The 121,896-nt window shown below is 38.8% G+C and overlaps 1 long non-coding RNA gene and 2 pseudogenes across 3 annotated transcripts; 2 read left to right on the forward strand and 1 right to left on the reverse strand.

Annotated features, from left to right (window-relative positions):
* Window positions 1–1,256: 1,256 nt before the first annotated feature.
* LOC143652389 (heat shock protein HSP 90-beta pseudogene) lies at window positions 1,257–3,699 on the forward strand (annotated as a pseudogene).
* A 41,095-nt stretch (window positions 3,700–44,794) lies between these two features.
* LOC143651612 (uncharacterized) lies at window positions 44,795–63,012 on the forward strand. 2 transcript variants are annotated; one of them, XR_013160070.1, is made up of 4 exons: window positions 44,795–44,875; window positions 52,247–52,364; window positions 53,812–53,857; window positions 62,748–63,012. It is a non-coding gene; the product is annotated as an uncharacterized LOC143651612 (long non-coding RNA). The 2 variants fall into 2 exon arrangements; XR_013160071.1 differs by having other exon boundaries at window positions 52,247–52,325; window positions 53,765–53,857.
* LOC143651611 (adapter molecule crk-like) lies at window positions 54,332–120,776 on the reverse strand (annotated as a pseudogene). The gene is made up of 5 exons (XR_013160069.1): window positions 120,169–120,776; window positions 66,126–66,202; window positions 65,344–65,390; window positions 59,932–60,005; window positions 54,332–54,549 (listed from the first exon to the last, which is right to left on the reverse strand). The product of XR_013160069.1 is annotated as an adapter molecule crk-like (transcript).
* Between the last annotated feature and the right edge of the window lie 1,120 nt (window positions 120,777–121,896).

Consider the following 121,896-nt stretch of genomic DNA (forward strand, 5'->3'; position numbering starts at 1 on the left):
CAATGTTCATAGCAGTGTTAGTGATAATAGCCAAAGGTAGAAGCAACCCAAGAGTCCATTAGCAGATGAATGGATAAACAAAATAAATACATATATGCATGCATACACATATACACATATGTATATACATATATATATACATAATGGAATATTACTCATCTGTAAGAATTAATGAAGTTGTAGTATATGTTAAACACATGAATGAACCTTGAAAACATAAGAAGAAATAAGCCAGATACAATAGGACAAATATTGTATGACAACATTTACATGAAATATCTAGAATAAGCGTATTCAGAGGAAGAAAAAGTAGATTAGAGGTTCCCAGAGGCTGGTTGGTAGGATTAAAGAGTTATAGCCTGATAGAGTTTCTATTTGGGATGATAAAAAAGCGTAGTTAAGGTAGCAAAGTATTGTGACTGTAATGAATTCATACTGCACTGGACACTTAAAATGGCTCAAAAGACAAATTTTATGTTATGTATGTTACAACAATAAAGAAGGCAAAATAATATATATATAATTATATATAAACTTTATGTCAATAAATTTTGATTAAAAATAAATGCATTAACTCAGGAAGAATTAAACAAGATAATGCCAGTCTCACTAACTGAGTAAGTGAGTAAGGTCTCACTAACTTAGTGACTAGAGAGAAGTTGAGAATACTTTCCCATGAGCTTACCATGTGAAATCTGCAGTGGACTAAAACCGTGGGACCCTTTACTAAAATCTCTTTAATCAGTAAGGACTTTCGATTCAATGAACGGCTGTACTAGTGTTTTTCTCTTTTTTATTTTACTTTTTTTCCTTATTTTTTATTATTTTTTTTGGCAATTGTCATTTGCTTTATGTTGTGTTAGGCTTCATGGGAGTTCACAAAGGAATAGAGTTTAAAGAACTTGAAGTTCATTCCAAAATATTGAATGAGATACACAGTGAGTCAAAGGGACTTTGAAGTTTGCTCTGCAGAGCATCTCTCCAGTAGAGATGAGGGCTCGTTAAGAGATCACAGGAGGCCCCTGGGTGACATGTTTTCTTCCCATTATATTCACCTTCCCACCGCCAGGCTCTGCATTCTAGGACAAGTAAGACCCACCTTAAAGAACCTCACAGCCTAGCATGGGAGCCAGATGCATCTGTGAGAAGTCATGACAACTACCACAAGAAATGCTGCTTTAAAGTTAAAATCAAAGTTCTATGAGGGTCTCTCTTGAGTCACCCTCGTGACTCAAGGTGACTCAAGTCACCTTGCATGCGAGTTGGACACCGTCCCTGCCCGCTGTGCTCCCTGGTACTTGCTGCTCGCTCTCTTCAAGATGCCGGAGGAAGTGCACCATGGAGAGGAAGAGGTGGAGACTTTTGCCTTCCAGGCAGAAATTGCCCAGCTTATGTCTCTTATCATCAATACCTTCTATTCCAACAAGGAAATTTTCCTTCGGGAGTTGATCTCTAATGCTTCTGATGCTTTGGACAAGATTCGCTATGAGAGCCTGACAGACCTCTCCAAGTTGGACAGTGGTAAAGAGTTGAAAATTGACATCATCCCCAACCCCCAGGAACGTACCCTGACTCTCGTGGATACAGGCATTGGCATGACTAAGGCTGATCTCATAAATAATTTGGGACCCATTGCCAAGTCTGGTACCAAAGCATTTATGGAGGCACTGCAGGCTGGTGCAGACATCTCCATGATTGGGCAATTTGGTGTTGGCTTCTATTCTGCTTACTTGGTGGCAGAGAAAGTGGTTGTGATCACAAAGCACAATGATGATGAACAGTATGCTTGGGAGTCTTCCGCTGGGGGTTCTTTCACTGTTCGTGCTGACCATGAGGAGCCTTTTGGCCGGGGTACCAAAGTGATCTTGCACCTTAATGAAGACCAGACTGAGTACTTAGAGGAGAGGCGGGTCAAAGAAGTGGTGAAGAAGCACTCACAGTTCATAGGCTACCCCATCACCCTTTATTTGGAGAAAGAACGAGAGAAGGAAATCAGTGATGATGAAGTAGAGGAAGAGAAAGGTGAGAAAGAAGAAGAGAAGGATGATGAAGAGAAGCCCAAGATTGAAGATGTGGGCTCAGATGAGGAGGATGATAGTGGTAAAGACAAGAAAAAGAAAACCAAGAAGATTAAGGAGAAGTACATTGATCAAGAAGAACTGAACAAGACCAAGCCCATTTGGACCAGAAACCCTGATGACATCACCCAGGAGGAATATGGAGAATTCTACAAGAGCCTTACCAATGATTGGGAAGACCACCTGGCAGTCAAGCACTTCTCTGTGGAAGGTCAGTTAGAATTTTGGGCATTGCTCTTCATCCCCCGCCGGACTCCCTTCGACCTCTTTGAAAACAAAAAGAAAAAGAACAATATCAAACTCTATGTCCGTCGTGTTTTCATCATGGACAGCTGTGATGAATTGATACCAGAGTATCTCAATTTCATTCGTGGTGTGGTGGACTCTGAGGATCTGCCCCTGAACATCTCAAGAGAAATGTTGCAGCAGAGCAAAATCTTGAAGGTCATTCGCAAAAACATTGTGAAGAAGTGCCTTGAGCTCTTCTCTGAGTTGGCAGAAGATAAGGACAACTACAAGAAATTTTATGAGGCATTCTCTAAAAACCTGAAGCTTGGAATCCATGAGGACTCCACTAACCGGCGACGCCTTTCTGAGCTGCTGCGCTATCATACCTCCCAGTCTGGAGATGAGATGGCTTCTCTTTCTGAATATGTCTCTCGCATGAAGGAGACCCAGAAGTCCATCTATTACATCACTGGTGAGAGCAAAGAGCAGGTGGCCAATTCTGCTTTTGTGGAGCGAGTGCGGAAGCGGGGCTTTGAAGTGGTTTATATGACCGAGCCTATTGATGAATACTGTGTACAGCAGCTCAAGGAGTTTGATGGGAAGAGCTTGGTCTCAGTTACCAAGGAGGGTTTGGAGCTACCTGAGGATGAGGAAGAGAAGAAGAAAATGGAAGAGAGCAAAGCCAAATTTGAAAACCTCTGCAAGCTTATGAAGGAAATCTTAGATAAAAAGGTTGAGAAGGTGACAATCTTCAATAGGCTTGTGTCTTCACCCTGCTGCATTGTAACTAGCACGTATGGCTGGACAGCCAACATGGAGTGGATCATGAAAGCCCAGGCGCTTCGTGACAACTCTACAATGGGCTACATGATGGCCAAAAAGCACCTGGAGATCAACCCTGACCACCCCATCGTGGAGACACTGCAGCAGAAGGCTGAGGCAGATAAGAATGACAAGGCAGTGAAAGACCTGGTGGTGCTGTTGTTTGAAACTGCACTGCTCTCTTCTGGCTTCTCTCTTGAGAATCCCCAGACCCACTCAAACCGCATCTACCGCATGATCAAGCTAGGTTTAGGCATTGATGAAGATGAAGTGACAGCTGAAGAACCCAGTGCTGCTGTTCCTGATGAGATTCCTCCACTGGAGGGTGACGAAGATGCATCTCGCATGGAAGAAGTAGATTAGGTGTTTTCTACCCACAAACCTTTTACCTCCTGTATAGTGTTGCCCTGGTTCCCACAGCAGCCCAAGTGGCCCTGTCCCACCTGGCTCTATCTGCTGATATCTAATGTCTCCCCCCTTTCCTGTCCTTGTGTCTAAGGCAGGTTGCAAGGGCCTTGAGCCCCATCCCATTTGACAGTGGGGTTTAGATGTTGTGTATTGTGCGTTTTTTTGTTTTATTTTGTTCTGAAATTAAAGTGCGCAAATAAAGAAAAAAAAAAAGTTCTATGAGGGTGATTCCACTTAGAGAAATTCAAGAAAACCTCAAAAGGAAGGAAGTTGCTCTTAAAGTCTAATTAGAAACACCCAGCAAGGTGCAGATCAGGGAGTATGGACTCAACACAGGCTATGACTGTGGTTGTTTCACAAGATGCAGGGCTGGTGTGAGCAACAACCAGGCACAGTGCATCATGGAGCAACAACCAGGCACAAAGCTGCAGGAGGGATGAGGGACAAACTGCGCAGCATCTGAGCATCATCCACAGTGTGTGGACAGCATCCCACAGCAGATAGTCAGTAACACATGCTCAAGTTGAAGGGTGTCCTATGGGGTCCATTCTGGGGCTCTGCAAAGGGAAACCAGTTTATGATGAGAACTTCTAGATAATTTCATAATTAAATCTCTATGGGGGTCCAAATGTCCATCAGAAATAGGTAAACAAATGTGGTATATCCAAACAGCAGAATATTACTGAACTATAAAAAGGAATGAAGTTCTGATCCATGCTACAATATGGATGAAATTTGAAGACATCATGATGAGCGAAATAAGTCAGCCACAAAAAGACAAATATTGCATTATCTTGCTTATATAGCATCAAATGAGCAAATTTCATAGAGACAAATAGTAGATTACAAGTTACCATGTGCTGGTTGTGGGGATGGAGGGCACGAAGAGAAGAGGGAGTTATTGCTTAATGGGTGCAGAGTTCCTGTTTGAGGGAATGAAAAATGAAAGTTTGAGGTAATAGTTGCTGATGATTATAACACACTACTGTGAATTAATATCACTGAATGGTATATTTGAAAATGGTTAAATGGAACATTTTTAGTAGCATATAGATACTACAATTAAAAGTTTAAAAAAATTTTTAGATGAAAAGTGAAAAGAAACTAGTGAAGTTGATTTTTGATAATATATCTTATAGAACACAACAAATCTAAAACATCATTATTTCAATATGTACCTAACAGAAAACGTTTAAGATATTTTATTTTTTTCATTGTTTTTAAAATCCCAGGTATAATTTATGATAACATGTCAATTGAAGCTATGTTTCAAGTTTTCAATAGCCACAGTTGGCTAGTGGCTGTCAGACTGAACAGTACAATGACAATTAACAACACAAGGTAGACAGTGAGGATATCTGGGGAGAATCTAAATGTTGCATAAACATTTTCTCAAAAGAAAAGAATCAATAAAAAGAAAACAAGTTTGTTATGAAAAAAATCTCTATAAAGGGTGTTCTGAAATCAGCTTTAGACAATTGACTCAAAAAATAGTCTCAAAAAAATACATTAAGTGAAAAAGAGCAAGTTGCTAAACAGCATATGCTCTCTGCAACCAATGTGTTCAAATAAAAAAGAGAAAAAATACTGTCTTGTCAATGCAAAAACGTGCACAAACACACAAAACAAGCCAAAACAAATGGCTCTGGAGGATGACAAGAAATCAATAAAGTAGTTATTCCCAGTGGGGGAAAATGGGTCCTGGGCTGATGGGGACAGGCAAAGAAAGCCTTCCTTGAACATCATTTATTTTTTGATATATAAACCATGTTCATTTACTACTATTAAAAATTAAGTAAATACTTCTAAAACTCTTAATTAATATTGTATGAAGATTTATAGACAATGAATTGAGAATTCAGAACTTTAAATCATTTTTGCAGGCTGCACAGTCATGATGTAATCCAGCCCCCAGCCAGCTGGCCCTGAACTTCTACAGAATCCTGCCACTGCCATAGCTCATTTCTCCTCAAGGAAACACTAAGAGGTCATCACCTGGTAAATCTCTGCTACCCTCACTCCCGTTATACCTTTATACTGCAAGGGCCTTATCCCAGTCCATGACATTGCAGTTTCACGATTATATAATATCTCTCTTCACATTAAATATTTCCATAGAAAAGACCCAGCAATAATTATTGGATGTAATTACTATCAAATTTAATGAGATAGTAATTATTTTTCCCATTAAAACCTCAAGCCAAAAGTGGTTAAGTAATTGGCCCAACGTCACCAGCTCTTGAGCCACAAATTGAATTTTAATTCATTTAACTCCAATGCTGAATCCCAGACTCTTCTCTTCTCTCCTTATGAGACTGGAAACCTGTTAATTCTTTTTGTTTTACCAACACCTTCTAATATCAGGCAAAACACATTTGTTATGTTTATTGTCTGCATGGACCCTGAGCAGAGATTTAAGTTGAGCTCCAGCATTTAGATGGAAGACTATCTGTGGCATTATCTGATGATCTTTTGTGATAATTTTAATGATCTCAACATTAGGTGGCAAAGTTAACTTCTTTCCTGCAATCCTGTCTTGGGATCCCAAAGAAGAGATTGCTCTTAAGTCATTACTAAATGACTTAATTCACCAACTTTAAGAATGCTCTTGAAACAAAACATTCTCTCTGCTCCTGAACTCCAGGAGATAGAACCAAAGAAACATTTAACTGTTACCTTTTATTAAAACCCGTGCTGGAGAGGTTGCTTTGATGAATGCTACTTCTACTGTAAATAGTGTGCTTTACCAATATACCCTAGCATTGTACATCCAGCAATTGTGCTTCAAATACTAAGCTTGCCTTAAGAAACCATAATGAAGTCTTTTTCTTTTCTTTTCATTACGGGAACTCAAGTGTGTAAATTTTCAGGGAACTTTCCCACTTTTTGTTTTACTCACGTTTGACACTTTACACAATGAATTGTACGTTCTATGTACCATGTCTATAATTAGCTGCACCCATCTCATCCTCCACAATAGGATATATACACACCCCTGAAATGCATTGAAACATTTAGACTCTATTCCAACCAAAATACCAATTTTAGTACTGATCCCTCTTTATCTATATCATCCTTGGAAAATACTAGTGCACCTCTAATGACTGGTGAAAGTCTCAATCACAGTCCATTTCACAGCACTTAGTTTCTAATTGAAATTTCACAGTACAATACTTGAGACACAAACTCCAAATTCCAACGCCATTGAAGCAAATGTGTTTCCTAGCCATTTAACTGTATGTGATTTCCTCTTAGCTATATACTTCTTATGATTTGCTGTTGATTGCAATTAAGTCCGTCAGTATTTATTTGAGGATATTCTGGAATGTCCTATTTCTCTGGGAATTGAGTTTAACCCAGTAATTGAGCTAATAATCTTGCCCCATTGTGTGCCTTTGGGAAGAAACAGAACATTTCTTCTCTCTCAGGAGGCATACTTGGTTCTTGGATCTACCCACCCCAGGCTTTCCCAAACTGTTGGCTGGAGTTGGTTTCCTTACTTGTTTTCTCAGGCCTAATCATAATATGAGACTGTAAGAACTTGATTCAACAGACAGAACCCATTCACAAGCAACATTTAAAGAACAATTCATTGCAATAGGATAACTTATAATAAAAAGGTTTTCCTTTTTCCTTATAGATGGATTGAAATAAAATTTTTATTGCAGATGTTTTCAAATAAACAAAAAGATAGAGTAGTATAATGAATCCCCTAGGTACCAAGGTCCCAGCTTCAACAATTACCAATATTTTGCTTATCTTTTTCCACCCATCACATTTACTCTTACTTGTACGCATGTTGATTTTGTGCTGGATTGCCTGCTTTGGTAGTTTGAAGCTGTATGTACCGCAGAAAAACATGTTCACAAATCAAATCCATTCCTGTAGAGTTATACCCATTGTAAGTAGGGCCTTCGTTTTGATGAGGTTATTTCAGTTAAGGTGTGGCTCACCTCAATCAAGATGGGTCTTCAATCCTATTACTAGAGTTCTTTATAAGTGGAATGAATAGAGAGAGAAAGTGAGAAAGCCATGGAAACAAGAAACTGAAAGCAACTAAACCTGGAAGAGATGAGAGAGAGAAACTACTGGATGCCACCACATGTCGTGCCACGTAGCAGAAAAGTCAAGGATTGCCAGAAGCCAGTCTTTGGGAAGAAAGCATTCCCTTGATAATACCTTGTTTTGGACATTTTCTCAGTCTCAAAGCTATAAGCTAATAAACTCCCATTGTTCATGTAGAATAATTTCATGGTGTCTGCCTTAAGCACTCTAAGAAATGGAAATACCATTCTTAGAACTAAGGAACTTTAAAGCAAATCTTAGACATATCATTTCACCCCAGAAATATTTGATTCAATATGTGTCTCTAAGTGAAAATGAGTTCTCTTATGATCACCAGGACATAATTATAACTACCAGAATTAATAGTAATTGCTTAACATCATCCAATACCCATTCTAAAGTCTCTATTATCCTATGAGTCTCCCAACACCCTTTCTTCCTGGCCCTGGATCTGTGGGAGAAGATGGGTCATTTGGCGCATGTAACACAGCCCCCCACCACCCATATATACACTGCCTTCTTCTGGTTCCACGAGATGCCTTCCTCTTAGAATCATGTAAGCTGTCTACCCCCACATTCCTAATAAATTGGTCATAGATCAGAGGGCTTTCTCTTTGCAGGTAGCTTCTTAAAACAATAGAGATTCAGAATCATTGAATTTAAGATTTAAATGCCACACATTTCATCTGTCATCTGGTATATGAACCCTCTGTTCCCAGGCAGCTTATATGGAATGGGACTTGCCTGTCACTCCTTAAAACAGCGGTGAGGCTGGATTCCTTGAAGCAGAGTTGAAAAACAGGCTTAGGAAAAGAATGGAGATTTCAAAGGGCCCTGTCTAAATCCCAGAATCAATCCAATTTACCTTCTATGGCATAACATTGAAAAATGTTGGCAAGGAGTAGGAGTTAGGAATAGAGGCATAGGATTGAAAATAAAACCCTAAAAGAGAGTAAGCATGTGTAAATGGAAGTCTAAAATCTGGACAGAACCTTAAAGGGCCTATTTGTGGCAACCTGTAACTTTTATAATTTTCCCATTAAATTATGAGTCAGATTGGAATCACTGGCAAGAGTAGACAAAGCATCCACTCCTCCTTGCAATTACATTTCTCCTTTAACATAAGGAAATTTTGTTGAATTTTAGTATTAGCTTCAGAAAACCTTTCTGGCTATGAGTCAGGATCCCAAATCTAGATAACTCTGGCACCGTCACAGGACAAACTTTCTCCCATCATGTCCTCTGACAGGGCACGGGGCTCCATCTTATATGTAGGGGATTCACCAAAGAAACAGTTTTGGGGACCTGCCTTAGTTTTCCAGGTTGCTATGAAAAATACCACATAATGGGCTGACAAAAACAAGGGGAATTTATTGACTCATGGTTTCAGAAGTCAGAAGTCTAAATCAAGACATTGACTAGAAGGCTTACTTACTCCTAGGGTCAGTAGCATTCTAGCTGGCCAGCAATCCTTGGTTCCCTTGGTTTTTATCCTGGTCTTATGTCACATGGTGATGTCTTCTTTCTCTTTGGGGTTCTGTCGACATTCAGCTTTCCACTCCTTTCTGTGGCTCTCTCTCATTATGTCTGAGTTTCTTCTGCTTATAAAGGACTCCAGTAATGTGGATGAAAGCACACCCTTGTTCAGTTGTGCCGCATCTTAACTAAAGTAACATCTTCAAGAGGTCTTATTTATAATGGGTCACACCCACAGGAATGCAGATCAAGATTAAGAACAGTCTAAATGGGGATATATAATTTCACCTACCACAGGACCCTTTAGCACTTAGCAGCTGACCTATACTTGAAATACTCAGTGTTTACAGGCAGCACAGAATATTTTTCAAATTCCTACAGTCCTGTTTTTGTCTTTTTGTTTGTGTGACACTTGCTAATGGGCAGTTGTCCCTCCCTCCATCGTTGCCTTCGGTTCATCATTGGTTATTGCTATTCCTTCCTGATAAATGGAGTCTACTGAAACAGAACCTGTTTTATTTCAAATTCTGTCATGTCATAAACAAGGGCGTGCTTAATGTAGATGTCTCTCCACATGAAGTGTAGAGCAGGATGGGACCAATGACTAATAGAAACCCTCTATTAGAACCCTGTGGGCTGATCTTGGAACACATGGTACAGTCATCCAACCCATGTCAGAAAATGTCCCCTGCCATGGTTCTGACCACCTGTGTTCTCTATTTGTCTGCAAGAATATCATCACGTAAGACCTTGCACAATACTCAAGCGAAGATCATTTACTCAGTGGTGGCAGGATTTTATTGAGTTACTTGTCCAGCCAACTTTTTAATAATAACCTCAGTTCATGGGGTGCAGTATAAGTAATGCTCTAGTTTCTTTTAGTGTTTTCCTATTTCTTTCCTCATTGTCAGTCAGAATTAAAGTTTTGACTATTATGCCTCTGTCTTAGTTTGCCAGGGCTGCTATGACAAATAGCACATAATACTTTAGTTAAACAAAAGAAATTATTTATTTCACAGTTTGGAGGGTAGGAATCCAAATCAAGGAATATGCAGGCCATGCTTTTTCTCAGGATCTGTAGTGTTCTGGTGCTGGCTTGCTGGCAGTCCTTGGAGTGCATTGGCTTTGTAGATGCATTTTCGCCTCTGTCACCTGAGAATCTCTCTCTCCTTCTTTGGCTTCTCCTAATAAACTGCATCTGAATTTCCTCTGCTTATAAGAACTTCAGTTATGTTGGGTTAAGGCCCATCCTCATTCATTGTGGCCTCACCTTAATTAATGATATCTTCAATGATCCTATTTAAAGTGTGTTCATATCCACAGGAATTCAGATTAAGATTAAGAACATCTCTTTCGGGCGGGCCGCGGTGGCTCAGCGGGCAAAGTGCTTGCCTGCTATGCCGGAGGACCTCGGTTCGATTCCCGGCCCCAGCCCATGTAACAAAAACGGAGAAACAGAATACAATAAAAACAAGAAAATGTTTAAAAATGTTTCCCTTTCTTCCTTCCTTCTATCCTTCCTTCCTTCTCTCTGTCTTTCCTTAAAAAAAAAAAAAAAAAAGAACATCTCTTTCATGAGGAACAAAATTCAATCCCCAACAAGTAAAACTACCCAAATGTCCATTGACGGATGAATGGTTATAAAAATTTGGTATAGCTATATGATGGAATATTATTTAGCTAAGAAAAGGAACAAAGTTCTGACATATGCTACAGAATGAATGAAACACAAATACATTATGCTAAGTGAAAGAAGCCAGAGATGGAAGAATACACATTATATGAAATATGCAGGATAGGCAACTCTAAAGAACAGAAAGTAGATCATTGTGTGTCTAGGACTGGTGGTAGGGAGGTTGCAGATATGGAGAGTGACTGCTAATGAGTACAAAGTTTCTTTTTGAAGTGATGAATATGCTCTAAAATCTATTGTGATGATGGTTGTACAATTCTGAACATGCTAATTTCTATAGAATAGTACACTTTAAATGGGTGATGTCAGGGTATGTGAATTTTATCTCAATAAATGTGAGGCCAACTTAACCTCTCTAAAGATTTTGAAATAGGACTTCCTAAAATCTATGGCACATAAATGACTGCTCACACAAGCAAGGGCCCCATCTCCACATTTTAGGAATAAATCCAGCAAATACAACCTCTGATATTCTACCTAAGAACAAATTAATGCTTCCCAAGGCTGAGAAAACACCCTCTCTGACCTGCTACTGCAAGATACAGACCTATTGATCATGGTGCTTTAGGAATGAGACATTAGCCTACCCTCCTGTGCATATTCCCTATTTCCCCAGAAGATAACTTTATGAATTCTCAGAGTGACAGGAAGGCTTAGAAAATTTGAAACAATACAACAGTATTGTGCATCCTTAGGTGACTTTCCTCTTAGATCAATGGCTTTCTAAAGCAAATAGACTGCATTTTAGATGTATTTGAAAGCTGCTTATGGATGGTGCATCCTTTGTAATTTTAATGACTTTGGTTGCTTCCACATCTTCCCCCTTTTCATCAGTCTTCGGGGTTGGATCAATTCTAATCAGCCTTGTAATCAGAGCCATGGAAGAAGGCAGGGTTGAGCTTTCCCAAGGCTAAATCTGCACCATGCAGGTGCTCAGGTAACCGAAGCATCTTCCGTAGACTGATATAACAAGCCCTGGTCCAGCAAGGAAAAACTTAATGGTTAAACCCAACACCCAAAAATGTCTTGACTTTAGTAATGAGATGGGCACAATGGTCCATGTTTCAGTGCTGCTTTTCCAGTGAAAAGCTTTCTGAATAGTCTCAACCATGTGGGACTCCACTTATTCCATCCCTCACCTGTGTATCTGAAATAGTTCTGACTTAAATGCTATGTTCACCCCAATAAAGCCCAAGATACTGGTGGAAACGCTACACCCCTCAGATCCTCCCTTGTCCTCCTGCTTGCTGGGATACCAACAGTCCAGGTGAGCTGCTGCACCTGGAGATGCAGTCACAGCATAAGCACCTCTTACTGAGATGAGGCAAATGATTATTTGGTCATGATTTTTTCTCTCTGGAATATAATATCCACATTTTATTTCTAATTGCTTGTTTTTATTATAAAAGTAATTCATAAATAGATGTTTTCTGTAAAATTGCAAATAATAGAGACAGATTATAGCAAATGTGGAGGAAACATTAAAGGGTTCCACTCTTCCCTTTCTCTAGGTTACACTCTTAAAGTTTGGGTGGGTCCCTTTTAAGAATGATTCCTATATTTTTACATATTATACATATTTCATGGCTATTATATTAATATAGCATCGATGATGATAGGTATACATACATAGATAAATAGATAGATGGAAGATAGATAGACAGGGGTAGATGCATGTTTCCATATAAATGGGATCATACATTCTATATGCAGCTTACTTTTTAACTCCACTTTAACAATAAATGTTTTAGCACTTTCCATGTAGGTGGCTACATACACATTTACCTGATTACTTAAAGCAGCTGTCTGGTATTCTAGAGAATATACTTACATTTCAGAATTTGTGCGCTTATAATCCTATTATAATTTAGGTAATTTGCAATTTTTCATTCTTGCAAACAATGTTCTGTTGTGTCATTCTTGCATGTACCTCTTTTATGTTTACACAATTAATTCAATTGGACAGGTTTGTGCAAGTTACATACTAGATCAAAATGTAACTACATTTAAATTTTCATAAATTTTAAATTGCCCTCTGAAATGGCTGAAATTATCACACCTTATCAGGTCTTTTTCTGTACACATTTGCCAAAAGTAAATAGTCCTGATTTTTAATGTTTTTGTCCATCTGACTGATGAAAAGTGGTTCCTAATTGTATTAATTTGCCTTTCACTGATTATTAGTGAAATTTACCACATTTTCTTTTTATTAGCCATTTTATCTACTTTTACACACTGATTATTCATATTCTATGCCCATTTTTACATTGGGTTATTTATCTTACTCAAATTTATTTTTGGAGGGCTTTATATATTATACATAAGTATCCTTTGTTTGCTTTATATATATTGCTTATATATATGTAAGTTTGAGGCTTATCTTTTACCACCTTTTGGTATCCTTCTCTTAACCACCAATACATTTTTAATGTGGTCAAAGCTGTAAGACTTTAGCTTTCTGGCTTCAAGTTTCACAACTGTTTAAGAAATCTTCCCCCATTTAGGCTTAAAAAATATTTCCTTCTTTTACTTTAGTACTTTTATTTTTCTTTAAAAACATATTCATTTTTAATAAATCTGGAGTTTATTTTATGTGTGCTCAAATTAGATATCTACTTTATGCTTTCTAAATGGATGTGCCATTTTTAAATGTTTTATTATACTGAGAATATAATTCATTAGGTAGTCAATCACTGATTTAAAATGCCAACTTTGCCATATACTTTATTCCCATATACAAAGTTCCAATTCTGAGTTCCATTTTAGTCCACTAATGCACTTGTTCATTCTTGATCCAATTAAATACACCTTTGTTACATATACAAAGTTTAAATATCAAAGTTAAAGTATCTGTCTGCTTTAAAATTTTTGCCTGACTATTCTTTTACATGTTACTCTTCCTGATGTACTTTGAAAATGTTTTATTAAGTTTCAGTGTTTAAAAACATGCCAGTGTTTTAAAAATCCTAAAGGATTATAACTGAACTTGCATATATCTTTAGAATACTTGGGTGAGAATTGACATTTGTACAACATTGATTCATCCCATTCTGGTGTCTTTTCTTTGTCTTTCAATATATGGTATAAAATTTGTTTGATCATTTGTTTCACACAGGATTAAGCTCACCTTTTGTTACATTTTGTCTTTTATAGCTTTTATTAGTATGGTAAATGGCATGATTTTTCATTGCATTTGATAATTGCCAATTGACAGTGTAGGAGAACAATTGATTTTGTATTTGGCTGCCTTATTTGACTTTCTCCTCATTCTCATGTGTTTTTTTGTTTTTTTGTTTGCTTGTTTTTGTTTTTGTTTTTGGCATGGGCAGGCTCTGGGAATTGAACCTGGGTCTGGCATGGCAGGCGAGAATCCTGCCACTGAACCACTGTTGTACCACCCTTATTCTCATATTTTTTTACTTAATTATTTTGAATAATTAAAGGTCTCTGTGCCATTTGGAGCTGTTATATACCCCAGAAAAGCCACGTCCCTTCTCCTGATACAATTTTGTGGGGGGAGCCATGTTTTTTTTAATCCTGATTCAATATTGTGGGGTGGAAATTTTGGGTTTTTTCCATGGAGATGTGAACACACCCAGTTGTAGATGAAGCCTTTTGATTAGATGGAGATTCAACTCTGCCCATTCAAGGTGTGTCTTGATTAGTTTACTGATCCTTTAAAAGAGGAAACATTTTTGGAGAAAGCTCAAAGCCAACAGAGGCACAGACATCTGGAGATGCTTGAAGTGCCGAAGGAGAGAAGATTCCTAGACATGGGCAGAGCCCAGCAGACATTGCCATATGTCTTCCCATGAGATGCTAAGCAAGCTAGAACCCAGAGTTGTGTCCCGGAGGAGCTAAGTGAAGGCCCACAGACACTTAGAGAGAAAATGGAAGCAATGGAAATAGGAACAAAGACCAACAGATGCCAGTCACATGCCTTCCCATGTGACAGACATTGCCTTTCTGAGTCAAGTTACCTTTCTCTGAATGCATTGTCTGGATGTTTTTATGGCCTTAGAACTGAAAACCTGTAATTTAATAAATTCCCTTTTTAAAAGCCATCCCATTTCTAGTATACTGCATTCTGGAAGCATTTAACAAACTAAAACAATCTCTTTTACTTTCCTCTTGTAACCCTTATTATGTTTAACCTTAGATTCAGATAGCTTGAGTTCAAATCCTTACCCATGTGGCTTTTCCAGGTTATTTAACTTCTCTCAGCTTTCTGTTACTCATCTTTAAAAGAATAAAAAAAAAAACATGGGGCTAAAAATAGCACTATATTATTTTGTTATTGTAAGAATTTCGTGAAACACTGCTCATGAAGTATGCAGCCCAGAATCTGGGGCACAATGTCAGGTCAAGAAAACACTAGCTGTGATATTAATATTGCTGGGAAATCAAGGAGCTAGGCTCAGTTGTGTACAAACAGAAACCTACATTTTTGTGTGATAACTGCCCCATTTTGCCCTCTCAGTTGATGCAATATCAGCCAGCTTCCATGGCTTCACAGTCATTCTCAGATGTTAACAGGTGTTCATTGGATCAGTTCGATCTAACATCAAAGCTTCACTTTTGATCCAATTCAAAACTCTCCCCTCTCCCCCAGCTAGGTTTGTGCCCAATTTATAGCTTGCCTTTGGGAAGGGACAGGTATTTAGAAGGAGTCAAGTCACGTAGGGGCTTCTCCCTTTTCTCCACTTTGCTCCTCTCTTCCCTCTCTTCTGCCATGTCTGCTTCTTTGCAGCTAGAACAGGACAGCAGACGATCCAAGGGACAAGAAAGATTCTCGGGGAGGTGAACAATTGTGGTGCAACCATTCTCTCTGTATGAGAAAGATAGACGAATAGTGACGTTTTCTCGCAAACAGGGAGCACTTTTGTGGGTGTTTCTGAAGTTGAGGAGACTCTACCTTTGTTAATTACCTGGATTTGAGAGACACCTTTTCTTCTAGTTCTTCCTGCAGCACCCCATCCGTGCTCTGGTTTCTGTGTATCTATTTTTCTCACCCCTTCCATGGACTCTTTTCCTCTGAGGCTTGGGACTCCTAAAAACTTCTTGAGTCTGACTTCTTTCTGTTTTGCCTATTTTTGCCTTGCTCTCAGCAGGCACTGCTCTCATCAACCACGGGAGTCCACCTCTCTGTTGTCAGGTCAGCACAAAGTGGCAGCTTGCCTTTCAGATTTTTCCAATCGTGAATTACCAGATCCTGTATTCCCCTTCCCCAGTTCCATCAGACACATTAAAAGCTCTTCAAGTCGTTCTGTTGAAATCTCCATCTCCTGGTGTGATGGTTCGGAACTGTATATGCCCAAGAAAAAACATGTTCTTAAATTTAATCCTTTCCTGTGTGTGTGAATACATTGTACGTAGGATCTTTTGATGAGGTAACTTCAGTTAAGACCCATTCCATTCAGGATGATCTTAGATCCTCTTACTGGAGCCCTTTAAATGAGAATGGAATTCAGAAAAATCAAAAAAGCCAGAGGAGGAGAAGTTGAAATCAGTGAAACCCAGAAGAGAAGGGAGACAGTAGCAGATGTTGTCATGTGCCTTGCCATCTGACAGAGGAGCCAAAAATCATCAGTCTTGGTTTCAGGAAGAAAGTGTTGCCTTGATGATTTCGTCATTTTTCCAGCCTCAAAACCATGAGCAAATAGATGCTCTTTGTTTAACCTGATCCATTTCATGATATGTGCTTTAAACAGCCCAAGAAACTAAAACACCTGACTAGAAGATACCAAAACACCTGTCCATGGAGAAAGGGAGAAGAGTAGAGCAAATACCCTGTAACTCCTATAAGACCAGAACACTGTTTCTAAAAAAATTTCACTCTAACAATCTTTTGGATCAAACTTCTATCCTCCCTGTATGCATGTGATGGGCTATAGGTCACCTGCCTGCATGTACTGTGAAGAGATGTGCATACCTGACCCCCTTAAATCTTCTATTCCCTAGTTTGGTCTCCTGCCTAATTGTTCCCTCCATTATTGAAATGTGGTATTAAGGTCTCTAACTATTATTGTTGAATTGTTTAACTCTCCCCTCAATTCTGTCAGCTTCTGCTACTTTTCTGATGGATTGACACTTTTATCGTTATAAATCATACCTGTATTCCTCTAATAACGTTTTTGTTTTAAAGTCTATTCTATCTGATCTTGCCACAGGTCTTCCAGTTTCCTGTCATTGCTCTTTGCATGATAGATCTTTGTCCACCCTTTTGCTTTCATCTTATTTCTATCTTCAAATCTAACGTGTGCCTTCTGTAGACAGCATGCAGTTCTAGCTTTTTTTTCCCCCTGATCCAGGCTCACAATATAATCTGGTATTTGATTGGATCATTTATTCTATTCATATTTAATAGCATTATTGAAATAATTGGATTTACTTTACCATTTAACTTTTTGTTTTCTACATGCATATTTCCTTTCTATTTCTCTATTACTGCTTACTTTTGCACTTATAGTTCTGCTAGTATACCATCTCAATTGCTTTAACGATTTTTCTCTATATTTTTTGGTTATATTCTTGGTGGTTTTCCTAGGCTTACCGTATAATCACAGCTTAGCTACTTCAGATTCATATTTACAATTTCATTAAGATATAGAACTATTAATTTTCATATTTCTAGTCCCTCTTCCCCTTTACTGTGTTGTTATTTTTATACATATTACATTTATATGTTACAAACCCAGCAATGCATTGCTGCAATTTTTACTTTATATAATGTTACATCTATTTAAAAAACTGAGAAAAAGAGAACAAGTACATATAAATAATTAGATTTTTTATTTTCCATTTCTGGTTCCCTTCATTTGTTCCTCTGAATTCCAGTTACCATATGGTATATCATTCCTTAGTCCAATACAACATTTCTCCAGCCTGCCATTCAGCTCCTTTGTCCTGTTATTTTTTTTACATGGGCAGGCACTGAGAATCGAAACCGGGTCCTCGGGCATGGCAGGCAAGCACTCTTACCTGCTGAGCCACTGTGGTCTGCCCTGTCCTGTTATTTTTAAGTATATTTCCATACATTATAGGCTCAATAAACACAAATATATATATATATATATATACACACATACATGAAGAAAGAGAAGATATATGCATTTATACAGTGATTTAAAATTATATAATTACCTTTATTGGTGTTCTTTTTATTTCATATGAAATCAAATTTCCAAAATCTGGTTTTATATGCTTCCAGCCTGAAAAATTACCTTTAGTATTTCTTGTAAGTTGAGGCCAGTAGCAACAATTCTCTCCTTAAAAAATAAAGAAATCTGGGAATGTCTTTATTTCACCTTCACTTTTAAAATTTAGTTCTGTTGTACATAAGATTCTTGATTGTTTCTCTACTTTGAAAATATCTCATCGCCTTCTGACCTCTATTGTTCTGATGAGAAGTTAGTTGCTACTCTTACTGAGTTTCTCTCTATATGACAAGTCATTATTCTCTTGCTGTTTTCAAGATTTCTCTTTGTCTTTGGATTTCAGTGTTTTTACTATGATATGCCTGGGTATATTTGCAGATTTATCCTACTTTTGGTTCATGGTTTTTCAGCACAATGTTTTTCATATTAATGTTTGTCAGAAAATTTTGGACTTCTTCAGCCATTATTATTTCAAACATTTTTTTCTACTTTCTCTTTTTCCTTTCTTGCTGATACTCTCTTATCTGTATCTTGGTGCATTAAAAGTGTACATTTCTCTGAGGCTTTGTACATTTTTTTCATTCTATTTTCTCCCTGTTCTTTCAATTGCATAGATTCTCTGGCTCTGTCTTCAAGTTCACTTTTCTTTCTTCTGCCTGCTGAGAAATCTGCTGTTGAGCACCCTAGTGAATGTTTTATTTCAGTTATAATTTTCAATTGCAGAATTTCCATTCTATGCTTTTTAACGATTTGTCTCTATGTATTAATATTGTAGTTTTAATTTGAAATTATCATAGCTTACTTTGCTTCTTAAACATATTTTCTTAGTTCTTTGAATATATTTATAACAGCTGTTTCAAAATATTTAAAATCTTAAATCTGACACTTGGTCCTTCTCATAGACAATTTCTGTTGCTTGCTTTGTTTCCTATATATGATTTTACTACTAGTTCTTTACATGTATCATTTTTTTATTGAAAATTGGACATTTTTGATAATGTATTGCATAAATTCTGGATGCTGATTCTCCTTCCTCTTTCCTAGGGGCATTTTTTCTTGTTATTGTTGTCTTGTTTATTTGTTTTTTGACTTGATTACACTATCCTAGTGAAGGCTAACCTTGCAACACACCAACACTGCAATATGAATCTTCCAAAATTCTTCTTCAGAGGGTACAACCTGGGATGAAGTAATTTAGCAGGACTCTCTTTGACTGTCTTTTTCACTAATTTCTCTGTTAAGTTGCCTGCCTCATATTGTAGTATTACACCCAGACTGTTAGCTCTACTAATTTACAGCTGGCTGTTCTATTGTTCTCAGCAGTGCTCTGGGGCATAAGTTGCTCAGCAGTCTTATCCAGTTAAATTTGGGAAGGGGCAGGGGCTTTGAGGCCAGTCTTTGAAGTTTGTTCTGGTCCCAGGAATGCTCTTCTTAGCTGTCATTTTTCCTGGTTATCTCTGGTGAACTAGTTGGCCTATGCTTTATCTTATTAATTAAACTGAATTAAAAGGAGCTATTGTTTTTGAGAGCACCCTCAGGCTTAAACTTCCCCATGCTGTTTTAAGACAATCCAGTTCTTTTAGGGAAAGCTTTGCAGCTTTCTGTTTTCTCTTCCTGAGAAATCTCTGAGCCACTACTACGTGTGCTGAGCTGGATGGTAGCCTCTGTTTTCCTTAGTTTGCATCTCCTGGAGTAGAATATTGCCCAATAAGTGAACTGGGGGATGGTCATCAGAGGCCTAGTATTCTCAGACTGCCTTTCTTGGGGTAGAACTCCCATCACATAGATCAGAGTTAGGTAGGGAAGGGAGTCCATGACCTCTTCACTACAGTTATTAGGAAATTAGCCCCTTCATCTTAGAGTTGGAAACCATGAGAATTTCTGGCAGTCTGCTCCTTCTAATGAAACAGTACGCCTTGATTGGGAGTTGATAGGAGAGAGATCAACCCACTGTGATGGTTAATTTAATGTATCAACTTGGCTAATTTATAGTATCCAATCATTTTGTTAAGCAAGTACTGGCCTGAGTATTGTAAATGTATTTCATAGATGGATTTGCATCTATACTCAATTGATTGAATCTATGTCAGAATTATACCTACAATCAAAAAATGAGAATGCCCTCAGCAATGAGGACAGTCTTCTCATCCAATTAGTCAGAAATCTTAAAAGGCAGAACTGAAGATTTCAGAAACCAGAAAAAAGAATTTCTGCTTCAACTTCAGCCAGCTTGCTTAATTGATGAGTTAAACTTCACTTTTGTAATTTCTGAATTACAGCCTGCCCTATGAAATTTGAATTTACTAATCCCTAAAGTCACGTGAACCATTTCCTATTATATATGTATAATTTATCTGGAGAACCCTGACAAATAAGCTTACCAAGAGTGGAGCTTCCATCAAGCTAAACTGGGGTAGGGAGGGAGGAAGCAGGTTGAAATTCAAATTCCACATACTCTTGCTGCTCTTACTGAGTTTTATTTAGTTTTATTTATTTTCTTGAATAAACATTTATTTGCTGTATGTCCTTAGGAAAATTTCCAGAGACTTTTGTTTAATAGTTTTAGCCACTTTTGTTTGTTTCATTGGGTAGTAGGTCTGTAGAATTCCTCACACTATGATTCCACAAGTGGAACTCTTCTTTTATGTTTTTAGTGTATTGTTTGGTCTATTTCTAGGTAATTAACAATTTTATAACTCTTGTCTTTTATTTTCAATTATATTTTAAAGTTTTATATCAGTATGCTATTGATATTTATATACTGTTTTATATGCAGCAATATTAACAGTCTTATTAGTTTTATACTTTATTGATTTTCTGGATTTTCTCTATGTTCCATTCTATCTTTGTCAACAAGGACAAATTTGTCTATCACTTTCAATTCTTACACCTCTCATTTATATCTCTGGTTTTGTTCCATTGGTAAGGACCTTTAATATAATGAAAAATAGAATCAGTAGATACAGACATTCTTTTCTATGTTCCTTACTTTAACAGAAATATTTCTAGACTTTTTCCATTAAAAATGATGTTTACTATGAGTTTTTAATAAATGCCCTTGACTGCATTCTTGTTTATTACTGGTTCGCTGAAAGTTTTGTTATTGTTTTGTTTTGTTTTTATAATCATCAGTGTTGAAATTTGCTGACGTTCTCACTGTATCAGTTTAGATTATCTGGCTTTCTAATTTATTAGTCTCAGCTTTATTATTGTTAATTTCTTTCTTCTGCTTCTTTATGTTCATCTTATTGTTCTTTCTTAAGTCTTAAGTTGTATGTAAGCTTTTAGCTTTATAACTTTTGGTTTTTAAAAGATGCATTTAGTTTAAAAATGTATACGTGTTCAGTGTCTTATATATGTCAGACTGTGCTTTATTTGCATGAACTTATCTCATCTTCAAACTTGTGATGTGGATGTTTTTGTCCCTATTTTGCTGATGGCAAAATAGCTACAATTAAGTAATTAATAGGCATAAACAAACAACAAACAACAAACTGTTTGTTTATGCTGTCTGGGGAAGAGAAAATGCCTACTTCAAAGCTTATATTACAAGCTATCCTTTTATGCATCCAAACAATCAGAGAATCCCTATCTGGGTGCCCCTCCCTCCTTCCCACAGTGCCATGTTGAATTCTTGATATTTAATGCCTATTTGGTCTATGCAGAAAGAGTCTATAAGAAACAACTCATTATTTCCCATGAGAAGGAAATTTATTTCATTTTAATGGCCTTTCCATGAAAACCCATGAAACATTTTCCTCTGATTTCAGTATTAAAATAGTTGTGCTTTTTTATCCAGATGAATTTTACAACTGCTCATATTTCCTTTTTTACACAGACTGCTAGAAAGCTTAGCCGTTGGACATGTCCTTACATTATGCAATATATGTCTGCTATTTTACCTCTAGCTTAATTCTATTTTTCTCTTTTTTTCACTTTGCCTCATCTTTATTATTTATTTTAAATTGATTTTACCTTTTTTCTATTATTCATATCTTTGTAAGAAGACTCCAACCTTTTTCCAGGGCAAGGGAGAGAGAGAGAGGTAAATATTATCAAACCTTCTGAGAGCCAGGTGTCAGGACCACCCCACTGTACAACTCCAAGGAACACCATTTGTACTGTAATCTGTGTGAATTACATCCTTTGGAATTGGGCAATGAACATCCTATGCACCCACACATGGAATCATGAATTCCAAAAAGTGTTTACAACCCATCAAAGACTGAATCTGTAATGGTGAAATACTAGATGTTGCGACAGCCTGGCATTTTCTCTAAGAAGATACATGTGAGTGTATATGTTGGGGGTGAGGAAAGTGGTGCAGAATATAAAATCCCACATCGGAGCTTTCTTGGGATCTTTCCAGTGTTCTCATGGAAGCAGCTGTCTTCTCAGTCTCCATGAGAAACCAGCTCTATGAGACAGAATAATCTAAAAAGCACTATTAGCCTCCTTTTGATTGCCAGCATATTTAATTAATAGAATATCCTCAGCTTTCCCACTTATTATCTTTTATTTATAAGCACAAAGTTGTAGCTATAATAAGTTTTATTGAGGTGGGACTGAGAATGTTAACAGCCACCTGTATCTGTCAGGGTTCTCCACAGAAACAGAACCAACAGGTTATGTGTGCAGAGGAGGTGGGGAACAAGGCATTTATTTTTAGGAATTGGCTCACACAATTGTAGATGCCAGCAAGACTGAAATTTGTAGGGGAGGCCAGCATGCTAGAAAGTCTGGTAGGAGCTCATGATGATAATTTGACTCCAAAATCCACAGGGAATGCTGATAGGATGGAAATCCAGAGAAGATCTGATGTAGTCTTGAGACAGAATTTCTTCTTTTGAAAACCTCAATTCTTTGTGCCTAAGGCTTTCAACTCATTGGATGAGAGTCACCCACATTATTGAGGGTAGTCTCTTTTACTTAAAGTCATTTGGTTGCAGATGTTAGTCACATCTGGAAAATATGTTCATAGCAGCATCTATGTCAGTGTTTGACCAGACAACTGGACAGTGTAGCCTTGCCAAGTTGACACATAAAATTAATCAGCACATTGCCTCTGTCTTCAAGATCATAACCAACAGAATCAACTGAGATTGACAACTTGTCTGTGGGTTTCCGGTGATCGCATCTCCTGTGCACCAGACTTGAGAAGAAATAGAAAGTTGGGTGAGGGCAGGGCAGCAAGGCTCTGCCCATCAAAGAATACTACTTAGTCCTAATGGGGCCAGATTTGTTCCATCCCAATATTAATGGAATAGGGGTTGGGGATCCCAAGACATGAGCATTACAGATTCAGTCTTTGATGGGTTGTAAACACTTTTTGGAATTCATGATTCCATGTGTGGGTGCATAGGATGTTCTTTGCCCAATTCCAAAGGATGTAATTCACACAGATTAAAGTACATATGGTGTTCCTTGGAGTTGTACAGTGGGGTGGTCCTGACACCTGGCTCTCAGAAGGTTTGATAATATTTACCTCTCTCTCTCTCCCTTGCCCTAAAAAAAAGTTGGAGTCTTCTTACAAAGATATGAATAATAGAAAAAAGGTAAAATCAATTTACCTTTACACTTGGCCAACTGTAATACTGCTGGATGACAATCAGCCTCCTGGATGGACGTCACAGATTAAACACAGCTTTGCTCACATCTCTCCTTCTCTTGGCTTGCACGCATGTTTGGTAGTAAGCTGAAGTGAACACTTTTGCGGCTGAGTCAGACTCATTGTTCTGACTCATCTTCAAAATCCTAGAAGCCTCTGTAGTCAGACCTTGATCCCTCTCCATCCTGCCTCCACCACATTTCAACCCCAATATTCTTTTAAGACCCACCTTCATCTTTACAGCCTGACTTTAGGAAGAAGTGGGGCTCTATTTGAAAAACAAATAGACTAAATGTGGTAGGAGTGGAAATTAAATATGCAGAAAGCATTCTCATTCTTCAAAAACATTGGTTCCCCCCTCATAAGTCAATCAGACTGACCAACCACAGTCTCCTCCCTAGAGGAAGCAGGGCTCAAAATAGCCTGAGACCCTTGTATCCTGCAACCTTGCTATCATTGCTTATTAATCCCAGGAGTTTTTTTATCAATACTTTGAGATTTTCTTCATAGGCAAATATATCATCTGGAATCATAGACAACTTTATTTCTTTCTTCCCTATATGTAAACCTTTTACTTCTTTTTTCTTGTCTTACTTCATTAACTATATCTTCCAGTATGATAGTGAATAAGGGTAGTGAGTGGGGACATCCTTGTTCCCAATCTTAAGAGTAAAGCATCTAGTTTCTCATCATTAAGAAAAATGTTAACTTTAGGTTTGCTATATACGTTTACAACTAATATAAGTACACTTTGAAATAATAACATATTCATACTTCATTCCTTTTTTCTCTTTGCATTTCAGTTTGGGAAATTTCTATTGACATATCTTCAAGATCATTGATTCTTTCCTCAGCTATATCCAGTCTATTGAAGAGCCCATCAAAGGAACTCTTCATTCTATTACATATCTCTAATATCCAGCATTTCTTTTTGAATCTTTCTTGGAGTTTCTGTCTGCTTATATTACCCAATTGTTCAGGCATATTGTCTACTTTTATTTATTAAATCCCTTAATATATTAATTATCATTATTTTAAATTTCCTTTCAGATAATTTTAAAATTGTGTCACAACTGAGTCTGTTTCCAACACTTGCTTTGCCACTTCCCCTTGTGTTTTAAATTGCCCTTTCAAATGCCTTGTAATTTTCTGTTGAAAGCAAAATATGATATATTTGGTGATTGGAATTGAAGTAATCAGTCTTTAATGTGCAGTTTGTGTTGATGTAACTTGGAGATGGGCTGTGTTTAATGTTTACCATAGCTGTAGGCACCATTTTCAGTTGTAACCCACTGTTATACCAGAGCTCTGTTGGTGTGGTGGGAAGGTATTGGGGAGGGAAAGTGTCCTATATTTGTATGAATAAATTTTTTTTCTTTTTTTTTAGTGGATCTGAATCTCTAACACTTAGAAAAATTTCCTACCTTTTATTTCCCATCCCTTAATGAGATAGGAAGGCCAGTGGGGACTGGAGTTGCCTAATTGCTCTTCTCCAGGCCAGATAAGGTCAGAATATAGGCCTTTGTATTTAAGAATTCTGTAGACACATTTCAAAATGGGTGTTCTTTCTCTCACCCTGCCCAAAGCCTGAAAAATTAAAGATTTTTCTCTAATCTTTACCATGACAACCTGGTTGGACTCCTAAGAAGTAAAACCCACAACAGTGTGGGGAGCCTAAGACTGGTCCCCAGAATATTTTAACTCTCAAGCTAATCCATCCTCAGCAATTTGTCAATTACCATTTCAGTGATCTTTCCAGTTACCCACTGCAGCAGCTTCTCCTGCTGAACTGATCTCATCTGTGACTCTGTATTAACCTGTTAAGGCTGGTGACTTTCCTTGTGACCTCAATTCTCTAATAGGCCTAAGAAAACTCACTGATTTTCAGTTTGCTCAGCTTTTTTCATGGTGTGAGAGCAGTAGTGATGATTTCCAAGCTCTTTCCTTGTTGGACCTGAAATCTGAAGTCCATAAATAACCTTTAAACATTATTGATTTATAAAATATAAACCAGGTGGCAGGAAAATACCTTGGCAAATTCATATCTTGGTAAATCAGGGGCATTAGTCCTTGCATTCCTCTTTCTTGGATACATTGTAACTGAGTAATTAGGATATAAGGGATGATTATCGTTGCTGAATCATCATATAGATATTACTTTTTGCTTTCTAGCATATTGAAATACATAAAAAGAAATACCCCAAATCTTTGAAATATAATCTAATTACCTTGATTTCTGATGATGATTGTATAGCCTTTATCTTGTGCCCTTGTGATGGTAAAAACCTTGTGATAGACCCTCACTTGTACCCATTTTATCATTTGGAGTCTTGTGATCACTGAAGATAGCCCCTATGTTTATTAATGAAGAGTCTTGGGTCAGCCCAGAACTGACTCACCTCAAGTCCAAAGTTATATGGAAGATCAAAGGTGGTTCTAGCCAAAATGGACCCACCTGACATATGCAGTAGCTTAGACTTTAACCTATAAGTCAACTATACCTCAATATGATACTAAAAATCATGCACATCAGCATATTAAGGCCACCATTTTCTTACATACATTCTGTGATTAAGCATGTAATCAATCTGCACATGATCAATAATTAGATCACCTCTAATTTCATCACCTGGGGCCATTGTTCTCATTATCCTAAAACCTGCCACCTTTTAATACTATAAAACTCTCAGAATCACTGCAGTTCAAAAAGCCAGATTTTTGAACTGATAGGCCATCTAATCTCCTGCTTCACACTAACCATAAACTTTTTCTCTCTTTGAAAGCCAGTGTCTCAGGAATTGGTCATTGAATGCATCAGGCAAGTTTCCACTGCCTTTGCCCAGGAACAATAAGACGATTTTACCTAGTGCTCTGGTTTTCTGATGTTTTAGGACATTGTCCAGGATTTAGTGGCATTTACAATGTGATTGGAAAGTTTTTAAGACTGATGTAAGTTCTTAAGACTGACGTAATAGACTGCCTCATGGGTTATCATATACAGTGGCCCCACCACCACCCTCAACTAGCTGCACTCATTCAAGCTTGGAGACACACAGCAACCACCTTCATAAGCAGACCTTACCAGGGCCAACTCTTTCCTCCCAGATATGACTGATGAAGGCAAAAGAGATGGGAAATCATCTCCTCATTTGCCTTACCTAGCAATGCCAAATTTTGAAAGCAAAAAAATCCATGCTATCTTGCTGTGCCTTTGAACCCATGAACCCATTTATCTCAAATTTCTTTGGCTGTCATCACAGTTCATCTCTGCTATTGCCCTTGGGAAATATTTGTATTATAAAATGTAGTAGAAAATGTATCTCTCTAACTGACTTGTGCATAGAGGAGATGACTACTGTCAGCATTTATAATATGAGAGCAATCCATTTCTTCCTCAGGGAGAGAATCTAAGTAATTAAAAAATATGATTATTAATGTAAGAATAATGGAACAGTGATCCTGTGATTTCCTAACAGCATTGAAATGTCTTTAACCATGAAAGATTTGTAGGAAAGGAAGTTAATTGACAACCTAAGATAGAAACTAATTTGGAATACAATTAATTTTGCTACTCTTGAAAACTAATGCATTTTACATTATGGCAAATGGTTGCACCTAATTAGTATCTGAGGAATACTTGGAAATTGATTATTTGTTCTTTATTTAGTATAGTTTCTGTGATTGTTTGAACTCTTATTTATGGGAAGGTCTAGTTTTCAATTTAAAATAATTACTAAGAGAAAAAAGAAAGATACAATTTTGCTGTGAAGGAGTCGGCAGCCTGAGACATATCCCAGTAGAGTAACTTTGCCTAACACTACTGGTGGGAAGAGTTTATCTTTGCTACCTCCTCCTTTTCTCTACCCCTTCCATCAGAACATGCGTTCAATCTATATACTCTATGTGCTGTACTTACATTGCTTACACCCACTGCTCAAGGTGCCTTCAGGCTTCCCAAACCAACAACAGGAGAAAATTAATAATGGAAATTTTGCATATTATGCACCATGTCTGTGATAAATGCTTTACTATTATTATTGGACTAATTTCAATACCACTCTTATAAGATAGAAATCATTCTTATTCCCATTGATAGGTGAGAAAACTGAGGCACAAAGAAATTAAGAACTTGGCCAAGATCACCCAAGCTAGTAATTATTAGAGCCTTAACTTAAGACAGGTTTCCTAGCTCCAGAAGAGGCTTTAATGTCCAGATTATTCTGGCTCCCAGTGTACCTATTTCCATTCTCATCCAGTCAGGCCAATGCAATGGCCTGTGCCAATCAATGACCATGCTTCCACTGACAGCATGTTTCCCCTCTAACATAGGCTGTTCTAGAAGTTGGGGATGAGGTGGAGCCCAATAGTTTTCTACAGGTCTTCCCTAATCATGCTCACACCAGGGGGCCCAATGGGTACAGGTCCCTTTCAGCTTTTGAGACCCCTGGCTATAACCCCAAAATGAAAATAAATAGAAACAAAGTAAAGGTACAAACAACAACTGTCAACGTGGATGTTTTCTCTCTAGAAATGCAATAATTATACAGGAAAAAAATCTATCTTTCATCCAGTATCAAAATTTATATGAGTAAGGAGACCATTTATATGAGTGAGGAGATCAAAAGTTAGCATCGTGGCACTTTGGGAGCCTACATAGAGCTTGGGGTCCTGGCAAATGGCCTACCTTCCTTCCATCGCTATCTCCTCCCCCCAGTGCCTCACACTGGCCCACCCTCAGATCTTATCCCTGACCCTAACTGCTTTTTTTATACTTAAAATTATGGTTTTATCATGGTGAAAGGATACAAATAAAGATTAGCCAAAGGAAGAGATGCATAGGACAGAGACTGGAAGGGGTCCAAATGTGAAGTTTCCAGTCATGCTCCCCTATGAAGTCACAGACATTGTCACTTCCTTCCAGGCACTATGTGAGACAATGTGCAGAGTATTGCCAACTATGATAACTCATCCAAGCTGTTGATGTCCCGAATTTTCACTGCTTTAGCATATACTGTTCTTATGGCTGATTATTAGTCTCTAGTCCTTCCTGGAGATTCAGGTTAATATTTTTACTCTCCAGTTCCTCCAGAGGCCTGATCCTAACTCTTAATTATCAGGTTGCATAAATTGATTGCATTAATGGGCCAGCTCTTCACCTTTATTTGTACTCATTCACTGTGTCACATGGCTTTGCAGGTCTTCTCACTAAAGAAACAAAATTTGCTTCCCATTCCTTGAATATGAGGTAGCCTTGAGAATGGTTTAGCCAACAGAATGCAGAAGAACTGATGATGTGCCAATTTTGAGCTTAAACTTCTAGAATCCTTGCATCTTTTCACTTAATCTCTTGTGCCAATACCATTACCATGGAAACATGCTCAGCATACCCTGATGGCAAATGAGTGTCATGTGGCATGACTCAATCAATCTAGCCAAAGCCAGCCTAAAACAAACCGTAGCTAGACAATTCTTGGACATGTGAATGAGTTCACCCAAAATTAGCAAAGGCCCCCAACCAACACAAAGCTACCCTCAAACACAAGAGCTATAACCACTTATTACCATTACATATTGAGATTTTTGTGGTTATTTGTTATACAGCATTATTGTGGTAATATGGTATTTTTAATGCAATTTTATGGAAATCTATTCACAAACCATACCATCCATCCAATGTATACAATCACCAGCTCACCATAACAACACTTAGTTGTGCATACATACTCATGATAAATTTTAGTACATTTTAATTACTCCAGAAAAGAAATAAAGAGAAAAAAGAAAATCCAAATCCTTCCAAACCCCTTATTCCTCTGCTATTATTGATCCATAGTATTGGTATGGTACATTTGTTACTATTGATGAAGATGAAAGAGTATTAAAATATTACTGTTAACTATAGTTCACAGTTTGCAATAGGTGCATCTTCCCTATATATCTCTATTATTAACTCCTCGTAATAGTGTTGTACATTTGCTCTAGTTCATGAAAGAATGTTTTTATATTTGTACAGTTAGTCATGGATATTGTCTATCACAAGATTCATTGCATTATACATTCCCATGTTTTAACCTCCAATCTTTCTTCTGGTGACATACATGCCTCTAAACTTCTCCTTTTGGTAACATGTTTTGATAGAGAGTTCTTAGTTTTGGTATGAGGAAACAAAATCTTAAATATCACATCCTTTAATGAGGGTTATGAACCATTTAAAGTTAACGAAATTTTGACTTGATCAATCCTAAAGGAAGAACTATGCTTCTTCCTTTATCACTCCTATCTTTGCATTTATTTTAATATTGAGTTCAAAAAATAAAACAACATATACCTCTCAAATTTATAGCTGAAATCACAGGCAAATCTAACATTCTATCAAAGATTTAAGTGTAGCTCACTAATGAAAACTGAAATTAAGTTTGGAAACTTAAAACAAATTATATTGTATAACAAAACCGGTATCCAATATTCCTGAAAGATTCTCAAATCTTAATAAAGCTAGTTTGTCATAATTGGAACAAAAATCTGAAATAATAAGCAATTTATTTTTTTCTCAAAGCACATGCCTTTTTTTCTCTTCCTTTGTGTTTAAATAAGTTGGTCCATCAGTTTCTGCTTTAGATGTCAAAAAGCCACCCACTCTTTTCCTGTTTCTTTGTTTGAAATAAGGGATTCACATTTTTGTGTATAGTAATCTAATGCTGTTAGTGATAAACTCAATTACTTTGGCAGACTAACTCTGCTAAGTTTAACAGGAAGTAAATGGAACCACCTCTCCACATCATGGAATGCTATAGTTTGTGTTAATATAGAGCATCTGCAAAAGGTTTTCTTCAACAGACATGACCTTGAACCCTTAGTCTCACTCATAGCTTGAAATCAGGCTAGACATATCATCATCAAATATGTTCAGTGGTTTTAAAAGCATTGTTTTGGGGTGGGCTTGAGAAGATTTCAGTGCTTCCATTTATAGAGACTGTTTTAGTTTCCTTGGCTGTTCAAGCAACTACCATGCAGTGGATTGGCTTACACAATGGAAATTTAATGGCTCATGGTTTTAAGGCTAGAGGGCCAAATCAAATACAAATCAAGGCCTCAACAAGGCAAGACTTTCTTTCTGAAGACTGGTTCTCTGGGATTGGCTGCTGGCAATCCTTAATCCTAAATTTTTCTGTTGCATGGCAATGCACATGGCGGCCTTTACTGGCCTCTCCTTTCACCTCAAGATTCCATTGACCTTCAGCTTCTGGCTATTCCCTGTGTTGCTTTCTCTCAAAATACCTGAATTTCACTCTACTTATAAAGGACCCCAATAATAGGATTAAGACCCATCCTGATACAGTTGGGTCACACCTTAACAAAAGTAGCCTCATCACAAAGTCCTACTTACAGTTGGCTCACACCTATAGATATGAATAAAGTCTAAGAAAACATTTTTCTGGAGTATATAGCTCCAAACCATCTGAGGGCTCAATAGACTCTAGGCATCCATGATTGGGAGAAGCAATTGAAAATGGATTTAATTGATGAGGTTAATAAATATTCAGGAATTTTGCAAACCTCTGGAAAAAAGAGGTCTTTTGGATTAACTTAACCTTTATTTTACTTCCCCTGGTTTGTTTACTTGCTGGTCTGTATTTTCATATGAAATCACACTAACTACTAATGAAGTCTAGCTGCAGCCCTTGTTGTAACCCCTTACATACCTATATGTCTTCCCACAGAGTTACACTTGCATATGAGAACTTGACTCTACTATTGGAATCTTTGTCACACTTGAGTTTCACACTGAACCTGGAATATTAATAGGGGCCAAAGGACACAATAAAATAATAATATAGCAAGTGAGGAAGGAAGGTGGGTAAGGAGCTATCCCTCTAGAGCTAAAATTCCCTGAAGATAGGGAAAGTCTGTTGTTTATTTGTTTTTATCTCCTTATTGTACTTTAACATAGCAGACACTCAAAAATATCAGTTGTTAACTGAACTTCTGGTTCCCTTACAGTCCAGTGTGGTAGATGGTGTTTGTAAGCCCTTTCATATATTAAACAAAACAAAACAAAACAGTTTGCCTATAACAGATGCTCAAGAAGTACTTGTTTGATGAGTAAATGGGATGGGGAAGGAAGAAAGAAAGGGAAGGAGAGAAGAACGGGGGTGGGAAGATGACACTGTTCATCATCTGTCATCAAACAAGGTGAATCCTTAAACTTAAGACCTTTCAGACAGATTACATTTCTGTTTAATAATTGGATGTTTAAATCCTGGTCATTGTGCTCAGCTTCTCTCTAAAATACTTCCTAACTTCTTATCAGTAACTCTAATCTTAAGTAAAGAGAAAGTAAAGGAAAGGAAGAAAAATATTTTTTTAAATAAAAATGTTTAAAAAGACATTGAAAACAATTCTTAAACCAGATTATCCTTGGTTTCACCTTTGTCCTTAATAGCTTTTCTGACTGCTTTCATTTTTTCAAAGATACCCTATTCTGTTTGTTCTTAAATTGCTTCATCTGTGTCTTGCTCTAGGATGTCTAGATGTCTAAACTGCTCCAAGTCACTTCAGACCACTGGTTAGAAGGTCATAGAGCTCCCAATGATGATGCTGGTGGAGCTGAAGCTGAACCCCTTTCCTGAGAGTAGAGAGGCATGATGAATGAAGATGGAGACCACCCTCACACACACACACACACACACACACACACACACACACACACACAGTCTCTCTCTCACACACACACACCCTGGAGTTTTGTCACTCAAGGTGACATCTGGTCTCTAAGCTCACGTACTGGCAGGTTGTTCAGTGGTAGGATGAATGGTGGCTGTAAACTTCACTGTTTGAAGTATTCCCCAAATATGAGATGCTTTTTATTCAAGATAATCATATCCCTCACCCTATTTTTGGAAAGGTGAAAAAAGTGAAGAAGCAAGTTCTTAAGAACCTCAACTTTTATGTGTGTAGGATGATTCTATGACAGATGTCCAGTTCGGATAGACCCACAGCCTGAAAGACCCTCAATAGAAAGCAAAGAGGGACTCCTCCCATCCAGTGCCTTCTCCCAAGCTACATAAAGTCATTCCTCTCCTGTTCTCCCCTCACTTCCCACTCAGAGCCAGAGTACAAAGAAACAGATACTCCAACAGCAACCAATGCAAAGCAGCAGAGCTTGCTCCTTGTTGAAGGCACTCTTCTTCCCAATTAAGGCATTCTTTTCAGTGCCCAGTAGTTCTTCCACCCCAGTGCTTTAAATAATCCGTGTTAATGTTTCATCCTTCTTGGCTTTTGAACCATTGAAGGTGTAATTTTCTACCCTGTAATATTACATTTGGCAGGAGGTATAAGCAAAATCTCAGACCATGGCTACAAAAGAAAAAATATATACTTTTTTGATCAATATCGGAAATGAACATGACCTGCACATTTACAGAAGCCATGAATCTCAATGCTGTCTTCTGAATCTTCACCATCAATTTCAGTCATGCTCAGGGAATTTGCTGTAATTTGCTTCTTGTAATTACACAATCTAAGCAAAAAAAAGGAACTATGCCTTTGTTATAACCTCACAGCATTAACAAAAGCCTTTCTGCAATAGCTAAGCTCCCATTTTTTCTTTCAGATTTACACTGACACTTGTGTCCTAACATTCTAACATTAAGTGAGCTATTTCCACCTTCATGGAATAAATAGTTGGGCTGACAAAATACATATATTCTTTCCCTTGCAGTCTTTAGTTTTTACAAGGAAGCAATGTTCTCTCACAATGTATATCTTTGTAGGAATAACAACAACAACAAAAACCCTAAGCTACAAACCATTCCAGTTTACATCTCAGAAAGAGAGAATTCAGACCTGTGGAATCACCGCAGGCCTAAGCAGGTCATCATTGTATTAATCAGCATTCTCCAGAAAAACAGAATAGAGATTTCTTATAAGGAATTGGCAAGTCCAAACTCCATAGGGCAGACTACAAGCTGAAAATTACAATAAAGGGGATGGGGAAATCTTTAGTCCAAATTCCCTAGGATCTAATGCTGCAGTTGAGTCTAAATTCTTCTTTCTGACCTCTAAAATCCTCAGTTCTGACTTTGGAAGTGACTGGATAAGGAAATTTCCACATATTGCTGAGGACAGTATCCTTTTTTTATTTAGATGCAGTGACTGATTATAGATACAAATCCCACCAAGGAAATATCTTCACAGTAACAAGTAGGTGAGTGTTTAACAAACAACTGTACACCATAACTTAGCCAAGTTGACACAGGAAATTAACCGTCACAGTTATTATCTGGGTCATTAGAAATGACTTTTTCATTCCTCTTTTCCTCCCCACTATAAATCTGCCTGCAGGAAAATCCCCCAAATACATTAAAAGTCATGGAATCATTTATTCTACAATTATAATATTAGTGAATATCAATAGGAGAGGATCCATGTCAACTGATATTAAAATCTTCATAGTTAAGCTTTTGCCAAAAAAAAAAAAAGATAGAAAAGTAGGATACATATAGCGATTGAAGGGTGTCATGAGTTGACTAGGAGGTAAAGATCAGATGAGTGCTGAGAAATGGCTTCTCCAACAGCTCAGGAGCAGTATAAACAAAAATCACAGCCATGCTCTAACTTGGTTCACCTACAGCATAAAATTGGAAGGACATATTCTAGATGAAGTTCATTGAATGGCTGCTGCCAGGAGTGATTTTTGCATGTATTGGCCAGTCTGTCTGAGAGTCAAATGACTCGCCAGCAAAACTTCCCTGTAAGATCTTGTTGAAGAAAAATAATCAGTCTATCTTTGTACAAAGGTTACATATCATTCAAGACATTTTCATAGACATCATATCATTTTAATCTGAAGATTTATATAATTGGTAATATCTGTGAAATTCAACGTGTCTAAATATTTGTTTATTTCAAAGGAAAATATCCCTTTTATGGCTATTTCATGTGGATGGGTGAGCACCTTCATTCAGCAAGCCCTCTACCTTCTCTCTAATTCTCCAGATAATTAAGTTATAAGTGTTCCCTACCAACTGAAAGGAGAAAAAGAGGTGAAGAATGCCTAAGACACTAGGTCTTCTGAAAACTCCGAGTACGAAATGAATGATGGTCATGCTATGAATAGCTGCACGTAAAATCTCAATGGTCTTTTGGTTTTTGTTTTGCCCTGCAAGAGATCTGAGTTAAAAGGCCATAGCAGTGCAGAGAGATGTTTTCACATTCTATAATGAGCAGTGAATGGCATCCCCAGAAAATCCCCTCTACTTTATTTTACTGACAGTCATCCATAAAATGCATGCTAGTTATTTTTTACTAAAATTATAACTTAAAGGGGATTCTAAGGCAAAATTATGTTTAAATCTCCCCCTTCATCGTCTTTACCCTTGTGGTCCCACCAACAAAAGAAAGCCATAGCTCTATCCAGTGACATCCATCAGCTCCATGATCTTGTCTAATAGATGTTTTCAGATTAAAATATGGGCTCCATAAATCCCCATACATCCAGTGGGTTGTGTGGAATATCCATTATCACTGATTAAATGATTTGTTGTTTTTAATTAAATCAAGGAACAGTTATTGTCACTTTTGCACTAATCTTGAATACTGCAGTGTTTCTAGATATGATGAATCCAGCCCCAAGCAGGCAACATGAAAAGCCCTTTTTGTATTAAATTTAAATTAGTTGGGGAGTTGAAATAAATCATCTGTGAAAAAGAAGAGTTAGCAAATATTCTCAACTCAATAAGTCTGTCCCTGTGCTTGGAAGAAGGCAAGCTTGTCTTTAGTGCTAGGCTGCATATCAGAGTCACACAGTTACTACTGAAAGCACTTTGGGAAAATAATTCACAAGGAAAAAACCAAGATGGAGAGAAATGTTCTTTTCTTTTTTCTATTTAAAGTTTCTATTCCAGTTGTACTGCTTCCGTCTCTTAAAGCACTTCTAAACTCACCAGTATTATCATCACAGAAATGATGTACCATTTATGAGGCAAAGGTAGCAGTACAAGGTACAGATACTGCAGAAAACAAACATAAAAGTAATGTGACCAAAGAAATTTTAAGTGAGTTTTTAAAGTTAGTATACTGCTACATGGCTCATTTTTATTATGTTTAAAAGATGTGCTTCCTTCCTGAAAAAAGAAAGGAAAATACACCAAGCCAAAGAACTATCAGTGTCTATAAAACACAATATTTGTCCTTTCAATTTTTATTACCTTCTTCAGAGAGGTAAACATATGCCATTTCCCAAATTCTATTTGTTGCTAGAATTGGTATGTTCATTGAAAATTATACAATCTATTTATTTATTTACAGAAAGGGTTTGTACTATCTGATTATTTTAGTTTATAAAAGCTGCCAGAATGCAATATACCAGAAATGGAATGACTTTTAAAAGGGAGAATTTATTAAGTTACAAATTTACAGTTCTAAGGCTGTGAAAAAAGTCCAAATTAAAGCAAGGCTATAAAAATGTCCAAATTAAGGCATCCAGGAAAAGATACCTTGGCTCAAGAAGGCTGAAAACGTTTGGGGTTTCTCTCTCAGCTGGAAAGGCGCATGGCAATGTCTGCTAGCTTTCTATTAAGGTTTCTTCAACAGCTTCCTCAGGACAATTTTCTTTATACATCTCCAAAGGTCTCTGGCTGTGTGAACTCTGTCAGCTCTGAAGCTTTTTGCAAAAATGGTTTCTTCTTAAAGGGCTCCAGTAAGCAACGTCACCTTGAATGAGTGGAGACACATCCCCATGGAAACAATCAAAAAGATCCCACCCAGCAATATTGAATGAGGATTAAAGAACTTGGCTTTTCTGGAGTACACAACAGATTCAAACCAGCACACAGATGAATTAAATTATCTTGCAGTAATAAGCATGGATAAGTGATTAAATAGTACTCCTAATTCAATTACAAACAAAAAAAATGATATATTTTAGAGCCATGTATTCAAGTTCTTGAATCAGTCCAATGAAATCTAAAATAAGGAGGTTTACGTGTCACAGATATTAATTGAAAGTGTTCCAAATATATGAAATGTTGGCTTTTTTCAGTTATGTGTTGTTTTTCATTTGTTCTGCTGGCATCTTTGTCTCTTCCTGCCAGAGAAGAACTGTCCATTTGAATAATCAACACTCAATTGAAAAATATAGCATTAGACTGAAGAGACAGCCAAACAGCCAAGTAACTTTTCATGTTATCAGACTAATCCTTTCACTACATACAATTATAAAAATGGGATAAAATTAGGAAGCTGCTGTTTTCAGGCATCGAAAAATATAAAGCACAGGGCTATCACCCTTGAGAGAAAGGAAGCACACAGGGTGAATTTTACATTCATCCCACTTTTTTCTGGGGGAATTTTCCAAACTGAAAAAGAGAAAATTAGCCCAAAGAGAAATCTGAGTTCTAAGTGGCTAAATGAAGATGGAATTGCAGAGCAGGGCACAGAAAATGAGGGAGCTACACAGAAAGGGTGCCTTATACATCTGCTTGGGATGTCCTTGAATTTTAGGCCAAACATTCAGCTATTCATGCATAGAATGAGACTCCATGAGGCATACTAGAGAACAATTGGTGAGGTAACCATGAGTTGAATGAAAGTTTCAACCATTCCAAGAACTGAGATCTGCTGTGTACCCCAAACTTTTCATTGAGATCCCCAAAAGACCCCAATCTTTAAAGCAGTGTTACTCTAGGCAAGAAGTTCTCAACTGTAGTCAATTTTATCCCCTGAGAGAAATTTAGCAATGTTTGAAGATATTTTATTGATCACAACTGGGAGGATATTACTTTGTATGTAGTGGGTTTAAGCTATGGGTGATGCTAAACATCTTACAATGCACAGGACATTGCCATACTGCAAAGTATCATCTGGCCAGAAATTCCACAGTGCTACTGTTGAGAAAAACTGTCCTAGCCCTGCTGCTCTAGACCTTCACTAATGAAGCTTAAAGCCAAACCCCAATAGATTATGCTTAGCAGATATTAAATAAACAGTCTATCAGAACAAAACTCAACACTCCTTAAAGGAAATCAACAAAACCAGACTCACAATGCCAAAGCATACATGTGTCCAGCATATAATCACAAATCACTATACATACAAAGAAGTAAGAAAATGTAACCCAAAATGGGGAGGAAATAAGTAGTCAATAAAAACATACTCAGAGAAAACAGATGTTGAATTTAGCAAATTAAGATTTTAAAACAGCTGTTAAAAATAGTGTCATGCCCTGGTTCATTTCCTAGTGCTTTCCCATGCAAAAAAAAAAAAAAAATATATATATATATATAGTTATGAATTTAGAGAAAAGATGGGCAGAATGAATGAACAGATGGGATATCTCAGAAATGATAAATTGGAAATTTATAGAACTGCAATGGAAAATTCTAGAAATAAAATATGTGAAATGAAAATTAACTGCATGGGATTAAAAGCAGAAAAAAATATTAGTGAACTTAAAGACAAAACTGTCCTAACACACCACACAGAAAAAAATGAAAAAATTAACAGAGCCTGAGTGAGTTGTGGGAAAAAAAAGCTGTTACATATATAGCTGGAGTCTAACGTATGTATAGTTGGAGTACCAAAAGGAGAGAAGGCATTGTGGCACAAAAAAACTTTTGAAGAAATAATGGTCAGATTTTTCATTTTTTAAAAATTTGTTGAAAATTTTCAATTAGCATCCTAAAGCCCAGAGAACTCTAAGCAGAGTCAAAACATAACATACCCATTCAAATTGCTGAAAACCAAAGTTAAAACAAAAAAAAAAATCTTTAATATCATCAGAGGAGAAAGAGAAAAAAATAATGATTACCACTAACATATCAGAAACAATGTAGGCCTGAAGACAATGTAATATCTTAACAATGCCAAAAAAAGAAAAAGAAAAAACTATCAGCCCAGGTTTGTTTTTTTTTTTTTTGGCATGGGCAGGCTCCGGGAATCGAACCCAGGTCTCTGGCATGACAGGCAAGAATTCTGCCACTGAGCAATCGTTGCCCACGGCAGCCTAGAATTTTATTTCTATTTTTTTCCTTTTCTTTTGTTGACTTTTTTGTTTAGTTTTGTTTAAATAGTGTTTTCTTCTTTTACTTGTTTTGTATGCTTTGTGACTGGGTCACATTTCATTCTTTTTCCATGTGACTCTCCAATTATTGCAGCACCATTTGTTGATTTTATTTTGGTAAGGGGACGGAAGTCCATGGGCTGGGAATCACACACAGGTCTCCTGAATGACAGGTGAGAATCCTACCACTGAACTACCCTTGGATCCCCCAGCCTAGGATTTTATATCCAGAGAAAATGTTCTTCAAAAATGAAGTTAAGGGCATATGTAAACAAATGAAAGCAGAGCAGATTTGATACTAGCAGATCTTACAAGAATTGTTAAAGAAAGTGACTTAGGCTGAAGGGAAATACCAGACAGAAACTCAGTCTACAGGAAAAGAAGGAAGAATGCCAGAAAGGCAAAGTCATGGGCATCACCTGTCTGAAGACTGCCTCAGTGTTCTAACTGGCTGCCCAGTCTCTAGCCTTGACCACACACCAGCAAATGTGAAGGCTGGGAGGAGAAACCATTTCAAGTGTGTTAGTTTCCTTGACTGCACAAGCAAATGCCATGCAATGGATTATCTTAAACAATGGGGATTTATTAGCTTATGGTTTTGAGGCTGAAAGTCCAAATCAAGGTATAATCAAGGTGATGCTTTCTTCAGACGCATTCTGATGAAGATCTTTGGTCCTGGGGTCCTCTGTCACATAGCAGTGCCCATTATGGCCTCTCCTGACCTCCAATTCCCTTCCAGGTCCCAGTGAATTTCAGCTTCTGGCTGCTGAAGAATCATGATCAAAATCTCTTATTTACAGTGATTTCACTGTAATAAGAATGGATTAAGTCTAAGAACATGTTTTTCTGGGGAATATACAGCTACAAATTACCACACCAGACAGATTGTTCAAATTCTGCATTTGATGAAGGGGAGCAAATAACCTTGTCCCTTATAACATGGAGTAATCTACCTACCATGTTCTCAAAAGCAGACTTACTCATTAGCCATTAAGGAAACACAAATCAAAACTACAATGTGATAACTCTTCACACCTACAAGGTGACTATCATTTGTTTTAAAAAAATCAGAAAATAAGAAGTGTTAGAGAGGATGCATAGAAATTGGAACTCTGATGCATTGCTGGTGGGAATGTAAAATGGTGGTGTCACTACAGAAAGCAATATGGAGGGTCCTCAAAAAGTTAAATATAGAATTACCATTTGACACAGCAATTCCACTTCTAGGTACTTACCCAAAGAAAAGTACAACCAGAGACTCAAACAGATACTTGTGCAGCAATGTTTATAACAGCATTATTCACAATAGCCAAAAGGTGAATACAACTCATGTCCTTCAACAAATGAATGAATAGGCAAAATGTGATACATATACATAATGGAATATATTTGGTCATAAATAAGAATGGAGTTATGAGACATGCTGCAGTGTGGAAGAACCATGAAAACATTATGCTCAGTGAAGTAAGCAAGGCAAAAGGACAAATATTTTAAGATGTCAATTAGAGATGTCTAGAAATAGCAAATCCACAGGGACAGAAAGTAGACTAGAGGTTACTAAGGGACAAGGATAGTGGAGAAGAGAAAGTATTTGTTTCGGGGAGGGTTAGGGAAACAATAAAAGCAACAGTGAACCCTCTTCACCCTCAAACAAAATTCTTGGCATGTCCCCAGGGGTCCTGCACTATCTGGCCCCATTCAATGGTTCCCGGCTTATCTTGCTCCATGCTCCCCTCTTCTCTGCTCCAGCCAGGCTGGCTTTCTTTCAATTCTTTGGACAGTGCACTGTTCCCTGCTAATACATGATCTTTTTTATACTATGAAATAGCTTGGAATGTTCTCCCATCACCCTCATCCTGTCCTGCCTTTGCTAAACTAAATCACCCACCTTAGCATCCTAGCACAGTCACCCATTTCGCAGGGAAGCTGTCCCCAATCTCCTTTGTGTGATTAGTGGATCCATGTCCACATCTGCTGATGATAATCTTTATGAGGCTATGGCCAAGTCTTTATTTTCCGTCATCTTACTATTATAAACCCGCACTTAGTATAGTGTCGGAAATTGAATAAGTATTTGCAGAATGGTGTATCACTGAATTCTGAAAAAAAAAAAGAAGAAGTGGGGGACTGCCAAGCACCCTCTACTTTCAGGATGGATTAGAGTTTGAGGCATGGTGTCCAGCTCAGAAAAGGAGTTTCAGAATGCCGGCCAGGGACGGCATCCCCAGAGCTCCAAATGACAGTGACAGCCAGGAGAGAAATAATTTTAGAGCAGAGTCAGAGAAAGGAGAACAAGAAACTGCCTTTGCAGTAATTTGATATGGAAACGGTATCTTAGAATTAGAAAAAAGATCTACACTTATTTTAAATCCCACTTAACCAGGAATGGGAGAAAATAGGTCATGCATACATACCTTCACGGCAACCAGGCCAACGTTATAATTTTCTTTTTTTAGTCTTTGGGAATAAAAGCTTACGTGGATAAAAATTTGAAGAAGGAAATAATGACAAAGTTGTTTCCATTCAGCATCAACTTCTTAATCTTTGAATTAAGTCAAGCAAAAGAAAATGTCGAGGTTCGGCGGGAAGGTGAGAGTTCCCAGAAGTCCTTCGCTATTCCTGTGGTGTCCCCTTTCTGGCAGCATCACCCTGATGATGGGAATTTCAAGTTATGGATTTCGGTGGAACACTTTGGAGGCTTAAAAAAACCTCACATAGTAGAAATACCCAAGAGAGACTTCCGGAGAAGATGGCGGCTTAGTAAGACGCGCGGGTCTTAGTTTCTCCTCCAGAAAAGCAACTAAAGAAACAGAAACAATACGAAACAGCTCCCGGAGTCACGACAGAGACCAAAAAGACAGCGTACCCCACTCTGGAACAGCTGAACAGGCAGGGAGAATCCACTGTGGTGAGATACTCGAGGGGCGCGCGTTTTCCCGGCCGGGGCGGCTGGCGACAGGGGTCCCCTCCACGCACGTGGCTCCCCGGTCTGACTGGGAACGTTGGATAGCGGGGCCCTCCCATCACGCTTGGCGTTTCGGGCCAGCTGGGCAATTAGGACCGGCACTCTCCCAAGCCGCGGCGGCCAGCGACCCCCGCCTTCACGCGCGGTTTCCCGGGCCGACTGCGTGCAGACAGACGAGCACCACGAGCGCCACCTACTGGGCAGGAAAAGAAAAACAGAGCCCAGAGATTTCACAGAAAAACCTTTCAACCAGCTGGGTCCCACACCCAGGGAAATCTGATCAAATGCCCAGACACCAGCAGAAAATAATGGATGACGCTCGGAAAATTGAAGATATGGCCCAGTCAAAGGAACAAACCAATAGTTCAAATGAGATACAGGAGCTGAGACAACTAATGCTGAATATACGAACAGAAATGGAAGAAGTCTTCAAAAACCAAATCAATAAATTGAGGGAGGACATGAAGAAGACATGGGCTGAACAAAAAGAAGGAATAGAAAATCTGAAAAAACAAATCACAGAACTTATGGGAGTGAAGGACAAAGAAGAAAAAATGGAAAAAACAATGGATACCTACAATGGTAGATCTAAAGAGACAGAAGCTACAATTAGTGAACTGGAGGATGGAACATCTGAATTCCAAAAAGAAACAGAAACTATAGGGAAAAGAATGGAAAAACTTGAGCAGGGGATCAGGGAACTGAATGACAATATGAAGCGCACAAATATACGTGTTGTGGGCGTCCCAGAAGGAGAAGAGAAGGGAAAAGGAGGAGAAAAACTAATGGAAGAAATTATCACTGAAAATTTCCCAACTCTTATGAAAGACCTAAATTTGCAGATCCAAGAAGTGCAGCGCACCCCAAAGAGAATAGACCCAAATAGGCGTTCTCCAAGACACTTACTAGTTAGAATGTCAGAGGTCAAAGAGAAAGAGAGGATTTTGAAAGCAGCAAGAGAAAAACAATCTGTCACATACAAGGGAAACCCAATAAGACTATGTGTAGATTTCTCAGCAGAAACCATGGAAGCTAGAAGACAGTGGGATGATATATTTAAATTACTAAAAGAGAAAAACTGCCAACCAAGACTCCTATATCCAGCAAAATTGTCCTTCAAAAATGAAGGAGAAATTAAAACATTTATAGACAAAAAGTCACTGAGAGAATTTGTGACCAAGAGACCAGCTCTGCAAGAAATACTAAAGGGAGCACTAAAGTCAGATACGAAAAGACAGAAAAGAGAGGTGTGGAGTAAAGTGTAGAAAGAAGGAAAATCAGATATGATATATATAATACAAAAGCCAAAATGGAAGAGGAAAATATTATCCAAACAGTAATAATACTAAAAGTTAATGGACTGAATTTTCCAATCAAAAGACGTAGAATGGCAGAATGGATTACGACCCAGCAATACCACTGCTAGGTATCTACTCAAAGGACTTAAGGGCAAAGACACAGACAGACATTTGCACACCAGTGTTTATAGCAGCATTATCTACAATTGCAAAGAGATGGAAACAGCCAAAATGTTCATCAACAGACGAGTGGCTAAACAAACTGTGGCGTATACCTACGATGGAATATTATGCAGCTTTAAGACAGACTAACTTATGAAGCATGTAGTAACATGGATGGACCTAGAGAACATTATGCTGAGTGAGTCTAGCCCAAAACTAAAGGACAAATACTGTAAGGTCCCACTGATGTGAACCGACATTCGAGAATCAGCTTGGAATATATCATTGGTAACAGAGACCAGCAGGAGTTAGAAACAGGGTAAGATAATGGGTAATTGGAGCTGAAGGGATACAGACTGTGCAACAGGACTAGATACAAAAACTCAAAAATGGACAGCACAATAATACCTAGGTGTAATGTAACTAGGTTGGAACACTGAATGAAACTGCACCTGAAATATGGTTTTTTGTTTGTTTGTGTGTTGGTATCTTTTGTTTTTGTTTTTTTCTTTTTCCTTTTTATATACATATATGTATTTTATTAGTATTATTATTTTAATTCTCTTCTCTATATTAACATTCTATATCTTTTTCTGCTGTTTTGCTAGTTCTTTTCCTAAAGCGATGCAAATGTACTAAGAAATGATGATCATACATCTATGTGATGATACTAAGAATTACTGAGTGCATTTGTAGAATGGAATGATTTCTAAATGTTGCGTTAATTTCTTTTCTTTTTTTTGATTAATAAAAAAAATTAAAAAAAAAAAAAAGAAAAAAGAAAATGTCGAGCGAGCCCACTGCTGTTGACAACGCCTAGGTAAGAAATTTACGTAGCTGTCTGTCATGAAATTGGATAAGGCCATGACGTGCCTTTTCCTCTTCTGAAGGTCAAAGCATACATTTATTTCTCCATTAATGAGAATAACCTATCAAATTTGATCATAGCCACACTTTAACATCTAAAAAAGTTCTTTATAAACAGACTTCTGGCATTAGTTGTTGATAAGTACTTCTCTTATTTCTCATTTTAGAAGATATATGCACCTCCAAAATAAAGTGATTACACAGATTTATAATGACTGGCATCTCAATTAGAAAATGTAGGTACAAGGAACATGATACTCCTGTTTTTAAAAAGTTTCATTTCGCACATTCTTGTCATCCTACCTTTCAGTTCTTTAAGAAATCTTGCTTAAGCCTTTGAAATAAACGTCTTTGTGAAGATCAGCATCTATTCTCTGGGACTATTACAAAGCATCCTATTCTGCCAGGTTCTATGACTCACCAGTAATTTCAGTGTTCACAAGTGATAGGAAACAAGACAAGTCTGAGACAGGGCTCTGTCAAGGTCCACAAGTACTCACTCCTTTGTTCTACAGAGAAAAATATTCTGACATTCTCACTTTCAAACACACACACACACACACACACACACAGAGGTTCAAAATATCACAAGAGTGAATTTAGAAATAGTCAAATATCCTTAAAGCAAAATAATTCTATTCTTCAAGAAAAATAGAATCTAATCTGTTTAGGGCATAGTCACATTTTGACTTAAGTAATGCAGTGAATAAGTGCTAAAGGTCCCACTGAACTCTGTGATTCCATGCTATGCCTGATATTGAAATATTAGTAAATTAGTGTTCACTGATGAGATCAGAGGAGAACTGATCAGTTTGCAAATAGGCTAAGTACAGCTATTCATGAATTTTCAGAGATTATGGGGAAATACATGTAGTCAGTATTACATCACAATAATTTCTAAGCTCTCCCAAGCCAAGGACATTTTTCTTTTAGCCAAGTATCTAAAATAGATTGAAAGATCTTCTCCAGCCTCCATGAATCATCCAGGTGAGTAGTCAGCCATGAGGGACTATGTCAGGACTCAACGTCAAACCAAGGGAAGACATAATCAGATCTGTTTTCCAGAAAGTTCACCTTGGCAAAGGAGAAACAGAAGGATTAGAAGAGAGCTCCTAGAGGAAAATATATTGAACAAATTAAAGACTCCCTCAGTGGTCCACACATGAGAAAATGAGGCCCTGAAAGACACAATAAGATCAGAGAAGAAAAGGTATTTGGGAGGGAAACTGATAGGACTTGGTGATAGGTTGGATGGACATCATCAGAAGGATGGGGAGAGGATGAGGTCAGGAATAATTCCCAGGTTTCTGACTTGGGGAGATGAGTGTAGGTATGTCCAAGCAAAGTAGGGAATACAAGAAGAAGAGTTTGGAATCGGGTCCTAAGGGAATGCAGTTATTTTGGAATATCTTAGGTTTTGAATATCCATGGGATAGCCACTTTTAGACATTCAGCAGAAATTTAACACACAGGGGAGAAGTGTATGCATCTAAGCAGGTGGAAAAGCTTGGAGGTGGTTTAGGCTACCTAAGGAAAATTTTTAGCACTAGCACCCCAGAACATCATCTTGGAAAAATACAACATATCCCCACAACCAAGACCACAGTCCCACTCCATTCTTCCAGCCCAGAGAAGCTTATTGAATGGAAACGTGGTGCATCTTTACCCACAGTGGACAGATGTTTAATTCAAGTAGCAGTGAACTGTCTGTCCACATGTGAGGAGAGAAGGGAAGACTTTTCCCTCCCCTCACTCTATTTATGCCCAAATTCCCCTTTGATAGAGTGGGCAAAATGATAGTAGATATAGATCACAAAGCAAAGAATGCTTTGCAGGTTCTGCTAAGCACCTCTGATTGTAAGATAGGGTGTTTGGTAAAATCTACCTAAATGCTTCAATTGACCCCGTAGCAACTGTCTGATTCAACAGCCTGATAAGAAAAAAATCTTCAATCAATTTCATTCACAATTATGAGTTCTTGATGAAATTATCTACACCTGCAATTTTAATTGGTCTAAGTGAAAGTCATTTAATTGATACATAGATAAGCATGTGGTCCTTGGGGCTGGGTACTCTGTGAAACAGACTCTCAGAACTGTGTGCAGTAGATTTATTTATTTATTGAGAATGCTCTCAAAGAAAACACCTGTGAGGGAAGGGAAGCAGGCTTGGGCAGAGGAAGGAATTGCACTTTGACGCCTTAGCCCATCCTACACGGCACATGCAAGCTGGGCTAGTCCTTCATCATTGCTCCTCCTCAAGAAAGAGGGCCAAGGGCGGGCCACGGTGCCTCAGCAGGTAAGAATGCTTGCCTGCCAAGCCCAAGGACCCGGGTTCCATTCCCGGTGCCTGCCCATGTAAAAAAAAAACAAAAAACAAAAAACAAAAGAAAGAGGGCCAAGACTTTGTCACTGGTTCATACTGCCCTAGGGAGTAGGCGTGACTTAGTTATGCCCCTTCCCACATGGATGACTGCCTTAGTAAATGGCCATAGGTCCCTTTGGGGAAAGGACTGGGGATATCACTAGTATATGTCTGTCCTTGCATCTTAGGGTACTTTCTCATGGACCCAGCCTCTCCTTCAGTCAGTAGGTTCCGGATTTAAGGTTCTAGAACCTATAGCTAAAATATACAGCTAAAGACAAAATAAATACATAGCTTTTTCGTTTGTTTGTTTGTTTTGTTTTACCAGTGGTTTGGCCTCAGAGAAGGGGTACAATATTTTCAAGAAAACTAGAATTATTTTTTTGCAGAGCAATTGCAATTTAAGAATGAAAACTAGGGTTCTTATTCGCAGTACAAGTCTTTGTATGTTCTAAGCAAAGAGAAAGAAGTCTATGCATTACATGCATATATCCATGAAATTTATGTATTTATATCTACATCTACATCTATATATTTTAAAGTTCTCCAAGGAATCTGCAATATGTGTGGACAATACACCTGCCTCTCCAAGTTGAGAGTCTTATAACTCTCAGCCACAAATCTGAAAAGTCAGGGACTTGAATCAGGGTCTCCACCTCATACCCACATCAGCCTACCTGTGCATATCCACACAAATGAAATGTTTTCATCTTGAAAGGAGCCCATAACAAGTTCAATAAAAACATCTTCCCTTCCTCACACATATCACTATGAAGAGGAATGTGCTCCTATATATTAAATATACAAAACTAAAGATCTTTTGAAAGAGAGGATAGAATTAGATATAACTTTGAAGGACACATGAAGCAATATGGGAGGAGTGTGTGTGCGTCTGTGTGTGTGTGTTGTGCGTGTGTATGTGAATTTTGGCCTGATAAGGAAAAAAAAACTGATTGTTCCTTTGCAGAGTCTCTGTTTGATTCTAATCTATTACATGAACCAATCTCCTCTTTCTTCTCACGAATTCTACCCCTTCCTCATTTTAGACCCTATTTTTCATTTGAGTGTAGATACATCAATGAGCATGTGTACCATGGGCCAGTCAGCACACATTGCATGTTCTGGGCAATGTGTTTTGTTTATGCCAGAATTGCCAGCAGGAGTTACAATAATGAAATGAAAACTGGAAATTCGAAGAAATCATGAATTACAGTTGGGATTTAGACAACGTAACAGAATTTCCAGAATAAAATACAGGATGCCCAGTTAAACTTAAATTTCAGATAAACATTTTTTTGGAGGGTGTACAAATGCTGTATGTGAAATATACTTATACTAAATTTTTATTTGTTGTTTACCTGAAATTCAAACTAACTGGGCAACCTGCATTTTTATTTGCTAAATCTGACAGTCCTACTATATAATGTTAGTTCTTCTTATGATTATAAGCTAAAGCTGCTGTATTTCAATCAGTAGATCCATGCACAGAGGAAACAATCAACCAAACAACACAAAAGTGGTAAATGAACATATAGACATCTGTGTGTTTTCAGTTATGATATGTAATATTCCTATTATTTTTTAAAATTCTCTACTTTAACAAATTTTTTAAATTACTCAACCAAATTACCAGTTAGGTTTATAGCAACGAACTTCTACTGTATTTTCCTCATTTTTAAAGTAACCACTGTGTGAATTATGTAGAACTGGTGAGTACATTCTAGATCTTTCACTCAAACCTCAACAATTGTGAAGCTGACATCTAAATACCATTTCATGATTTTTTTTCAAACTATCAAGGCCACAAAGGTAAGGAATTGAAAGTTGGTTCAAGGCCTTTGCTTTCTGATTGGCCTCCACTGGGGAATCGGCAAGACAGAAAGATGATTCCCAGTCAGTACCACTGACAATATCCACAATTCCCAAAAGTCTGGGAGAAAAGGACATGGCTGCTTAACAGATGCACAAAGAATGATACTGTGAACCACTGATCATATACTTTGGCTGAACTATATGGTGTGTGAATATCTTAATACAATTGCATTAAAAAAAAGACAAAAATAAAAGATGCACAAAGAGAGGGAACAACAAAGGACCAGCTTCATTAATGCTGGAGGAGTTAACCCACATTCCCAATCATTTTATCCCATCTGTCCACCTTAAGGAGACCAAATTCCACTGAAATCTTTTAGAAATAAAAATGTTCCTTAAAAGGTAATTCTGGCTTTAAATCAGAGCATAAAAAAGTTCCTTTCTCTTAATTTTAAGATATTTTAGTTATAACTTTATAAGATGCAAAGTTAGAGAAATTATGATCCCAATTTGTAAAAAAAAAAGTACAGAGTTATATATAAAAGATGGAAAGCAAATCATAATGATTAATACTGAGTGAAATGATTGTGCCTGAAGTTTATTTCCTACAGTTCAAATTTCCAAACTTTTTTACAATAGACATATTCATTCTATAACCCTGAAAGTGGACATTACTTGTAAAATCCTCTATGGCTCTCAAATAAGTATCAGTCAAATACAGCCAATACTTCTGCCCAGTGCCACAGTTGCCACTCTGGACGAGATCTTTTGACTATCTGCATTTCCAATTCACTGGCCTCCTCTGAGAAATCCACAGAAGGGCTGTTGTGTCACTGTCTCTGGGTAGACTTCAAAATCTCTTTTAATTGAGGAGGAAATAACTGGAACACAGAAATCATCTTTCAAATCGCTGGCTTAGTAGAAGCTAAAAAAGGGATTAGAGAGTGAAAGGTAATGCCCACCAAATACAGCCAAACCTTCGACTGTGGCAATGCTGATAGCCTGAGTGTATTAGAAACCTCTCCAACGGCCCTATGAGGTGAGACACCAAAGTACATGGCCACCTCCCCGCACTAAAAACCACAAAAAGGAGAGAAGCTTCCGTGTGTGCTCCTTCTAGATGGTTGGCATACTCAGAGTTGCTATTTAATTTTTGAATTTAATAAATATTTAAAAGCAGAATCCATGCAGTCAGGTTAACAATCTGGAGGAATCACAAAATCAAGGGCTATAGCTTTAAAAGAAAAGAAAGGATGCATTTGTTATCATCATCCATTTTCCATTTTGGCATTTTTTAGATTACCCAAAATGGTTTCACTGAACCTTAGAGTGTGAATGGAATGCCTGAGCCACCCTCTGCACAGATACCTTTTAGCAGCTTGCTCAGTGATGTAGGGCTACAGGTCTGCCAATTGGAGATACAAAGAGAGGCTTAAAAGGAACTACCTTCCTAAGCACTTACAACAGGCAGAGAGGGAGAATCTTAGAGGCACGTATAATAGGCTTGTTTTATTTTGCCCAGCTGCTGAAACAAATACCATACAATGGGTTGGCTTAACAGGAATGTATTGACTCATAACTTTAGAGGCTAGAAGGCTTGCTTCCTTCCAAGGTTGGTATCTTCTGGTTGGATGACAATTTGGGGGGCAAGAAGGAGAGGAGTTCCTGGTTTTCCTGTCACATGGCAATGCACATGACAATGTCTTCTCTTTTTTTCTGCATGCACTTGACTTTCAGCTTCTGGCTTCCCCTGTGGCTTCTCTTGCCATGTTAAATTTTCTTTGCTTATACGGATTTCAACCATATGGGATGAAGATCCACCCTCAATCAGTTTGGGCACACCTTAATTAAAAATCTTCAAAGCTTCTATTTACAAATGGGTTCACACCCATAGAACCAGGGGTTGGGACATGAACATGCCTTTTGTTGGGAATATGATTCAATCCCAACAAGGCATGAGAGATGAGGAGGGATTGTAAGCAAAAGAACCCTTGTACATCCCCCTGTAATATTTATAGACATGCTAGCCAGTGGGCTTCATATTACGGCCAGTGACTGTTGAAGATGTCAGCTGGCATGGAGCACCCTGCCTGTCCCAGCAGAGCAGAGAGCACAGGGTGAAACTAGACCCAGGTAGGCATACGGCTATTGGCTTCCTATGGCTGCTATAACAAGTTATCACAAACCAGGTGGCTTAAAGCAAGAGAAATACACTTTCTCATAGTTCTGGAGGACAGAAAGTCCAAAATTAGCATCAGTGGTTTGAGAAACAAGGTGCCAGCAGGACCATGTTCCCTTGAGGGGCTACATAAGAGAACTCTTCCTTTCGTCTTCTAGCTTCTGGTGCCTACCAATCATCCTTGGCTCATAGTTGCATCACCCCAATTTCTACCACTATGGTCTCTAGTTAAATCACCCTCCTTCTCCCTCATTTAAGGATATATGTAATTACATTTAGGTCCCACCTGAATATCCAGGATAATCTATCCCTCTTAGGATCCTTAATTTAACACCTGCAAATATCCTTCTTCCAAATAAGGTAACAGTTACAGGCTCCAGGGATTACAGTCTGATAACTTGGTGATCATTATTGTGCCCTGGAGTTGGACAGAGCTTGACTAAAAAGACTCCCAACACTTTCTGCCATTATGGTTCAGGGGAATCTCAGACCTTGGGAGTGTGGTGAATCAGTATGGTTCACTCTAGTGTGTACCTAAGAGAATGAGGACCTTATGATAGCCCCTTGTCTGTACTAATGAAGCACTGTGATAACCAGAATCCAAAAGGCCCTTACAAAACTCCAAAATAGAATGCTAAGTGAGAGAAAGCAATATATATACATGCCTCTGGCTATAGTATGGCACAACATGAGTAAATAAAGGAAAAAATTAATGTTTGTCTGCGTTTTTTGGTATATGTGTAAAGACATTCTGGAATGATACAGAAGAGACATTGATAATAATGGTTACCTGTGAGTCCGTAAGCAGTATGGGACAATAGCAGGTCAGGGACAGGAATGGGAGACAGACTTTTTTCACCATACATTTTATATATTTTGGAATCTTTAAGGCTATGAATGAATTACTTATTCACAAATAAGCTAAATCAAAAATCAAATTGTTTAAAAATGGGTGTTCTGTAGTCTGTCTATAGGTGGTAATTTTTTTCTTATTCCAATCCATGCAGAAAGGTACTTTTGTAAAATGCAATAGTACAAAAATACAATTAAAATAAATTAGTAGAAAATTGAATAAAACCACAAAGATATAAAATACATAAACCCAAACATTTCTTATCAAATTGAAGCAGATATAAATTTGCATTTTACATAATTTAATGTAATGCAATATAATCAGAACAAACAGAACATAGGAGAAAGCTTACAGAAACTCATTGTGTTGATTATTGAGAGTGTGTATAGGTGGTTCCTGTAGAAAAATTGCTATCATACACAGAACTGTTTGGTATTCTGCAATTGTTGCTTGACAAAAAGTTATGAATGCAATGGCTTCTCCCCATACGAAACATCTAAATGCATACTTTGAATATTGTTTATATAAATATTTGAGGCTTTTAATGTGACAAATAGCTTGCTTCTTGTTTGTTAGATTATTAAACTAGGTTGAATCGATGACGATGCTTCTTGCAAAAGACAGTGGATATTTAAACTGTTTTTATGTTTTGTTTGAATAATGCTCATAATAGAGAAAACAGTCTCACAGAGATATACAATTTCAGCATGTTCAGGATAATCATTTTAACTTTCATCAACAGGAAACAAATTAGGTTATTATTTAAAAATCATCTTCAATTCTTTATCAGTAAATATTCCTGACAATTTATCCTCTAAAATTAGAATTAAGTTTAAACACCATTTGTTGAAATAAATGGATTCTCGATTCTTATATTTTCCATGTATTTTCTATCCATGTATTTCCTATACTTTGGTTCTTCCTTTGATGGGAATTTGATGGAAAAATCAAATTTGTAAGGGCTATATGGCACAACATTTTCCAAATGAAAAACACCATAAATATCGCATACTTCCTTTATAATTATTATTAAAATATATAGCATGTTATAACAGTAAATAGAAATTGTTCTTCCGTGCTTTTAACTTTTCCTTCTGCCCTTCAGTCTTATCTGTCATTGAAATATGTGTTGCATTCTTTCCTTTCACAGAAATATTACAATCAATGGAGATACTGAAGATAACTGACAAGGAAGCAAATTTAGCTCTCCAATGCACATCATGGAGAAGGTGGGACCAATCGATTTCTTATCTTGAAGAAACGCTAAGGTTTGTTCTGTAGTTTTACTTCCTTAACAGGACTTCTTTCCCCAATGATCAGCACACATCAGCACACATCACTTTCATATTACCATTTTATAAACACAGGTTTTACTACATTACCTCAAAATTTAAGGGCTTAGACCAACTCCTGATGATTACTCTCAAATCTTAGGTCAACTGATCATTTTTGCCATTCTGGGCCAAACTCAGTCCAGCTTGACTTAGCCTTTCTGTGCAGCTACCAATAGTTGGTTGGTCCAGGAGTTCTCACAATTCTGGTAGTGGGCAGTTGTTGGTACAGTGGGGCTGAGAGAGAAGCACGGCTCTCCTCATTAGACAGACAAATCCAGACTTGTTCACAAAGTAGAGCCAGGGGTCTAAATGGACTCATAATGGACATACTTTCCCTTCCAGTGCATTCTGTCAGCCCAAACACATTAAAAGATAAAACCAGATTGATGTAGATGGGAAATGAACTTTATCTCTTGCTGGGAGAAGCTGCAAAGGGTATGGAGTAGGGAATGGGTAGAGAATTGGGTCCATTTTTCTAATAATCTACCTGTGTTTAAATACACAGCTTAAGTCAGCTGACATTTTTGAGGGGCAGGGAGCAAAATTTTCTTGATGAAGGAAATAATACATTGATTTACTTAACCTGGTTATCTGCACAAGAATGTTTTCCTATAACAGCAGCTTCACAATCAGAACATATTCCTTTTTTTGTGCAAAACTAAAAAACACAAAACTATGCTTGTTAATTATGCAGTCTGCCATAGTTTCATACAGTTCAAAGCTTGCTATGTTCATTAGTAATGAAGCTGAAAAGCAAAATCTTCCTTCATACAACCATATGCTCAAGTTGTACATATACCCAAACCACTGCCTATTAGCATTTTTAATGCATTCATCAAGATGTAATCAATAGCACTTTACTGGCTATATTTTTCTTGTGAGTGGCTTCCCCATTTCCTTTGCCAGGTCTGGAATACAATGAATTTGTGTGTCAATGGGAAGTGGTACTTTGGTATCTTTGCCACAGATTTACTCTGTATTTCCAAAGAATTATATTCTATGTCATTTTTTCAATGGTGTCACTTGTGAAATATTCCTGAAATATAACTTTTTTTTTTTTTTTTTAACATGGGCAGGCACCGGGAATCGAACCCGAGTCCTTGGGCATGGCAGGCAAGCACTCTTAACTGCTGACCCACTGTGGCCTGCCCTGAAATATATCTTAATGAGAAGTTAGCAAAACACTCATGTTTAGATGTGAAATATTAAACAGCTGATTCTTTTGTCTTTTAATCCCTCTATTCTAACATGTTTTGCTTTTAACTTAATTTTTATACTTACTATTTGAATGAATGTCACTTAAATTTTGAATGTTCCCTTGCTTCACTGGGCAGCGCACCCCTTCAAATAACATTCTGTGGACTTATCCTTTCCCCATCAGACGTACCTGAGGCTGGGGCTGAGACACTGCTATAGGCCTGGATCAGGTAAGTGAGGGGTGTCACCTGAGAAATGTTTGAGGCTGACTGAAAGTGAAGGTAGGAGGGAGAGAGAAAGAAGTCAAGGACAGACAGGTGAAGATATGTAGCAGATTGTGGAATTCTTCAGTATGAAGCAGAATGGAAAGGTATAAGCCAAAAATATCTATTTGGACATCGTTGCTATGTCAGCAATAATTGAAATACTGAAAGTGAATGAACTCTCCCAGGAAAAGAGTTTAGACTAAGCAGCTGAATAGAAAGTACATACCTCGGAGGTGGCTAAGAAAGATGGCAAAGGGCACAGAGAGGACATGATCAGAAGCAGACAGGGAGACCCAGCAAGGTTCAGTGTCCTGGAGGTCAAGGTGTGCAAAGCACCTATGAAGAAGGAACCATATTGTCAAACTTGGGCAGTGTTTCAGTTTCCTAGCTACTAAAGAAAATACCATGCAATGGATTGACTTAAATAATGGGAATTTATTGGTTTGTGGTTTTGAGGCTAGGAGAAGTCCAAAAGCAAGGCATCATCAAGGTGACGTTTTCTCCCAGATCACTGTGGCATCCTTCATTCCTTACATAGCAATGCACATGGTGGCCTTTCTGGTCTTATCCTTTCTCTTCTGGGTTCCATTGACTTTTAGCTTCTGGATGTATCTTCTGTTCTTTTTTTTCTGTCTCTATGACCTTCCCTATAAGACCTGCAGTAAAAGGATGAGACTCATCTTGAATATGTTGGGCTACACATTAATTGAACTAAGCTCGACAAAAAGTCCTATTTACAAGGGTTCACATCCACAAGAATGGATTAGGTTTAAATGATGTTTTTCTGGGAAATGTAGCTCCAAGCTACTACTGGTAGCAACCCAGGCTTTTCCTTCCAACACAATCCAGCAGAGGGACCAGATCTAGTACATCCAACATCTCAGGATTTCTGGAATCAAAATGCTTGGATATGCAGATATGCCAGTCTTTATTTTCAGTAACATTGTTTGTATTTACATTATTAACTGCTCTTATATCTGTTCTCCCTACTGACTTTTCTATTCATAATTCCATTATTCTTCTTCCATACTTAAGAAGAAAGCCTCAGCATCCCATTTAGTTCTCCTCTTTCCCTAGACAAATAGAAAACTAGAGTTTTCCCCAGGGTCCTGGGCATTGCCAAGGCCTCTGTGCCTCTCCAGCCTTCCCAGCCTCCTGCAGAGTCTCCCTCTGACAATCTTTCCCCTATAACCTATCTAACATTTTCTTCCAATCATTATACTCCCCTACCCAAAAGCTATCGGTAGGTACCTTCTGGGCATAGGACAAAATCTCATCACCTTATTTTACATCATAGAATCCCCTCTATATAACCTCAATCAGCCCTGCTTTCCACCAGTTCCTTCACCTACCCTGAGTTCTAGCTTCATGCTCGAGACCCACAGGCCTCCAGCCCTTTGATTCTTTTCCCGGACTGCTGCTTCAGCCTGGAGGAACCCTTCTCCCTTTGCCTGCCCTTCCAAAGGGAGTGCTCTTTCAATAGCACTCCTTCAGGGACTCCTGACATCCCTCACTTGTCAGTGGTCCCTTCTACTTTTAACTAGTCTGTACTATTATTATCTGTGTACTGGCTCCACCCCTTAATAGAAGGTAAATTCTTAAGGGAGGATTGCATCTGCAGATGGTAAAGGTGCAGTAAATACTAGCAGAGGTGAGTTAACTTAAACAAAAGAATAGTTTTAATATCATATTGCTTTATCTGAGCTTTTATTTTCTTAAAGAAATAGATGCCAAAAAAAATTGTGATTTAATGAAAGAGAGAGATCCAAGATTTCTGATTAAGGAGAGGCTGCACTCACTTCTCTTCCAGAAAAACAACTAATGGTGAGGCAGAAACTGTTTGCAACAACAGATCCAGGGGCCTGGAGATTGGGGCAAGTGCTCTACAACACCCAGGGAAGAGTGGGACAAAGAGAAAGAGAAGCTGGGTTAGAGAGCATGAGTAACCCCCTCAGCCCAAACTACTTGACCTAGTAAACGAGTTCAACAAAGTTGGGGGATACAAGATTAGCATGAAAAAAGACAGTAGTGTTTCTATTCAGTGGTAATGAATAATTTGAGGAGGAAATCAGGGGTAAAAATTAATTAACAGTTGCAACTAATAGAATCAAATACCTAGGAATAAACTTAATCAGAGATATAAAGGTTCTGTGTTCAGAAAACTGCAAGGCATTACTAAAAGAAATCAAAGAAGACCTAAATAAACGGAAGGTCATTCTGTATTCATGGATTGGTCAAGTCTACACAAATTGATTCATAGATTCAATGCAATAGCAACCAAAATTCCTACTTTTCACAATTGGAAAAGCCAATTTTCAAATTTATTTGGAAGAATAAAGGGTTCTGAATAACCAAAAACATTTTGAAAAGGAAAATGAAGCTGGAGGACTCATTTCCTGACTTTAAAGCATATTACAGAGCTACGGTGATAAAAATAATAGCAAGATATTGACATGAAAATAGACATGTTGACTGATGGAATTGAACTGAGAGTTCAGAAATAGACTGTTCCATCCATCATCAATTGATTTTTTTTCTATCACTTGATTTTGACAAGGCTGCCAAGTTCACCCAACTGGGACAGAGCAGTCTCTTCAACAAATCTTCTTGGAGAACTGGATATCCATTTGCAAAAGAATGAAAAAAAGACCTCTATCTCACACCATACACAAAAATTAACTCAAATCACATCATATATTTTTTTCTTGATATAGCTATCCAGAAATTAATTTTGTTTTAAAATAAGTTGTTCTTTCTGTCAGTGAAGGTAAATAAATTCTTTCATTTCTTTCCCTATCAAGTATGTCAAAGGAACTTCTCTTTATATTTTAATAATTAATTCAGGTAAGGCGAAGTTCTGATCAGGACTCTGTTTCACTTGAGGAATTTTCAGGTGATTTATCGCCTTCTGTCTATACGTAGTTGATGTCAAGAGGTTTATTGCCTCCTGTTTTGTGTCACATTGTATAGAAACATGTTTACAGAGACAGCCAGAGACACACAAGAGGGTGCTGGCCTTCCAGGTCAGTTTCTGGCTGTGGGCTGGGGTAGTGTGCCCTCCCACAGGCATCAGTGTAGCAATTGCCATCATTGATGTCTTCAGTCCCTAAAGATGCCTTAACAAAATACCACAAACTGGCACACTTAAAATAACAGAAATATGTTTTCTGGAGACCAAATGTCTGAAATCAGCGAGTCGTGCTCCCTCTGAAGCCTTCAGGGAACAATCTGTTCCATTTCTCTTACCTGGCTCCTTGTAATTTACTGGCAATTCATGGCTTTCTTTCCTCTGTCTGTCTTTCCATTCCAATTCTCTCCTTTTTTATAAGGACACCAATTGTATTGCATTAGGGCCAGATTTTCCTAGTATGCTTTCATTCTAACCAATGACATCTTCACAGACTCTATTTCCAAATAAGGCCACATTCAGTGGGCCAGAGGTTGGAATTTGAATACATCTTTAGGGAGTGATACAATTCAACTCATAACACTTAGTGTGATGGGTGGAGTTATATATCCCCAAAAAATCATGTTCTCATTCTTAATCTGGCTTCTTGTGGGTATAGACTCATGTAAAAGGGACCTTTGAAAGATGTCATTTTTAGTTAAACTTTGGTCCAACTGAATCAGTCTGGGCCATAATCCACATTACTCTAGACCTTTATATGAAGAAGAATTTTAGACACAATCAGTCAGGGAAGACCACTTCTATGGCAATTTGATTTATAGATTCAATGCAATAGCAATCAAAATTCCAACAGCCTGGGCCACGGTGGCTCGGCAGGCAAGAATGCTTGCCTGCCATGCCAGAGGACCCGGGTTCGATTCCCGGTGCCTGCCCATGTAAAAAATAAAATAAAATGACACAAGGAACAAGGGAGTGCATAAATTCTAGTTTGTGGAATTAAAAAAAAAAAAATTCCAACAGCCTACTTTTCACAATTGGAAAAGCCAATTTCCAAATTTATGGAAGTTCTATGCAAATTGATTTATAGTAAGAAGCAGAAAGTCAGTGGAAACCAGAAAAGCATACACGAGAAAGAGTGAGAGAGCATGCATCATGGAATGGGAGGCTGAGATGCAAACCAAGGAATACGAAGGATTGTGGCAAGCCACTGCCAGTATGCTGGAGACCTTGGGAGGAAACTATTGCCTTACCAATACCTTCATTTTGGATTTCTAACCTCTGAAACCATGAGCCAATAAGCTGTCATTTAAGCCAAACCATTGTGTGGTATTTGTCATAGCAGCACTGGCAAACTAAGATACTTGGTGTGGTAGTAAGATTCAGTTGTCAACTTGGCCAGGTGAAGATGCCTAGTTATATTACTGTGGACATGAGCTGATGACATGTCAACCTCATCTGTTCCTGATTACATCTGCAGTTGGCTAGGAGGTGTGCCTGCTGCAATGAATGACGTTTGACTTAATTGGCTGGTGCTTAGATGAGAGAGTGCAACGTAGCACAGCTCAAGCAGCTTAGCATACCTCATCTCAGCACTCGCAGCTCAGCCCAGGCCTTTGGAGATGCAGAAAGGAATCACCCCAGGGAAAGCTGTTGGAACCCAGAGACCTGGAGAGAAGGCCAGCAGATTACCCTGAGCCGTCCCACGTAAGAAAGAACCTCAGGTGAAAGTTAGCTGCCTTTCCTCTGAAGAACTAACAAAATAAATCCCCTTTCATTAAAAGCCAATCCATCTCTGGTTTGTTGCATTCTGGCAGCTAGCAAACTAGAACACTTGGTTTGGTGTTTAGTCAAATTAATACATATGTTAAGCCTCCTTCCCAACAAGGTGGTTTGGAGATTCCTTGAACTGAGGAAAGAACTGTGAGCAGGAGTGAGGAAGACCCTCTTCAGCAACTGCCAGGAAAGCATCCGATGCTTGAAGGATGGATGCCTTTCTTTGCGAGGCCCTGACAGTGGCTGTACACTGCCCAGGTTCTGGACTGAGGTGGATTTTGAGCTCACTAGTTCTTCCAAGGCTGCTCCCACAAAGCCAGAGTAGAGCCAGGTATCTGGAGAAGGAGATGAGTTGTGGACATGTCCCCTGCCTCCACTGATGGGCAGATGGTAGAGGGAAGGGATATCTGTGGAGGATGGCTGACTCAGGTAGCCTGTGCACTTGGCTGCTAGAAGCTCCAGTGACAGCCTGCCATGAACAAATATAACATGTGTGAGGACCCGTTGGCATAAGTCTTGATGCTAGAAAGCATCATGGAGTGTCACAGTCATGGTCCTCTGAATATCCTCTTCCCTGTGGAGCTGCCTGACCAAACTCCAGAATAGACTCTGGAATCAGGGTGGAAAGTGCCTCCCTCACAGAATTGCAAGGGTTATCAATAAGACCTTCATAGCAAAGTGCTAGAGCCTCGTATCCACAGTAGAGGTCAGTGAATAGTGACTGTGTGGCAAGACTTCATCCCAAAGCACAGACTCAGCTGAGAAATAGCCCATCAGCAGGACTACAGAATCTGTGGTACCAGTGCAAAGTGAAAATGCTGGCCCCTTGTTCAAAAATTAAGAATTTCAAGACAGTGACAGCAGAGCACTAAACCCAGACAGTGTGCTTCTAGAAAAGCATGGAGTCCCATGTGACTGCACAAATCATGTGTCCATGAAGTCAGCCCTGAAATCATTCATTTTTTCTATAAATAAGTATGAAAGGATATGAAGTCCAAATCTTGTCAGACAGGAAGTGAATTCAACCTTAGTAATCTTGAGGGCCTACCTATGCCCACTCCTCACCTCTGCACACAAGCGGCCAATGGATTGTCCTGCAACATCCAAAGAGTCAGCCTCACATGCAGTGGGACCAGCCCAGCTTGCAGGAACAGCAGGCCTGGGTTCTGGATCTCCCCAGACCTCTTCCCATCCCAGAACTTCCCTTGCTGTTGGGGATACATGGCACGGACTGCCATCACTCCTTATGGAGACAGACTGGTGTCTCCCGTCCCTGTGCTGAGAACCCTCTATCACAGCTTGTGACAGGCTTTGATGCTCCTTAAATAGAATCCTTAGCAAACAGCAAATCACTTACCTCCCTTCAGGGAAGATAGGCCTCAATCTTTAAATCCTCTTGGGAGCTGAGGGGACAGGTTTGCCTTCCTTTCTCTGAGCAGCAAAGAAGGAGTAAAAGCAAATTGGAGAGGTTTGCATATTAGTTCATGTCTTGCATGTCGATGATCTAACACACTATGCTTAATGTAATTAGTAGGTCTTCCTGGATGACTTAACCCTTCAGCCTCCCAGGACAGTTTTGGCTCCTCCCCATTTTCACTTTATATCCTGCCTGTCATCTGATGTACCTCCATTGGGTTACAAAGTGAGGTGGGATTGATGGTCTGGGGAAAGGAACATCCTCAGGAACAAAGGAAAACTCACAAGGTAGATCCTACTGACTAGGAAATAAGTAAATTTTCCTCTTTGTGTACCTGGGTCTGTGTATCCCATGCTAAAGTGGCTTGGGGAAGACCCCAGGCAGGAAGCTAACCCAGTGCTAGGCATGAGCTATTCTCGGACCTGGTCCTCAGCTGATGTGAGTAAACAATATCTCATGGGCAGATTGTCCAGTTTTTGTAATTCACTGTGATTCTTTCCCTTGGGTTACATCAAGACTGTGAAAAGTCGCATGTGAATGTTTCAGTGTAAACTATTCAATGATATGGGGCATCCAGGGAGAGTAATATGTTGCAATTGGAGCTATAGAGTTTAAAGGGGAAGAGAAAGTGGCAACCCCTAAGACAGCATGGTGATAGCAGCAACAGTTGGCAACACAGATCCATGATCAACAACAGAAAGATGGCCAAGGACCCATAGGGCAGAAGCATTTATGTGACATAAAGCCACTCTCCCAATGGAGGTTTTTCAGTGATCTTCAATCTTAGTGGAAATTAAATTTATTATATAGTATTACACATGGAATTCAGCAGCAAAGCTAATTCTGATATCAGCAGAATACCCACCCACCTACTTACAGCAGGACCCACCCCAGCAGGAAGAGCATAAATGGAGCAGGCATTAGACCCATTAGATCTGGAAAGGATTCTGCTTGCTGGGGTACCAGGGGCACTTTTATGGACCCTCATGGATGGGTCAGGGAAGTTCAATCTTAGAGGCCACAGGTACCCTAACTCAGCCGTCACACTCTGGGTCTCTGGCCTAATTGACCACAAGGCCACACCAAGGAGGGGGCAGGGAATGTTGCTGCATCATCAATCATATTCCAAAGGGCAAGAGTAATTAACTGGAACTGAGATGGGGCTGAGCATTAAGGTAGGATGTTGGGTTCTCTTCTCCTGGCTTTGCAGTTAAGGAAAGATTGCTGTCAGAGGCATCTGGAAAAATGTCCACAGCTTCCAGTTACATAATTCATAAGTCTATGTCCCTCTGTGATGGTTAATTTTATAAGTCCACTTAGCTAGCTTATTATGTCCAGTTATTTGGTCAAACACTGGCCTAGATTTGCTACCGAGGTATTTTGTAGCATGTGATTAGCATCTACAATCAGTTGACTTTAAGAAGACTATCCTCTATTATGCTGGTGAACCTAATCCAGTCTGTTGGAGGCCTTAGGAGCAAAGAACTGAGGCTTCCAGAAAAAGTAGGAATTCTGCCTTAAAACTACACCATCTACTCCCCTTTAAGTTTCCAGCCTTCTGGTCTCCCTGGGACTTTCTAACTGAAGACTTCAATATTAAATCTCATAGTGCTTTCCAGGCCACTGCCTGCCCTACAAATTTAGAACTTTCCATCCCACAGAATCATGTGAGCCAATTCCTTAAAATGAATATCTTTATATATTATATCTTTATAAATATCTTTATATATAAAGATACATATATATATATATGTCTCCTGTTGGTTCTTTATCTCTGGAGAACCCTGACTGATAAACCGTTTCTGTCCCCACCAAGCTAGGCCAGAGAGAAAGATTCTAAAAATGTGGTTGCATAATTTGTGTAATTTCTTTTTCTGTTTGTTCAACTTTTCCATCACCTTCTGCTCCAAAGATGCTCCACTCTTAGCAGAGTTCTTTCCACTGAGTTCCTTTTTTAGATGTTGGTCCCCATGAAAACTTTCAATTATAGAACATGATAATATACATGGTGAATTGTTACACCATTTAGTTCAAAAGCCAGAGCCATAGGTGATCACAGTCAGAAGGGAGTTCATGGTAAAGAGTAAAGAAGAAATAGAAAGTCTCAGAAGCTGCAAGGCGTCATGGAAAATTGAATTGCTTTGTTAAGGTATGATCTTCAAAAAGCTAAAAACATGACTGTACAAATATAGAATGGACATGTGTCAAAGCTTTATTTAACTTATCTCTGAGAAGTTCAGTGGGATAGTAAAGATGGTTCAAAGGAGAATTCATGGAACAAGCTTATGAAGGAAGTAAAATGCCACCAAAGTAAGTTTGCTAAGTTAGAGACAAATCTATCTCATGCCCTAACAGGGAAAAAGAGAAAAAAATAATGATAACCTTCAATATCTATCAGCAATATTTTGTATTGGACCTAAGTGAAAGTTAATTGGTCACCTTGAAGGACCTGGACTGTGGAGGTCAGAATCTAAAACAGCCCCAGGATTTCTCACCCTAATCCCTGGGACTGTGAACATGATGAACTCCCATGTCCATAATCGTGTTACCTTTAATTAAGTGATTAATCAAGTTGCTTAATTATTAATTAGTTGGTTTTGAGTTCATCAAAAGGGAAATTGCCCAAGTGGGTCCAATCTAATTATATGAGCTCTTAAAAGCAGAAAGTTTTCTCCAGCTGGTGGCAGAAAGGGAAGTCAAGTTGAAATGCTTGAAGGATCAGAGGGATTCAATAAGAAAGAGTTTCTCTGTTGCAGGGATGGAAGGGGCCATCTGCCAATGACCTGGCCCTGGCAGTCTCTAGGAGCTGAGGGCAGTCTGCAGAAGACAGCCAGCAAGAAAATAACCTTCAGTTTTTCAACTACAATGCACTCACCACAACCTGGATAAGCCTGAAAACAAATTTCTCTTCAGCCCTCCAGATCAGAATGTAGCCCAGCTACACTGACATCCGCTTTGTGACCTCCTGAGTAGATAAACTAGCCAAGCCCACTGTCAGAACTGTGAGATTATAAATCTGTTTTCAACTTCTAAGGGTATGGCAATTTGTTACAAGGCAATATAAAACTGACCCAGGCTATAATCAATAGAAAATAGCAAGTCAGACATATGTGTAGTAGGATTTGGTTTGGGTTGATTTGGTCTGGGTTTGGGTTGGTTTGCTTTGGCCCTGAGTGTCCCCAGTAGAACAACTTCCAAAGATTTGTCTATTCACTGCCACTAGAGTCAATGATGGCAACATACGTGTTGACAAATGGTCTCAAAACTTGAGCTTGGTCCCAATTACACAGCACATGATATTTTTAATAATTTAAAATGGATACAATCCTGCATTAGAATAAATTAAACACTGAGAGAATTCTAAGATCTTTCCATTTCCTAGACCAGTAATAAAACAGGCATTACTAATAGATTTATAAATGAAAAAAATCTATATATTCACTTTGAGAAGTGTGGGCCTATGTCCAGGGGAAGAGAACTTCAGACCACGGACATTTTAGTCTCCATTCATCCCTGACACAAACACTACTAACAAAACCTCTGTCTGCTCTTTGAAGAAAGACTACATGAACTTGAGATTAGAGGGAAAAAAGCTTGAGCTCATTCAGAAGCTATCCTCTCACCCTCAGGAAGGGTCTTGAATAAATTATTCTCATGTCATACTACAAAGAGGAAAGCAAAGCTTGGGCCTTTGGGTTATGTGCTATTCATCCTGAAAAGTGTGGGGAAGAGGAAACAACTAGGGGAAAGAATAGTATATCTAGGTCTTCAAGAAATCATTTCTCTACCACAAGAATAGGAAATGATACAGTACCAGAGCGAGTCTGCAGCATTTCTGGACTAATGTCCAAAAGGACAAAATGACAAAGTCCTGTTTCCACAAAGATCTGGAAAGCTGAAAGTCTGGAGTAAATATCATCACTATCATCATCATCCTATTATTACTATGGTAAAAATTATAATAATAATTAGAATATTTGTATGATATTTCATAGCTTACTAAATGCTTCCCACTGATAGCATTTCAAGGTGTATTGAATCTCTAATGAGTCAGGTACTTGTGTACCAAAGGGCCTGAAATGAGAAGGTGAAGTGCAGATGCCCTGGAGCCAGATAGAAGTTGGGACAGAGCCATGTAGGATGCTGCCAGGTAGTTCCCTGTCTCTTGGGACTCCATGTGTAGATTAGAGTAAGATAGCACCACCTCCTTGGGCCGGGTTGTAGGGAAACGTGTTAATTACATGAAGCACTTAGAAAATCACCCAACACACTGTCTATGTTGGTCATTATTATTATTATTATTATTATTATTTTTATTATTTTTTGCACGGGCAGGCACCAGGAAGCAAATCCGGGTCTCAGGCATGGCAGGCAAGAACTAAGCTTGCTGAGCCACTGTGGTCCACCCTCATTATTATTTGAACATAAAACACCTGGGGACCTTGTAGATTCTAATTCAGTAGCTGGGGTCAGGCCTGAGAGTCTGCTGTTCTAACAAGCTCCCAGGTGAAGCTGATGGTGCTGGCCTGCTGGCCACATTTTGTGGAGAACATGCAAAAGAAATTTCTTGTTTATTAGATATAAGAAGGTTTAACCATTTTTAAACATTTATATTTAAAAACAGAAACATATACTCACAATTGGATGCTGCAGTTGGTAACAGGAAGTACAAGCCAAGAAATTTAGCCAGTCCACACTTCCTCTTCGGCAGCTTGAACAGAAACTTAACGTGAAGAATCTGGGGTTTAACATAGCTACACGATGCTGTAATTAAAGGGAACTTGCTGCTGGGCTGGGTCTGTCAATACCAAGGAGTGCAGCCCACACACTGGGCCAAGGCACAGCCCTGCCCAGATGGTGGAGCCGAGGGAGCCTATGAAAGTTAATAAAGCAGTTTGTGTCAGCTTCACTGAGTTAAGTTTGAAGTGTAAAAAAATCGGGGGTGGTGGTGTACTGGAATAAAAAAGGCCTCTCATCAGGCACCTATGTGGAAACATAGAGGGGGTGGTGGAGGCTGTGATGCTCTGCCTTGAAATATACAAATTGCTCAATTGCCTGGACCCTCTGCCCACTTCTTTTCCAAAAAGCAATTGAGATTTCAGAAGAGTTCACAAACACCCACCCCCAGTTCATGTCATACACTTACTAGCCACAATCATTTCCTTTCCAGCTTCATTCTTGACCTGCTTCATTGGGCCATGCTGCCAGGGGTGTAAAACTCTGGGATGTTAAAGGTACACCATGAACCTGCATTACATTATGGATGCTCTGACTCTGGGAATCAGAAAGGGAAAATCAAAGCAAGACTTTGAGTCCTAATACCTGGGCTCCAGTCCCAGCTATAACACTTACATGTTATGTCATATTAGTCAAAACACTGTACCTCTTGGTTTCCTTATCTGTAAATTGACAATAAAAAGATTTCTTGCCCATCTGAACTCATTGATCAAACTTGGCACCACTAAAAGTGAGTCATCTGGGTAGTGCATGCCCCATGATATTATAAGTATGAGTCTGGTGGCTTTATGACTTAGTATCTAAAGAAGGACATATTGATAATTACATCAAGACAAAGATATAAACCAGGACTAACTTGGGCAAGCCCTAAGTATAGAAAAGCTGTGATGAAGTCATGCCCCAAAATTGAATTTAAATGTAATATGGCCCTCTAGAAATAACTACTCATTTGCAGGCCATATAGGGCAAAGAGAAACAAGTTAAATACCCTCACGAGGAAGCAATAAGCCCAATTCTGAATGTGGGATGCTCAGGAAAAATGGCCAAGCTTCTCCAATCATCAGTGACATACAGAAAAATAGAGGAAGGCAGGGGGAATATAAATCCCTACTCCCTAAATGTGGATTGTGCAGTGACATCTTTCCAAAGAGCATAGTATGGAAAAGTGAGGAAAGATGAGTAGACTTTACCCTGGAGAAACCTGACAAATACCACCTTAGCCAGCTCATCCATGTCCACATCAATAGCAATAAGACATGTTGACAGAATGTATGTTGGATATGATGTGATGAAAATGACCCCTTACTACTGTGATCTTCCTCCCAAAAACTCATAATCCCAGGATAAAGGAGAAAAACACTAAAAAAATCCCAGTGGAGGGGCATTCTTCAAAATACCTGATGAGTGTTCCTCAAAATTGTCAAGGTTCTCAGAAACAAGGATATTCTGAGACACTGTCGCAGCCAAGAGGAGCCTAAGGAGACACAATGAGTAAATTTAATGTAGGACCCTGCATGGAATCCTGGAACAGAAAAAGGATGTTACTTAAAACCTAAAGAAATCAGAATAAAATATGGACTTTAGTTAATAACAAGGTATCAATATTGGCTCATTAATTGTGACAAATATACCATACTAATGCAGATATTAATAATAGGAGAAACTAGGGATGAGGTACATGGGAACTCTGCACTATCTTCTCAGTTTTTTTGTATATCTAAAACTGGTCTAAATAATAAAGTCCATGAAAAATAGGGTAGGATGACATTTGGTAACATAACAACAGATGTCTCATGTGGACTTTGATTTAATTTAGATTTGAACAAGCCATTGTTAAAAAGATATTTTTGAGATGTCATGCATTAGAAAGTATTAAGAAACTATTGTTAATTTTATTGTTAATAAAAGTGCTATATAGGAAAAAAAACGTCTTTGTCAGTTAGTGACACTCAGTGAAACACTTCTTGGTGAGATAACATGATGTTTGGGATATGTTTTTAGATGCTCCCTCCAAAAAATTAGTGGGGGAGTTATATCATCCAGATGGTGACATGAGACATCCCTGGAAAAGTTTCCTATCAGAAACAACTAATAAAGGACAAATTCCACTTTTTCGGAACTCTGAAGGATGCCAGGCTGGAAAAGAACTCCATAAATGCTGAATTGAAGATAAAGAAAAATACACCCAAAAAGAAGATAAGAGATCTGCAGCCCTCACATGCCAGTCTTTACCTCATCCCTTTACTCGGTCCCTCCTGGGTTTAACAGCCATGCAGCAGCAGCAACTCAGGTGCAGTCTCATTTCTGTGGTCACAGACCACAGAACCACTCACAGCAGTGAGTTACAACTCCATGCATATTCAGGCACCAGCACCTAAGACCACATAGATGAAGGGTAGGGCCCAAGGGTTGGCAACCTCATGCATAGAAGAGAGCCCTCGGGAAATAAAAGAGACCTGCAGTGGAACTGCTGACAAGTGGTGCACATACCTAACCCAATCAGTAATTACTAGAGAGCATAAATAAAAAAAAATAAGATAGACATTTTTGAACACTGACTCCATTTGATTAGGGGTATCCTAACATGGAAGTTACTTGGGTGCCAGAAAAGCCTCATGGAAAAAAAAGGAAACCTAACCAATATAAGGCAGACTGGGCCCTAGGGCTGAAAGGTATAATGAAAAGGCAGCACTGAGCAGGGTAGAGCAGTTTAGCAAGTCATAGCTGCTCAGGAAGAAAATCTGCGTAAAAAACAACAAAATAGCCCAGAACCCTCAGAGAAGGAAAAAGGGAAAGGAAATCTCCTCAAGGAGAAGTAATTACAAATAAAAGTGCTATCTTAAAAGTTGCTCCCAAAGTCCAGGACAGGGGACAGGTACAGAAGACAAGAGAACATCTGTACAGTTAAACACAGGCTGCACTAAAGGTTCAGTATAAGCTCGGCCAAACATTGAAAAAGAGCCTCAACACAAAGTCAATCTACAATAAAACCCTAGGCAAGAGGAAAAAACTGACTTTCAGAATTAGCACAACAAAATAATCAGATGCCCAGCTACCAGCAAAAAATCACAAGAAACAGGAATATTTGGCTTATTCAAGGGAAAAAATTAAAATTTAAGAGGAAACAGACTTTGGAACAACTAATCAAAGCAGTTCAAACAAATCACCTAAATCAACTTAAGGTATTGAAGGAAATTGGGTATAGAAATAAACTATATATGGATATAGCACTAAAGAATATTAAGAAGTAAATGTGTGAAAAAAGAAGAAATAGAGCATTTAAAAAGAAACATGACAGAACGTATGGGGGTGAAAAATACAATAATGGAGATTAAAAATACCATAAAGGTATATAACAACATATGTGAACAGGCAGAAGAAAGAATCAACAAACTGGAAGACAAGACAATCAAAATCAAATTGTCAGAAGAGCAGATAGATAAAATAATAGAAGAAAGCTGAGCAGAGTCTAAGGGACCTGTGTGACAGCATGAAATGTACCAACATATGTGTCAAGGGTGTCCCAGAATGAGAAGAGAAGGGAAAAGGAGCAGAAAGAATATTACAGGAAATAATGGCTGGAAATTTCCCAACTCTTATGAAAGAAACAAGTATACATGTGCAAGAGGTGTGACATACTCCAAACAGGATAAATCCTAATGGACATAGTCCAAGACACACCCTAATCAGAATGTCAAATGCCAAAGATAGAGGATCTGAAATCAGCAAGAGAAAAGCAATTCATTGTGTATAAGGAATCCTCATTAAGACTAAGTGCAGATTTCTCATCAGAAACCATGGCGGCAAGAAGGCAGTAATACAGTATGTTTAAGGTACTAAAAGAGAAAAAGTGCCAACTTAAATTCTTTATCTGGCAAAACTGTCCTTCAAAAAAAGAGGGAAAGTTTGAGACATTCATGGATAAACAAAAACTGAAAAAGTTCATCACCAAAAGATTTACCCTACAAGAATTGCTAAAGGGAATTCTTCAGATTGAAAGGAAAAGCCAGGAGATAGTGACTTGGAACAGTAAGAAGAAGTGACGATCATCAGCAAAGGGAACTAAAAGGGTATATGCAAAACCCAAAGTCATTGTATCCTTAGAATATAACTCAATACTATTTCCTGTAAGACTTAGAATAAAATTGCCTAAGAAATATTCATATTTCCTCATAAAGATCATGTATAATATAAAGAGGTAATGTTTGACAAAAACCATATAAAGAGGGGGGAAATGTATATAAGAGCATGGAACATGTATACTATTGACGGTCAGTTGTTATCTCTCATACTAGTAGGTTATAGAATGGATACAAAAAAGCACAATCCAACTACCTGCTTTTTACATGAAACTTCCCTTAGACTCAAAGACACATATAGATTCAAAGTGAGAGGATGAAAAAGATATTCCAAGCCAAGTGCAACCACAAGAGAGCTTGAGTAGCTATATTATTATCAGAAAAAAATAGAATTTTGATCAACATCTAAGAGAGAAAGGATAGTATATATTAATAAAAGGGTCAGTCCACCAAGAAGAAGCATAGCATCCACGCACCTCATCACAGTGCCCCGAAATACAAGAAGCAAACACTGACAAGAGAGAAGGGAGAAATAGACACCTCTACAATAATAAAGACTTCAATACCACTTTCATCAGTGAATAAAACATCAAGGCAGAAAATCAATAAGGAAACAGAGAAGTGGAACACAGGATAAGTGAACTAGACATATTCAGAACACTGCACCCAAAACACCAGGATACACATTCTTCTCAAGTGCACATGGATCATTCTCCAGGATAGACCACATGTTGGGTCACAAAACAATTTCTCAATAAATTGAACAAGATTGAAACACTGCAAAGCATCTTGTCTGACCACAATAGAATGAAGCTAGAAATCAATAACAGATAGAGAACTAGAAGTCCACAAATACATGGAAATTAAAGAACACACATTAAACAATCAATGGGTCGAAGGAGAAATCACAAGGAATATCAGTCAATAACTGGAGATGAATGAAAATGAGAACACAGCATATCAAAACTTATGGGACACAACAAAGGCAGTGCTGAGAGGGAAATTGACAGCCCTAAATGCTTAAATTTAAAAAAAAGAAGAAAGCTTGACTCAGAGACTAACGATACAACTGGAGGAAACTAAGAAAAAAAAGCAGCAAACTAAAACCAAACTGAAAGAAAAAAATGAAATAACGAAGATTAGAGCAGAAATAAATGAAACAGAATAAAAAGCAATAGAGAGAAGTAACAAAACCAAAACTTGGTTCTTTGAAAACATCAATAAAAACATGCATTTTTTTTTAGACTTTACATCAAAAGCACAAACAACAACATAAAAAAAAAAGGTAAATAGGTAGGACATCATGAAAATTAAAAGCTTTTGCTCATCAAAAGACAGCCTCATGAAAGAAAAAGGATAACCTACAGAATGGGAGAAAGTATTTGGAAACCACATATCTGATAAGGGTTTAATATCCAGAATTTATAAAGAAATTGTACAATTCAATAGCAAAAAAGGCAAATAACCCAATCAAAAATGGGCAAAAACATGACAAACTTTGGGATCTGTCTTGTAATTACTTTGAAAACTATTGCTTTTTCTTTCTTTGCTTTGTACATACATGGTATCATACCATAAAAATGTAAAAAACATTTTTAAAAATGGGCAAAAGACTTGGATAGATATTTCTCCTACAAACACATACCAATGGCCAAAAAGCATGTGAAAAGATGCTAAACATCACTAGCCATTAGGGAAATGCAAATTAAAACCACAATGAGATACTACTTTATACCCATTAGAATGGTTACTTGTTATAAAACAAAACAAAGCAAAATAATAACAGTGCTGGAGAAAATGTGGAGAAAAAGGAACACTCATTCATTCTCTCACGAAGGAAAATAGTTTGACAGCTGCTCAGGAACTTAAGTATAGAATATCATATGCTTAGGGAACCCCAATTTTAGGTATTTAGATATATCCTTTTACATTTGGGTATAAAAATATTGAAAGCAAGGGCTCAAAGTGATATTTTCACACCGATATTCATAGTAGCATTATTCACAATTGCCAAAAGATGAAAACAACTGAGTCTCCCACAACAGACGAATGGATAAGCAAAATGTGGTATATGTAGATGATGGGATATTATGCAGCCATGAAAAGGAACAAATTTCTAATACATGTGACAACATGGATTAATCTTGAAGTCTTCATGTTCCATGAAATAAGACAGAAAGATAATGAAATAATTAGAATAAGCAAATCCATAGTCAGAAACTAGAATACAAATTACTAGAGTCTAGGAAAGTAACAGGGAGGGATCATTTAAAGCTTAAATGGTACAGAATTTGTGTTTGGGGTGATAAAAAAGTTTTGGTAATGGAGAATGATGAAGGTAGCACAACATTGTTAATGTAATTAATATCACTGAATTTTACATTTGAATATAGTTAAAGGAGGAAATTTTAGGTTACATATACATTGCTAAAATAAAAAATTTTTTAATTTCCAAACTAGAACAAAAAATACACTATGGGAACAACTGAAACAGTTGGATTATGAACTGTATGCTTTATATCACTGTTAAATTTCTTGAACTTAGCTATACTTAAGGTGGTTACATAGTGAGTATCCTTGTTCTCCAGAAATTTGCCTGGATTTAAGTGTTAGAGGACCATGATGTATACAACCTACTCTTAAATGTTTAAATGGGTAGAAATAGATAGATAAGTAGATTAGACAGATAGATGAGAGAATTAGAATGATATAATAAATGTTGTAAAATGATAAAAGTTCATAAATTGGGGTATCTGCAGGAGAATATTGGAATTCTATGTATTGTTTTTATATAATTTTTGAAACTTTCTTGTGAGTTTGAAGTTATTACAAGATAAAAGGTTAAACACTCAAAATAGAAAAAATATATAGTAGGGGAGATGTCTGAAACAAGTCTGGGTGTTGGATTGAATATGGGTGATAGATATTATACTATACTTCTCACTTTGATATTCAAAATGCTCCATAATAAAAAAGTATTTAAAATTAGAAGGAAAATGTCTTGTCTTCCTGCTTCCCAGGGCATCCATGAAGACCATTAAAAGTGTTCTTTGCCCTAAAGGATTTGGCAAAGCATTCTGGCCTTCTTCAATGGGGCAGGATGGTTTTTGGTGTTTCCTCAACTACTTAAAGGGCACCGTGATGGACCTTCATGCATGTGACTTTGTTTCCATAGCCCCCAAGCTGGCCAGCTCTTGACTCTCTCAATCTGATGAAAGCTGATAGCCATCTCCATTTTTGTCCCAAATTGGGAAGAAGTTTAAAATAAATTTTCAAGGAACTCAGAAGTCAAACCTTTGGCTATTCCGTTGACAATGTTTACTTCATAGTAGAGGGGTTCAATGTTTTCAATATTGTGCTTAAGCAAAAGGACTTACTGAACAGGATGGATGTGGTAAACCTAGGTCACCACTTCTAATGAACTAGCTCACCAAAGCCGATTTCCTTATCATGTCTGACAGGGTAGAACATCTCCAGTGAGTTCAGTTGACAACATAGGATAAAGAAGCAGGATCGTCCAAGTCTAATGATGTGATTTCAAAGCAGAATTATTCAGGGAGCGCTCTCTTAGAATACAAATATGCCTGTTATCAAAAATCCACCTGAAAGCCTCCTCTTTGCTCCTCACTGACCATTCTAATTTTCACCAGCGGTGCAACAGAGCTGGCTTGAGGTGAGGTATAGAGCTGGCTAGCGGTCCATCAGACAAGTGCCCCCAAGCAAATATGAAATCTAGATTGCAATAGGCGGGCTTGTTTTTCAAACACTGCCCCACAATTTCTCTAACTTCCTTTCAATCAGGTTGCAATGCCTGCCCCCTACTGGAGCTGGTTAAGATTCCCTCTGGCAGCCACGGCCACACGAACTTCCCAAATCAAGTGATTTTGTAAAGTACCTAACTATGCTTCACTCTGACCGGATTTATATTAAATTTTTGTCCTCTGTTCTTCTCCACTCTGACCTCTGCCCTCCCCGGGAACAAAACACCAGAGAAAAATTAAAATAACGATAGAATGGCATTTAATTCAGGTCCATCATTTTAATTTTTTTAATTTATTTTTTAAGGGACACAGGTCACTCTTCTTTTCTCCTCTTGGTCCTCAGAGACAAAGAGAAATAGCATGGATAGTGGATGGAGTAAGCCAAGACCAGGGACCTCTCTCCTTCTAGACTGAGTTTCTCCAGGGAAGTAGCTGGGAAAGAAGTGGCTGCCTAAAACAACTCATCCTAGAAAAAAGGATCACCCTCTCAGCACCCCCAAGGGAATGGATGAGTCAGGGTGGGGATGGGGCAGATGCAATGTTATCTGACCTCAGGAAGGGAGGATGCCCAACTTTGGGAGAAGCTGGGAGTTGGACCTGACAACTTCTCTCTGTCCTCCAGCTCCCCTGCCACATTGTGGCTTGTTTGATTTTGGTTTGCTTTGGTTTTGATAGAAATGATGGCTCCCTCAGGAACTTTTCTCAAAATTGAGGTAAAATTCACATACCCTCAAATTAACCATTTTAAAGTGAACAATTCAGTGGCATTTCATACATTCACAATTTTGTGCAACCAACACCTCCATCTAGTTCCCAAACATTTTCATCACCCCAAAAGGAAACCTCATGTCCATTAAGCAATCACTGCCCAGTCCCCAGGAACCTGCTTTTTGTTTCTATGGATTTCACTTTTCTGTATATTTCATATAAATGAAATCATGTATGTGGTGTTTTGTGATTGGCTTCTTTCACTTTGTTATAATGTCTTCAAGGTTCATCCTCGTAGCATATATCAGTACTTCATGCCTTTTGTTTTGATGGTGAGATATTCTATTGTGCATTATGGAGTTGCAGAATATTCCATTATATTATCAATTATATGTTTTATTTATGCATTCATCCATAGGTGGGCATTCGGGCTGATTTTGAACAGTACAGCTTTGAACATACATGTGCATGTATTTGAGTCCCTGCTTTCAGTTCTTTTGGGTTTATACTTAAGAGTGGAATTGCTAGGTCACATAGGAGTTCTAGGTTTGATTTTCTGAGGAACCCAGTCTTATTTCGTTTAACATTCCCCACCCACTCCCCCCCCTGCCCCAGTTGTGAGAAGTCACCATTGACCGCTCAATGGAGAAAGTGGGCTCTGCCTTACTAGTAAGCTGCTGAGAACTGGGAATTAAAACCACAGCAACATAATATGGAAAAGCTTTAAACAGAGAAGGATGTGGTCGGAACAATTTTTAAGCAGGTGTACCTCTGTTGGTTTAAAATTTTAATGGAGTTTATAACTCTCAAAGATGTACAAGTTTCAGAGTAGCTACTAAAACAGTGGTTTTGTCCTAACAGAAAGACCAATGTTTGAGTATTTTAAAATAGTGCAGTAAATTAGAATACCAGCCCACTGAAAACTGTCGGTGCCAAGATATCCTGACTCGTTAAGGAGAAAGAAAGCGGGTCAGTGTGCCCACAGAACACTGCTCCTCTGTCAGAAGGGGCTGGGGAGGGTCCCATGAGCCCTGCTCCGCCCAGCCTCCTCCCAGGAAGGAGGGGGCTTGGAAAGGTCCAAGACCCACACGGAGGCCCAGAGAAGAGGCCAAGGGCAGAGACTTCTGTGTATTTTCTTTTCTTTCTTTCTTTCCTTTTTTAGTACATTGGTCGCAGCTTGAACTCCTTGAGTAGTCTCTTTGGTGCTCAATTTTCTTCAGACACAGATTTTGTGTCTCCTGCAGCCTCAGCCTTTACTTCTATCAAAACGTGTCAGGTTTGATGCTGTGACCAGTTTTATCATCAAGGTATCCAAGGATTTTAAAACACAGAGCTGGCATCTAAAACCCCAGCAGCACTGAATAGGCGGTGTTCTAGTTTGCTAGCTGCCGGAATGCAATATGCCAGGAATGGAATGGCTTTTAAAAAGGGGAATTTAGTCACATGCTAGTTAACAGTTCCAAGGCCAAGAAAATGTCCAATTAAAACAAGTCTATAGGCATGTCCAATCTAAGGCATCCAAGGAAAAATACCTTGGTTCAAGAAGGCCGATGAAGTTCAGGGTTTCTCTCTCAAGTGAGAAGGCACATGGTGACACAGAGTTTCTCTCTCATCTGGAAAGGGTGAACACAGCATCATCTGCTAGCTTCTTCTCCTGGTTTCCTGTTTCATGAAGCTCCCCGGGAGACATTTTCCTTCTTCATCTCCAAAGTTCAGTGGCTAGTGGACTCTGCTTCTCATGGCTATGTAGGTCTGCTCTGCTCTCTCTGAATCTCCTTCATTCTCCAAAATGTTTCCTCTTTTATAGGACTCCAGAAATTTATCAAGACCCCCCCAAGTGGGTGGAGACATGTCATCACCTAATCCAGCTTAATAACAACTCGATTAAATAATATCTCCAGGGAGATGATCTGATTACAGTTTCAAACATACAGTACTGAATAGAGATTATTCTACCTTTATAAAATGGGATTTTGATTAAAACAAAGCTTTTCTAGGGTACATACATCCTTTCAAACCAGCACAGGTGGGGTCACTCCAGTCCTCCCAGCAGGGCCGTGTAGGAGCTTCTGAGCTTCCCTCAACCCTGTACCAGGTGAGGATAGCAGAAATGGTACTTGATTATGATGAAAGGTAAAAAAACTGTAGAAGTTGCATTAGGGCTGTACTTACAGGATCACTCATTTGCAAGGAAACAGCTAAAAAGAAAAAAAAAATACACTAACTCAGTAATATTTTAAAATTATTTTGCATTTTGTTACTCCAAATTGGTAGACAACCTCTAAAATAGTATGTATAAAAGAATTACAAACTTTTGTTTTAGCGGCAACCAAGAGATTCTGAGTCTGGGCTAAGAAACATGATATCAAATGGGGATTGGATGCTGGAAATGGGAAAGGCTGGAGGGGGACGCCTGCGGGGGTAGACGGGCAGTCCTGACAGGGGCACAATGACTGATCTGTCTGACCTTTCTAAATCCAAACCGTTTTTAAAAATGAGATTTTATTACCTAAAATAAAAGTGAAAGATGAAATATTGAGGCTCTTTGGAGAATTAAAACTCTTTAGAAAGACAAAGATTGGATATGTTTATTTTTAAATTGCTAAACTGTGTAAATCTCCAGGACAATTTGAGATATAATTCTCAATCTCTATAAAACTCTTAGTGTTTATTACTAAAATATATTTCCCAATAAATTCACTTGACTAAATACATACATCTTGTTACCATGAATCCATAATATATCAAAATACTGGGGAAAAGCAAGAGATTTTTTTTTCCTGCATGATAAAAGCCCAATCTTGTACAACACTGCATTTTATTTTATTTTTAAATGAATGTTCTTCCTTGTTGAAATTGCTTATAGTCTTATTTTTTTGAAAAACAGTTGGCTTAAGACATGTATTCTAATCTATTAGACCGCGTGTATGGCAAACTAGGAATGCTTCTGCAGGACATTGACTCCCACATTCGCACAGAACATTTTATTATTCTTACTTGAATGACATCAAATTACATTTACTTTCATGAAGAGGGATTGTTCCTGGGAAAGTCACAGATTGTTAAGGGAAATGAAATCATGTCACACATACATCATACATTTAGAATGCTAGTGCACATTCTTTAGGAGTCCTTGACAAACAGTCCATGCCATAAATATATCAGAAAATCCAGTTGCCTTCCTGGATGCTCTGATAGAATTACCAGAGCAAGAACACATTCTCTTCTTGTTTTCTAAATCCTCCCACTGAAACGCTGGCTCAATTAAGAAGACTTTGTTGGCAGAAAGTGTAATATTGTTAGAAATAAATTTAATTGGAAAACCTTGTATCTAATCTACCAGGTATAGTCTATAAAATATAATATGTTTTCCATATTGATCTTAGAAATCCCTTTGTGAATTAACTGGCTGAAAAATGTAGGTGTGAGGGCTGCAGCTCACAGTGGGCCGATACAGCCGCAGTAGCTCTCCTTTCCTGTGTGAATATTTAGGCTACACTGGGGCCTCCTTATCTCGCGCCTTCCCTCTTCCTCTCATGCAAGCTGTGGCCCCTAATTTCCTGAAATCCAGGGAAGCCCACTCTGCCTCTGTGACAGTCAGCCAGTCCACCCCTCAGCCCTCCTCTTCTGAAATGCCTCAAGCACCAGGAGTCCCCTCAGTGTTTGATGATTATTAGCTTGAGACACAGAACATGTTCACTCTCTTAGACGATCTGCCATATACAAACTTGAAGAACTGATTTTTTTCCTGATGAGATTTTCCAATAAAAATAGATGGATAGGTTTGGCAATGACTACCATAAAAGTTGTAAATGATTGAAGGGTGATTTCGTTTTAGAAACATTATCTGCTTTCTTTTAATAATAAGCATAAGGTACTTTTCAGGAAAAAAATGTGTAAAACAGATCTAGACATTTTGTTAAAAATGACATCTTTATTTAAAGTACCAGAAGGAAATATAAATGAAAAGCAAGGCAGCATATTTTTCCAGGTTAAGCCACTTTTATCTGTTTCTCCCTGAGAAACCAGCTGAACGTAAAGCGTGCCTACCTCTTATCTTGAACTCCACATTTCGTTTTATTTCCTGTGCTGGCCATTGCACCACCAGGTGGCACTGTTGCCCACAGTACACTCCACATCTCTGTAAATTTTGCCTCCCCCGAGGAGACAAAGATAAATCCCAATTTCTCTGCCAACTACCACGGAGTATCCTGTGCTCAACGTTAACGTGATCACAGATGCCTTGGGGCTACAACTCAGCATCACGCGTGACAAAGGTCTTTTGCAGAGTTCCAGGGTTCAGTACCCTCTCCAGCCAGCCCCCCAAGGCTTAGAATCAACCATAATTCCAAGAGAGAACATTGGAAGTGGTTGCAGAGAGAGGTAGGCCAGGTAGTGACGCTATTTGGGAAGGGCAGAACGGATGAGGAATGCACTTAGCTGAAGGAGTGGACTCTCTCAGAAGGACTGGGCTGAACTGTGCACCAAGCAGCTTGTCCTACTGAGCGGCTCGGCCACCAGTGGCCACCATTCTCCACTTAGCGTTAGAGCTAGTCACTTGCTCTCGCTGGGCTGCCGTGAAAATACAGGCATGTAAAACTAAGAGCTGGGGTAAGATCCCCAATTTAATTATGAACTGAACACCATACTGTATAACGTATGTGTCGTATTTTTTTTTTCTTTGCAAAGTAGGGATGGGAACCCAGAGTAAATGGGATGATGCAACATGAGGGGCCTCCCAGCCCCTGATGGGCAGCTCCGGCAGCTGGGAGGAACCGTCGGGGTGGGGGGGGGGGGGCGCGGCGTGGGGGCGGGGGCTGGAGAGTGCAGCCAATAAAGTGATAGACGCCGCCACCCACCCACCAGAAGAAAAATCTAAGTGCATCTAGGAGGCTGCATTAACCCTCAATTGATTTCTTTTACTATTATAATGCTGCCAAATATTAATCACCTTTCAGAGAAATGTTAACCATCAGCAGCTTTTAAAAACACCTCAGCGACCATTCAGAACACATGAAACCCTGTCCTGGATGCTAAGTCACGCGGAGTTTAGTTATTTCTGAATGATGTGCCAAAGGCTGGGTGTTAAAGGAGAATGGGGAGGGTGTGATGTTCTCAGTGAGAACCCTCCATCCCAGATCAATCCTGCGATTCATGAGCCTGCGCCCACAGCCCAGCCATGCCAGGGCGTCTGCTGGGTTGGTTGCTTTGCGGTCTGTATTTATTTTCATAGAATTCCGCTTTGCTCAAGTTTGAGAACAGGGCAGCTAATACATCACGTAGGTGACAGCGCGGCCGCCCACTAGTACAATCCCCCTTTCAGAACCAGAAAACAAGATAGTTCTAGAAAAGACTTCCAACACATTCCGGTGGAGTGGAGCAAAGCACGTTCCAGGTCTGGCACCCTTGTACTAAAAACTAACTATCACTCCAAGGGCTAGAGATGAAAAGGCGACTTCAGGGAGTAACTTCAGGGACTCGCTCCCCATCGTTCCAATTTCTACAGCTTGCAGGCATCCATAAGAGCAAAGGGGCAATTCTGATACCATTTTCAGAATTCAAATCCCCAGATCCCTAAAACACTATGAGAACTTTCAAAGAAAGCTCTTTTTTCCCCTTGAGGTTTAGACTAGTATTTAGTCTTCTCGGGTCATCCAATTACTTGCTTAACTCAATACTTTCCTGATTCCCAAGAGAAAACTGTATTTGTAATGCAAATATTTTAATTTGCAGTGACTTGGGAGAAACTGCTGGAGGTGGGTGGAGCACTTGAGCCTATTGGGGATCACATCATTGCCTTCTCTCAGAAGCCTTGAAGTGGTAAGGGTAGAGGGTGCACTCTCCTTTTGTTTGGCCTTTTCTCCTTCTAGATTCAAAGCTCATTAAGAAGGTCTAACATTGGCATGGAAACATCATCCTCAAGCTTCTCTAGGTCAGAGCCAACTTTACACATGGAAAAACAAACAAGAATTTGTGTTTCCCTCATAGAACATGGTAATTGCACACATTTTCTCTTGCCTCAATTCAAAGTCACTTAACTGCAGGAATTTTTTAATTCATGAAATTAATTATAAATGCACTCCAAACCAACAACCGCTTTTCTTTCTTCATAGACTCAGAATCTCAGAATCGGGGTGTCCACCCTCTATCTGGTGGTCAGCACTTTGTTCGTTTACTGACCCATTCCCACGTGTGAGCGCTATAATGCATAGGACACTACATAGGTGGGGTGGGGGCTGCAGGGTTCGCATGCCGCTATGCATTTCATAATTGAACGTTGAATCAAATTCAAGAAGTAGTTTGACAGTTCAGCAATGAGATAAGTACTCCGAGAGAGGACACTACTATTCATACCATCCCACAATAACTAACATTTATTGAAGGCATATTATCAACTCTGAGACCTCCTAAGCACTTTGCATGTATTAATTTTCTACTCCTCATACACCTAGGGCAGAGTTTCTGAGCTTCAGAACTACTGACACTTTGGGCCTGATAATAAGGGTGGGGGAGGGGCGGCTGCCCTGTGCATTGTAGGTTGTGTAGCAACATTGCTGGTCTCCACCCACTAAAGGCCAGGAGGACCCCACCCCACCTCACCACTACCACAGTGGGGGCAGCCAGTATTGTTTCTAAACATCGTCAAATGTCCCCTGGAGAGTGACAAAATTGCCCCCCAGGTGAGAATCATTGTCCTATGGTTGAACAGTGAGGCAGGAAATTGGGGCTGGAAAGTTAGTCAGAGTTAAGCCATGAGCTGGTAAGATGTCTGCAAAGTTGCTTGAGCTCAACGGTGTAAGTTTGGAGATCCTCAGAGGCATAAATGGCCAAACTGTGTTTAAGAAAGAGGGTCTGAGGCCAACTGTGGAGTTGGAAGGAAGGGGGAGACTAAAGGCTGAGGGGCAGACTCAGGTGTTCGTCTGTGGGTACAAGACAATTCAGGTTTTGTGTCTTGCAGGCTGAGAACATCCTTAAGCAAACTAAGTACATGTGGTGGTCCACACAGGTGTAATCTTACAACAGCAGCATTGACGCCTCCTCAACTACAGGAAAGAGAGAGAGGCAACTTTTTTTGTACTCTACACAGGTCAGGCTGTAACTGGAGCTCTGCTGACACCAAGAGCAGAGTCCTGCTCCAGGCTCAGAGTTTTGCCATGAGGAAGAATTCAGGGATGAGAAAGCAAGTAGCAGTAAGCAGTAAAGTTTATTGAAAAGTTAGTATACACTAGAGAAATTAGCGCAGTCAGGGTGAAGAGAGACACATCCTGAGTGGCATGGGTTAGCTTGTTTTACAGGAAGTTTTCACTAGCAATTATTTTCCATTTCTGCTTTTGAATGCCCAGTGTCTTTGTTTCAGGAAGAGGTAACTACTGGTTCTTGTGGAGCTCTGTCACTAAGTTTGTTTGGGGCACACAGTTTAATAATCTTTATGATCCCAGGCTTTTTTAATTAACGAAGAGTCCATTTCAGGCCCATGATTTTACAAGCTTTATGATTTTGGGGATTTGGGGGGCTTTAGGGGAAATACTTATTCTAGGGAGTTTGCAGTTGCACGTTAACTCTTTTGGATTTGAATAGAAAACCAGGGACCACAGCCTCGATGTTCTATCCTATCCTGCCTCCATGCCACCTCTGTATTAATTTTGGTTGTCATATGTTAAAGGGCATGGACACATCAGAACATATAGAAAAAAAGTGTCCAAAATAGAGCAGCCCACACCGTGTCGTATGAGAAATGACTGAACTGGACATATTCAGCCTGAAAAAGAGAAAATATCAGTAGATAATACCATGAAAGAACCTATATTTTCTTTTACCATGTCTGGTGCTTTGGAAATAATAATAAATTTCAGGAAAAAATAAATGAGGGTAAATATGGTAGCTGCCTAAGATGACTGAAGGGCTCTCACAGAAAAGACAAGTTAGTGCTAATGGATAAAGAGTACTGGGCATTGAAGAGGCAGGGGAGCTGCCAATTTAAATGATTCTGAGGTTCTTTGATTCTAATTTCCACATCTCCCTCAGGGGATCGATGTACCAGGAGAATTGTGTTAGACTCTGAGGAACACAAATCAAAAGGACTATTAACTGGCCAGGATGGGCCCAGAAAAGCGTGTCATCTTATTATAACCAACATAATTATAACCAGTTACATTTTACCAGGTAAATAGGTTCAATTTCTTCTTACCCTCACTCTTAAAAATAGCATTTTGTGTTTTATCTGATTTCCTGAGCATATTTAGTAAAATACAAATGAGAGTGGTCTGACCATCCAGAAATAACCATTTTTTAATATTTTAAAATTCTAACATATTGCTTTCCAAGATTTTTTTCTATGCGTGCAGGCAGATTCCTAGTTTCAGAAATAATGTTGTAAATATTATAAATATTTATATCATGAAAATAGGACATGAGCATATGATAAATATAGCAATATATTTTAGGAATATAGGAATTGTAATATTAATGCAAGATATGAATATGTTATGAATATAAGACTATTACAAATTCCTAGTCAAATCTTACTTTTTTTAGACACATATTCAAAGTTTATTCCTGGCCTTATAACATCATTATCAATTTTAAATTTCCCCCAAACAATTGAGCATCCAGACTGAGTCAATATAAGTATGACTATGGTAAAGAGCTCACTTACAAATTTCCAACTTTCAGACTGATTTCATTTCATTTGTGAGAATGACATCTCTAGCATGGTTATTACACCTTTCAAGGTTGCATTTTGCTCTCATTTTTATAAATAATAATGGCAAAGTACAATAAAAATAGTCAAATAATTGCACAAATTATTTGAGCAGCTAGCACTGCCTCTATGAGATAGCTCAAAATGCTGATCAGTTGATGTATAAAACCAACCAATCAGCATATGAAAGGCACATAGGGGCAAAGTGCAAGTTCAATCAGACAATTCCACGTTTGGAATTTTTTCTTTTCTCAATGAAGTGAATTTTTATATAAGGTTTGGGTCCCACTCTTTGAATATAACTTACTTTCTGCCATGTCATTAAATTTTCTTTGAGCACAGATTCGCAGTATATGAAATAATATCCATTGATGAATTTACCTTGATAAATTTACCTTGATAAATTTTTCTATTCCTCTTTCATTAATAGTTCCACTGTGGGCAATTTTTATCATAAGTAAATGATCCTGAAATTAATATCCTTGCAGGGAAACGTTTATGGGCACTATTTTTGAAGGTGAAATGTATAAAAATGAAATATGACTTTAAAGAGTAAGCATTTTTATGGTTCTTGATTCATTTTGCCAAATTGCTTTCTGGATGTAGAATCCTTTAATGAGGTACAATCCCATCAGTAGGATAAAAAGTTACTGTTTTATCTTTCCTCCAACCCTTGCTAGTATTGGCTGGTACCTCATTTTTTTTTACTTAGATTTCTGACAACAGGCAAAGTAGTATTTTCATATTTACATTTACATGTTTATTATTGGAAAGGTAAAATTTTTTCATATTTATTAGGAGATGGTATTCAATCTTTTGTGTGTTGCTCAGTTTTCTGTTCATCAATATTAATAGTATCCAGCAACTCCCCTTGTCTTTAATGAGGATTCTTGCATGAAATTTATCACTCACCCCTACTACCCACTCCACAGCACCCACCCACGAAATTCTCCATCAATTGAGAAATCTGCCCAGAAGCCAGCTGAGGATTATCTACCTGATTTCTCAGGGTTGGATGGGATAAGACCACTGGGAACCCTGGTAGATCAGGGTCCCACAGAGCAACAGGGTAGAGTCGAGGGGCTTAGCACCTCCTGGACTGGTAGGCTGGAAGCAGAGCAGAAACACATGGAGTGCGAGGAGGGGGCTGTGAATTCTGGACGGGTGCAGGGTGGGGAGGGAGGGTAGGGCATGAGCTTTCCCAGTGGGAAGGAGCCAGGGAGCTCCCCCAAGGAGGAGCTGCAGCATTTCCCCCTCGGGGGCCAATGACCTTTCCCTACAGCAGTGGTTTTCAAACTTTAGTATCAGAATCCCCTACAGGTCTTGTTAAAACAAATTTCTGGGCCTTATCCCTCAAATTTTAGTAGGTCTAGGGAGGAGCAATGAATTTTTAATTTGCGTTTCTAAGCTGTTCCCTATTGAAGCTAAGAAGCCCTAACTGGGAACTTAGCAACTTGCCCAGTGGGTTATAAGTACCCTGCCAAACTACAAGGAGCTCTTTGCACTCTTTACTCAGAGGCCTTTAGGCTAACGCTAGGTCCAGGCAAAGACTTTCCAAGGGGAACACGTGCACAGCCAATTTTAAGGTAACAAATTTCAAGTGCTCACCTTCCAGGAACCCTGCTGAGCTTTTCACATGGGATCTCCTCCCTCAAGGCCTTCCCCAGAGCCGTCCCAATCAGTGAGAGACAACCAAGGAAACCGTTCTACATGGAATCTTCCAGTGATTTCTGAGATATCCTAAGCCTGCCTAAGCCTCTTCCTTCCCCCTCTTAAGTAACTGCTTTCCTGGGGAAGCTGTCCCCAAGAAGCTGAGACTGGTCTGTGCTGGGAAGTTCTAGACTCAGTGGTTACCCTAGAAAAAAACAAGAGTGGGAGTGATGTCACTTCTTTCAACCCCTCTCCCCACCCCCCAATTACTCTCAAAGAAGTGAAGTTCCTATAAGAGCAAACAAATTGTTGAATTCTAAAAGTGTCTTTTGTTCTTTCCTCAATATACATCCCTAGAAGTGTCATTAGCAAGAAAAAAAGGGTCTGCAAGCAGCTCAGGCAATACATGGTAATGATCCTGAGTCTGTATATTGTAAATGGAATGTTTTCCCAGGACAGTGAAATTTTTCAAGATACAGGAGACCTGTGAGTAAAAATTGCATGTTTTTCTTTCATATTTGGTGTATAGCTCATTAAGGAAATCAGAACTCTGTGGTCAAATCATATCATGAAATACTTATTCCAATTGCATAAATCTTCACTTTTTTTTTTTTTTTTTTTTTTTTTTTTTTTTATTAACGGAAAGAAAAAAAAGAAATTAACACAACATTTAGAAATCATACCATTCTACATATGCACTCAGTAATTCTTAACATCATCACATAGATGCATGATCATTGTTTCTTAGTACATTTGCATCAGTTTAGAGGAACTAGCAACACAACAGAAAAAGATATAAAATGTCAATATATAGAAAAGAAATAAAAGTAGTAGTAATAGTAAAAAACAACAACAACAAACAAACCAACAAGCAAACAAAAACAAAAAAAAACCCTATAGCTCAGATGCAGCTTCATTCAGTATTTTAACATGATTACTTTACAATTAGGTATTATTGTGCTGTCCATTTTTGAGTTTTTGTATCTAGTCCTGTTGCACAATCTGTATCCCTTCAGCTTCAATTACCCATTGTCTTACCCTGTTTCTAACTCCTGCTGAACTCTGTTACCAATGACATATTTCAAGTTTATTCTCGAATGTCCGTTCACAACAGTGGGACCATACAGTATTTGTCCTTTAGTTTTTGGCTGGATTCACTCAGCATAATATTCTCTAGGTCCATCCATGTTATTACATGGTTCACAAGTTTATCTTGTCTTAAAGCTGCATAATATTCCATCGTATGTATATACCACAGTTTGTTTAGCCACTCTTCTTTTGATGGAGATTTTGGCTGTTTCCATCTCTTTGCAATTGTAAATAACGCTGCTATAAACATTGGTGTGCAAATGTCCGTTTGTGTCTTTGCCCTTAAGTCCTTTGAGTAGATACCTAGCAATGGTATTGCTGGGTCGTATGGCAATTCTATATTCAGCTTTTTGAGGAACCGCCAAACTGCCTTCCACAGTGGTTGCACCCTTTGACATTCCCACCAACAGTGAATAAGTGTGCCTCTTTCTCCGCATCCTCTCCAGCACTTGTCATTTTCTGTTTTGTTGATAATGGCCATTCTGGTGGGTGTGAGATGATATCTCATTGTGGTTTTGATTTGCATTTCTCTAATGGCCAGGGACATTGAGCATCTCTTCATGTGCCTCTTGGCCATCCGTATTTCTTCTTCTGGTAGGTGTCTGTTTAAGTCTTTTTCCCATTTTGTAATTGGGTTGGCTGTCTTTTTGTTGTTGAGTTGAATAATCTCTTTATAAATTCTGGATACTAGACCCTTATCTGATATGTCATTTCCAAATATTGTCTCCCATTGTGTAGGCTGTCTTTCTACTTTCTTGATGAAGTTCTCTGATGCACAAAAGTGTTTAATTTTGAGAAGCTCCCATTTATTTATTTCCTTCTTCAGTGTTCTTGCTTTAGGTTTAAGGTCCATAAAACCACCTCCAGTTGTAAGATCCATAAGATATCTCCCAACATTTTCCTCTAACTGTTTTATGGTCTTAGACCTAATGTTTAGATCTTTGATCCATTTTGAGTTAACTTTTGTATAGGGTGTGAGAGATGGGTCTTCTTTCATTCTTTTGCATATGGATATCCAGTTCTCTAGGCACCATTTATTGAAGAGACTGTTCTGTCCCAGGTGAGTTGGCTTGACTGCCTTATCAAAGATCAAATGTCCATAGATGAGAGGGTCTATATCTGAGCACTCTATTCGATTCCATTGGTCGATATATCTATCTTTATGCCAATACCATGCTGTTTTGACCACTGTGGCTTCATAATATGCCTTAAAGTCAGGCATCGCGAGACCTCCAGCTTCGTTTTTTTTCCTCAAGATGTTTTTAGCAATTCGGGGTACCCTGCCCTTCCAGATAAATTTGCTTATTGGTTTTTCTATTTCTGAAAAATATGTTGTTGGGATTTTGATTGGTATTGCATTGAATCTGTAAATCAATTTAGGTAGGATTGACATCTTAACTATATTTAGTCTTCCAATCCATGAACACGGTACGCCCTTCCATCTATTTAGGTCTTCTGTGATTTCTTTTAACAGTTTTTTGTAGTTTTCTTTATATAGGTTTTTTGTCTCTTTGGTTAAATTTATTCCTAGGTATTTTATTCTTTTAGTTGCGATTGTAAATGGGATTCGTTTCTTGATTTCTACCTCAGCTTGTTCATTACTAGTGTATAGAAAAGCTACAGATTTTTGAATGTTGATCTTGTAGCCTGCTACTTTGCTGTACTCATTTATTAGCTCTAGTAATTTTGTTGTGGATTTTTCTGGGTTTTCTACATATAGTATCATATCGTCTGCAAACAGTGATAGTTTTACTTCTTCCTTTCCAATTTTGATGCCTTGTATTTCTTTTTCTTGCCTAATTGCTCTGGCTAAAACTTCCAACACAATGTTGAATAATAGTGGTGATAGTGGACATCCTTGTCTTGTTCCTGATCTTAGGGGGAAAGTTTTCAATTTTTCCCCATTGAGGATGATATTAGCTGTGGGTTTTTCATATATTCCCTCTATCATTTTAAGGAAGTTCCCTTGTATTCCTATCTTTTGAAGTGTTTTCAGCAGGAAAGGATGTTGAATCTTGTCAAATGCCTTCTCTGCATCAATTGAGATGATCATGTGATTTTTCTGCTTTGATTTGTTGATATGGTGTATTACATTAATTGATTTTCTTATGTTGAACCATCCTTGCATACCTGGGATGAATCCTACTTGGTCATGATGTATAATTCTTTTAATGTGTTGCTGGATACGATTTGCTAGAATTTTATTGAGGATTTTTGCATCTGTATTCATTAGAGAGATTGGTCTGTAGTTTTCTTTTTTTGTAATATCTTTGCCTGGTTTTGGTATGAGGGTGATGTTGGCTTCATAGAATGAATTAGGTAGTTTTCCCTCCACTTCGATTATGTTGAAGAGTTTGAGGAGAGTAGGTACTAATTCTTTCTGGAATGTTTGATAGAATTCACATGTGAAGCCGTCTGGTCCTGGACTTTTCTTTTTAGGGAGGTTTTGAATAACTAATTCAATCTCTTTACTTGTGATTGGTTTGTTGAGGTCGTCTATTTCTTCTTGAGTCAAAGTTGGTTGTTCATGTCTTTCCAGGAACCTGTCCATTTCTTCTAAATTGTTGTATTTATTAGCGTAAAGTTGTTCATAGTATCCTGTTATTACCTCCTTTATTTCTGTGAGGTCAGTAGTTATGTCTCCTCTTTCATTTCTAATCTTATTTATTTGCATCCTCTCTCTTCTTCTTTTTGTCAATCTTGCTAAGGGCCCATCAATCTTGTTGATTTTCTCATAGAACCAACTTCTGGTCTTATTGATTTTCTCTATTGTTTTCATGTTTTCAATTTCATTTATTTCTGCTCTAATCTTTGTTATTTCTTTCCTTTTGCTTGCTTTGGGATTAGTTTGCTGTTCTTTCTCCAGTTCTTCCAAGTGGACAGTTAATTCCTGCATTTTTGCCTTTTCTTCTTTTCTGATAAAGGCATTTAGGGCAATAAATTTCCCTCTTAGCACTGCCTTTGCTGCATCCCATAAGTTTTGATATGTTGTGTCTTCATTTTCATTTGCCTCTAGGTATTTACTAATTTCTCTTGCAATTTCTTCTTTGACCCACTTGTTGTTTAAGAGTGTGTTGTTGAGCCTCCATGTATTTATGAATTTTCTGGCACTCCGCCTATTATTGATTTCCAACTTCATTCCTTTATGATCCGAGAAAGTGTTGTGTATGATTTCAATCTTTTTAAATTTGTTAAGACTTGCTTTGTGACCCAGCATATGGTCTATCTTTGAGAATGATCCATGAGCACTTGAAAAAAAGGTGTATCCTGCTGTTGTGGGATGTAATGTCCTATAAATGTCTGTTAAGTCAAGTTCATTTATAGTAATATTCAGGTTCTCTATTTCTTTATTGATCCTCTGTGTAGATGTTCTGTCCATTGATGAGAGTGGTGAATTGAAGTCTCCAACTATTATGGTATATGTGTCTATTTCCCTTTTCAGTGTTTGTAGTGTATTCCTCACGTATTTTGGGGCATTCTGGTTCGGTGCGTAAATATTTATGATTGTTATGTCTTCTTGTTTAATTGTTCCTTTTATTAGTATATAGTGTCCTTCTTTGTCTCTTTTAACTGTTTTACATTTGAAGTCTAATTTGTTGGATATTAGTATAGCCACTCCTGCTCTTTTCTGGTTGTTGTTTGCATGAAATATCTTTTCCCAACCTTTCACTTTCAACCTATGTTTATCTTTGGGTCTAAGATGTGTTTCCTGTAGACAGCATATAGAAGGATCCTGTTTTTTAATCCATTCTGCCAGTCTATGTCTTTTAATTGGGGAATTCAGTCCATTGACATTTAGAGTTATTACTGTTTGGATAATATTTTCCTCTACCATTTTGCCTTTTGTATTATATATATCATATCTATCTTTCCTTCTTTCTACACTTTTCTCCATGTCTCTCTCTTCTGTCTTTTTGTATCTGACTCTAGTGCTTCCTTTAGTATTTCTTGCAAAGCTGGTCTCTTGGTCACAAATTCTCTTAGTGACTTTTTGTCTGAGAATGTTTTAAATTCTCCCTCATTTTTGAAGGACAATTTTGCTGGATATAGGAGTCTTGGCTGGCAGTTTTTCTCTTTTAGTAACTTAAATATATCATCCCACTGTCTTCTAGCTTCCATGGTTTCTGCTGAGAAATCTACACATAGTCTTATTGGGTTTCCCTTGTATGTGACGGATTGTTTTTCTCTCGCTGCCTTCAAGATCCTCTCTTTCTCTTTGACCTCTGACATTCTAACTAGTAAGTGTCTTGGGGAACGCCTATTTGTGTCTAATCTCTTTGGGGTGCGCTGCACTTCTTGGATCTGTAATTTTAGGTCTTTCATAAGAGTTGGGAAATTTTCAGTGATAATTTCTTCCATTAGTTTTTCTCCTCCTTTTCCCTTCTCTTCTCCTTCTGGGATACCCACTACACGTATATTTGTACGGTTCACATTGTCCTTGAGTTCCCTGATACCTTGTTCAAATTTTTCCATTCTTTTCCGGATAGTTTCTGTTTCTTTTTGGAGTTCAGATGTTTCATCCTCCAAATCACTAATTCTATCTTCTGTTTCTTTAAATCTGTCATTGTAGGTATCCATTGTTTTTTCCATCTTTTCTACTTTATCTTTCACTTCCATAAGTTCTGTGATTTGTTTTTTCAGTTTTTCTATTTCTTCTTTATGTTCAGCCCATGTCTTCTTCATGTCCTCCCTCAATTTATCGATTTCGTTTTTGAAGAGGTTTTCCATTTCTGTTCGTATATTCAGCATTAGTTGTTTCAGTTCCTGTATCTCATTTGAACTATTGGTTTCTTCGTTTGACTGGGCCATATGTTCAATTTTCTGAGCGTGATCCGTTATCTTCTGCTGGCGTCTGGGCATTTAGTCAGATTTCCCCGGGTGTTCGACCCCACAGGTTGAAAGATTTTTCTGCGCAGTCTCTGGGTTCTGTTCTTCCTATCCTGCCCAGTAGGTGGCACACGTGGCACACGCCTGTCTGTGGGTTCCACCAGCGAAAGTTGCTGTGGGTCCCTCAACTCTGGAAAACTCTCGCCGTAGGGGAGGCCCGGCAACCGAAGCGTCCCGGAAGAATGCCAGCCGGCCCGGGGTTCCAAACGCGGGGAGGGTCGCCGGCTGTCGCAGCACAGGAGAGCGTCCGGCCAAACTAGCTAGTCGGCCCGGGGCACCAAGCGTGGCGGGAGGGCGCCAGCTGTCGCAGCCCGGGAGAGTGCACTGCTCCCAGCCGAAGGGGGAGTCACGTGTTTGGAAGGGATCCCCCGGTCACTGTTCTCCGCAGTCTGGGGATTTCCGACCCAACTATCTCAGTTGTTCCGGGGGGCCTCGTGTGGTGGGGGCACCAGCCGCCGCGGCCTAAGGGGACCGCCTGTCCAATTCTACCAGCTGGCCTGGGAAGGTGGAAGGGAGGGACTCCGGTCGCTTGCTGTCCCACCCAGGAAAGCCCGTGCCCCTTGGTGATCTCACCGGAGCTGGTTCTCCCAGATAGTCAGCCGTTCCAGGATGGGGTACGCTGTCCCTTTGATTTCCCTCGTGGCTCCGGGAGCTGCTCTGTATTATCTCCACTCCCCCAGTAGTTGTTCTGGAGGAGGAAAGGTGAGGGCGGCAAGGCTGTCGAGGCTGGTGGCGGAGGAGCACGGTGAAGGCGGGGGAAGAGGGCACCGTGTTGGTTGGAGAGCAGCCGGAGCAGGAGGGGGAGGAGGGGGGTAGGGAGGTCGGGCGGCTCGGCTGCTGCGGGGCGCGTGCGCCGCGCGGCGGTCCGGCGGAGAGAGAGAGGGGGTAGGGAGGTCGGGCGGCTCGGCTGCTGCGGGGCGCGTGCGCCGCGCGGCGGTCCGGCGGAGAGAGAGAGGGGGTAGGGAGGTCGGGCGGCTCGGCTGCTGCGGGGCGCGTGCGCCGCGCGGCGGTCCGGCGGAGAGAGAGAGGGGGTAGGGAGGTCGGGCGGCTCGGCTGCTGCGGGGCGCGTGCGCCGCGCGGCGGTCCGGCGGAGAGAGAGAGGGGGTAGGGAGGTCGGGCGGCTCGGCTGCTGCGGGGCGCGTGCGCCGCGCGGCGGTCCGGCGGAGAGAGAGAGGGGGTAGGGAGGTCGGGCGGCTCGGCTGCTGCGGGGCGCGTGCGCCGCGCGGCGGTCCGGCGGAGAGAGAGAGGGGGTAGGGAGGTCGGGCGGCTCGGCTGCTGCGGGGCGCGTGCGCCGCGCGGCGGTCCGGCGGAGAGAGAGAGGGGGTAGGGAGGTCGGGCGGCTCGGCTGCTGCGGGGCGCGTGCGCCGCGCGGCGGTCCGGCGGAGAGAGAGAGGGGGTAGGGAGGTCGGGCGGCTCGGCTGCTGCGGGGCGCGTGCGCCGCGCGGCGGTCCGGCCATAAATCTTCACTTTTATCTCATCATATAGAACGTTAATATGTTCTACCTCTTACCCACAAAAACTAAAAATGATACCCTGGGGAAAAGTAATTAGATTTAGCAGTATATACTTTTCTCTCTTATTAAATACATAAGAAAAGTATAATCATCTTCTATAACAAAATAATGGATTTGTTTCTGGTGTTATAAAAAATGATTTTTATTTAATTATTCCATAAAAGCCAAACAGTGGAGTTCAATGCATGTTTGCCTATACATTTACCAAAAAAAATACTATGGTTTCTGCTGTACTCATCATCCATAACTGTAAATTTAGCTACATAAGATATTTCGTTATATCAAATGAAGCAATGCTAAATAGCACTGTTATATTGTTTTTATAACCTAACAAAATGGATAATTTGATACATTTAATTGACATTGTTTTCATCTTGACTGCTGATGGCAATCTATTTTAAATGATGGGTTTCATTATTTATTTTTCATGGTTTTCTATAATATTTTTCAAAATGTATATGTGGTACAGCAGTCCTAGCACAGACCACCTTTCCCAGGGGCCCACAAATACATCCTATGCCCAGGACCAGGTATGTCAAGTGCCAGGATAAAACAAACCTCTAGCCTGTACGGACTCTGCCAGTGTAACCCTTCCCCCATTGTCCTGAGCACATGTAAACTTTCACTGGTGGCAGTCTGACTGTTGAGCTCACCCTGGTGGTCTGTCTGTTCTGTTGGAGAGGCAGTAGGTCCCTCCACAGTGGCAACATAGGAACATGAGAGACACTGTGCCTAGAACACTTCCCTGAGTTGGCCAGGAACTGAGACCTACTGGCTATGGGAACCCCTGCACCTACTAGTGAAGCTGACCTTGCTCTGTCTCTTCTCTGAGTAAAACATTTTTCCATCAGAGCCTATGTGAGTCATGCTTTTGCTGGTGACCCTGACATCTGTATTGGAGTGGGTTGTCATCTCTTTTAGGTGCCTCTCCTTCTGATGTACAGTATATTAACTCATTTATTTGTATATGAAGCTGAAGTCTACCTTTTCTAACAGAAATTCACTATTACATGCAGATTGTTCTGACAATTTAGCTAATGTGGCAGATATTTTCCATAGATTGAGGGAAGTAAATCTGTCACTTTCAAGTTTTGACAAATATATACTTAAAGCATAGGTTAAAATTTTGGTTTTTTTAATCAAAGCTGTTTTGAGAGAAATGTTTCCATTTCCTCAACCCTTTATTAGGTATCTAGAAGTGAAAAGGAACAGGGATAGTGCTTGCAAGAGAAAATGTATGTTTCAGAGGAGAGCTATGATTTTGTCCATATTCTACAATGCAGCCTTCCAGGTAATCTGATTCAGGTTGTAAGGGAGCTATTTTACAACTCTGTAAACTATAGGCTACTGACAGCAACACAAAATAATTCCTGTCTGTAATCTCATAAATTCTGTTCCCTGCAAACTCAAGTGACTCATTCCCCATGTGGAATAGCTTCCTTTGACCTTAACATCAATATTCTTGAACTATAAATGAGCCTGTTCATTGACTTCTCTTGAACTGGCTGCAACATCTTACCAGTTCCCTTATTAATAATGAGTTAGATAAGATCTTTAACATGTTTTCATTTTATTGGTGTAAGAGAACCATTATTTTTTTAATGCTCTTTTTATATTTGTTAATCTTGGAAAACCCTTTTTCTTGCATACATCCCAGAAATTGAGAAAGTAAATGGTGCTATCAACTTAGTAACAAATTCCATGGAAGGTAATGTGATTTCCAATTTTTGCTTTTAACAAAATTGAATCTAGTGGTTCAGATAATAAATTATTGAAAATAATTTGTGATAATGGATTATTATGTGATTTGGGGGCATATGCCATCAGAGACATCCAAATAATTGAATTGTATTTCTATAACAAAATTTGGTCCATTTGCATCAAGACTTTTCAGAGCTACATCTATAAAAAACAAAGCTAGGAATAGATTTGATGCTGAATTCTATCACATTCTAGCATTAAATAATGTTTATCCATGGATATGTTAATTAATTGGAAAAGAATTCTCATCTATTTTATTAAGTGATGCACTTCCAATATAATTTAGTAATTATTTAATAAAGGTTTTAATGCCCTATTGCTTTGATGAATTTATATACATGTTTTATTCCAGAGTACTATGATAGAATAATCAATAAAAGACAGTCAAGATAAGAATGAATTATAATAAGAAATACTGTGGAGGAATGGAAAAGAAATAAAAATAGAAGAGAAAAGCAAAAATTTACAATTTAAAAACTTAAAAAACTTAAAATTTCCAGTTTTCAAAGGTTTTGTTCAAGTGTTAGTCTTCTTTTCAAGAACAATAGTGTATCTCATATTACTAGAAGAGAATTTTCATTTTACATTTATATATTAGATGTCAATATTTGCAATATGCAAGAAATTGCATTCTTTTTAAATATTTAAACTTAGCATGAACCATGTCAAAAAACATTTTTAGAATGTGTCAAGAGGTATATAATTTTTCCTGTGTACTTTAGGAGTTTGTGAGAAAAAGTCTGTAGAGCATTAGTGTAACTACTGATGTTACATTTTATAACACAGAGAATTTTAAATTGGTTTTATGACCAAATCCCATGATCTTCCTCTGCAGGTTTATTTTCATGGTCTTGATGCTTACATGGTCCTTCCTCACTCATTTATAGTTTCTAGGTTTTTAAATCCCTTCTGGAGAGTATATTGTAACAGTCCCCTAAACTCTCTCTGTAGGCACTGTTTTCTGGTACTATCAAGCATGTGCCTTCCATCATCTCAGGAAAGCTGCTCATCCTGGTTATTCTCTTCATCAGAGATCTGTAGGTGATGTACTCTCATTCCCCAAAAGAATGGAGTTATCATATACTCCTGATATATCTTTAAGTTGGCATAACATTTTTAATCATACTCTTAATAGTTTCAAAAGGTTTAACTTGCAGCATGTCATTTTTTGAATTACAAAAATGCCTACTCTTTTAAGTGTGTCCAGTGGAATCTAAACAGTCATTAGACTGTTTGATAACCGCCATTAACAATTTTTAAAATGTGGAAACAGCTCTTCTGCCTTAGCTTAAATATATTTTTCCTTCTTCAACCCATATTTTCATTCCCCTTCCCCTCACAAAATTTTATAGTGATAAGTTGTATGTGCATAAAAATCTCTTACAGATCATACAATCAAATTTTCTGGAATAAAAATATGTACACAAATAAAAGTTTTCAAATTTTAATTTTATGTAAATATAAGGTTCCAAATGTTGAAACTTCTTTTCTAGACTGAGTTATCATTACAATTATAGTCAAATCTCATTTTTCATGGCCATTACGTTCTACAAAGCCACTGTCAGCACTGAATTAGCAAATATTGAATATATATGTAATATCTATTGTTGATTCATTAACACTGAACTCTTGGTCAACAGCACTAACATTCCTGCCTGAACAAAGCTCATCTAACACATACACACACGTCTTTTCTCCATAAGGCACATCCCAGTCTTCTCATGCTTAGGAACACTAGATTGCACTTCAGTACTACATTTGGGGCCATTTTAAACTGCAAAATCACCAACAAAGGGCACAAAAATGTGAGAAACATGACACTAAACACACTAAACACGCAAAGACACTAAACACACATGACACTAAACACACTGTGAAAAGGGCCCTTCTTTGCAGTATGAAAGCTGAAACAAGAAGGCAGAGTGTTGCCTTGTTCAACCTCAGCTGGGAACATGTGAACAGGTCACTCAAATTTTTCACTTCTCTTCGCATGTCCAAGAACAACCATGAAATTGTGTGAATATTGATTTGTGGGGTTGAAAATAGATTTTAACAAGTTGGTGAATTTGCAAGCAGGGAATCCACAAAGAATGAAGATTAACTGTCATTAACACTCAATTTGTCAAAGCAAAATGACTATGAGTTTTGACACATTGTTATTAATAAATAATTACGTAAAATAAGCATTTGTAAGAAATTCATCTTGTACTGAGGTAAACAGTGTTAAGTCTTTTTGAAATTATTTCATCTGTGTATGGGAGATAGTCCTTTTTGGTAGCGTGAGATAGGGACTGAGATCGACTCTTCTTTTTATAAATGTAACCGTGGAGAGAAACTTCACCCCATCAGTAAACATGTGTGAATAGCAGGAGCTTTGTTATAAAAATTCCACACCTTCTGAGTTAATATGCTGGAAGTTAAATGGTGATTGATAGTCAAAAATTATTTTTGATGATTCTGATCTATGAGCTTCTAGTAGTGACTTAATCCTTCTTCACTTCATGGCGAGCAAATAATTGGAAACTGTTGGATGTCTTTTCCTCAACACTTTCTCAATAGAACGAATATCCTCTTGTCTGTAGTGGTCCTGGGGGCCTTGACCCCGGAAAAGATGCATCATTCCCTGATGGAAAACATCACCACGGGGATAGAGCAGGAACTATGAACAGGGAAGGAGAAAGCCTACACTTCCATCAGAACCTGCCCACATGAAAGATCCTACAAAGTGAGAATCCAGTGGATTGCCTCTGCCCTTGGAAAACTTTTCATCCTGTAGGATTTGCACATTCCAGCAGGAAGATTTACTGCACTATTCAAATCCCAACTCCCTCAAGTTAGGATAAAGGGACATCTCCCAAACCTTTTTCTTTTAGGGGGGACAGTTAGAGTTTCATTATTTATTTAGCCACATGTTCATATCCAGCAATGCTGCGTGACAAGTCCTTTTGTCCACCAGGTGATGCAGTGGAGGGAGATAGGGCATCATGACTTTGATTCAGCCTGGGAGGACTAATGGGTGGGTGGGACACACAGATGTCATCCAGTAAACTGCTACAAGGGGGAACAGCCTGTTTTCTTTAGAGTCCAAATCTTACGCTCCATTATTTTCAGACACAGAACAGAATAGAATAGCACACAAGCAACTGTAGAGATTGGGTCACCCCTGTCCACAGACAAACAGATGCCATCCTTGCTCTCAAAGACACACTTTCATGAATCTATTTCCCTTAACAGTGAGAATCAGGTTATAAGACATGTTTGGCTTTTAAAATAAGCCCACTCAGGACCCCACTGGCCTATTCCTGTCTGTCCCTGAGGCTTTGGAGGGGCAGATTTCTTCTGCTTTGTCTGTCATCATGAGTTCCAGCCCCTCCTAATGTACCCTGGCCTGGGGCCCATGGTGAGTCTGGAGGTCAACACTCCCAAAACCCCACCACCCTGGCAGATGGGTTGGCCCATCCTCAAACGGACAACTGCAAGCTTCTCACCCTTTATTCAGTCTCTATCTTGAGTCCCACCTTTGCAGAGCTCACCAATCACTGTTCTTTGTTCTCATTCTCCCCACACATAGAAAGGTTTTCTCAAGGGGCAGGGAGGTTTCCTTCTAGCGATGACCATGATTACTATTAGAACCAAATTCTCTTTTGCCCTTAATGGTGGTGACTCCCAGTCCCTGTGAGCCTCACTAGGTTCCAGCGCAGGTTCTAGTGCCCAATACCTACAGGCCGACTCAGGCTCAAAGAGGGGAGACTCCACTCTTGGATAGAATGAAAATAGCAGTTTATGTAGACTCCCTGCAACTAGAGCTTTATAAGAACTGCTTCATTCAATGATCTTATCTTACTTTCCTAGGACAGCCCTAAAAATTGCTGCAAGCTGTGTTTGCAAATACAACAGAAATACATTCTCACCTAGTCCTGAAGGACAGGAGTCTAAAAAGTCAAGGTCCAAAAGGGGGAAAAGTGAAATGAGACTAAGTGTCAATGGCTGAGAGATTCTAAACAGAGTCGAGAGGTTATCCTGGAGGTTATTCTTACACATTAAGTGGATATCACCTTGTTATTCAAGATGTAATGGAGAGGCTGGAGGGAACTGCCTGAAAATGTAGAGCTGTGTTCCAATAGCCATGTTTCTTGATGATGATAGTACAATGATATAGCTTTCACAATGTGACTATGTGATTGTGAAAACCTTGTGTTTGATGCTCCTTTTATCTACCTTGTCAGCAGATGAGTAGAACATATGGAATAAAAATAAATAATAGGGGGAACAAATGTTAAAATAAATTTAGATTGAAATGCTAGTGATCAATGAAAGGGAGGGGTAAGGGGTAAAATATGTATAATTTTATTTATTTATTTATTTATTCTGTTTTCATTTTATTTCTTTTTCTGAATTGATACAAGTGTTCTAAGAAATGATCATGATGATGAATATGCAACTATGTGATGATATTGTGAATTACTGATTATATATATAGAACCGAATGATCATATGTTAAAAAAATAAAATGAATAAAAAGTCAAGGTGAGGAAAGGGCCACACTCCCTCCAGGGACTCTAGGGGAGAATCTTTCTCTGCCTCTTCCAGCTTCTGGTGCTCTATGACACTCTCCCCTCTGTGTCTCCTCTCACCTTACAAGGACCCAAGTCATACTGGGTCCCATAGCTTACCCTACTCCAGTATAACCTCATTTTAACTTAACCAATTCCATCTATAATGACCCTATTTCCAAATAAGGTCCCATTCTGAGGTACTGGGGGTTAGGGCATCAACACATCTTTTGGGGGACACAGTTCAACCCACAACACCCCCACCAACTATCCCATGGAAGGGGAACTAGGCTTATCCACATTTTGCAGATAGAAAAAGAATGGAGAAGTAACTTGGAGAAGGTCACAAAATCAGCAGGGCTGGGTGGGGAAGTTAATGCATCTTGTCTCTTCCAGAGCCTAGTTAATAGGCAGCACCTTATGGCACAATCACAAGAGACTTCCTTAGGAAATCGAACCCTCTGCATGTGTGACCACCAGGACTAGCCAGCCCCAGTGTCCTATTTTCCGGAAAATGCTTATGCAAGGAACCTGCTCTTGGACCTCACTTAATATGCCATGGCATCTCACTCTGTGTTTGCTTTCTATTTCTGCATACCAACACATTTAACAGCTTCAAACAACACGCATTTATTATCTCACAGTTTCCATGGATCAGGAGTCTGGGCACAGGTCCTCTGCTCAGGGTCTAACCAAGTTGAAATCAAGGTATCAGCAGGGTCTATGAGCTCATCTGAGTCTGGGGATCATCTTCCAAGCTCACTGACTGTTTTCTGTGGTTATAGGACCGAGGTCCACATTTTTTGCTGGCTGTTGGCTGTGGGAACTCTCTTAGCTACTAGAAGCTGCCCTCAGGTTCTGGCCATGTGGGACCCTCTTATCACCATGCAGCAGCTTACATCTAACGAGGCTTCTCAACTCTCTAAAGAGTTCCCCTGATTAAGTCAGACTCACCTGGGATAATCTCCCTTTTGATAACACAGAGTCAACCAACTAGGGACCTCAATTACATCTGCACAACCCCTTTTGTCAAATAGTGTATCCTATATCACAGGAGTGAAATCCCATCTGAGGCGCTCAGTCCTGCCCACAAACAACATGAGGGGATTATGCAGGACATGTACTTAGGGGAAATCTTGGGAGCTATTTTGGGATTCTGCCTACCACACAACCATTTCTGGATTCTGCAAGCCCCTCTTCTGATCCTGATTCCAGAGTCCTGCATTTTCCTCTGACCCCTGAGAATATAATTAGGGGAACTAATTCTTGAGGCCAGCTAGAGACAAAGGAATGAGTGATACAATTATTTGCAATTGTCTGCAGGTTTCAAGTCAAAGGGCATTTTACTACTGGGACTCAGAGAAGGCAGATACACCCTCCTTACCCTATACCTCTTCACAGTCTCCACCTGTATTTTCTTCCACCCTTCCATCCCCATGATAGCCCTTTTATCAGAAATGATGGGATAATTCTACTGCCAGTCTGACCCCAGCCAGATCACTTGGGTCCTCCCCCACCTTCAAACTTGCAGATTGGATGATTCCAAAACCCTATGTTCCAATAGGGAAAAGGAAAAGAAAGCTTTCTGAGATGAAAGGGAGACTCAGAGATATTTCAGGCAGCTCAGACAGGAGGCATGGAAATGCTGGAGGAAGGTTTGCCTGGTCCTACAGAATAGAGGAAAGATACCAACTAGAGATTTGATTTCCAATGTCTGCTGTTAAATAGGGATCCAGAAGACCCATCCCAAGTTTGATTGAAAATTCCTATTTGGAGTCACCCCAGCAGCCACCAGCACAGAGTTCAAGTTAAATTCACTGTGTTTATGAGTTAAAGTGGTGTCTTCATAAGTTGAAGAAATTCAGATCATTCAGAAGGACTCACAATGCAAAGTACTTCTTCCTCCCTTCCCACCAACCACACTCCACCAAGGCAATCTCTGGCCATAGTTTCAAGCTCAGTTCTCAATGGGGACCCATTATGTCTTTTTGCTTTAAGTCCTGGGAGATCTCCCCAAGTGTTACTTCCAGATCTGTAAGTTGATATTTAACCATTCTCAATTTATTATCCTGTTCTTCCCCTTAGCTTCTATTTCATCTATCATATTTCTAAATTCCAAGAACACGTTCAAGTTCTCTGAGGCTCCCTTTTCATAGCAGTTTATTGTCATTTTGAGGCTGTCTTCCTATGCTACATATTATATTCACACAATATTATATATATGCACATGTGATGGTTTGAAGCTGCATGGACCCCATAAAAGTACGTTTCTAAAGTTAATTCATTCCTGTGGGTGTGGATCCATTGTAAATAGGGCACTTTGGTGAATAGGATCTTAATTTAATGTGTGATGCCCCCCTCCCCCACTCAAGATTCAAGGTGGTTTTTAATCATCTTACTGGAGTCCTTTATAAGAGAATAAAATTTAGACAAAGCTGAGAAAGTCATGGAAAGCAACAAAATCCAGAAGAGAAGGGAGAGATCAGTAGATGCCACCATGTGCCTTGCCATGTGACAGAAGATTCCAGGATCACTGGCAGCTGGTCTTCAGGAAGAAAATATCATATTGATGAGACCTTGATTTGGACATTTTCATGGCCTCAGAACTCTAAAAGCCAACCCATTCTGGTATAGGGCTTTCATCAGCCTAGCAAACTAGAACAGCATATGTGATGTTAATATATACAATCATACACACATAAACTCAATTAATATTCATATCCAACTAAACTTTCTTCTGTTCTCAGAGTTAACTTTCCTCTGGAATTTGTTGCTCCGTTTGTTCATCTTGATCCCTGTGTGGTTGTCAGTTTTCCTCATTTTGGGTTATCCTTTTGTCTTTGTTTAATAGGGCTTCCCTAACAAAGTAACACAAACTAGGTGACCTAACAGAAATTTATCATCTCAAAGTTCTGGAGAATAGAAGTCTGAAATCAAGGTGTCAGCAAGGCCATGCTCCCTCTGAAACCTGCAGAGATGAATCCTTTCTTCCCTCTTCTTAGTTTCTGGTGGTTACCGGCAATCCTTGCCATTCCTTGGCTCATGGCAGTATAACCCAATCTCTACGTCAGTTATCAGATGCATTATTCTCTGTGTGTATATCTATGCAGCCCTTCCCTTCTTATAAGACACATTCACATTGGATCAAAGCACAACCTAACCCAGTTTGGCTTCACCCTAACTAATCACATCTTAATAGTCTCCCCCCCATTTCCAAATAAAGTTACATGCACAATACCAGGGGTTAGGACCTGAACACATCCTTTTGGGGGTCACAATTCAACCCACAAAATCTTTTAATGGAGGACTGCAAGATTAGGACAGGTAGCTGTGGTGTTCTTCTGCAGTTGGATTGGTCTCTCTCCTCAAGAGATTCTGCCTGTATAGGAGGATAGAACTGTTAAGCAGTCAGGCCACCCCACAAGTGAGCCTGCTGAGCCCTGTTCCGTAGGTGTGCAACTCTTCCTTCTCCAAGAGCTTCTGTACAAGTCAGTACCAGACATCAGGGAAGGGTCATACTCAAGGTTCTATTTGTGGGCAAAGTGTATAAAGCAAGGGCCCAACATCACCAGCTTCCCTGTGCAGGGATTTACCAAATCCCTTCCCTGCCCACCCAGCTTTTTGCACTTAGAGATCTCAGACTTGGGTGCTTACATCTTCCAGAGGAGAACCCTGCTTTCCTGCTGATGCTCACACTAAAATTTATCTCCTCCTGCTCCATCAGTCTTCACCTATTTTAGATCATTCCCAGCTGTGCCAGTTTGAAAATATTATGTACCCTAGAAAAGTTGTGTTTTACTCCTGATCCATCTTGCAGAGGCAACCATTTCTTTTCATTCCTCTTCAGTACTGTAGGTTGGAAACTTGATTAGGTTATCTCCAAGGAGATGTGACACACCCAATTGTGGATAACCTTTGATTAGAGGGAGCCATGACTCCACCCATTCCTGGTGGATCATGATTAGTTTGGAATCCTTTAAAAGAGGAAACATTTTGGAAAAAGCTTCAGAGTCACAAGAGCCCACACAGTCAGACACCTTTGAAGATGAAGAAGGAAAATGCTCCTGGGGATGCTTCATGAAACAAGAAATCTGGAGAGAAAGCTAGCAGATGTCACCATGCTTGCCATGTGCCATTCTAGTTCAGAGAGAAACTCTGAACTTCATCAGCCTTCTTGAACCAAGGAATCTTTCCTTGGATGCCTTATATTGGACATTTCTATAACCTTGCTTTAAATTGGATATTTTTGCAGCTTTAGAACTATAAACTTGCAACAATAAATTCTCCTTTTTAAAAGCCCTTCTGTTTCTGGTATATTGCATTCTGGCAGCTTGCAAACTAGAACACCAGGATTCCTCAAAATGTGTGGCCCACTAAGGGCCTCTTGCATTCCAGCATCTGTATGTCCCCTTCCTTTTGAAAAGTGTCTTCTTTGTCATTTCACTGGTGCAGCTGGAGGAGGGGCAGAACTTCGTGGGCCCTGCCTGCCATCACCACCTTGATTGATTGTGGTACCTGATCTCCTGAAACCTCAGGTTGGGCTGCTCACCTGGGCTAGGCACCTCTTAAGCTTACTTAATGGGAATGCTATACCTTCCCCAGGGAAGGAAAGGCTGCAATCCACAGTGGTTCTCAGTACTCAGCATGCTTATGGTAAAATGAAGATTCCTTGGCCCCGTGTTCTGATATTCTGATTCAGTGGGTTAGGGTGGTATGCTGGTTTGAAAGGATGTATGCCCCCTAAAAAAGCCATGTTTTAATCTAAATCCCATTTCATAAAGGCAGAATAATCCATATCCAATACTGTATGTTTGAATCTGTAGTTAGATCACCTCCCTGGAGATATGATTTAATCAAGAGTGATTGTTGAGCTGGATTAGGTGATGACATGTCTCCACCCATTTGGGTGGGTCTTGATAAGTTTCTGGAGTCCTATAAAAGAGGAAACATTTTGGAGAATGAAAGAGACTCAGAGAGCAGAGCAGAACGACATAGCTACAAGAAGCAGAGTCCTCCAGACAGTGACCTTTGGAGATGAAGAAGGAAAATTTCTCATTTTCCTTCAGAGCCCTTCAGAGCCACTCATGCTCTGAAGCTCAACTTCACCATTTGTAATGTCTTCGTGAGCCAGTGGAGTGGGGAGGATTGTCTCTTCCTTCATAGAGGTACTTAAAGTCACTTTCATTCTTTTGGCAGATTTTTCAGGCTGTTCTGACCCTCCTCAAGCAACAGGCTTTCTCTGTCTACTCTTTCAGCAGCAGAATTCGTTTCTCCAATTCTCTAGGATAATCTGAATTTCTAATCTACTGATCTTAGGAAAACCAAATATCAAGCATGTTAGAACTATGCCTAATTTAAAAGAAAGGGCAGAGCTGTTCAGTCATTTAGTTCATTGATAATTCAAATCAAATGTATAGGACACTAGGTATGCCTCACCCTCACACACATCTGTGGGTGCATGTTCTTTTCTTTTTTTCAATGCCTTCATAAGGTAATATGTAATATGCAGCACTGTATTAGTCAGGGTCTCCAAAGAAACAAAGCTGACAGGAGACACACTGATACCAACATACATGTCAAGGGATGTTATATAGGCATTGGCTCATGTGACTGTGGGGACTGACTGACAAGTCCAAATTCCATAGGCTGGCCACAAGATAGAAACTCTACTAAAGGTGAAGTTTAATTCCCCAAGAGAAGGTGGCTGGCTGAAGTACAGGCAGAAATTCTGAACTCCTCAGTTCTTTTAAGACTTCGAACTGATTGGATGAGGATTCTCTCACGTGACTGAGGGCAGCCTTCTTTTTTGATTGTAGATGTGATCAGCTGATTATAGATGAAAATTCACCTATTAAATATTCTCATAGTAGCAATCAGACCAGTGCTTGCTTGACCAAACAACTAGACATCATAGCCTAGCCCAGCTGATACATAAACTTAACCATCACAAGCACCAAATAATTTTCATTAAATATTTGTTGTATATGTAGAATGGAATGATTCATATGGTAAGAATGTTTATGTTTTTATGTTGGTACATTTAATAAATAAATAAATTTTAAAAATAAATAAATAAATAAATATTTGTTGTAGTAATGTGTCATTTTTTCTGAGGAAAATATAAAAAGTCACAATGATTTTAATACTCATCTACAATTTGGGATGTAACATGTGTAGCATATTTTTCATGAGGCAGAGTTGGATAACAATTCCAAAGTTTAAAAATAACCCCTGATTTCTAGATATAAAATTGAGTCTTTATACTGAGAGATTTGAAATAGAGTAGAGTAGTTATCCTGGAGTTTATTCTTATGCATTATATAGATATCCCTTTTTAATTTATGATGTATTGGAGTGACAGGGAACTTCCTGAAACTGTTGAACTGTGTTCCAGTAACCTTGATTCTTGAAAATGATTATATAACTATATAGCTTTTACAATGTGATCATATGATTGTGGAAACCTTGCTTCTGTTGTTCCTTTTATTCAGGGTATGGACAGATCAGTAAAAAAATAAGGATACCAAAAATAAATAAATAATGGGAGATAAAGGGTAAAAAATTGGGTAGAGTGAAATACTAGCGGTCATTGAGAGGGAGGGATATGGAGTATGGGACGTATGAGTTTTTTCTTTTCATTTCGTTTTCTGGCGTGATGCAAATATTCTAACAATGATCATGGTGATGAATACACAACTATGTGATAATATTGTGAGACATTGATTGTATACTATAGATGGATTATATGTGCATGAAGATTTCTCAATAATTTTTTTTTTAATTGTGTCCTTATAGAGAGCAGAAATCAGAGACCAGAGCTCCAGCTGCTGCTGAAATGAGCAATAGGATCTACTTTGAAAAGAAAGAGGAGACATCAATTGGTGATGAATAAGGTGTTTACCATGAAATGAAAACACTTTCCTTTCTGATCTAACATCAATGTCAGTGATTCAGAATTTTAGATCAGGTGGGTCAGAGTTCATCTTGATAAATTTCAAAAGGAAAGAGTGTCCTTGATTTAAATGACTGTGCATAGCTCTTCAAAAGAGAAAGGAAGTTGTTTCACGATAGACTCTATTCCTTTGATCCTGCCACAGAACTGTAAGATGAAAACATCAATTCCAACATGCCTACTCTGGAAAACATGATCTTATCCAAGAAAGAAAAAATGGGAAGATGGAGAAAGGGAGAGGGGAACTACCATTAAGCACAGTGATTCTCAAAAGGGAGTTTTGGAAGCAAAAGATGCCTGATTTCTGAGAATCAAGGGTATCTTTTCCTTCCTGCACAAATGCAAAAACATGGCATCATGAAAAATTTATAACAATCTGGAAATATTTGTATCCAGTTCAAATTTGCTATTCTCATTTTATATTGTAATAAAATGTCCGGAGAGACTGAGTTTTCCATTTCTTTTTTCCAAATCTAATGGCCTCTTCCCCCACTGCCAATCCCCAGAATGAGTCTGTAACTATGCATCAGGGATCCCTCCACATTTCAGGCTCTACCAAGACCACCGAGTGCCTTATCCTCTTACCTCAGAGGCCAGGGTCACCATACAGGATGGTGCTGTGGGTATGGCTTTATTTTGCAAACGTGGGCACCTTGGCCAGTTTTCTCTTTTTCACATCTTTGAAACTACCTATCCCATTAGCCAACCAGTCTTGATGTCAGCAAGGCAGTTCTCTGCCCAGCTGGAGAGACAAGCAGAAGCTGCCCCTTAAGGACAGTTTGCATGAATGGTAGTTCTGATAATGAAGGCTTTTAAAAGAACCAATCTTCTCAGTATTTCTCTCTCATTCTTAAACACACAGGTTTGGCTGTTGATTTAGAGTGATTTAGAGTGGAGCTCCCTCATTCCCTTGTATTGATCTAAACTTCTCACACATGGGACTGAGTCTCCCAGAACCACAAACTCTCCTACTGGTTGCACTGTTCATTTGAGCTATGAGAACCACATACGTTAAATCACAGTGCTGCTGATAATAATACTCCTTATTTTATCTTATTTGAATTCCTAATTCTTAAATTAAATTGCCACTTTTCTTCATTTTTTAAATGGTACAGTTTCATCTTTTGATATTCTGCTGTTCTCTGCCCTGGTCCCACCTGGCTCCAGGTGAAGCTCAGAGGCCATGAGACATAGAGAAGAAGTAAGTCTCTCCTTCTCCTCTCCCACCTCATGGATAGCCACATCAATCAGGAGAAATTCTGCAGTATATTTACTCTGTCCCAGGAAATAGTTCCATATAGGGAAATAATTTATTTTGAGTTTTAATGAAAGTTATACTTCTATAACCAATAAATGAAACTTTAAGAGGTTACTGCAATAAACTCTCACAATTTGGACCATCATATTTTCTCCTAGGAGAGAAAGGAATTAAGAAGGACATTTTTTTCCCTCTAACTATACAGGAGCACAAGGTGGATTACTTTTGAAGAAAAAAAAAGAGATTATGAGAAATTGAAAGTATAAAAGATAAATTTTCCATTTAGGAATGCCACTTCTCATTTTATAACTTAAAGCAAGAAGTAGGAGTTAGGATACTAACTAATCTGCTTTACTTGCAAGTGGTTCAGCTCACAGATTCTGATGTTAGGATCCAGTTCTACAGATAGCCATATTACTGTAAAAAATACAGGTCAGGTACAAATTTACCCCTTCTACTTTCTTTTAAAGAATTCCAAACTAAAATTTCTTACTCCGAGTGGGTACCATGTTAACTTTGACTATAAGGGTCTGAAGACCCCCAAGTTGTTGATGATATTTTAAAATCATTTTAACTGAAAAGATACAGAATTGCTCATTATACCTGAAAGTAACTACATTCAAATTCTAACTCTACATACACATATATTTATATAGACTCTATTACAGTGTTGTTCCCTCCCTGCCCTAACATTTCAAAGGTTCTTAATGACACAGATGTAAAAAAATTCCAAACTTCTCTTGTTCTTCCATCTTTTGAGTGCAACCCACATTTCCAACTTCATTTCTTGTTGTACTCCTGCTCCTACCCAGCCTCACTTTTTCAACTCTAAAGATTCATTCACCATTCCTAAATACTCCATGTGCCTGCTTGCTTTCTTGTGGTTATACAAAATATTCCTGGATCTGGCTTGCTGTGCTCCCACACAGCCATTTATAGCTAGTAGAATCCAAAAATTCTGCAAGTCCAATTGCAAACACCACCATCTTGTCAAAGGCTTGGAGTTCTTCATGAGTATCTTCTTTGTTTCTCTCTTGAAACTCTGGAATTCTATTCCAGCTTTTATCACATTCATTCAATTATACTGAGCATTTTATTGGGTTCTTGGCAATTTATTAGTCTCCACTGAACACATTTTAGCCCTTGCTATTAATTGATACCATAGTAAACCTCTTGTTATTTGGGGCTTCTTCCCTGAATTTAAGTAATTGTGTTTATGTCTATAGTAGTAGGTGAATTATATACCCAATTTTAGACATGTTCTAATCTTAATCTGCATTCCTGTTGGTGTGAACCCATTGTAAATAGGGCCTCTTGAAGAGGTAATTTTTAGTTAAATTAAGTGTATGTCTTAATTTAAGGAGTGAGGGTGAGTCTTAATTTAGATTACTGGAATCTTTTATAAGTGGAAAAATTTTCAGACACAGGAAGAAAGAAAGCCATAGGGAGGAGCTGGAAGCTGGAAAAGACAACGGAACCTTGAAGAGATAAGAGATGGCATTACCGTGTGCTGGGAAAGCCAAAGAACCCAAGGATTCTTGGCCAGCCAGACAACAACAAGCCAGGGACAAAGCAAGCCTTCCAGACTCTGAAACCATGAGGCAATAAGTTCTTATTGTTTAAGCTCAAACTAGTTTGTGGTTTGCAGTGTAGCAAAGCTATGACACCCATCTTCTTCACTAGATTTTAAGCTCACTAAGGACACAGACAATTCTACTTAGCTTTGTGCCTAGGTTATTGATCAGTATTAATGGGAGTCCATGTAACTACAAATTAGCTCAATCCCAGAATATTGTCTGTGGACAGTGGGATCACAGCCACCGTGCCATCAGAAAACTTTCCAGCAACAAAAGAAGATTTGAGTGTAAAAGTTGATCATAATGTTCATATGGAAAAATAAAAAGTGAGAAAAATCAGGAAAACTCCGCTAAAAAGTGATGAGGGAGTGGATTAGCCCTACCAGATATTAAGTTATATTATAAATCTTTGTTAATTGGAATGGTGTGATATCAGCAGATGAAAGGACAAGCCAATGAAAGAGAATATAAGGTCCTGAAACATAACCAAGTACATATGGAGATGTAAGATATGATAAAGGTCATATTCAAACCTTATTAGTAATTAGTATTCTTAAATAAATGTTGTTGAAACAACTGGATAGCTATTTGACTAAAGTAAAATCGAATCTATACCTTATTCTGTACACCCGAATAAATTACAAATGTATCAGAAATCTAAAGTGAAAAATTAAAACCATCCAAGTGCTAGAGTGAGCACTGGAATGAGAAAACTAACCCAAAATTCAAATGATAAAAAGACCAATAACTTTGTAGAAAAATAAGAAAGATACGTAAATAGAGAGTTCACAGAAAAAAATGCGAATGATACTCAATCACATGAAAAGATGTTCAACCTCACTTAATATGGGAGAAATATAAATTTTAACTGAGATACCATTTCTCACCTAACAGCTTGAAAATAATACAGAAGAGTGGCAACATGCTATGTTGGTGAAATTATGGGTTAGTAGACGTCTCTTATATTGGTGGTAGTGATGCCATGGAAGGAAATATGGCAATATCAGGCAAAACTTGACACATACGCATTTATCCCTTGGCCCTGCAACCACACTTCTAGGAATCACACTTGCAAAAATATGAAAAGATGAATGCAAAAGGTTATTCATTGCAGCAAAAGACTGGAAATAGCCCAAATGTCAAATCAACATTAAACTGATTTAATAAACTATGAGAACTATGAAACAGAAGAAGAGGGATCAGAGCAAGGTTATGTTGGGCTTATTTTATCATTCTCTTAACTTTTGTAACGGCTTAACATCTTTCATAGAAAGAAAAAAAAACACATTAAATAACCCCTACCCACACTCCTCTAGTTTGGCAGCAGAGGAGTTTTCCATTATTTACCCTAGGTCCCTTTCATTAATGCAAAGATCTTAGTGTGGTACATTCTTTCCAGGAGCTTGCAACAGCTTCCCATTCAGGGAGTGCTGAGTGTTTCTAGAGTTGGAAAGCTACTGCCATGTAAGACGTATGCCCGGCTACTTCACAGAGAAATATTTTGCTGTCATCCCAATTCTTTTCCAATCTCCACATTTATGAGTCTGGCTGCCCTTCGGACTGCTCTTGGCTGTTTCTGTCTGCGTTGGCATCATTTCTGGCTGCCTATCTGTGACTGCAGTTAAATTTGAGTGTTGTAGCTTGAGTTATCTCTTGTCTTTTCAGCACTACACAGTCCCAAAGTCTCTCTCTCTCTCTCTCTCTGGGGCCTTAGGCAGCCGTGCTCATGTGTTCCAGTGCATCAGCAAGGTTCAACATGACTGATATGTGTTATTTTCACAGTCACAACACCACTCATATTGGAAAACAACCTTGCAAATAAAGAAAATTAAATGAGGTAGTATAGATAAATATAAAGTGCTAGGGAACTTAAGTGCTAATCAAACGTGAGATATATAAAGTATCAGTCACACAGCTTCACTTCCCAAGATTCCTAATTCTTACAACAACCGACTTGGCTCATGGCTTATTCTACCCAAACCATTAAACAATATGAACAAATGTTTCCATTCTAAGTTAAATAATGATCCTCTTATGCTTTATAGTCCTATATTTCCTTCTCTAGCTCAGAAGAAGAAAATTGAAAATTTTAGCATCCTGTAGTAATTTCCCACCTAACTAAGTTTTAAAAAAAATTGTGTAAAACATCCTGGCAATTTGGGAATCTGAATATATGTCTCTGCACTGATATAAAAAAGACCCTGCCTTTTTTCCACCCAAGATCAAATTTCTTCACTTGCAATAGCACAGGACAATGGGGCAGGAGGTGAAACTTAGTGATCATTTGGTTTGATCCAAATTTTTTGGAGACTGGATACCTTAGAAGAGACAAAGCCTTGGGTTGTCACTTGCATGTCTTCCACATCTCCAGCTGTGTCTCCAAACAATATCTGTCTCTGGATCTGAGAAGGGTCAACTTGAAGGTGGTAAGGGAAGGTCCTGGCAAGAAGGTGAGCTTTTGGGCTTGATAACAAATGCTTATCTAGTCCTTCCTAACAAGTTTCTCCTATCTGTACCACTTTGCTATGCCTATAGCTAGACCCTGTATCCTGCTCTCATTTCCTTTCACATAGGTAATTTTTTTTTTCTATACTCTCTCTGACATATGATGCCCTCCATACTTTCCCTTGCATCTACTCAATACGTTATCACCAGAAGAACTCTTTAACACACAACTTCAAAATCATAATACCTTGATATTCACAACTGCTTAGGAATCTTGAAATATTAATTTTCCCCTATTAGATGAACAAGAACAAATTGATGGATAAAATCTAGGATGTGGCAAAATCCTCCTACTCTGCTGAAGTAGTACAGCATTTTGGAAGAGCTGCATCTATCCGAACTTAAATGCACATTTTTTTTGACTGAGCAGCCAGTTCTAGGAATCTAACCTGTATAAATAGGTCAACCTGTGCACAACGACGTATAAATAATGTCTCCTTATTGTCACATTGTTTGCCATAGAAAACTGGTGAAGATTATCTAATGCTTACCAATACGTAAATGTTTAAATATATTTTGAGGACATCTTGCTAGTGAATGCACAGAGCTACTATAAAGGATAAGACAGATCATATGTCCTACAGAAAAGGAGAGCCCGTAGCACACTCACCTTGTTATTTATTAAGCAAAGATGCGGGATAAATGATCTGACCATTATTTATGTAAGAAGACCTGACATCCTTATGGGGTAGGCTAGACCTTATTAATTCCTTTCACTGGCACCAAACACCAAAACAATTAAGGTACTTTTTAATAAATTTTAAAAACCATAAAATAAGTTTAAGGAAAACTCAAGAGAATTTTGATTTTCCTCTCATCCAGAAAATACTTGCATTGTAACTGGAGCACCAAGCATATGCTTCACTGTCTACTGTTAACCCAGTACTTGGAGAAAGGGTGACACTTCCATGAAATTCTATAATTTTCTGTCTTGTTGGAATGCTTTCAATATGCCTGTGGCAATATACTTCTTTTCTAATTCAACAATATGTATTTCCTTGGATCCTGCATCCTGGTCTTCTTCCTATCTCAACCCCCACCTACGCACTCTTCCCCCACCATATTTTCATTACATGCAATTCTCACCAACCTCAGGCACAGTGTCAACCTGTGGCTTCTGCCATGATCTCTCTGCCCACAGAACTTTACCCTGCTTTAGACCTCCTTCTCATTCCAAAGGACCAAGAAGATTCTAAGAGACATGTCAGAAAAAGAAAACGTTATATCCCAAGACTAAAAAAAAAAAATAAAAGTGATAGTTTTTTATTTGCCAAGTATCCTCTGGGGGCCAAATCAGCCCTCAGTTGAAAATCACTTCTCATTTCTGATCAGAGCAAAAGACCATTTCAATTTTTTTCCCAGGATGATTTTTTAAAATTTTATGTACATTGCTCCATACCCACCGGTCATATACTCCTCCTTACCACCTCCATGCTCCAGTAAACTCTAATCTATTTTCTATCTCTGCAAATTTTCTATTTCTAGATCTCTTGTAAGAGGCATCATACAAATTTGTCCCTACATGTATTGCTTATTTCACTGATAAAAGGTACAGATTTTGAAAACAAAAATATAGTGGACAAAGGTACAAAATATGTTTGGGCATTGTGTCCAAGCAGCACGATGGTTAGACAGGAAATCAAAAGAGCAACAAAAAGAGAGCTTGGGTTTCTAAAAAATAAAGACAATCATTAGGAACCTTCATGTGTAGTCCAGAAATTGGGAATTTAAAAAGGGAAATTTTAAGCTATATATATGTTAATAGAATAAAAAAAGATTATATGGGAACCACAAAAAAAAGAGAGACAAATCTGAGTAAACACATTAAAAATATACACGAGAGCCAATTTTAAAGCATCAACAGAAGGAAGTTTGCTCAAGGAATCAATTGTAGGCAAAACCTGAGAACAGCCAGTACACACAAGGACAGCAAACAGCCATTTGGAAAAATGACTTCAAGTAATAAAAGAATGCAAATGAAAGCAACAAAGTACAAGCTTATACCCAATAAATTAACAGATATATAATGACAAAAATCTTGTGCTAGTGAGCTTCACAGAGGTTGGTATGCTAGTGTGGATATGCATAGCTCCCATGCCATCTCCCCCATACTACAAACACTTTCTGAAGCTGGACTCCCAGATCTTCTGGCATGAAAGAGGGAGGTTGTGCAAGACCAAGTGGGAAGGAGACATCTCCTGTGAGGATGGGTGTGGAGGGGACCTGACCCCTTTCCTTCTAGGTACTTTACTTTTCAGTACTCACTGGTATTCTTTATCATCAACCCAACTATCCCTCCCTCTGTGTTTCCCTCTAGGTTCTCTGCCTCTTCTTCTGGGTGAGAAAGAGCAAGCAGATTTATGAAATGATATTCTGAAATGAACCAAGGTTCATATTTTCCCATGGATGTTCTTCCATTTCAGCATCAACATGGAAAATCCTGTCTTAATGTCTCAGGGAAAGTTGGCCTGAAGGGCAGTAGAGAACTAGTGCAGAGTTCTCAGTCTTTGCATCTCAGACAAGAAGATGCCCTCCCTCAATCTCACCTACTCCGCCCCAGAAAGTATGAGAGTCCAGAGTAAGAGGAGAAAAGTGGAGGACAAGCAAGAGTGTCAGACATGGGAGGGGCCCTGCACCCTATCCAGGGACTTACAGAGGCTAAAGCAAGGGGTAGAGATGGCGAGAGAACCAACGCCTTTGCATTTTATTCTCACTCTCCCCCAGTCCCTTCTTAGCTTCTATCTTACTCTGGATTGTTTTTCATTTTGTTCCGTCCTTTGTTACCTTTGTTTGTTTTTGCAGCCATCTTTTGGTCCTAACCTGTAACCTCTCAAGTCCTTTTTCTCTCAAATTCATAATAACATTATTATTACCATGTCCTGTATATGTGTGTGTATATGTGTGCACACACCTACAACACATAAACACGTGTATTTATATACTTCTTAGCTTCACAGCCCCCTTCCCCAACTCTCATTTATTCATTCTTCAAATATGTGAACACCTACTACATGCCACACATTGTTTTAGGCACTGGAGCTATAGGACTATACAAAACAAATGCAACTTTTACCTTCCTTTTCTCATTGACTTTATATTGCAGTGGGTTTAGGGAGGCAGGTAGGTAAGCCTGTTTCATTTCTTAGGATTGCCACACCAAACTACCACAGGTTAGGTGGCTTCAAACAACAGAAAGCTATTGTCTCACAATTCTTGAGGCCAGAAGTCTGAAATCAAGACATGGGGAGGGATTGTGAAGGAGCATGAAGGACAGAGGTTTATTTACTTTATAATAATCCTTTAACTATAAATTAATGATTTGTAACCTTTTCCTAAATGCACATTATATTTAAAAAATCACTTTCTAGGGATGAATATGTTCCTTGTGTCTCTCCTGGCTTCTGGTAGTAGCAAACAATCCTTGGTTTTCTTTGGCTTATGGAAGTACAAACTCCAATCTCCACTTCTATCATCATATGACCATTCTCTTTTTGTGTGTCTGTCTCTCCTCCCCTTTTTTTGAAAGGACTAACTCATATTGGACAAGGGTCCACCCTAGTCCAGTCAGCCTCATTTTGACTGGTAAAATCTTGAAAGACTGTATTTCCAAATGAGGTCATATTCAAAAGACAGGTATTAGAACTTGAACGTGTTTTTTGGGGAGTGTGATGGTTAGGTTCATGTGTTAACTTGGCCAAATGATGGTGCCAGTTGTCTGGTCAAGCAAGGACTGGCTTATCTGTTGCTGTGAGGATATTTTGTGAACTTAAATCATGAGCATGTTGGTTGCATCTTTGGTTGATTACATTGGCATTTGGCTAAGGGGAGTGTCTTCTGTAGTGAGTGACACTTGACCTAATCACCTGAAGGCTTTTAAGAAGAATTCAGAAGAGACAATCTCTCTTTCTGCTTCAGCCAGCCTGTGAATTCTCTCCTGGGGAATTCACTCAGGACTTTCATTGGGGCTGCCAGCTCGCAGTCTGCCCCACAGATTTTGGACTTGTGTCCCCACAGTTGCGTGAGACAGTTTTATAAATCTCATATTTACAGATATCTCCTATTGGTTCTGTCTCTTTCAAGAGCCCTGACTAATACACAGGAACAAAATTCAATCCGTAATCCCTACTATAAACAAAGTCAACACATAAGCATATACCATATCAGGTGGTGTTAAGTGCTTTGAAGATAAGTATATCTGGGAGAATAACCAAAGAGACAGAGAAGAAAATGCAGAGGAATGAGTAAGAGAGGGAGCCAGGAGCAGGCAAGAAATGAGGCCATGCAGATAACTGAAGGGTAAAAGAGTTTGGGCTTTGTGGACAACAGGAAGGACTGTGGAATGTAAAAAATATCTAAAAAGATCATTCTGGCTGCTGTGGAGACTGTAGTAGAGGTCTCCAGGTGGAAGGCTGAAGCAGGGAGATACTTGAGGTAAGAAATGATGATGGTTAGAAACAGGTCCGTAGAAGCAGAAATGGTAAAAAGTGGGAAGTGATGGGTTCGGGTGTATTTTGTAGGATTTGTTTATATTTTGGATGTTGGAGAAAGTGAGCAGTAAATGTTTCTTCTCTCTAAGCTCTTCTTACCTCCGTTTTACCTCCTCTGAGTTTCTCTTTTTCTTCTTTTACTTGATAAACCAGAATATGGAACTGAATTGAAAGTTATGCTATTTGCTAGACTTCCTGATAAGCTTTATGCCTTCTTAATTTTAAATGCCTCCTTTGAACATACCATAACTCACTCAGAATAAACTATGACAAACTTATTTCCATTTGTGGTAGGATTGCTTTTTTTATTTATATGTGTTGCTCAGTTGGTTTGCTCAGTGTGCAAGGAGCCATTTTTCTTCTTATATTTAATTCCAAATGAAAAGACATTTTTTCCTGCATGTAAATATGAAAGATGTCTTCATAGCTGCATACTTAGGCAATATAATAATGACTTCCCCAATACCACTGAATACCCTATCACCCAGACAGTAGTTTCTAAATACCATTTCCTACACGAAGGAAACAGGATTCTTTGGAGAAATGGTTCATTCCAGGGCTGCAGTAAGAAATGCATAAGATGAACCTGGAACTTTAGTTATCCAAGAGATTTAGGAAGCTGTCAAAAGGCAACTGGAATAGTGCCAAAAGGACTCAGGACCCAATTTAGAAACTCTCATTGGCCAGCAATGGGATGATTGGATCATCAAAACAATATCTGCTTTATGTTTGTTGAAATCCATGAGTTCATTATGATACTAAAAGAAAAATTGCTTGCCATTGGACTTTCTATGGAACCAACTCATTATGCTGTGAAGCTAGTAAATAAAGGAAAATAACATTAAAAAAAAAAGATTGGCTTGAATATGAAAATATTGAGAGGTCCCTTGGGAAAGTTGATCTAGTCTGGTACTCTAACAGTATTAGTCAAACAGGGCTACAAAGACTCATGGGACCCTAAAGGCAATGTTTATAAATCTGTAAGTTAGTATACAAAAAGGATACAAAACATTTCATAAAGCAATATAATTGAAGTAAGGATATGCCTCATTGTTAAAGCCCTCTCACAGCCAGGGGTCCAGAGATATCAAAAACATTTCATAAAGCAATATCATTTAAGTAAAGATATGCCTTATAGTTAAAGCCCCTCTTACTGCAAGGGGTCCAAAAAGGTCAAATGCAGGCTACTTTGTCTTTCCTCTCAAAAGCCTGTGGCCAGAGTGGGCCACGGTGGCTCAGCAGGCAGAGTTCTCACCTGCTATGCTGGAGACCCGGGTTTGATTCCCAGCGCCTGCTCATGCCAAAAAAAAAAAAAAAACCTATGGCCAGATGCACTTTCCCTCTCAGATCAGGAGCCATGCAACTGGAAAGACTCATCAGGCTGATAAATAAATAAGGGACCAAGGTGCAGAGTCAACTATGGGAGGTGAAGAGCAGAGAACCTCAGAAACCAAGGCCAGGGAGTGGAAGCCAGCAGGAGCTAATCCTGCTGAATTCCAGAGACAGTGCCAAGTGCTCATGGGCTCTGGTGTGTATTTGGTTTATCTTGGTGTGTCCATGCAATGTAGCTAGAACAAGTTGGCCATTTCCACTGGGTAACTTTTAAGATAAATAACGCCATGTTCTTATGAAGAAAACAGAGCTGAACAAGATGTTCTTGGCTTCATTACGCCAATTAGACCAGTTGCTCTCCAGGAAAGCCACAACAAGGCTTATTTGTCAGAGAATTCAAGTCAACATGGTGCAGTTTGTGCCCTACCGTGTTCAGCTTCGGGGAACATCTGATCAAGCATGGAAGCCAGGCTTCAGGAGTTCCCAAGGAAGGTATCTGAATCTGACCATGCAAATTTGCCACTAAACTATAGAAAGTGAGCGAAATGGGCAATATGTCATCTAAAGATATTTCTGATTTTTAACTACGATTTAAAGTATAATATACATTTAGGAAAAGTGCACAAATCTTAAATTTACAGTTAAAGGATTATCATAAAGTAAATAAACTTCTGCCCCTCATGCCCCTTCACAATCATTGTCCACCTCTCCTTCTCAAGATAAATGAAAAGTTAATGACCAATGCAAAAAACATGTCACACATAATCATAGAATATTTACAAAATCCTACAAAATTCCCCTGTAATGTTTTCCAATCAATCCCCCTACTCCAGAGGCAACTTCAGCACATGTTTTTCAAGCTACATTATTCAACTTCATCTGAATGGAATTATGCATTATGTCATCTTTTTTATCTGGCTTTTTTTCAATCAGCATAGTGTTTTGATATTTATGCATATCATTGAATATATCTTTTTTTTTTTTTTAGCTCAGATGCAGCTTCATTCAGTGTTTTAACATGATTACTTTACAATTAGGTATTATTGTGCTGTCCATTTTTGAGTTTTTGTATCTAGTCCTGTTGCACAGTCTGTATCCCTTCAGCTTCAATTACCCATTGTCTTACCCTGTTTCTAACTCCTGCTGAACTCTGTTACCAATGACATATTTCAAGTTTATTCTCGAATGTCCGTTCACTGAAGAAAGAAATAAATAAATGGGAGCTCCTCAAAATTAAACACTTTTGTGCATCAAAGAACTTCATCAAGAAAGTAGAAAGACAGCCTACATAATGGGAGACAATATTTGGAAATGACATATCAGATAAAGGTCTAGTATCCAGAATTTATAAAGAGATTGTTCAACTCAACAGCAAAAAGACAGCCAACCCAATTACAAAATGGGAAAAAGACTTGAACAGACACCTACCAGAAGAAGAAATACGGATGGCCAAGAGGCACATGAAGAGATGCTCAATGTCCCTGGCCATTAGAGAAATGCAAATCAAAACCACAATGAGATATCATCTCACACCCACCAGAATGGCCATTATCAACAAAACAGAAAATGACAAGTGCTGGAGAGGATGCGGAGAAAGAGGCACACTTATCCACTGTTGGTGGGAATGTCAAAGGGTGCAACCACTGTGGAAGGCAGTTTGGCGGTTCCTCAAAAAGCTGAATATAGAATTGCCATACGACCCAGCAATACCATTGCTAGGTATCTACTGAATATATCTTTTATGGATAGTATTCTATTGTATGGTTATACTACATTTTGTTAATTCATTCATTTTTTTTTCAAAAGATCACCAAGCCAAACATTTGGCCATATTTTTATTTACTACATATACTATAAACATATACAATACATGCTACCAAAAACAAAAAAAAAAACAAAAAAAAAGTTTTTTAAAATTTAACTGTCAAGAAAGTGTATAGTGTTATAATACAATGGCACATGTTCAGATCTTATTTCAAACTGGTTTGCTTATCACCCATTTCAAACCATTAATAGTGAAATGTTACTTAAGGATAATTAAAGTTATCTATTTGCATTATTAACAATAACAATTCCAACAAATTAATAAGAATTAATGATGTCAAATATTAGTATCCCAAAACTGGGTATTTGCAGAAATGATTATATAAAATATAGCAGCCAATTTCAGTTTACTTTGCTCTGTGACAATGTACATATGCACTTGAATAGGATTCTAGCATTTGCTTTTGGAAGCTACTTTTAAAAAGTCATTTGATTTCTTGAGGTCCAAAAACTGGCACATACAGTCGAACTCAACCCAACAGTTCATGTAATAGCTCTGGACAACCAATCATGAGCAATTCTTATGATTTAGGTAGAGCTGTATGTTCCACTAATATTACATATGATGAAAAGACATTACAAGCCAATAATCAAAGTCAAAGGCAAAAGGAAACAAACATTCAAATAAGTTGTGACAAGATTTCTCTACAAATATTTCAGATGTCATACTTTGATGGAAAATGAGATTTAATGTGTATTTGGATTTTACAGTATCAATGCTGTAACTGAAAATTAACAGAGCAGTCAGATGGAATTAAGTCTAATATTGCAAATCTGTTCATCCAACATTATTGAGCACCACTGTGCATAGCACTGTGCTAACATTTTTAAAGTCAACTATTAATGTCTTTATCAAGCCTTACCTTTGTGTGAGGTAAAAATATATTAAATTAGTGTCAACTCACTTTGCTTGTGGTAATTTATGAACTCCTGTGCCAGCTGGCTCTCTGTGCCATATAACAAGCTTCTGCATTCCCCTCATTCACTCTCAAAACATCTGCACACCAACTGTATGACAAGTATTGTACTAGTCACTTAGATACCATGATTTGCTATATGTCCAAATAATAGAAAGTTATATTAACCTATGTAAAACAATTATAAAGGTATATTACTTTTCTAAAATGAGAACCAAAGTAAAATATAAGGTGTTTCTATTGGTCATACCACACCACAGACCAATAAGTGCCTTTTTGAACTGGAAACTAACTTTGAAAGTTTTATGCTGTAGTATAAATAAGCCTAGATCATTTTTTTGGTCTCAGGAGTCTATTCTTTGGAGCACCTGACCCTATATATGAACCATTCCACTCTTAAAAGAGTTTGTAAACTAAACCTGAAAAATTAAAAAAAAAAAAAAAAGGCAAAAATGAAGGCATTTAAAAATGTACTTCAAGCACTATTCTGACCATGTGAAACAAGTAATACATAAGTAATTCATGACTGGTTCAGACATATTTCAAAGCACTAAGCCTACCCCCACACTTATGTAATTCTAACTTGACTTTTTATACAAGTTGCACATAAAGCAGAGGGTAGATTGGCCCAAAACCTTCTATGGAATATTCTAAGTGATTGGTCCTTCACTCCAAGTAGAATTTAAGAATTCCAACAGTCCCCTAATAGGATACCGACACTTAGGAGAAATGACCTGCTGGATCCTGTCAGCCAGGAGTCCATTTAACTGCTGTAGCAGTGTGACCCCTTGGAGGAAGGCAGAGAACTGGGCATTTGGCTGTCCACTTAGTGAATCCAATACTGGCTTAAAGCTATGCACCGAATAAAGTGCTCTGCACATTCTGCTTCTCATCTGGAATGAAAATACACACTCACTTATCTTAAGAGTTAAACTACTTGCAGGTTTGGGGTAAAAGAATGACAAAGGTTGAAAGAATCCCAAGAAAAAGTATGAAGCATTGACTAGGTAGGAAGACAAATGCCTCTAGTAGTGTCCTCAGAATTCTCAGGATCTGAAATGTCAGAATGAGTCATACAATGGTCATGTTCTATAAAAGAAAAAAGCAATCCCACTGGGTACTAGTCACACGGTGCATGATTACTTCACGGGGTGGAAGAAAACAGTCTATTGCCATTTGACAGTATGGTTTCAGAATGAAACAAAAAATAAAATAAAACCTTTACTTAAATCAGGGTAAAGCAGTGTCCAATCCTCCCCTCCTGTCCATCAGTTTTCCACAGGTTGAACTGCATTGCCTGAGAGAAAGGAGGCAAGACCCCTTTCCGTTCTGATGCACACAGGCACAGCCACTGCCACCTAAAACTGCCAATTCAGAAGTTAACACACAAGCCCTCTAGCTTTGTACCCTGAATACGGTGAATAAGACTAGGAATTGAGTCTAAAAAAGATCACAGGTAACAGAATGCTTATATAAACTAGACTGCTTTTGACATCTGTAAAAGAATTGTATAGATGGCAGTTGGAAAAAAAAAGGATTGTTCCCATCTGTCAGCAAAACTGTTTGTTGAGCTATACTCAGCTGAAGTCCTCATCGGGATTCTGTTGATCCAGCAGACGGACATGTGTGAATGGGAAGTGACCTCGTTTGCCATTACACTCCCCTTCCCACTGACCACTCACATTAATCTTCGTAACCTTTACCAGCTCACCGACCTCCAAAGCCAAGGCTGTCTTGTCGTAGGCATTAGGGACTCGCTTCTGGATAACCCTGGCATAAATGGGCCCATTCTGGAGGTTAGGGAGCGGAGTGTTGACGCTGGGTTGGGCATAGGGCCCGGGCTCCGGCCCACCCAATGGCTGTGGGTGGGAACCCTCCTGGTTACCTCCAATCAGAGCCGATACCGAGGCGGAGGCAGGTCTATATTTCTCGACGTAAGGGACTGGGATCATCCCTCTCTTGCCTTCGCTGTCCTCTGCATTCTACCACTGCTCTTCAGGCTTATCTCGGATTCTCAGGATATCTCCTTTCTTAAAGGGAAGATCTTCTTCATCATCATTTCCATTAAAGTCAGAGGGCTCGCACATACTCTGCCTCTTCCTGCCTAAGAATCACTCCACTACCCTGCCTGGATCTGGAAACTGGTTCTATCAACGTTGTAGTGTCCAAATAGTGTATTTTGTAGAATTCCAGTAACGCAGGCAATGAATCGAACTCTTGATCTCCTATTCGAAGTCTGGAGGGGCTCACCCCCGGCGGAGGCTGGGCGGGCGACGGCGGCACTGGCGGGCGCGGGCCGCTACTGTTGATGATGTAGTGGGAGACGCGCGAGTTCTCGGAGACGCTGAGCACATAGTCCCCGGGGCTGGTGCTTGAGTCCCGCACCAGGAACACCCCGTGCCGCTGGCCCTGCAACAGCGCCACCGCCTCTTGTCGGCTCAGCTGTCCCCAGTACTAGCTACTCCGCTCCTCCGAGTCAAAGTTGCCTGCCATGGCCGCCTCCGCGCCTACACGTAGGGCCGCCGCCACGCGCGCCCCTCCAGCCCCGCCACCTGCCGCCCAGCGGACCGGCTCGGGTCTCAGCCTCACAGAAGCGCCCGAAATCATTCATTTTTTTGATAGGCATTAGGTTGTTTCCAGTTCTTATTTACTTTGAACAAAGCTATAATGAACAAGACTTTTTGTTTCTATATATTTTCATTTTCCTGCAGTGAATGCCTAGAATTAGAATGGATATGTTTAATTAAATAAAAACACTGCCAAACATATTTGCAAAGTGATTGTACCATCTTTACACTCCCACTAGGGCAATGCATGAGAGTTTAATTTGCTCTACGTTCTTGCCAACATTTGATGTTGTCGTTTTTTTTTTCATTTTAACCAGTCATTTTAACAGGTTTGTAGTTGTATCTCACTGTAGCTTTAATCTGAATTTCCCTAATGACTAATGATGTGGAACATTATTTCAGGTGCTTATTGTCTATCTTCCTTTGTAAAATGTTTGTTCAAATCTTTTTTCCATTTTAAAAATTGGGTTCGTTTTCTCTTTACTATTGACTTGTAGTAGTTTTTTATAGTTCCTGGACATTAATCCTTCGTCAGGTAAAAGTTTTGCAAATATTTTCCCCCAGTTTGCTATTTTTGTTACTCATTTTATTAGTGTTGTCTCTTGTTGAATTGAAATTTTAAATTTCAATTAAGTATATTTTATCAATGTCTTCTTTTGTGGTTATTGCTTTCTTTATCCTGTCTAAGAAATTGACCAAAAACCAAGGTTGTGAAGTTATTCTTATGTGTTTTCTCCAGGAGCTTTACGGTTTTTGTTTTTATATTTAGAGTTAATTTTTTTGAATGGCATGAGGTAAAGATAGAGGTTCTTACTGTCCAAGTACAACTTGTTGAAAGAATTTCTTTTCCTCATTAAATTGCTTTGGCTCCTTTATCAAAAATCTATCCATTGTGTAAACATGTATCCAGTTTGGGACTCTCCAATTTTTACATTTTTCCATTTGTCCTTCCTAATATCAATAACACATTGTTTGAATGTGTAGCTTTGTAATATGTTGTGCTACTATATTCTTCTTTTTTAAGATTATTTTAGGCATTCTAGTTA

The sequence above is a fragment of the Tamandua tetradactyla genome, chromosome 12 (assembly GCF_023851605.1).
Source record: "Tamandua tetradactyla isolate mTamTet1 chromosome 12, mTamTet1.pri, whole genome shotgun sequence".
In the NCBI taxonomy this organism is placed as follows: Eukaryota; Metazoa; Chordata; class Mammalia; order Pilosa; family Myrmecophagidae; genus Tamandua; species Tamandua tetradactyla.